This window comes from Hesperophylax consimilis, chromosome 22, assembly GCF_061612785.1.
Source record: "Hesperophylax consimilis isolate HC1 chromosome 22, BYU_Hcon_1.0, whole genome shotgun sequence".
Lineage (NCBI taxonomy): Eukaryota > Metazoa > Arthropoda > Insecta > Trichoptera > Limnephilidae > Hesperophylax > Hesperophylax consimilis.
Genome location: NC_142857.1, coordinates 25,218,099 through 25,320,000, shown reverse-complemented (window position 1 = coordinate 25,320,000; position 101,902 = coordinate 25,218,099). Strand labels below are relative to the sequence as shown.

At 35.1% G+C, this 101,902-nt stretch overlaps 4 protein-coding genes across 5 annotated transcripts; 3 read left to right on the top strand and 1 right to left on the bottom strand.

Annotated features, from left to right (window-relative positions):
• Positions 1 to 18,337: 18,337 nt before the first annotated feature.
• On the top strand, positions 18,338 to 88,833 carry LOC149413363 (glucose dehydrogenase [FAD, quinone]-like). 2 transcript variants are annotated; one of them, XM_089645174.1, is made up of 13 exons: positions 18,338 to 18,441; positions 56,484 to 56,520; positions 58,314 to 58,556; positions 61,880 to 62,057; positions 63,359 to 63,558; positions 64,338 to 64,462; positions 64,701 to 64,881; positions 79,082 to 79,342; positions 80,634 to 80,788; positions 82,020 to 82,185; positions 84,107 to 84,317; positions 86,499 to 86,543; positions 86,794 to 88,833. In XM_089645174.1, exons 2-13 carry the CDS (start codon positions 56,512 to 56,514, stop codon positions 87,468 to 87,470), a joined length of 2,451 nt encoding a protein of 816 aa, XP_089501300.1. In that variant the 5' UTR covers positions 18,338 to 18,441; positions 56,484 to 56,511; the 3' UTR covers positions 87,471 to 88,833. The 2 variants fall into 2 exon arrangements, with proteins under 2 accessions (XP_089501300.1, XP_089501299.1); XM_089645173.1 differs by lacking the exons at positions 18,338 to 18,441; positions 56,484 to 56,520 and having other exon boundaries at positions 58,302 to 58,556.
• Positions 68,905 to 75,723, top strand: LOC149413364 (glucose dehydrogenase [FAD, quinone]-like). Its single transcript, XM_089645367.1, has 6 exons — positions 68,905 to 69,232; positions 71,161 to 71,315; positions 72,310 to 72,475; positions 73,230 to 73,440; positions 74,162 to 74,206; positions 74,317 to 75,723. Exons 1-6 carry the CDS (start codon positions 68,963 to 68,965, stop codon positions 74,550 to 74,552), a joined length of 1,083 nt encoding a protein of 360 aa, XP_089501493.1. The 5' UTR covers positions 68,905 to 68,962; the 3' UTR covers positions 74,553 to 75,723.
• Positions 88,834 to 89,489: 656 nt separating the features above from the next.
• sqh (Myosin regulatory light chain sqh) lies at positions 89,490 to 94,399 on the bottom strand. The gene is made up of 4 exons (XM_089645176.1): positions 94,248 to 94,399; positions 92,473 to 92,670; positions 91,176 to 91,314; positions 89,490 to 89,953 (listed from the first exon to the last, which is right to left on the bottom strand). The coding sequence occupies exons 2-4, from the start codon at positions 92,660 to 92,662 to the stop codon at positions 89,755 to 89,757; spliced, it is 528 nt and encodes a 175-aa protein (XP_089501302.1). The 5' UTR covers positions 92,663 to 92,670; positions 94,248 to 94,399; the 3' UTR covers positions 89,490 to 89,754.
• A 743-nt stretch (positions 94,400 to 95,142) lies between these two features.
• Vps37B (vacuolar protein sorting 37B) lies at positions 95,143 to 100,389 on the top strand. Its single transcript, XM_089645175.1, has 3 exons — positions 95,143 to 95,318; positions 95,410 to 95,581; positions 99,333 to 100,389. Exons 1-3 carry the CDS (start codon positions 95,199 to 95,201, stop codon positions 99,713 to 99,715), a joined length of 675 nt encoding a protein of 224 aa, XP_089501301.1. The 5' UTR covers positions 95,143 to 95,198; the 3' UTR covers positions 99,716 to 100,389.
• Positions 100,390 to 101,902: the final 1,513 nt, after the last annotated feature.

The following is a 101,902-nucleotide window of genomic DNA, read 5'->3' as shown; positions in this document are numbered from 1 at the left end:
CTGAACCTTAGCCGATCGTAGGGGGCAGAGACCAGTATTGTAACTGTTTCAACAGGATAACTTTGAGACTTAACTAGAACGGACGTTAGTCCAGTAGGATTAATAATTCATCTTGTAATCTAGACGAACTGTATAAATCACTGAAGTCTCTTATACAAAACATTGCAAAGGGGAATATAAACACTACTAAAGTTTCATTGGCCTGTCTGGGCCTTGGAGTTGAAAGGTCTTATGTGACGGCGATATCAGTTTGTTTTTCAAATCAGTGTATATCACATTTCTATGAATTTTCTATTCAGTGCCCAAATCTTTTTTTAATTTTTATTGCTATGGCATCCCCCATTTTTGGATTATGTTGAGGATAACGCGTTGACCGGATAACTCTCATGTTATAATGTTATGAAAAGTGATTAAACAAAAACTTAACCTAATTTTTGTTTCATCACTCTTAATGACTTTATATCACCTTTTAACCTGTTAATTATTAGGAAACCAAATTTGGTCACAAACATTATATGAATTTGGTTTTCTAATATTTAACGGGTTAATTAAGTGGGCCTCCAACTACAAAATATGCCGCTATTTAAGGGGCCGAAGATCGACAGGTCTCTCGGCCAAGGGGAATTGATAATATAACCCCGCCAAACATCAGGCGAGAAATTGCAACACTGAAGGAATACAAGAAGGCGCTGCAAAAAAGCGCAATACCTTTGCACGAAGATGTCGTCTCCCACCCGGCATGCCGCTTGAAGTCCCGAAAGCCTTTCTGGGCGGAAGGAGAGAGGCTCCTCCGATTACCTCTCACCCCAGAAGATAGGTGAAAACTTGAGTGGCAATCGGCCAACGTGGGAAATGCCCATCTCATACAGGACCCCACCGAGAGACAGCCTGAGTTCTCATTGCCTCACAAAACCTGGTCCGCCATCAATAGGTTAAGGTGCTCCCATAGCCGCTGTGACCACGTGCTGCACAGATGGGGCCTTAAAGAGTCGGCGATGTGTGAATGTGGTGCGGTGCAGACTACTGAACATGCGGTCAACGAATGCCCGGTCCATTCATTCCCCGGCGGGATTGATGAGGTTCACATGGCGACGCTTGAGGCCCTAGACTGCAGACCTAGATGTCCCCCTCTGACCCTCCCCACCATACGAAAGAAGAAGAACAGGTTAAAGGTGTGTTGAATTGTCATTTTGAAGAGTTTTCATGGAACCAGAAAATACAGGAATATATTTAGATTTGGTCGCTAAACAAAGCAAAAGCAATGTTTCGATTCTGATTGGTGGCTTCTCTACAAGACGGTAGTAAAACTATATATAATGTACCTACACATCGACATTCTTATCTTTGAAGTCAGTGGCGTCTCTGATACAAGGTATTAAGGGACGTACTTGACTTATTTTAACCAATGATTCCCGACATTAATTGAAGTAAAAATGTCATATTTTGGGTCCTGTGACATTTTAATTGTTTTTTTTTTTGTTAAACTTAAAACATTAAAAAAATCAGTAGGTATTGGGCAATTAGGATCCGGGTGAGTGGTTGGTCGGTTACTAGGCTGAGTGACCAGTGACGACAGGTGCAAGATTTTTTTTTGCTTATATTTTTGACTCCAAATAATGTCAGGAATCACTGGTTAAAGTAAGTCAAACGTCCCTTAACACTCTGTATAGATATTGTGGATACATAAAAGCAGAATTAAAAAATATTTATTTTCCTTCTTTGGCTGCCTACAAAGATAAGTATGTCAAGCTGTAATAATAAATTATTCTACATAAGTACTGACTTAAAAAATACGTTAGGGGCCGTTCAAGTATTATGTAAGCACTATAGGGGGGCAGGGGGGTCTTTGCTTATTTTTGATGACATGGGGGGTGGGGGGGTCGAGATAGTTATTACGTCAGCACTGCTCAGCAGTAGTTATTTTTTTTACACATTGGCAACCCACACATTGTCTATGTTTGAAAACCGAACACATATTCGGGGATTCCCACTGTGTCAATAAAGTTTGTTTTAATGAATATTATGTGCATTAAAGTCCTCTATCCTAAGTCTATTTTATAAGTGCTGCTTATGAATCAATAAAAAAACAGAATACATTAACAGAAAAATGCATATAGGTACCAATTTTTACGTAAGCATGGGAGGGTGAGGGAGGTAATAAATCTGCTTACGTAATACTTGAACGGCCCCTTATTACTTAACTTAATTAACAAAAGTTTGGTCGCTACATACCTTCCGTTTTCGAAGCATTGCATATCTATAAATAGTATAAAATAAAGTCGCTATCCGCGTCTGTCTGTTTGTGCGCTTAGTTCTTCTAAACTACGCAACGGATTTTGATAGGGTTTTCACTATCACTTAGAGAATTTATTTCGAAAGGTTTATGAATATAACAATGCATATTAAATTTATAGGATGTAGAAAAAATTTGATGTTTTGTAATCAAGTCGTAAATAAAATATTTTCTGGCGCTTATATTGCTTACGCTGGCTAAACCTTATGAGATACATCAACATAATACATTATTAGTACACTACGGAATTGTATATCTTAAAAATGCCTACAGAAAAATCCTCAATGGTACATGTCTATCTACGAAGGATAACAGCAACGTACACGTCAGCTAGTCAGAATTTTTTTTTCAACTGATGATATTCTTTTATAACCACCACCTTAACTACTAGTATAAAACAAAAAAAATATTCCGGCGTCATGAAATTTGCACCGGTTTTTATGTCTGATATTTGTTGGCAAATGCAACTATTTTGATTTGAAAAACTGTTAAAAATATTTTTTAAATATGGTTCCTCGCCAAAGTTGGTTGTTTATAAAAGATATTAGGTAGGTACATAAAATTATTTTTTGATTTTCGTAAGTTGTTTTTTTTCTTGTACATATTCGGTAATATTATTAAATTTACAAAAAACGATTTCTGCAGTGTAATTATTATTAAGTGTGACAGCTGTTTCGCCTTCTGAAGGCATTATCAGACTGTGGTGAAGCCACATTAATAATTTGGGTGACTCTTTTACAGTATGAAGTACCTATATATTATACAGGGTGTATCGGCACGTACCCGACAAACTTTAACCAGCTATTCCTTAGCACATTTGGAGTAAAAAATGTTATGGGCACTTTGCTGTCCGGTAACATTTTTTTGCTTTTAAAAACAAAAAATAAATAAAATTTCCACACTCCGTTACTGCCCTCAGTATAGGGGTAAAGTACTTGGCAACGCCGCGCTACTGTCATCTCTTTCACACGTATTCTGTCTCAAGTCCCGTGTGGGCTGTGTTATAAGCAAGTGTGTCGAAAACCATCTTCGCTCTTTCCTACACACTAAATAATAATAGTTAAAAATGAGACGAATGATGCCATACCATTGTTATTGTAAAAGCGCGCCAATACGTAAGTATACAACGAAACTCGAATAAGAATTGCCAGGTGGGTTTTTTAATCGCTTTAATCTGACTTCAAACAATAATTAAACACGTAAAAATTTATTAAAATATTTCCAAGTATTATTTAATATAATATTACAGTACAGTACTTTGAATCTTCGCAATAAATTTATTTGATTTTAAGTTTAGTTTGTAGAACTCTAACTAACTAACTAACTAACCATCACGCCGTTTCCCCGCAGGGGTAGGCAGAGAGGACGGACCGCCAAACAACTCGGTCTTGGCACACACTCCTTGCCTCATTCACATTCATACATCGTCTCATACATACTCTTCTATTGTTCTGACTCTTGACATGGCCCGACTCAAGTATCTGATTCACTTGGTCGTGCCATGTCTTCCTCGGGCGTCCCCGACTTCTGCTACTCCATTCAATTTAGAGATTTTTTTAATTTTTAACAGTCTCATTATTAAATTTATAAAAACAGTGTGTTTATAAACAAGTTCTGCTAGTTGTAATTATTGTTACGCGTGACAGCGGTTTCACCTTCTGACGGCATTATCAAACTGTGGTGAAGCCACTTACAGACGACGTAAGTGATAACTTTCTATTTTTATTATCCTGGCTTTATTGATTTCCGAGTAAATTGTCGTAAATTATTATTTGCTAATTCCTATTATTGCATTGTTTAAAATTTCACTTAATGTCCTTGGTATTTCCAACTGATGACTCAGGGGTTTATTTCCCTGAATAAGTAAGTATTTTGGGGTCTAATTATCATGCATTTCATTACATCCGATATATCTACACAATTTTTATGTTGAATTGGGGAAAGTTTTATGGCTAAGGGAAGGAGTGGAAGGTGAGGAAGTACCTGGATATTCAGATCTGGTCACCAAATACGGCTAGTCATTTCAAGCAAAGTTTAAATTCTAAACCTGGATATTCAGATCTGGTCACCAAATACGGCTAGTCATTTCAAGCAACGTTTAAATTCTGAACCTGGATATTCAGATCTGGTCACCAAATACGGCTAGTCATTTCAAGCAACGTTTAAATTCTAAACCTGGATATTCAGATCTGGTCACCAAATACGGCTAGTCATTTCAAGCAACGTTTAAATTCTTAACCTGGATATTCAGATCTGGTCACCAAATACGGCTAGTTATTTCAAGCATTGTTTAAATTCTTAACCTGGATATTCAGATCTGGTCACCAAATACGGCTAGTCATTTCAAGCAACGTTTAAATTCTAAAGCTGGATATTCAGATCTGGTCACCAAATACGGCTAGTCATTTCAAGCAACGTTTAAATTCTGAACCTGGATATTCAGATCTGGTCACCAAATACGGCTAGTCATTTCAAGCAACGTTTAAATTCTGAATTAATTAATCAATTACGAATAACTGATGACTCAGGGGTTTATTTCCCTGAATAAGTAAGTATTTTGGGGTCTAATTATCATGCATTTCATTACATCCGATATATCTACACAATTTTTATGTTGAATTGGGGAAAGTTTTATGGCTAAGGGAAGGAGTGGAAGGTGAGGAAGTACCTGGATATTCAGATCTGGTCACCAAATATGGCTAATCATTTCAAGCAACGTTTAAATTCTGAATTAATTAATCAATTACGAAAAAGCGTGGGGTTAAGAATATTTTTTTAAATTATAGTTGTAATTTATTGTCGATTTTTTTAAAAATTTGCGATATTTTAAATAAAATTTAGTAATTATTATGTAAATAAATTAGCAATCTGGCAGCATTCATTTGCAGGTGGTCAATCCAATGCAGTCATGACGTTTGTGTGAGTGCTTTCCTTTGTGTGAGTGTGTTGCGCAGCAGTTTTATATGAACCGTTTTTTGATTCATCGGGATTGTTTTTAAAACTATACATTCTTTGTACCTTCAAATTAGTGGAAATAAACTTAAGTGTGTCAAGCTGCTTGTTATATTCCGGTAATTCTGGAAAGCTTTTAACATAAGCAATAATATTCATAAATCACATTCCGCGAAGTTGTAAATAACTAAATTTATTAAAAAATATACGTTGTAGGATAGCCTAGCAAGTAATATTTTGACAGAGCACTTACGGTGATTTAAAAAACAACGGCGCTGTTCAAATAATCCAATTATTATAATTGATAAGTACCTAAGTGAGGAAAATTGTTTTTAAAAGTGCTCAGAATTATTGGACTTCGATTATAAATTCAGGAAATCTACTAATTAGTTTCTTAGTTTCAAAATTAGACTATTTAATACGTGAAACGCGTAAGAGGTGAAACCAGAGCATTCCAGAAGTGAAACAATTTAGATACAAAAATAAAACTGATGTGTACAATACAAGAAGACAATCAGTGATTCGCATACGAAAAATGTGAATAATCATTATTGTTAAATAAAATATTTATTTTCTGGTACTGGATTATGTAATACGGGCTTCGTTCGCAGCGACACGCGAGCAGTTGCGACGTTGCTTTCAAATATTGACAAAGGATAAAACAGTGGTGACATGTGGTGAAAATATGTTTAATTAATTTTTTATTAAAAAAAAACGTTACCGGACAGCAAAGTGCACATAACATTTTTTACTCCAAATGTGCTAAGGAATAGCTGGTTAAAGTTTGTCGGGTTAGTGCCGATACACCCTGTATATTCGTATAAACATATCAGTATTTTGCCACATCTTTTTCGTTTATTGACATTCAAACACATCTATTAATAAAACGAAATAAATTCCGTAGAATTCCCCAATCTTTTCGATCAAATAGATAACTATTAAATGATGTAACGAAACTCTGCTTCTGTATCTGCAAACGCGGAATTTCTGCATAATGCTCGCTTCCGTTTCTGCCACTGCAAAATTATAACAGTAGTTATTTTCGGACGGTTCCGGTGGTGTATTGTCTAGTACAGTGTTCCGCAAACTTTTTGTGTTCAAGGTACACCTATCAAATCAAGAAATTTTAGAGGTACACCAAAGAAAAAAGCAATATTTATTTATTACTATAATAAATATACCTAATATGAAAAGATGTTTAGTAAGAAATGTGAGCCTGTTTAACTGATCACACGATCAAAATTTGGAGCAATCATTGATAAGGCTGTTCTCATCTCTTCATTGATCGTCCTCAGGCATTCTCTTTTTTTCGTTTTAATAGTAGTGGGAGTTGAAAATCCCAATTCGCATAAGTAGGTTGTAGCAAATGGAAATATATTTTCAAAGCAGTGAATACTCATTTTTTTTATATGCAGCCAAAAATGTGCTAGCTCTACTAGAATTTTTTTAGTTTTAATGTCCGATCAGTTTTTAACTCCATGAATTCTTCCTGCTCGTTTATCGGTAAGTGTCCTAGGGAAATGTTATCTGAGAGTGGATTTCGTACCCAGTCCATAGGTTGTAGGTCACACTTAGGAAAATAACGGTTAATTTTTTCTGCTAATAGCTCCGAGTGTTTCGCTATCAAAGACTGCACTTTGTTTCTGCATCGGCAGTCATGACATTTGGAAACAATTCATTACTACTATTGACAGCGTGGACGATCCATGATACCAATTGTGTCCGAAGACGTTAAAATATAAGAATTCCTACCTTGCATTTTTCTGTTGAGCTCATTTAAATGAGCGAATATGTCCGCCAGATATGCTAGTTTTACTACCCATTATTCTTTTTTAAACCCAGAAGCAAAATCTAAACCCTGGGCCTCTAAAAACGTCTGGGACTCATTTTTTATCTCGTAAATCCGAAATAGCACTTTTCCGCGAGAAAGCTATCGTAGTTCTGTATGAACAGAAGTGACTGATGATCTGCTCCGATTTGCTTTCTTATTATTTTCACAATACCTTGATTGTTTTTCCGCGGCACACCAACTGATCACCACGGTACACCAGTGTGCTGCGGCACACGCTTTGCGGAACACTGGTCTAGTAGACGCATCTCCCATCTCGAAATCAACCCGGGTTTGCAGTATTTACTTTAATTCGCAGTGTTCGCTGTGCGATTGACAATATTTTTTGTACAAATTGTGAACTGAAATCAAATAATAATAATAACAAAATTTCGATGATTTGCATAGCGCCCTTTTTGAGAGAAAGTTTTGTGGCATTTGACTTTACTAAGTAAGCAGTGCTTACTTGGCAGTTAGAACCACTGAATAGATGATACACACTTGATATGCCTTCCAGGTAGATTTTAATGGAAACGGATGTCGGCACTGACTTGATAGGTACTTATGATTTTTGACCATTTGACACGCGCATTTGTCTGTAAAATCTACATGGAAAACATTTCTATATCGACTGTGGTTTGGTCAAACCCTTCAAGCCAAAAAATGGAAACTTTACAGGAGACGATGAAAACGAATATATGAAAATGGTTATTTGTTTTCAAAATTTTGATATTAACTTTTGAAATTCTTTTTTTATAATTATGACAGATTTGAGGATTCACCAATTTCATAAATTGTATTTTTCGAAAATACATAAAAATAATTTGGCATATATTTTTTTTTAAATATAAAAATTACCTTAATCAACAAAAAATATTTTACCATCGTGTACTTCGAAGACTATTTTACATGTAACCACTAAAAAGTAACAATCTCAAAAATATGATTTGAAGGATTTTACCAAAACGTGTGTTTGGTTTTTTTTACATAACTCATGAGGTTTCGAGGAAAATAATTGCCTTATGTCATCTCTGGGGATGCTGTGTGGATGGGCTTTTTGAGGAGAGGAATGAGTGAACATGGGTCTTGAAGAGACCCATGTTTTAGGAGGGAGGAAATACAGAAGCCGGCAAATCGTTCCACAACCGAGCTGTTGAACTCAACGAGTCGTAGAAGCGAACCGTTCTCAAGTGGCAAATTTAATGTCAACCGTTTACATAAAAAAAAGTAAAAGGTGCCGAAAAATATGATTTGGTATTATCTATTGCAGTATTAAAATTATTATTTATTTATTTTTATTCAATTTAATAATAATACATGTATTTAAAGGATAAGTTAAAACAGAGGTAGTCCAGCAAAACTGCTTGTCTGTCGTATATATTGTTTTATCTATTACAGTGGATAGAATACATGCCATAGTTTTTTTCCTGCTAAATTAAAAAAAATGATCTAGAAAATAGAACACCATCAATGCCTGTAACCAATGTTATCAATGATTAATGGTTTGTTTGACAGATACGCATCTGTAAATAATCGTGGCTTGACCTGAATTAAGGAGATTTTTGACCCCAACAAATACGCTCGAACTTTTGCCCTAGATGTTTTTAACAAACAGGTTTTGGCGACTCTTAACACAAGTGTGACCAAATAAATGCGTGACGTGCGATTTTAGATGTCATTGAATTAAGCCCCCGCATATCCAATTTCTACTGATTTATAACAAGTTTCTCGTCAACTCGTTAAGGCGAGGCTTAAAGCTAAATCACTGTTTTGATTAATCTTTATAACGAATTCGTGTACATTACGAATACCAAAAAATATGATTTAGATAAATTGAAGGTTTTCCTATCGTTTCGCTTGAGTAGAATACATATAAAATAATAAATTACTCAATAAAAATATAAATGTAAAATACTAAAAAAAAAATTTTCAATAGAAATGTATGAACGCGTAAAGGAAACAACTTAAAAAAATACAGTATTATAGCTAATATTATCTATGACAGTTTCACTTGATTAACTTTTTTGCTTTCTTATATAATTATTTACAAAATAAATAAAAACCAGTCTTGTGCTTGAAATCGAACGTTCCTAAACTAAGTTTGTCAAGCGATTTTAATGCGTATTATAAGTATAAGGTATACCAAGATTATACACATTTTTGGCTTGTAGCTTCTTCTTAAGTTTTCAAGTTATAAAATATATATGTCATTTTTTAAGACAATAATCTAAACATTTGTTATGCCGTTAATTATATGAAATTTCCTCGATAGAAAAAAACGCAAAATAAGCTCCGGAAATAATTAAAAACACATTTTGTTTTGTTATTTAATATGTCATAGGCATGATAAAATTCACAGTGTATCTTTAAATGCAACTAAAGCATTTGACGAGAGGTTTTTGCTCTATTTCAAACAAGTCGTGTTTTATTAAATATTTTCACCATTTTCGCTTAATTATTTATCATCGTTTTTTTTTGTATATTAGCGCTCTCCCTCTAACATTCGTATTTACATATCTCCCTTTCAAACCATCTTTGAACGCTTAGTACTTGTAAATCGGTGGAAATTGGGTTTGCGGGGGCTTAAGGAGTTAACGAGAAACTTGTTATAAATCGGTAGAAATTGGCTATGCGGGGGATTAAGGAGTTAACGAGAAACTTGTTTTAAATCATTAGAAATCGGCTTTGCGGGGGATTAAGGAGTTAACGAGAAACTTGTTTTAAATCATTAGAAATCGGCTTTGCGGGGGATTAAGGAGTTAACGAGAAACTTGTTATAAGTCGGTAGAAATCGTGTATGCGAGTGCAATTACAATTCATGAGCATATAATTCTTAATTTCAAAATTTCTCTCTATTTCTGAACACACTTTCTTTATTTTTATTCATACTATGCATATATGCACAAAACGTAATTTTATATACCTTTTCACTTGTATAATAATGTGCTGTGAATGTCTAAATAAACAAAGCCCGGCAAGGCTAAGGTCCTGGGTTCAATTTCTAGATGCAACCGAATCTTTTTCCATTTTGTATTTTTCGTTTGAGGATTGTTAATATTAGGGAAAATAGGAAAGGCCATTGAGGCCTTTTTGATAAATACCCACGACTCAATGATCAGGTTTTCATTATCCATTACATATCTATTCTTCATGTTCGTAATGTTGATTCATCTTTATAATGTGTACCAACTACAGACCAAGTTCTGTAATCTGTGTTACCTATTTTATTTTTTGATGATAAACTAATGTTTATAAGACATGGTTTTTAAGCCGACGTAGCTCAGTGGTCCAGAATACCCGACCGAACATCAGAAGGCGCGGGTTCAATTTCCGTCGGAGGCATTTATTTGTACTCGGGAGATATTTTCAATTTGTATAATAATTTTTTACAAGTCAAAATATTTCACCAACAAATATAGATACAATATATCTCGACGCCATCTAGTGAGAAAATTCAGCACTAACAAAGCCTTTCCTATAAAAATAATTTTGGTTGTTTACAGGTGAAAAAATATATATAACAAGCAGTAATTGTCAATTGAAGTACTTGTACATGTTGAATTATTGTGGGTTGAGAATACACCGACGCAGCTCAGTGGTCCAGAGCACCTAAACGGACATCAGAAGGTGCGGGTTCAATTCCCATCGGCGGCATTTATTTTTACTCGGGAGATATTTTCAATTTGTATGGATATTTCAGGCGAGTAATTTGAAACCTATTTTATTGTTATAAACGGTCATTTCGGGTTAAACGTCGTGAAAGAACATTACATTCGATCTGCCAATCAATTCGCTAGCTCTGCTGAAGAACTGACTATAGATTGATTCAATGTTTATAGCCAACATATTTGCAGGGACTTGCAAGTGAGAATCCGTTAATATTAAATTTACACTTTTTCTTGGACGTTACGGAACTATAATAATTGCCCATAATTAAATAAGCTATTCAGCTTGGGAAGTTAATGTACATCACAACCTGTTATCGTAGCACAGAAGGAACTTATGAAAATTATTCTTAGGGTCACGACTGATTTTATTAAGCCCCCGCATTCCGAATGTCTACCGATTTATAACATAGCTACAAGCCAAAAATGTGTATATTTTTGGTATACCTTGTATCGTAGGTAATAGGCATTAAAATCGCTTGACAAACGGAGTCTAGAAACGTTCGATTTCAAGTAAAAAACTGTTTTTTGCTTATTTTGTAAATAATTTTATAAGAAAGCAAAAAAGTTAATCAAGTGAAACTGTCACAGATAATCTTAGCTATAACACTGTATTTTTTAAAAGTTGTTAACTTTATGCGTTCATACATTTCTATCGAAAAAATATTTTTTGTAGTAGTTTGTATTTATATTTTTTATTCAGTAATTTATTTTTTATTTGTATTCTACCCAAGCGAAGCGATAGGAAAACCTTCAATTTAACTAAAGCATATTTTTTAAGTTTTCGTAGTGTACACCAATTCGTTTGGTTTTCATATTGTACAAAATCGTAAATTATGTTGACCTCCAACTTTCCAATTGACCTCCAACGCTCAAGTGCACGCCTTATCGCGTTTTAAGCCACCGCAAACCCGAATTCTACCGATTTGTTACAAGTTTCTCGTTAACTCCTTAATCCCCCATATAGCCAATTTCATAACATACATTCATTAAGCCGAAACGTTAATTATATGAAATTCCCTCGATAGAAAAAATCGCAAAGTAAGCTCCGAAATTTATTAAAAACACATTGTGTTCTGTTATTTATTAATATGTTATGGATATGTAAAAAAATCACAGAGTGTCTTTAAATGCAATTTAAGCATTTTTCGAGAGATTTTTGCTCCATTTCAAACGAGTTGTGTTTTATAAAATATATTTTCTTAAATATTAGCGCGCTCCCTCTATCATTCGTTTTAACAAACCATATTTGAACGCTGACTTCTAGTCCTTAGGTAGGCGATACATTTCGCTACACGCATCATGGCTTGGCATATTTCATCATATCCCTCGCCATACATTTCCAATGGGAATGCATGACGAGCGATATACTGAAATAGGCCGAGACGATAATATAGCGTGGTCTGTCACAGGCTTTAAAAACGGGAGCCAAGGTACCAGCTCAATGTTTCTTGCGGCTCAATGAGTCGACTCAATTGAACGACGGCTCAATGACGGGAGCAGTGAGCTCAGACCGTATGAGTAATGAGAATACGGTCTGTGGTACTTCTACCCCGGTACGACTCCCCGATACTTCTCCCCCGATACGGCTCCCCGATACTTCCCCCCCCCGTTACGGCTGCCCCGATACAACTCCCAGCTCCCAGCGTAAGCGTAGAATGATCGTACAAGTCTTAGAACCGGTTAGTTAGTTAGTACCACGAGAAAAATAAGACGCTAGGAGGTAGGTACAAGTCTCCAAGTCCAGATGGCGTACTGACAGACACCGCTAACGTCTCTGAGTACTTAAAAACAACTAATATTTGGCAAATTTCAATAGCGCTATTAAAATATCTCCTTTCAAGTTTACGATAGGTAAATTTCTTCTTTTGAAAGGCAATCGTGCTGAGACAAACGTGTTTTTTATATAAATACTTTCAGCTTCACAAATCCTACAATTAAAATATCCCTTAATCAGGTTTGTTATACCTTTTGATCCTGGTGAGTTTAAAATTCAACTATCAGCCATTCAAATGCCAAGTGCATTGTTCACCTTTGTTTTTTTTTTTTTTTTTTTTTTTAACATTATTTCTGGCTTTCACCCTTCAAGGGTGTTCTTGGCCATCATTTAAAATTATTGAGAAATGAAAGGTGAATTTAAATATTAATTTTATTTAAATAGGCAAATTTCAAAATTATAATGAAAATTGGAGTCGAGTTCAGACTTAGAAGAGATGAGATGTTGAATGGAGGGGAGGCAATTTTAGATAAGGCTTGATAGAATAGAGGATATTTGTTTAGAGAGGGACAACCAAAAAATATGTGATCTAAAGTTCCCACTTCTAGACCACAGAATGTACAATCTGGGGAGTCAACAACGTGAATTTTAAAAAGATGGGAAGGAACGGAACAATGTCCGATCCTCATTCGAATGAGTGAAGAAATTTCTTTTTTGGAAAAATGAGGGAATTGCTGAAACCACGGTTTTGATGGAATAGTTCTTTGTATTGAGGCATAGCAGGCTCCCTTGGATTGACTAGCAATGTGCCAATACTCCGACCAAACATTGCGGGATCTATCTTTGATGATGGAAAAAATGTCAGATAGGGGAATGTGGTTTACGAGGGTAACAACAGGGTTGGACGCTCCTTGTTTTGCCAAGGCATCCGCAATATCATTACCCATGATACCAACATGTCCAGGAATCCAAATCAGAGTTACAGTTTTACCATAGCTTTGAATGGAGGCTATCATCTCTCGAATAAGGCATACAAAGTGATCATCAGGATGAAGAAGAGGACTGGATTTAAGTTTTTGGAGGGAACTGAGAGAGTCAGAGAGAACGAGGGAATGTTCAAAATTATTTTTGATTATATATTTGAGAGATTCTATTATAGCAATGCACTCAGCTGAAAATATTGAAAATTGATTTGAAATTGAATGAAATATTCTGTCATTAGAATTATTGTGGTAAACGTTAATACCTATACCACAGTTAGGAGAGTCGGGAGATTTGGATCCATCAGTAAATAAAAGAGAAAAGTTGGGCCATTTAGATGAAATAATGTCATTGAACATATTATTGACAGTTCGGGCCGGGAGATCGGAATGACTTTTAAGGATTCCGATCCCTTCAAATATTGTTGGGGATAGGGTGACGTGACTATATTTTAATTTGTATAAGGGAAGTAGATCATTTTGGATGATGTGAAGCTCTGAGAGAGACTTAAAATTTTTACAGATGTCAGGAAGAGGTTTAGTTGAAGCTCTGATTGTAGATGAATGGGTTGAGTCAATGAACATCGAGACGCTGGGGATAACCTGATGACATTTAGAATTTAAACATTTAAGAACAAATTTGTCAGCAAATAGTTGACGCCTTAAATAAAGAGGAGGATCAGAACATTCTACTTGAAGGGAATTGATGGGTGACGATTGCATCGCTCCAGTTATAATTCGCAAAGATTTAGATTGAATTTTGTCTAATTTATCAAGTACATTTTTTGAGGCAGTACTAAAAAGTGGGCAGGCATAGTCAAGATGGCTTCGAATAAGTGCGTTGTAAAGCAACTTAATGCAAGTAGGGTGAGCTCCCCACCAAACGCCAGATAATGATCTGATGATATTTAAATTTTTTTCGCATTTAGTAACTAAATTATTAATATGAGAAGACCATTTAAGTTTCCTATCAAATGTTACTCCCAAAAATTTTACTTCAGAAGCGTTGGGGATTGGAGAATTTTTAAATAAAATTTGAACGGGGGGGTTTTTATGGCGGTTTGAGAAGGTGACACACTGAGTCTTTTGGATTGAAAGTTCAAGACCATTTAAGGTGAGCCATGTGCAAAGGGCATTCATGGCTTCGTTAAGATATTTGACGGCGAGAGGGATGATTTTGGATGATAAGAAGAAAGCTATGTCATCTGCGAACTCAATAACTTTTACTTGTGGGGGAATAGCGACATGCATATCATATGTGTATATATTATACAGTAAGGGGGACAATACATCGCCTTGTGGTAAACCCTTCCAAATAGACCTACTTTGAGGAAAAATATCTGGAAGTTCAATGAAAATTTTTCTATCTAGAAATAGATTAATAATAGATTGGACAAACATGGGGGGGAGGCCAAGGCCTAGAAGTTTTTTTTTCAAGATTGGGATGGAAACATTGTCAAAGGCGCCTTCTATATCTATAAAGACGGCAAGACAAACTTCCTGTTTAGAAATTGATAAATTAATATCAGTACTGATGATGGCAAGGTTATCTTGAGTGGATTTTTTTTTCCTAAATCCAAATTGAGATGGAGAGAGAAGCTGTTTACTCTCGACAAAAAATTCTAATCGGTTTTTAATTAATTTTTCATAAAGTTTACTGAGGGTGGATGAAAGAGCGATTGGCCTGTAGTTGGATCCAGAATTTGGTGATTTGTTTGTTTTTAAAATAGGGATGATTATTTGACAACTCCAGTCATCAGGCATTATACCAGTCTGGAAGATTTTATTTAAGATGCTTAAGAAGTGGTTTAGAACATTATCATTACTATTTTTGATTATGCTGTAAGGTATACCATCTCTGCCTGGAGATGAGTCCTTGACTGTTGATAAACAATTTTTTAGCTCAATTAAGGTGAACGGAGAGTCTAGCCAATGATTAGACATAGGAGTATTATAGATGGGCGTTATTTCATCTAAGTTAGGTACAGAAGGGGGGGCAATTTTGTCCAAAAATTCATCGATCCATTTAGAATGAGACGCTCGAGGAGATGGTGAACTGAAGGAAGATCTAAATCTTCGGATCATAGACCAAACTTCCGAAATTGGAGTGTTCGGAGATACTGAACTGCAGAAGTTGTACCACCCGGATCTTTTTTTTGACCTCAATACCCTTTTGGCATTGGATTCAGCGTTTTTGTATATAAGATAGTTCTCCATAGTCATATTGTAACGATAGGAAAGAGATTTAGCTTTCCGAATTCTTACTACTTTGGAACATTCCTCATCCCACCAGGGAGTTGGAGGGAGTTTTTTGAGAGTTTTAGTTTTAGGGGGAGGATTTGATTCATTTATTGCAGTTATGAGCATTGATTTGAAGTTATTATAATCATCTTTGACGGAAAATATATCGGTGGCGGGTGAATTTAATAGGAACTTGTCCATATGAGAGTTAAATTCATCCCATTTGGTGTGTTTCGTTTTAATTTTTGTCGAAATATGAGACTTGTCTGATTGGAAAGAAGTTTGATAAGTAATGGTGATCGGGAAATGATCACTGGAGCAAGGGTCGGGGGACACCACCCACGAGGAGAGAGAAGCCAAACTAGTAGAACATATCGATAGATCCACTGCACTGGGGTTTGTGCTGGGGCGTGAGATCCTAGTAGGAGATCCGTCATTCAAAAGGAAAAGGTTGGATTGATCTAGGAAATCCATCACACTTCGACCATCTCGGTCGGAGAAAGCAGAACCCCAGACGGGGGAATGGGCATTAAAATCGCCTAATATAAAGAAAGGAGGGCTTAGTTGACTTACAATTTGCAACCAAGTTTGTTTATTGAAGTGGGCTGTTGGGGGAAGATAGACTGAAATAAAGGATGTGTCCTTTATTTTAGCTGCAACCATTTGGAAGTCAGCATTGGGGGGTTTGATATTATTTATTGGGGAAAATGATATGGATTTTTTAATAAAAAGGGCAGCACCGCCGCCCGAACCTTCCGGGCGGTCGTCGCGGAGACAGGAATACCCTCCCACATTAAAGTGGGTGGATGGAGTAAACCAAGTCTCCGAGATAGCAGCCAAAGAAATAAAGTTGGAATTTAATAGGTTAAGGAGATCAGATTTGTTAGAAATAGCACTTCGGCTATTCCACTGAAGTATTCTGACATCCTGAAGAGTCATTTTGAATAAATGATTTTAATGTGGAAATAATAGTAGCAGCGTTGGACGGTAGATTAGTTTGAGAAGAAATAAGGTCAATTAGAAGCATAATAAGAGTTTGGATAAATGAAGAATTGTCTTGGGAGAGTTTTTCAGAAAGTTTAAGAGAGTTCATTGAGGACGGATTATAATTATTTGCACACCCATTTGTGGTATTTGAAAGAGGTGAACCATTGGGATTTAAGAGCAGTGAGTTGTGTTGTTGCTGATCGTATCCAGGAGCCGGTTTAGAGATAGCGTTTTTGTATGTGAATTTAGTTGAACGAGAAGAAGTTGTTGTAGTGGAGGGAAGAGGGTTGGATGAGGAGTTGCTGGATAAAGCCTCAGCAAATGATTTTTTGACAGGCGGGAATAGTTTAGAAGCCTGCAGAAAAGACAAGTTCTGAGAGGCCATAGAAATTTTAATATTTTTTTGGCGAGATTGTTCTGGGCAAGATGTGTTGATAGCTGTATGTGAGCCTGAGCAGTTAAAACATTTAGGTGAGGAGGAAGAAGGACATTGGTCAGCTGCGTGGTTTTCTCCACATTTAAAACATCTGGGTTGAGATCTGCATGCAGCTTTGGTATGACCAAAACGGCAGCAATTGAAACACTGAGTGGTGGGATAAGTATACATTTCAACTGGTAATGAGTTGAAGAATAAATATATATGGGAGGGAAGAGATTGACCTTCAAAGGTGATAACGACAGATTGGGAGGGCTTCCAGGAAATTATACCCTCAGAGGAGTCCTTGTAATTTAGCCTCCTGGCTTTTATGGGATTGCCAATGTGTTGGGGGGTTGAAAGTGAAGACAGAATTTCTTCGATGGACAGATCGGTCGAGATACCTCTGACCAGGCCCATGCGAGTGACATTGAAAGTAGGGATATATGCCTTAAACTTTGAATTAGATGAAATGAAGATATTTTTGATGAAACTGTTGGCAGCTGACCCTGAGAGGAATTCGACGGAGATTCGGAAGCGACCCTCGGCTTTTACACCTCCAGGCTTGATTGAAAGATTCTTGCTATTTGATAGGAATTTGCCAAATTCAAGAGGGTGGATGGTTTTTCCTTGCTCAGTTTTTTGGGCGTATACTATGAATGGGCCACGGGAATGAAGAGAATAAAAGTTTGTTGGAGGAAGTTGAGAAAGTGCTGGTGGGGACTGTGAAGTCGAAGGCGAGTCAAGTTTTATTGGGGAAGAAGGAGTAAATTTCCTTTTTTTGGTAGAAGTCAAAATGACAGAATCACTGTCAGAAATTTCTACATTTTCCCCGTCTGGGGGGTCCGGAGAGGGATCTGGGGGCTTTGTAGGGGGTCCAGGAGGGAAATCTTCCTCCATTATTCACAACAGTAAACAACTACAATAATAGTATGAAAAATGACAGAAGTAAAAAATTTTATAAATATCTGGAAATCAGCAGCGAAAAGTGACTCCTGGAAGATCAAAAGGGAGAAGAAACCTCAAGGCACAACACACTACACTTTTTTTTGGCCAGAAAACAAAATAGAATGGAAAAAAAATAATTTTAGATAGAGCAAAACAAAACAACTGATGACAGCCAAATGTTATTGTTGCAATCCGTTCACCTTTGTTAATAAGTTTTATTTTCTAATATTTCCGTCCGCGAGCATCGCTTTGATAACCCCTGCATTGATGCTAAAACAGGTGATGTATAGAACAGGTATAGAACTTGAATATCCTCATTAGATCGTGGCTATCGTCAGTTGCCGTTTGCCCCTACCAGCCTTGACATTGCCTTTCCACTGCTGCTCTGATTGTACCTACAAAGGTACTTACTCAAGTAAGTTCTTCTAATATTATTTATCGTCTATATTTAGATTTTTCTGTGCTTATAAACGATTTTTTCAAAACAGGAACGTTCTTAAAAAAATTAACTAATCTATTTGTAACCAATTTTTAAAAGGTTTTTTTTTATTATTTCGTTTATACGAACTGTGTTTTTCTCACTTTAAATTTACATTTTACACCCTCTGTACATTTTTGATATATTTTTTTTTAAATCGTGAATTCATAGAAATATTGAGATCGTACGACGCTCGTTATTCTAGTTTTTAAAAATAATTATATGGGTATCTGAATAATCTACGTAGGTAACTTCATAATTCCAAATTTAATTTTTTTTTAATGGAATTTTCCACTCAATTCACAGTACACTTTACAACATAAAAAATTAAATATTAAATTATTTTATTTATTTTTAATTGAGCATTTACACTCAATTCACAGTACATTTTACAACAAGTTATAAGGTACTAAATATTAAATTATTGTATCTTTTACGTATGTCCTTAAAATTTGTTGGTAATTTGGTCTGGGATGAAAATTATTTTTCTTAATTTTTACTAATGATTTAGGTGTGAGTAATAATAACAAAAAAATACTTAATAGGAAGATATTGTAAAGAGATGAAGAGAAAAACTTTAAATCAGAAAGAATTTATGAAGAGTTTTTTTTAATCAACACGATGCTCACGAATTGTAATCGCCTATTAAATAAAATTCTAACGAAAAATTTAAATGGTTTTAAAATGATTTATCACGCCTAGAAATTTAATAAATTATTTTTATAAAGAATGGTGAAAAAATTGTAGTAAATACAAAAAGTGGGTGTAAGTTGAGATTGCGTGAGTAACTGGCGAGTTATTTAATGTTTTTTGCACCTATTAAATTAACTATAATGAAAAACAATAAGATTATTTTATAAATAAGCCGTAAAAAAACGTATATATTTTTTTAAATTTGGTGTGAAATTTTTAATCACAAGATTAGTTAAATGATCTATGGTTAAATCCTGGTGTCGTAATTATAGTGAAACAATGTTTTGTATTTATTTCCTCTGTAAATTTCAATAATTTTTTTAATTTATTTTTCTGAATATCGTACAAGAGTCCCAATTGCTCCCAACCGTCTGTAGCCAGTTAGATTAAGGAGTTCCCAATTGGGGTATTTTGTGAGGATGAGGATATTGGGGAGTACCTGGTTATTCAAGTCCAGTCATCAAACAAGTCTAAATGGTGATATATAAAGTATCTTTCATTTTGAAACGTGTCCCAAATATGCTATATTGTATTGCATTGCAAATGATTAATTAAATTAAATTTACTTGCGCACGCCTGGATTTTACCTCCGAATTAGTAGTCAAGAGCCTTACCTCTTCACCACGGAGGACATCGAGAATCAATGAGAGAAATTCACAAAAACGGTGATAAATAATCAAGCAATTATTGAAAAATTATATATATTATATTATTTTATTGATTTGTTCGAATAAACTGCTAACTATTACCTTCATTGTTGATTGTTTTACGACGATTGACATGTGGTCTAGGGTACTTTGCATAGAAGGAAACAACATGATGAATCCCGTTAAGTTGTCGTAGTTAAGTGCTGTTTAACGGTAGATATATCGCCAGTATCGGCACCATTATGTTGCTACGTATACCTCCGAGAGCCGAACTGCCGAGCTGAACCTCAACTTATGGGAAAGTAACGAAGCAACCGCAAATGGCGCGAAACGCCGCTTGCACTTGCTTCGTTCCTTTCCCGTACCATAACAACAAACGTGTACGCATTTCTCTAATCGCAACTTTTCGCGAAAATGCTAAACCTTAGCCTGTCGAACGATGTAAACCCATATTTAGGTCTAATCACTCTAGGCCATAAATAAACCATTCACCAGATCGATAAAATTGATGGCTTTTTGTATGAAATAAATTGGACCTAAACAACCATAGATATGCCAATACATAGACAGTAAAATTCTCATTCGGGGCCTACTTATTATACTATCCACCAATGAAAAACTCTGAAAGTTTATTCCATAGAGTTTTTATTGGTAGATATAGTTAGGCAATCATATGACGTCACAATATTTCGGATAGCTGCCTAAATTAATATAGATTTTTATTCTTCATTAAAGAATTCAATTTTTCACGATTTTAGATGTAACTTTGAAAATCTTTTGCGAGTTTACGGTAATTACTAAAAAAATAATCTTTCCCAATCTACCATGCAAATATAATGAAATATAAATTTAAAAAATAAAACATCGTAAAAAAGACATTTTTCGTGTCGCAATTCAAAACTTAAAATTTGACCCATCAAAATATATTTTTAATAATTCATATTTTTCATTTTATAATTCATTATACTTGAATAGTATATAGAGCAAAAAATTGCTAAACTGCTAAACCTCTAAAATTGATTTCTTTAACTGCCCATATTTTATAATTTGAAACACAAATAAATAAAATAGCACATATCTGTTCTAGATTTTTGCAACACTCTTTGATTAAAAAAAACAACTATTCAGTTTGGTTGGGTATTTTGGACTCAAATCTAAATTTAAGTTTTGTATGAAAAAGGTCGCGTAACCTTATGGCAAGTTTCCAAAATATCTTGAGCGATAGCTTGCCCGAATGTGACAAATTTATAAAACCTAAAAATATGGGATGAACAGTAAAATCAAGGTGGAAACTTTGGCTTTAAACCAGTAAGCATTTCATACATGTTTCAATGTTAATATTTTTAGCAATGATATTAATCTCCACAGCTCGAGTGGTTATTAATTTCCAAACAAATTATCGGAAGTTATTCAACGTAACTCTTCAAAGTTTCCCCTACTTAAGTGTTATATTATTGTATGAATATGACTAAAGGTCGTTAAAATCGCCATCATCAATAGAAAATTTATTTCTGTATGTATGAATTTAGTTTTGTTACAATGGTCACTTTTCGTCGGTAATTATGAATACAATGAACCCTGGTTGACTTGGATAGCTATGGAAATCGTCTGATGTGTTTTTAAGTGGAAATATTGTGAATAACGCAGACGGGTCATAAAATGAAACTATCAATTATGTAGAGCTCAAATTTACACTCCATTAGACTGTTTTACTGATATTATGTCGCTGTACGTTAATTAGGAAAATAAATTGAATGTTTTTTTTGGATTTTGTCCTATAACTTGCCATGGAAAAAATATGTGGGGTACACTGGGGACGATTGAAACACGTCATGATTGAATCATCTCAAATTTCTCATTGATTTATTTTATTGAATTTTTCACATTATTCTGATTGAAACAAGCACTTTTGTAAGTCACAACTTAAAACAGTTATTTTAATAGCGTTCTATTCGGCTCCGGAATAATATCGCAGTAAAACTATGTTGATTATACCTAATACTCATAGTTAGTATAACTAAGGACGGGTTGTTTCGAAGAATTTGAACAATTCATCAAATTTCAACGTTCATTTACGAGTTATCTGAAAGTCCTATTCAAGTTCTGTTATTATATCATTATAGACTAGTTGCTTGAAAGCACTGAAATAATAACAGAACTTGAAATTTAACTTTGAAATTTGAAGAATTCTTCAAATTCTTCGAAACAACCCGTCCTGACAGTTATAGTAATTTGTTTTTGGGGTATTATGCCGTGTTGCGCTACCTCCTTCTTTAGACAACAATTCGGGCAGCATTGAAGTGTCCATCATCAGGGCAGATGTGTAATCTTATTAGCTGTCCGAAACGAATGCATTGTCATTTACAACGAGTCTATCTGCCAAGTTTAAGCTCGATCGGATGTCAGGAAGTGGTTTAATTTCCACCTAAATGATTCCACTTCATTCATCCATCAAGAAAACAAAATGGAAATTCTTAGGCAAGACAATCCGTATCGTTAATACTTCAAAAGGCGCTGAAATTCAAATTGTTTCAGGCTCCATTTAGCTCAGAGACCGTGCTTAACATTATCATATGTATAAAATAAAATTTCGTCTTTAAAAATTAATTAAAATGATATGTATGTAGTATGATATCGCAGCAGCCAAACATAATTGAGATATCAACTTAAATAACTTGTTTTGATGAGCCGATGCTATTTCTTTTAAAACCAGTTCATACGGTCTTAAAAGGAATGACATTTTTTTGGTTATTGAACTTTTGTATTGAGCGAAACTTTGATTCTGGAATCAATTTTCGTACGACATATTAATAATTATCCATTTACAGTGCAACGTTTTTATTTAAGGCGAAGCTTAATGCCAAATCACTATTTGATTAATCTTTATAACGAATTGGTGTAAATTATGAATACCAAAAAATATGCTTTATATAAATTGAAAGTTTTCCTATCGTTTCGCTTGAGTAGAATACAAATGCAAAATTAAATTACTCAATAAAAAATACAAATGCAAACTACAAAATTTTTTTTTTCATAGAAATGTATGAACGCGTAAAGGAAACAACGTTTAAAAAATACAGTATTATAGCTAAGATTATCTGTGACAGTTTCACTTGATTAACTTTTTTGCTTGCTTATAAAATTATTTACAAAATAAATAAAAAGCAGTTTTGTGCTTGAAATCGAACGTTTCTAGACTCCGTTTTTTCAAGCGATTAGTGCCTATTACCTAAAAATATAAGGTATACCAAGAATATACACATTTTGGCTTGTGGCTTCCTCTTAAGAACAAACAAAAAATCACGTTCATGATATAGATCATGGTAAGTAGGTACTCGCATTTAAATAGCATTCTACTAAATAATTTCATTAAAAATACACGATTAGTACCTACTTGTAGATCGATAGAATTTCCGCGTTGGAAAGGTTGCACCATTAACGTTAACGATTTAACATTTTCAGTAACCTCGTTCGTATAAAAAAAACAACCCGTGAAAAGTAAGGTATTTTTTTATTATTAGATGTATCTAAATTGTTAATTTTTTTGGTTTGACTGAGGATTGAACCTCCCTCCCCGGTAATGGAGACAACCGCGCTTATAACTGGGACAAAACCAATTGGGTAAAACCGACATTAATTTCTTATATTATGTAAGTCCCATGGTAACCGGATAAATCATCACAATGATAATTCATCACATCTTTAAAAAGTTATTTAAAGTAATGGAAAGTGATGAAACAAAAACTTTATTAACTGGGTTGCGTAGGTTAGGTTAGGTTAGGTTGAAAAAAAATTTTTTCATCGTTTCTAATGACTTTGTATCACTTTTTGAAAGTGTGTTGAATTGTCACTGCGTTGAGTTATCATGGAACCAAGTCCCATTTGCTAAAAACTGAATGTCACCCTAGCTGTCTTTATTACCTACTTGTTTCTCATTGTGAATAATGATTAATAAGTACTTATGGTTCAAATAATGTTACAATATACTGTCAAATTACCCATCTGGTAACTCATCAAATACATTTTTTTACTTTTTGAAATATATTATGTTTATATGTAGTAAAGTATTACTTTATGTTTGTGATTACTCTATGTTTGCTTCTCTTAAATGTAAATTGTTAACCTCGATACAGGCTTAGTTCTAGTGAGGTTTATGAAAAAAAACGTGATTTATGTATACCTAGTGAGATGAAATGTATAAATAATTATTAACTGCTGTAATATATACAATTTTAGAGAAATTCATGATTCCCTCTAATTACCACAGCGAGTCTACCAGCCGAGTTTTAGTTCGATCGAATGACATCGAATAACGAAACGCATGAGAAAAGAATAGGCATAACGAATTTGCGTGAATGAACGAAAAGGCTACAAATAACATCATTCACAGCTAAATGAACGGAAAGCATTAGAACGAGATAGCCATTCAATGAATAATATTATGTGTGAATTGTATTTATTGAAGAGTACATGCGATTATGCGAATAGAAAGAAACTTCATCAGATTTGGTTTTTGGTCAGGAATAATTTGTGCACATTTTGAAAGCACGGCCGGTGACAGCTTGTCTGACCGATGGGCTTAAGGCTCCGTAGTAAGCGTTCAAAGATGATTTGAAAGGGAGATATGTAAATACGAATGATAGAGGGAGCGCGCTAATATTAAAAAAACGATAATAATTAAGCGAAAATGGTGAAAATATTTAATAAGAAACGACTCGTTTGAAATAGAGCAAAAATCTCTCGACAAATGCTTTGGTAACATAGATACACTGTGAATTTTTTCATGCCTATAACATATTAAATAACAGAACAAAACGTGTTAAACGTAATAAACGCAGTAAATCTCCAGTTTGTTCACTTGACCCAGTTCACTGCAACCAGGCGCGTTGTTTCAATGACCTATCTTTCTTTTTAATTCATCTAAAGGTTGTCGCTCTTCTGGTATTCGTTCGTGAGAAGCCGATTTGTTTAGGTTGGGTCGAATTATATAGTGTTTCATTAAACCATAAATAAATCATTTGAGTTGGCATTTTTTATACACTGCTTCAGTGGGATGTCTGTAATCTGTTAGTACTTTTGAGTAGTGCTCTTTCGAGAGGCAATAGGATCGAAGATGCTGCACCTCTCCAGATAAATTTGCGATATAAAGTTATGGATTCACGAAGAACATAGCACACATTATTTTTTTAATTTAATACCAAGGATAGATCCTATATATGTGTGTACATACAGTTAAAGGTTAAATAACACTTCGTGCTTTAACTTATTGAAGGACATGTGGAAAATATTTACATTTCCTGCAATGCAGTCAATTAAACTAGCAAGTATTCTCAGAGGCATCAGGATTCGGACAGTTTGACAGTTTGGCAATAAGGAATTACAGTCATTTTTTTACGAATGTTCAACTTCTACTTAAACACTAGTTTCCTTTTTTTACAGATGTTATAATTTTCAAAGTTCACATTTTTCACAGGCCGCCAAAACGTTTAAAATCTGGCGAGGTACATGTGACGTCATACGTACCTCGGTTTTGTCGGTTAAGGCGATGCACTACGTCGTGTAATATATTAAAATTGAGCCGCTATCAATAACAACCCTTATGTAGATGGCGATAAGGTTTAAATTCCCGCTTAACACCATCCGCCTGTTTTGATTTATGCAAGAAAAAAACATGGCCAAAAAGTGCCTTTTATTTTATTTTGTGGATGTTGAGGCATAAATATTTAATTTTTTTCCGAACATTTTATAAATAACTTCATTTGCCACATTATACAATAAAATCATAACCGAAAATGGGTTCGTAAGTAGGAGATTTTGAACTTTAAAGCAGTTTTCAAAGGCCTTTACATTATTTTTTTCTGGGCTTATAAAAAGACTTATGTAAAAAATACTCGATTATTTCGAAGGCCCAGATGTATTGCCCACCAAATTTTCAAACCAAAAACACATGATTTTGGATTACTACGTGTGGCATCGCCTTAATAGTAAGGCCAATCCCACTCGGATTGGTATGTAATCAACTGATCCCAATTTTAATATTTAGCAGCGTTTCCAAAAAACATTAATTCTTTTGAAATAATTAGTTCCTACACCGCAATGGTGAACCGTGTGCAAATCAACGCTGCGAAGCACAGAATTGTCCGAAGTAGCGGTATAACTTCTGTCGGAACTCGCCAACCAATCACAAGGCGTTTAAGTCTCAAATGCAGGTTGCATGAATTGTGTTCCGAAATATAAGGAATTTACAAAAACTTTTATCAGGAAACGGGCTGCAATCCCGTTTTTATCCAGATTACCAATAATTTGAAGAGATTCTCTTGTGCACTGTGAACCATAGAAATGTAATCAGTCGAGAAAAACTTGAATATTCGATATGTTAATTTGCCGAGACATAAATTAATTTGTTTTCGTATTTTTCTCATTATAATAATATTTTGCTTAAACTGCCGAAAATATAACAATTTTGCCTTGACATTTTGAATCTTTGATAAAATAGAGTTATAAAATAAATTTTGGAATACTTAATATTTAATGAAATAAAAACAGGAAAATAATCGAGGAAAAATATAAGCAGGTATAATAACCTTTTCTACGAGTAATCTGTTCTCTTAACTTGCAAAGATGAACTTATTGTGGCAAAAAATGTATATCGAAACCACTTATAAAATCATCCTCATTAAAACTATCGCTTTAAGCAATATTCTGTTGAGTTGAAAAAACCTGTAAATATTTATAGGTAATTGAATAACATACTCACGACTAACTCAACATTATTTATTCGATAGTCTTTTTTGCACTCATTTTAACATACACGGTGTCTGGAAAATAGTGAAACAAGCGAGATACTTAATAATAATATAATTTGAAATCACCTCAAGGGCGCTGTACAAATATATAAAACACTTCTACAATGATCTACTAACTATACTATATGGAGACAATATACAGATTTGTAAATCATCATCACACAGAGAACGCTAAAAAACTTCGTATTCGATCTGAACTTTTTTTTAAACTTTTTGTTGCACGAGGGTTGAAAAATTTTTGTAACGGGGTTCAGATTTTGACGCATTTTAAAATACAATGAAGTTGCTGTTATAATCCTTGATATTACTCTATTAGGTTACCCATAGATGGCGTTAACTGTATTAGGATAATAAATATGGTGACGATCTCAGGGTCGGGGTCCATATTTATTCCAACTATTCCAACATTGTTAAACTATCACAGTAAAAGTGTTTTTTGAAGCCGGAGTTTTATCGCGATATTAAGTCGATGCCATACGTAGTAATGAAAAATCATGCGAGATTGATTTGAAAATTTGGTCGCCTAAAAATGTTTCAGATGCTTTAATTAAATACAGCGAGTAGAATACATCTTGGCCTTTGAAATAATCGAGTATTTTTTAAGTCTTTTTATAAGCACAGAAAAAAATAATGTAAAGGCCTATGAAAACTGCTTTAAAGTTCAAAATCTTTTACTTACGAACCCATTTTCGGTTATGATTTTATTGTATAATGTGGTAAATTAAGGTTATTTATAAAATAATCGAAAAAAATTAAATATTTATGCCTGAACATCCACAAAATAAAATAAAAGGCACTTTTTGGCCATGTTTTTTTCTTCTATAAATCAAAACAGGCGGATGGTGTTAAGCGGGAATTTAAACCTTATCAATTTAAAATATTACACGACATAGTGCATCGCCTTAAGAGAGTTTGTGAGAAAACCCCGAAAATACAACAGAAGCTGAAAAAGATTTTTTTTCGAATATGACCATATAAAATTCAACTTCGGACTCTCGTTCTCGAAAACGAAAGTTCAATTTTAAAATAAAAATACCAAATGTAAAAAAAATCGACCTCAAACGTAATGTAGATTCACCGGGATCCCGCTTGTACCACTAACTCCCGTACACCGTGTAAACAGTTTAAAATAATAACATTTAAAATAATATATAGTATGTTTGCGCACGTTTCACAGATTGCAAGATAATTTCAATTTCACCCTTGCGAAAAACCACCTTTAGAAAGTAGCTTGAAATAGCTTTAACCGTGTTTCGTAACCAGATAGCCAGGTACTTTCCGTCTCCTTCCCTTTTCCACTATCTTCAGCTTCACAGCATACTGCCATGGTCCCTGACTCTATTGGGACTCTTATGCGCAAGGCGCAATTAGAGCACTCTACTCCGTGCGCCGAATTACCAAAGCGCGTAGGTGCTGATAATACCTAAAACCTAACAGCCCTAACACAACGCCAATGAGATTATTTTTCATAAAAATCGGCGCTTCACACAAATAAAAATCATTCGAATATTATTGGTTACAATAATCACCTATCTAGGCGTCTACCGGCTTTGACAAGAGGCGCCAAATTTTTACCCAATTGCATCTAACAACGCTGTCTGACAGGAGAATTATGTCAAACCTGGTTGTGTTACACAGAGTCATTAACAACTTAATTGACAGTCCTTCAAACGTTGCCATTATTAAATTCCATGTGCCGACTAGGAATAAAAGACCAAATATAACATTCTTCTGCAATACATACACAACCATTTATCGGACACACTCACTAACCAATTGGATACATGATCTGGGCAACAAGTTGGGGGGTAATATTGACATATTTACTGACACCATTTATAGAATTAAACGTAATCTCCCAGCACTTTGTTGATTCCTACAAATTATAGTAGCGTTGATAATGTAGTTTTAGCGATTTGTCTTATATGTAGTATTTATCTATTTTCTATATTATTATATGTTACTGTTACATGTTTTACTAATATTTACTAATATCATGCTTTAAAAAATTTATGTATGATTTTTAATTGCTGTTATTTTTTTAATATTCTGTTTTTAAAATCCATGTAAAAGTCCGGCTGGGCGTAAAAGCAAATAAAATGAAATACCCAATTTATTTTTAAAAAATTACCAAAAAATTCAAAAAAGAAAAACAAGTTGTCCTATAAAAATTTACTTATATTATGTAGATTATGATTTTTAAATATCACTCCTTAGTTGGGTATTTCAGTCTTAAATCCAAAACAAAATTTGTTTCGTAAATATATCTATGGCAAAAAAATCTGCGCAATTTGAAAATTGAACTTTTCTTTGTACTAAGCATAGACATATGAATATTAGTAGACCTGCCCTAAGTGATTAAAAGCGTATTATCCCCACTCCCCATACCGGTTCCATTGAGCCGGCTGGGCTCGCGTACGGCCTCAAGTGATATTTGAAAACGTGACGTCATCATTCTTGTGCGAACTATGGTCGAGGCATCATCGGTTCATTTTACGAAATAACACGGCAAAATGTTTACTTGTACTATGAAAACTGGTAAAAATAGATGCGAAAAAAGAGAATAAACCCAATTGTCGTATTACATTCCATATATAAGCATTATTTTATTTTATTTTAAGCATATTCACATCGTATAATATGAATCAGTTGTTACTATCACATCGAGAAACGTCTGGACGCGAAACACAAAGCTGGTTGGTTGCTGGGAAGTAAATTATGAACATTTATAAAAGTGTCTTAACTAAATACTCTGAAACTAACTACGACTCTGAATATAGAAGCTGCCTTACTTTGCCGAATTTGGACTTAACGTGGCGAGTAATTTGCGCTCCCATGTAAAAATGTCTATTCATTCAAAGCAGATTTTACTTTTAAGAAGTAAATGGTGATATTATAATGCGAGATGCCTATTTACTGTCAGATTGATTTATTGACGAATCACAGTCATCTTCACTCCCTTCGTTCTTCAACAGTTGATTTTACCCCTCGCCTTTATCTTCTCGTCTATTAATTCCTATGTCTGTGGTACTAAGGTACTACCCGGTCAGTGATGTTGATTTTAAAGTTTGACGAACTGATATTATTTTAAGCAACATTGTTTAAAAAAGTATTTAAATAGTGTGAGCTATGTTGGTTCCATCATGCACGAAACTGAATTAAGGCCATATTTAACTCTATAAAAACAGATCAGTCGAACTGAACTGGAACGTTATCTCGTGGTACATCTTTGACTAAAAACACTCGTTTTTTTCTTTCCTTTCTTAGTTGAATGGCCTTTAAAAAGACCAATGCTAGTATACTCAGCATCGCAGTACTCACACAGATGCACTGCTTGCATACATCATGTTCAATTTTGTTATTCGACTTAAAATAAAATTGCAGCGGTTATGAAAAAAAACACATAATTAAAAAGAACACAAGAATTAGATTTTTTACTATCATATAATAATATTGAAATTTAACAAGATTTCCTCCCAATGATGATGTTTTTAAAAACACTTTTCACTTATTTTTCCAATCAATAAGTCAGTAGTAAGCGTTCAAAAAGAAGAAGATGATTTGAAAGGGAAATGTGTAAATACGAATGATAGAGCGAGCGCGCTAATATGTTTTAAAAATAACTATTATAATTATGGCTAGAAAGCGAAAATCTTTCAAAAGGCATGACTTATTTAAAATAGAGCGCAAATCTCTTGACAAATGTCTGAAGTAGCATTTAAAGAAACACTAACTTTTTCATACATTTTTGATTTTTTTCTGTCGAGGGCATTTCATATAATTGATTACAGTATTGACTCGGAAAATATTATAAATAACATATTTTTTTAAGAGCTTAAATCTTAAAGTGTTCGAGGGGAATTATTTTATTTGTTCATTTTCGGGAAATCGACAGTTTAAATTTAATCAGTTTGTACATAAGTATTATACATATAGTAAAATAAAACCAATTATTGATTTCCTCCTTGTAAATTTACCTCTACTGAGACAGCATAAAATGGAATAAGTTATTTAAATTCGTGAGAATGGAATATGAATTAAAAAATTATACAAAACAAAAGATTATATGAAACGAAAAATTACCAAACAATACATTTAAAGCCATGGAGAGAGGTTGTAGATATAAATCAAATCATAATAGAGACATAAACATTATTCACAAACCATCAGAGAAATATACTTTTATGGACCTCTTGTATTAGGTAAGTTTGCAACTGAAAATATCATCCTTAGATAATACGCTTTTGTAATTATTGCATAGTCTGTTCAGGCAAGAATTCTGCTTTGAGTTCGTTTTGCTTTGATCAACCCTGAGCAGGACACAAGAGCGTATAATTTATTAACATGTAGAAATTCCAAATAAGGGGACTTAAACCAAGATTTAATACTTTTGACAAAAAATATAAATAGGCCTATACAAGACCAAAGGCTCAGTAACTTTTCACAAGGACATAGTACTATCGGAAGTAAACACATACACAATCCTATTGTTCACATCCACTCTAATATATACATATTTTTAAAATCAACAAAACTTAAAATCCAAAAAACGTTTTAACTGTGGGTTTCTGTGACAAACGAAGACAAATTTGACACTATACAATTTGGTATTTTTCACACGTTTTTTATGAATCGTATAATTTTTCTCAGAAAATGATAACGCAAATACTTTTTTCAATCGTCCACAGATCGCATCTCGAAGCATGCGCTTGAATCATTTTAATTTTTGCAAAACCTTCGTATTTTCCAGACACAAAACAAATAAATGTCAAAGCGAACGTTTTCAATAAATATTCAACGGTAGTTTTTTGAGTTCAAGGTAACATAGAATGGACAGTCAACAACGCATTACGCTTTTATAGAAAATCGTTCATCCACAATTCCCTGGAACCAATCGTTAGTCTCATCGACAAGCATTTCCTCAATTTTTTGTTAAATGAAATGTTGTGTTTTTATATATTTTTAAATTGAAAATAAAATCCACACCGGGCATAAATTATCGTCTGTATTCTACATTATAACGGAGATATATATTCAGACTTGACTTTTATTTAAAAAAATATTAATAGAACTATAGACAGCCCTGATTTATTTATTTAAGTCAAATCACCTCCAATATAGGTACCAACTAGAAGTACTCGATCTAAAATTATTTTTAATTGCAACAATGATATCAGGACTGTGTTATTTGTATACTCGCAGTTGGCAATACTGTCGCAGAAATTGTATATATGTTCAACTTCACGGAAACACGCACTCAGTTACAAGAAGTCTATAATAACATAACTCAATAATAAAAACAATTAAACAATAAAAAGTAAGCATAATTTACTTTTGATTATTGTTTCACTGTATTATTTATAGTAGTATATTGAAATATAGTAGTATATTGAAATATATTATATTGATATATATTATATTGAAATATAGTAGTATATTGAAATATATTATATTGACATATATTATATTGAAATATATTATGTTGAAAATTATTATATTGAAATATATTATATTGAAATATATTATATTGAAATATATTATATTGAAATATATTATATTGAAGTATATTATATTGAAATATATTATATTGAAATATATTATATTGAAATATATTATATTGAAAAAAGAACACATGGGCATGTAATATAAATAAATACACTTGTTGTACCCCGCCACTCGTTGCTGTGGCTCATTCTGTCTGTGCAGATAGAAAAACAATGGCGCGTGTTTCTTTTACGATGGCGCTGTTTTAAAAAATCATGTTTTTACCTGTCACGGGTGACATCGAATTCGAATGCAACGTTTTGTCAAAATTTCAAAGCAATTGGTGAAGAACATACGGAGATTTAAGATTTTTAACAAATGAACATTAACATTTTTATTTATATAGATAGATCATTGATGTATTATACTAGATTAGCCCTGTCTAGTAAAATTCATTTTAAAAATAACGCCACGTAGCGTACGTCACAAATATGGATATGAACTTAACAACCCAACTCTGTTTAAACTCCTTGTACAACCGTTCAAACTCGTAAGCGAAACCACGGAGAATTTGTTGGAACTCGGTTATTTTTGTGATTGAAAAAATGAACTTGCCCAGCATAGCTGAGAAGCAAAATAGCTTACTGACCAACAAAAGGTAAAACGCAATGCACAGTGCCCATTTTGCATTGCGACACACTGCGTGGGCCTTTTCATAAATGTTCACGTGAACCAAACCAAAATTGTGTTGGGGTTATTTTTAAATGATTATGCCGTGTCTAGTCTTATTTAGTCTACGAGATAGATAAATAAATTAAAGATTAATAGCCCTGAATAACACTGAATAAAAAAACATAAATCTAACTCTAAAATCTTGCGTAATATTTTCCTAACCTCATTTTTTTCTTTCTGTATTCCCGCCTAAAATTTTCTTCTATAATCCTCCTGTCAATAAAAACAACTTACTTATGTTGGATTTCTGGATTTTAGCGGTGCCTGTTTTAGCGTTTTTGAATTCGCAATGATTCAGTTCAGCCAATGGCAATATTTTAGAATTATAACGTTGCTTGTAATGACTTATTTATTTATTTATTTACGCCCTAATGGGCTTTTACAAAAGTAGTTAACAAGTAATACAGTTGTGTTACATAGTTTACAATAAATTATGATTTTTGATTAAATTAAGGTAAATTCAAATTAATAATGTGGATTACGGAAAGCTAAATATGTATTAAGGAACATATACACATAAAAACAAAAGTGTATTCACTACAGAGTTGTGAATTCATACATCTCAGTAAAATGATTAAAAAGATTTCGTTTTATAACTAATACGGAATCTTTAAGCATGTCTACAATATTCCCAAATTTATTACCAAAATGATGTAGTCTATTTATAGGTGTATGAGCTTCATAGTTGGTTTTAAAATTGTCACAGAAAAATGTAGCACTTTGCCTCGTATTTCTAGTCGGTACGTAAAATTTTATTTTGGCGAGAATTTCAGGGTTGTCAATGGATTATTGGACATATTGACTTATGTCGTGTTTATAGTACTGTTAGCAATAATGAAACGCTAATAGATGTTTATGATGAAATACTTTAATGTTGTCTCCACGGTATTACAATCAATAACTTTAAATGGTGTGTAATGTGTGTATTCGCTCAGCGTGGCTGTGCTTAAGTGTTGCTCGCTTCCAATCCTTCTTCCTGCCGCCGGGGGGGGGGGGGGTCGCTCCCGCCTAAAACCAGCAGCGCCTCTGCCGGCCGTACCGCAAACCAAGTGTAGATCCCTGATTGGCCGACAGCGATGAGAGTGGTGCCTCTGGCGGCCAATTAGTAAACTAAACTCTGTGGCGGCAGTATTTGAATGCGCTGCTAACACGGCCATACTGACCACTGCTTTGACCTCAAAGCAGTTGCTGAAATAAAAATAAAATAATAATTAGACTGGTTGAAACTTGTTCAGCTCCACAACGGTACTGACGAATAGACTTTACTGTTCGCCCTTCCTGACCGTTACTCCGAAATTTGTTCAGCCGGCCAATTCCTCATATTCTCATATGTGACCGTCACTCTGTGAGTGCTGCCGTTGGGTCTGGTACCCAACACGTCGAAACGATCGTTCGGCAGGACTTCAACCACTTTATAGGGCAAGCTCCGAAACCGACCTTTCAACTTTTTGTACCCAGGATTTCCCTTGGAAATCCGGATTAAAACCGTATCGCCAACGCGATATGAAGGTTTAATGAATCGTTTCGAGTTGAAACGTTTCATCTGCCGCCTTTGATCTTCATCAAAAAGCTTCCGTGCTTCCGCACGTATGACCTTAAGGTCCTGCCTCTCACCAGCCTGCGTGAGATTGTTTACCAACACAGCTTCGCACAATGCAGAGGGCTTATAACCCATCAATAGCTCATTTGGAGTTTTCAGAGTGGTTCTGTTGACTGCATTATTCAGTGCTTGCTGTGTTGCTGCCAGAGCTTCAACCCACTGATCTTCGGGTTTATCTCTGATGATGGAGTTCAGCGTATTCAATATGGTTCTATTGAGTCGCTCTACCTGACCATTAGCCCTCGGTAATAAAACTGAGTTTATGGTCAGCTTGATGCCATGCTCTTCACAGAAAGCACGCATCGCTTTTGAAGTAAAAGCTGTACCTCGATCGCAAACAAGTCTCCGTGGCACCCCGAAAAGGTACGCCATCGCCGAAAGTGCTTTTATGACACCTTTCGTACTTGTCTCTGCCACCGCCTCTAAGAAGCAGTACTTCGTGAAGCCATCCTGGAGGGCAATGACGTACTGCATTCCCTCCACACTCTTCACGAACGGCCCCAAATGGTCCACATGCACAACTGCAAAAGGAATCTCTATTTTGGGAATGGGATGCAATACCCCGGGCTTTCGACCGGTATCGCTTTTCCCAACTAGGCATTTGAAACAGTTTTTCACGTATTTCGTGACAACATTCCTCATCCGCGGAAACCAGTATTTGTCCCGGATGGCAGCCAGTGTTCTATCAACACCTTGATGCCCACTATCGTCATGGAGGATCCTAAGAACGCCCCATCTGGCATTTCTAGGCACGAACCACTTCGAACCAATTGACGTCTTACGGAAAACTCTGTCTTCCTTTATCTCGTAGTCAATAAAATATTGCTTGCGGTCTTTTGACTCGTTGCCACTTTTTAGGATATTCTTTATGTTTGCAATTTCCGGATCGGCTGTTTGCATATCCAACAGCTGCTCCTGGGTAGTCCATTCGTATGTCAAGCATACAGGGTTTCGGCTTAAGTAGTCAACATGTGCTACTCTTTTGCCCGCACGATATTCAATATCAAATTGGTAATCTTGTAAAAATATCCACCACCGTGCCACACGTGGATTAATATCCTTCTTAGTCATCGTAGCCCGGACTGCATTACAATCTGTTACCACTTTGAATCGGGTTCCAATCAGGTATACGCGGAAGTGTTTCAAGGCCTGTGTTACAGCTAACGTTTCGAGGTCGTAGGAATGATACATAGATTCATCCGGGGATGTACGACGGCTATAGTAAGCCACAGGATGCATTTTCATATCTTGACCTTGCTGTAATAAGATTGCTCCCAGTCCTTTAGCAGAAGCGTCAGTGTGGACTTCTGTGGCAGCTTCTGGGTTATATATTTGTAACACAGGTCTATTGGTCAGGGCAGTTTTTATATCCTCGAATGCCTCGCTGCATTTGGAAGTCCAACTCCAATCAGTATCTTTCTTCAACAGATCGTATAAAGCTCCGATCCTAGTTGCGAAGTTGGGAATAAACTGCCTGAAGTAGCTGGCAAGGCCGATGAATTGCCTCAGCTGTTTCACAGTTTTAGGAACTAATGCTTTGATGAGACATTCTGTTTTACCACTGCTTGGTTTTATAGAGCCAGCGCATATTTCTTTGCCCAAATAGTTGATAGTGGTTTGAAAGAACTCACACTTTGCCAAATTTAAGGTAAGACCAGCTTGCTTAAGACGCAATAGCACTTTTTCCAGCTTTTCAAAACCTTCTTCTTCTGTTTCCGACGGAATTATGATGTCATCAATGAACACCAGTACCTCGTTGTTTAAATCGGCTAATACTTTATTAAGTGTTCGTTGAAATACTGAAGGGGCATTAGCAAGACCGAAAGGTGTTCTCAAAAATTCATAATGTCCGTCAGGAGTCACAAACCCAGTTTTCTCAATCGAGTCTTCTTCAATGGGAATTTGGTAGAAGCCGGACATTAAATCCAACTTAGTGAAGTATACGCCTTTCCCCAAAGTGTCAATGTGGTCTTGGATCCTCGGAAGAGGATAACGGTCCTTTACCGTAATTCCATTCAAAGTTCGAAAATCAATGCATAGGCGATCACTGCCATCCTTCTTTTTGACGAGCAGAATAGGGCTTGCGTAGGGTGATGAACTCGGTCGGACAATGTTGGCCTCAATCATCTCCGAGATCATGGCCTTCACTGTGTTCCTCTCAACTAATGACAATCGACGAGGTCTCACAAAAATGGGCACATTAGAATTCAATAAGATCTTCAGGCTGCCGACTTTAGAGCATCCGATATCTTTAAGGGAGGAGGATGTGAGATCCCAATAGTTTTTCATGAGCTTATGAAGGGATGTAATTCCTACCTCTGACAGAGCTCCAGTGGGAAGATCAGTCACCTCGACCACAGCAACCACATGATCGGGCTGCACCTCCTTGTATCGAAGTCTTACTCCGTCCTTGTCAGCCAATACTTCGATACCGGGGTGGCGCAGGATGTCTCTCCCAACGAGAAGATCAACTGGCAGGTCCTTATCTTCCATCACCAAGGGCTCCATTTGAATTCCAATCCCCTCAGATGTTATGCTGCACTTGGTCTGCCCCATTGCCGGTACGATGGCACCATTGATGCCACTCATGAGCGCAGTGGATGGTACCAGATGCAGGCCAAGGGACCTTGCTCTTTTCTCCCGCATCAAGGAACAGGAACTGCCGGTGTCTATGATGGCATCTATGACGGTGCCGTTAATGTTGCATTTTGTTGTCATATGCAACAACTTATCGGCACACAAATTCACCGGCTTCAACTTCCTGAAGCATGTTTCCTCAGTGTGGCCTTCCCTCTTGCAATGTGTGCATTTAGGCCTTGGCGAAGGCCCACTGCTAGCAGCACTTTTGCACTCATTGCGCTTGTGGCCAGTGCGCCCACACTTGTAGCAGGTGACCGAACTGGTCGCTTTTTTTGTGGCCGCATCCGTTTGTCGACTAGTAGGGGCCGTAGGGCCGGGCTTTACCGCCGGCGCATCAATCCTCGCCGCCATCGAGCGACGCGACATCTGGGTGACCAGGGACTGCATCGTCTCGCAGCTCTCCAGAACGACGCTCAGGCTCTTATCGCTGATGCCACCTAGCATCACGTCCATCTGTTGCCTCTCTGTCAGCTTCACACCGAGCCGCTTAATTTTGCCGGTCATGCGCCCAGCATATAATACGAGCGATTTCGCTTGGCAGCTTTTAAACTTCACGATATCTTCGATCATCGCATAGAAGTTTGGTTCCCGAGGATACGACAAAGTGAGGTCTTCTTGGAAGGTCTTCCAGGTACGCTTGGGCGGCGTCCACAGGTTGAACCATGCTCTGCCTTCTCCCTCCAAGGCTTGAGTAGCGCGGTATAATTTACGCCGCTCGCTCCATGAACACGCGGCGGCCACCTCATCCACTTGACGAATCCATTCCGCCACATACGCGTTTTCACGCGCGGGATTGAAATGCGGAACCAATCCCAATTCCGGGGTTTCGGATCTGCCCCGGTAACGCTTGTTCGTCCTTCTTGGTTGTGATTCCGATCGGGAACGAGATCGCGTACGAAATCTACGATGATCGCGGCTTCTCGTCGAGTTTCGGCGGGAACGCGAACGGCGTGGCGGAGTATAGCGTTCCTCCGAATCTTCACTGCAATGACGCGGCATTATCGTGATTCGCAACAATGAGTAATGTCAAATTGTGTCAAATGTTCTATGTTTCTCACTTATTCACGAAAGTCACTAGTTATAAACGAAACAGTAAACACCAAACAAGCGTGGTGACGCGCAATGGCGGATCGCAAAGCGTCGCTTGTTGTCAAAACACGAAGTTGGAAAATCAGTAGGGCGAACTGATACGTTGAACTATTTATTTATACGAATCCCACTTCTGATGTTAGCAATAATGAAACGCTAATAGATGTTTATGATGAAATACTTTAATGTTGTCTCCACGGTATTACAATCAATAACTTTAAATGGTGTGTAATGTGTGTATTCGCTCAGCGTGGCTGTGCTTAAGTGTTGCTCGCTTCCAATCCTTCTTCCTGCCGCCGGGGGGGGGGGGGGTCGCTCCCGCCTAAAACCAGCAGCGCCTCTGCCGGCCGTACCGCAAACCAAGTGTAGATCCCTGATTGGCCGACAGCGATGAGAGTGGTGCCTCTGGCGGCCAATTAGTAAACTAAACTCTGTGGCGGCAGTATTTGAATGCGCTGCTAACAGTACAGACCCGAATAGCCGAATACTTCCCTACCATCCTCTTTCCCATCTTCTTCCCCTCCCTGCAGGCTTAATATAACGATCTTTAATTGTCAATCTTGTATTCCTTTTGTTGTATTTCTTGGTCATTAACTACGTACACGGAGAAAAATGAGTATACCTACAAATGATTGGTAATTAAAATGTGGTTAAAATTAATAAATTATTAATTATATTCAATATATAATTATCCGTGTAACAATTTCTAGACATTTTGTTTTTGAAGAGTTTTAATTTAAATTAACATTTTTTACTTCAGTATTTTTATGCAAGTTCTTTTTGGTCTATCTTGTAAAAAATGATGTATCGTGTTTTTGCCGTGCATTTTGTATTTGCAATGCAATTTTTTAGGCATTATTAATTGATTGGCACAGTTTTTATACACTAGTAATGTTTATATCGGTATCACCAATTTTCCAAACTAATACGCAGTTACTTACTCAATAATACATATACTTTGTTGAAGACTACTGCAAGGCAGTCCGAAACGTCGAGTCAATGTAGGAAGCGAAAAAACTTCTTAAAACACGAACAAAAAACAGGCAAATATTATAGCAACTGACCATGAACATCTCACAATGTCATCAAATTATTATAACGAGCTAAGTTGATGTTTTTAGTTAAACAAGAATCTATTGACATACATACATTTTTACACATCTAGTGAGAGTAAAATTATTAGTACTTTTATCATAGAACTATGCAATTAGAGGCGATATTGCAGTAGGCTAATATATCTTCGAAATGTTTTCCACTATTAAGGCCCCGTAGTAAGAATTCAAAGATGGTTTGAAAGGAAGATATGTAAATACGAAAGATTAGAGGGAGCACGCTAAGGCGATGTCATACGTAGTAATGCAAAATCATGTGTTTTTGGTTTGAAAATTTAGTCATCTAGAAATGTTTCAGATGCTATAATTAAATACTGCGAGTAGAAAACATCTTCACCTTTGAAATGATCGAGTATTTTTTATATACGTCTTTTTATAAGCCCAGAAAAAAAGAATGTATAAAACCTATGAAAACTGCTTTAAAGTTCAAAATCTCCTACTTACGAACCCATTTTCGGTTATGATTTTATTGTATAATGTGGCAAATTAAGTTATTTATAAAATGATCGGAAAAAATTTAATATTTATGTCTGAACATCCACAAAATAAAATAAAAGTCACTTTTTGGCCATTTTTTTTTCTTGTATAAATGAAAACAGGCGGATGGTGTTAAGCGGGAATTTAAACCTTATCGCCATCTACGTAAGGATTGTTATTGATAGCAGCTCAATTTAAAATATTATACGACGTAGTGCATCGCCTTAATATAAAAAAAACGATAATAACTAAGCGAAAATGGTATAAAACATTTAATAAAACACGACTCGTTTGAAATAGAGCCTAAATCTTTAGGCAAAAGCTTTAGTTGCATTTAAAGATACACTGTGATTTTTTTCACACCAATAACATATTAAATAACAGAACAAAACGTGTTTTTAATAAATTTCGAAGCTTACTTTGCGATTTTTTTCTATCAAGGAAATTTCATATAATTGTCGTTTCGGCATAACGAATGTATAGATATTATCATAAATAATAACATATGTTTTTTTGTAAAATAAAAACTTAAAGATTTAACGAGAAACTTGTAAGAAATCGGGTTTGCGGGGGCTTTAAACGCGATAAGTGGGTGCAACTGAGAGTTGGAGGCCAATTGGAGGTAAAAAAGTGGAATTTATTTTTTTGCTTTATGTGTCATCTAAATATAATACATCAATGGTACTTATTTACTTTCACACTTCAAAATGTTGTGTTTTATTTTTGTTAGGTGCAAATTATTAGTAATTTTGCGGTTAGTTAAAGGTTGCTCAAATATTTACATGGAAAACATGTACAGCAGAAAAAAGAGGAATGGGTAAAAATATGTTCTTTTATGAAAAACAGCGTCATCTGTTGGACGTAAAAGCAACACGCACTATTGTTTCTCTATCTGCACAGTCAGACTGAGCCACAGCTACGCGTGGCGGGGTATAGCTAGTTAATAAATAAAATGAATTCCACCTTCTTAAGCCAATCCATCATCATGCAGATGTGTAGATTGTTGTGAAATGTTTGTTTGGCTTGAATACGCAATGTGGTTTTCTGCGTTTAGTTTTGGTGTAGCCGTATAATTCCGGCTGCTAAGAACAATTAATTAATCAATTATTCTCAAGATTTTGACTTGCATGTAGGTACTTTGAAAACCTATAAGAATCACTGATAATTCTAGTATTAGCAAGAGTCGCCGCCAGTGGAAGTTGTATGATAATATTGTTGTTTGATAAGTCAAATTGATGATGATGAGAGTTATAAACTGTATTGCCCTTTCTTCTCATTAATTTAGACAACATTTCGCACTTCTTTGTAGTATCTGCAATCATCGTAATTAAACTAGCTCACGTGTAGCAGACGTTGCTCGGACACTTTTCTCTACTTTCTATAAGTATAATATGCATTTATTATTATACAGTGTTTTCCAATAAGAGGTGATATTTTGATATTCAATCGTAAAAGATCAATGGTTTCGTTGCTTGTGTGGCACGAAGCGCCGTATTGTTGAAAGTAAACGTTGTCCAGATCAATACCATCCAATTCCGACCATAAAAAATCATTAATTATCTCTCGATAGCGCAATCCATTCACCGTAACTGTTGCTCTAGCCTCATTTTCGAAAGAGTAAGGTCCAATGACTCCGCCGGACCATAAACTGCACCAAACAGTCACACGTTGAGGATAGAAAGGCTTTTCAACAATAACTCTTGGGTTTTCCGAGCCCCAGATGCGACAATTTTGCTTGTTGACGAAGCCACCGAGGTGGAAATGGGCCTCATCACTCAAGATGATTTGCATTTGATTCACTCAAGTGAATTTTAATAATTTCAATGCGTTGTTGAAGCGTGTATCGTTCCATTTTTATTAATGGCGTAGTTTCTATTTGTCAAATATCAAAAAATAACAGCTTCAAAAGTAACATCTACCGAAATAGCGGGCTATTCAAAATAACACCTCTTATTGAAAAACCCTGTATATAAACCTTCCAGAAGAAATTATTTAAATGACAGTGAAAACCCTATTGATTTCCATCTTGTTTGCAAGCACTTTATATGAAATTCTCTAAATGACAGTGATCCCTATCAAAATCCACTGTATAGAAGAATTCAGAGCACAAATAAATTTTCACTGTTATTTAGAGAATTTCTTCCGGAAGATTTATGTATATAAATCATGCATATTTTATTTACAGAAAGTGGAAAAAAGTCGATGTTTGTCCAAGAATTCATTACCTTAAAATTTACACTTGAGTAGTCAATAGCTTAAGGCGATGCACTACGTCGTGTAATATTTTGAATCCAGCCGCTATCAATAACACACATTACGTAGATGGCTATAAGGCTTAAATTCCCGCTTAACACCATCCATCTGTTTTGATTTATGCAAGAAAAAAACCTGGCCAAACAGTGCCTTTTATTTTATTTAATAACTTAATTCGCCACATTATACAATAAAATCATAACCGAAAAATCGGTTCGTAAGTACGAGATTTTGAACTTTAAAGCAGTTTTCATAGGCCTATACATAATTTTTTTCTGGGTTTATAAAAAGACTTATCTAAAAAATACTCGATTATTTCAAAGGCCATAATGTATTCTACTCGCAGTATTTAATTAAAGCATCTGAAACATTTCTAGGCGACCAAATTTTCAAACCAAAAACACATTCTTTTAAATTACTACGTATTGCATCGCCAGGACGTTATTTGTTTGAAGCTTTCCCATTTTCTTAAAGGTTTCCCCAAATAAACTGATGATCCATCACGATTCCTTTTATATTTACCTGAGCGATGAAATCATTAGCATATCAATATTTCTTAATTATATCACGAAGATTATAAGACAGGTATTCTAATTGGCTTTAAGGTAAATGTTACACAAAATAAACATTGATGGTGTCATCTAAAAACCCCAAAGGCAAAAAATAGATTAGCAAAGCGATTAGCAAAACCCCTGGTTATTTTTAACCTGACATTTAAATGTTAAATCTACCACAATGATGGTAGATACGATTTTTTTATATCATAGTTAAATGGTGACGCTAATGTGTATCTCTGCTAGGGTGACCATGATTCCTTTCAGTATAAACGGAACGGAAGGTATTTAATAAACCTAATTGATAAAAAAAAACATTTTATTAATTGGATTTCTGTTTTTTTTATTTAACACCTCACAAGAGCGCCCTTTTCTGAACAGCGTAAAGGCAGGAAACTATGTTGCCACCCGGTTGGGCAGCGTTGTGAGGCGGGTTACGGTAGGGGCTGTAGGAAAGTATTTATTAATACAGGTCTTGAAGAGGCCCGGATTATACGAAGGAATAAAAACAGGTAGAGCAGCTTAGAGCAGGCTCCAATACCTGTAGAAAAGACTGTGCATTAGAGACGGCAATCGGTCTGTTAACAGTATATTGTCAATCAGACGGATCCTTTGAGCAGAATCAAATATGTGTATCAAATATTGTGGAGATCCAGCCCAGAGGCGGCTACCAAATTCAATTACTCGTGATTTGTATTGAGCTAGCAGCTAGTCACTATTGAAAAATGGTGTGTGGATTTTTTCAACTATTTCAGAATATGCAAGCAAACATGTTTTACGTTCAGTCGACCGCTTCTACAGTATGTACCTACAGGTTCATAAAAATATAAGAGCTTAACATTTATCTATATTTTGCAATATTTTACCAAACAAAATGTGACGAACTTCACCTTTCTTATCATGTTTTGTAAAATTTGACAATATTTGCGAATTTCTGCCATATTTTGCAACAATTTATGATTTAAATATCAATATTCAATGTGCGTACGCCATTGATATTTGTGATTGAAGTGCGATAGACAGAACTTCAATCGACCCGTCAATATTTTCACCGCAATTGCTTTGTTGACGTCTGTAGAAACAATCTCATACCAATAAAGCATAGAATACCTAGGATAATCCTTTGAATTTACTTTCCATAACAATCGACACATATTGCAAAATTGTAAGCAAAACAAATTTGGTTCCGCAGTGTTACTGAATTATAAAGGGTTCGATAGAGAGAGCAAATGAACGAACAATTGTCAATAGCACAGATAAACAATCATTTAACTGAGTCAATAAGGATTCATGCATCTATACGATCAATCAAAATACGAGTACCTACACATCTTTCTCCCCGTCAATGCGAAGTATCAATTGTCCATCGCATCAATTACGTAAATTATTGTAACTATCGACAATTGATATTGATTGTCTACGAGGAGCTATAAACATTGAAAAAATTAACCAGGATATCTAGCACGGTAGATCTATAAAAACCTAAATCAATACGAAATTCGTCATTATGATCATTTAGCAATATTTGCGGTCACGGTCAGAATACATGTAATTCCGACAGTCGGTAGACAAAAGCCGCAGCGACCTCCAAAGTGTCGGATAAGCTGTCAGTATACACAACTTTTTGAACAGTGGCATTCGTTATGCAAAATAACTGGCTCATTATTGAATGGAGGTGAACTAACGAAGCTCTTAAAATTGAAAGAAATCGTTTACACGATCCATAGACTTCACTAATTCATCTAAGACGTGATCAATTGATTCCGATCCAGCTTCGAGAAACAAAAGTTGTTAGTTATGACTTATGACTTTTGACTAAATACCTGATTAAATAATTAACTCCCTTTTTAGTGTAAAAACTGCACATGCGGACATTGTAAATTTATTAGTATTTTATTACGTAGCCAATTGACGTTCAGACTTATTTTGCCGTACGGTAAACTTTATTACGTGAATACCGCACAAAAGTCCCAACTGCTACCAACCGCTTGGAGCCAGTGATACTATGTCATCTCCAAATGGGTTATGTTGTGAGGCTGAAGGTAATGGGGAGGGGTATGAGATGGGGAAGAGGAAGGTGAAGGAACATCGCTATTCATATTTGGTCACCAAACACGGCTAAAGCCATGTCAAGCAACGTTTTAATTCTGAATGGTGGTCTTCCATGAGTGCAATACTAAGATTATCTTCCACTCTGGACCGTGTCAAAAGTATACTACGTACTATTTTAAATAAATAAAATTTACTTGCGCACGCCGGGATTTGAATATGCGACCTTCGGATTGCTATTCGAGAGCCTTACACCTCGACTTCGGAGGCCGTCAATATTTACTGTTATATCTTGATCAGACTATTTACTGCAATATATTGATATTAGTACATGGCATCACCCATAGATGGCAATAGGATAATCTATTAAGTTACTGGTAGATGGCGTTAGCTGTCAAGAATAATAGGACAGTAAATCAGGTGGCAATCTCAAGGTTGAGGTCCAGATTATTCCAACCCCACAATAAAGACGGAAGATTTTTTTTACATTAGCTCCAAACAGAAGGTCCTGATTTTTCTTAGGGCATGTCACCTTTGGGGATGTTGTGTGCAGGGTTTTTTAAGGAAAGGAAAGAGAATGAAATCTGGGTAGGAAAAAAGATATGAGGAAGTTTTTTGTTGAAGTCGTTTTTTATTGACTATTTGTGAGGAAAACCCTGGAGATACTCGTACAACATTTACTATTTGACTATTTTTATGATACTTGACATGAACAAACTCAACGGTTCCATAAAAAAACAACGGTTGGTCAGCACTATGTTAGAGTTTTGAATACATTTATTCAATTAGCTAAATCTTGAACTATCATGATATGCGAGATGACTTGTTTGGAGGGTGTTAGGGAATTCCAAAACTTCAAAACACGATCAGGTGTGGAATGCCCACAAAAAGCCATCACGCTTGCAAAAAACCTGATTATTCAACCGAATACAATGACTAATCGTCATGGGGTTTTTTGGCATTGTTGTGCCCATCTTGCTCGGCTTCGTTTGAGCGTGGAAACCATAACAATAATTAAATAATAATTGTAGTAATAATTCACAAAAGATGAAAAAATCTACTTACCTAAAAGTATTATCGTTGTTCCTTTTTGGTTATCGTGCCGTTTTTTTAACATGAACGCAAGAGGCCCTGATGAAAATAATTTCGCTCAGCGGTTAAGTTGTGTATATGTGTGTAGAAGTTAGTTATTGGTATCACGTATTTGACGGATACACCAAAACAGAATCAGAAAACCACATTAAAAGGATTAACGCTTACAAAACAGATTTCTACATCCATAAACTCCATCCATCTGTTGTATGAAACAGGAGGAAGCGCAACACGGCGTAATATCTCAAAAATTAATCACGATAATATGAACTATTGGCCGTGAAATCTCAAATCATATCGTGTCTAAAAGTATATTCACTTTGAAAATATTTTTTGGTGTTTCTTGTAGTCCTAAATCAAAACCAACTTACCTGAAAAAAATATCTTTCTCAAATACTTGTCATGAGGATACAAATCGGGAAATGCAGTTTTTTCAGAATATTTTAATAAATAGTAACCCAAACTTCCACTAACATTCAAATTTACATATATCCCTTTCAAACCATGTTCTTCGTAGGTACTACGGAGCCTTTCACCCGCACTCCGAATTTCTATCGATTTATAAAATATTTCTTTTGAACACTAACTTTATTTAAAAAAATGTTATTTTTGAAACTTAATTATATGAAATTCCCTCGATAGAAAAAAATCTCAAAGTATGCTTCGAAAATGATTAAAAACACGTTTTGATCTGATATTTAATATGTTAATATGTATGAAAAAATTAACAGTATATCTTTAAAAGCAATTTGGGAATTTGACGTGAGATTTTTGCTCTATTTTAAATGACTTATGTTTTATTAAATATTTTCACAATTTTCCCTTTATTATTAACATTCGTATTTACATATCTCCCTTTTAAAACATATGTTTCTTCTTTTTGAACACTTACTATGGAGCCTTAAATAGGTACAGATGTGACATGTGACATCACGATTGTTAACAATAGTTTAAATAAATACTCGTTTGATAGTAGCGCAGAGCTCATCAAAGCAATATAAATAAATAAATATGACTATGCTGGGAAATAATCAATGGTAGATGGGTAGGTACTGTAGGTAAGTACTGTAAAAAGGAACTGCAGGTAGGTACTGTGGGTAGGAAATGTAGGTAGGAACTGTAGGTAGGTATTGTGAACTAATGACATTATTACGTCGAATTTTACTATTGTAAATCGATGAGATTAATAATTATTATTGATGGTTTATTACTTACACTGTAATAATGCATTCATAATAAAAACGTATAAGTACCTACTTGATTATGAATGTCACTTCGAGGAAATCACGTTCCATCCCTCGCCGTGACATTTGAATTCTCAAGAATATATCTAATCATTTATATTATTTTATAATTAATACAGAATTATTGTCAGAAACCTTCGGAAAATCGTAATGGAAATTAATCAATTAAATTACGAACAGTTTCTCATTATAGCCTCCGAAGATCGATAGAATATATATATGTTTTTTTAGACTTTTAGATCGTTTTTTTATTTCACAAAATAAAATTATACTGGATTTGTTTTACCCTTCAAACGTGTTTGTGGCCATCGTTTCAATGGATGAAGAAAATACGAATAATGCTTTAAATTAAGGTAAGAGGGATACATAAAATTACATATATGTAATAAATATCGTAGTACGGGGCGACTTTTAAATCGGGTGCGACTTTGATCGTAGCAGATATCTGCTTAATTCTCACTAACTCTAGGAAGCTTTTCGGGCAACGTGGGTACATTAACGCTTCGAAAATAAGTGTAAAATTGATTGGTTTCTAGTTTTAAAATAGTTTATGGCTTTTACTCTTGAAAGCCAAGTTCAAAGCCATGATTTCATATTATGGAGAGAGGAAAGGTGAATTCATACATTAATTTTGTTTAAATGAGAAAAATTCCAAATTAAATCGAAGATTGGAGTTAAGTTCTGACTTAGAATAGATGTGATGTTGAATGGAGGGGAGGCAATTGTATACAAGGCTTGATAGAAGAGAGGATATTTGTTTAGAGAGGGACAGCCAAAACACAAATGATCTAAATTTCCCACTTCTAGATTACAGAATGTACAAATTGGGGTGTCAGGCACGTGAATGTCATAAAGGTGAGAAGGAACGGAACAATGTCCAATTCTCATTCAATAAGTGAGGAAATTTCTTTTTTGAAAACAATAATTTGAAAAGATTATTAATAAATTAGCAAATACTAATTTTTCTCCCCGCACCATTTATTGAAATAAAATTTACCCACCCAAATTTTTTTTAATTTCAAAGTTGAAAATTGATAAAGTCATCCCATTTTACGATACCTAACGTGCATGTACCGAAGTCTACACTTCATCACGATTCTTCCATTCTCATTTGAAATCTATTTCCACGTTATGATCATTAGTCAACAGTCTCGCTGGTTTTCCCATAAGTTGATTGTTTATCACAATTCATTTTTAGTTATTTAGATATCTCCCACTAGATTTATCATAATTCGTCATTAGTTCATAAATATGAATATAAGGGAGATGTTATCTTTTATATTATTACCTACTGGTCAAACGTGTAATAATTAACTGCAAAAACAGAAGATCTTCATGATTTTACAAAGTTTCAACTTTACCTGCAATCGCTATTTGCTTTTTATTATATTGTTGCACAATACAGGAAAAACACAAGGTTACATAAACAGCATCAATGACTTTTAGCAATAAGAGCTTTTTTGCGAAGATACACTAGTTTGGTTTTCAATAAATTCTTGACTATATAGTCAAAAAAGTACGTTAGATTTCGTGTCTTTTTTGTCTTGAATTTTTTTTATCAACGTGACAATTTTTAGCTCAAAACTTAAATATAACATTTTACTGTTTTTTAAAAAAAATTAAGACCTACATTCCCGGGTTACGAATAACCTCACAATATTACTACCATAACTTACCAGCCGAGGAATTGAACTCATTAGGATGGGAACCAGATATAATGCCAACACAGCCATTGACAGATGAGGCGCCATATAGATTTTTTTTCATCTCATCCAACAAATTTTGTTCAATTGTTTTGTTTCACACTGGCTTCATTTTTTTAACGTAGCTACCTATTTTCTATTTAGAAACCATGATTTTCAAAAGTTTTTATTTGGATTTTCTTAAACACACACAGTCGAAATTCGTAGTACCTACTCCAGTAAAGATATTAGATAGGTATTAGGAATGTATTTCTTTATTTATCGATGTCATTACCATGAAAAGACTAGTTAGTACCTACTACGAATACGAAAAGTCGATATTTTCTTATTCGTATTATAACAAACAACAAAACCGGCTTCGAAAGCAACCATTTTCTTTCTTCCCGCTGAAAACAAAAGATACCTTTTTTCAAATACTTTTAAACTACATAGTGATGGTTAGGAGGGTAGGAACTGGATAAATTTATGACGGTAGGAACCAAACATATTCTCAATTCCAAATCTAACGAGTAGAAATATTTGTTATTTACAATGCTGTTCGGATCTGATCACAAAACACGGTTGCCACTTCACGAAACATAAGTAACTACCACTCTACAATAATACAAGTATGTACTTTTCTTATTCTAAAAACGGGAAATTTTGCCACCCAGCAAAAAGCTAGTTTTATCGGGCCATTATAATATCGACCATTAAACAAGTCAAAAATAAATGAACGATGTGTTTTGTGATCAGATGTGAATTGTAAATAACAAGTAATTCTACTTGTTGGACTTTGAATTGAGAATACGTTTGGTTCCTACCTTCATATTATTTAGCCAGTTCCTACCTTCCTAAAAATCACTGCATAATTTGAAACAATTTGAAAAATGGAACAGAAAAAAGTAAAAAATTGAGTTCTTTTGTTTTGAGCGGGAAGAAAGAAAATCATTGTTTTCGAAGCTAGTTTTTGTTAACTGTCGAAGAAAAATGAATTGACCAAAAATCCTAATTTAAAGTTGTTCCCTTTCTGGGGAGAAGTAACCCAATCCCCCTCTAACATCCATAGGTACTTAGGTTAGTTTATAATAATACTATCCCGAAGAAGGTTGAGATACAACCGAAACTAGTTGACAGTGTATAAATTATAATAAAATGGCATTTAATGAATGAAGATCTGCCTAAAAAGGTTTTTCACGAGTTTTGCAATGCCATTTTCTTAATTACCACTATACTAAGTCTGACGTTAAAACTTAAAACATACAAAATGCCTCGTAAAATTAAATGCGTGAAGACCAACCATTCTTCGTCTCAAACAGCTGACGACGGTGACGAATTGATTTAACATCGACGGGACGAACAATGTTTCGCTATAATATCATAGCGTGACCTTCAGTGTGATAGGCACCAGAGCCAAACAGCGCCTGGCGCAAATGCAATTTTGGCGCCACTTGTCAAAACCAGTAGACGTCTAGGTAGGATAGGAGAAAAATGAGTATGACTAATTTATTATAATAGTATATTCAGAATATATCGTAATACTCGTACATGCATCTGATACATATAATGGTAAAATTATTAGAATTTTTATGAACACGTGTCCTGACATCCTCATAACCAGAGATGTGCAAAATGGGTACCCAAAACCATTTGAAATTCAAAATGGAAATGGGTCAAAACTTTTCCATTTGAAAATGCAAAATGCAAAATGGTTTTTAGAAAAGCATTTAAAATGCAAAATGGAAAATACCCATTTTGCATTTTGCATTTCCATTTGAAATGGATTTATTTGAAATAAAGCACATCTCTGCTCATAACACATTCGCGTTTCACTGATAGTTTGTTAGGAACGACAGATTTCCTTCAATCTTTGAAGGCCTGCAGTCCCGTTTTTAACAGGAATGCGAATAATTTTACTAGATTTTTAATAAATTAGGAATATTTAAAATCAGTTAGTTTTGTTCTTTGGTCTGTGTGTAATCAATAATATTTAGATGATTTGTATTTAGCGTGTAGCGCCGCCTTTATGAATAATAATCTAAAAGGTGATGTATTAGGTGAGGTATTATAAGTAACAACACCAATAAAGTAGAATTTATCATTCTTACCACTCTACAAGGAAAAAAGAAAATAGTACTATTAATTTATATTCCAGGAAAATACGACAATTTTTAATTAATTATTATTTAACATTATAAATGATAACAATATGCAGACTTATATATATAATTTTTTCGTTATTATTCTATTTCTCCATAATTTGAGCTCCAGGAGCTTGTGTTTATGGGAGGAGTATTTATATTTAGTTCTAATGATTTTTTAAACAATAATCAAAAACTTTTGTAATAAATACAAACATAATATTAACATAGGTACACAAATTAGAAAATTGTGTTTTTAAAGATAATTAAAATAATACAGCTTTTTACAGATTAAGTAAGCGTGAGGAAATTAAGGGTACAATATATCAAGAAAAATTTAGAAAAATAGTTTTTTTAAAGACAATCAAATTAATATATATTTTTTTTACAGATTGAGTAAGTGTAAGAAAACTAGGGGTACAATATATCATTATCCAATTTGAGGGACTTAATTAACTTTTTGAATTGTTCATAATTCACAGTTTCGGTTACACTAATTTTATTTTTGGACAATAATATATTGTACCATCTCACACCTAAATACGAATAGTGGTGCTGAGCCGTGGTCGTTCTAAGCATAGGAATGGCTATTAAGCCATTAGTTTTGAATCTATTGCTTATGCTATCTGAGGGGTGAATTTTATAAATAAAATATTCTTTATAAATTTGATATAAGGCGATTCTCTTATACAATTCTGTGATAGATGGTACATTAAATTCCTGAAATATCTCTAAAGTAGGGGAGTCATATGGTTTTCTAAGGATGATTTTTATAATTATTATTTGAATTGTAATTATGGGCTGTAAAAGCCCTTTTATTTGCATCATCTCTTCAATCGATGTGAATAAATAAATAATAACTTTGTAATAATTTTTTCCACCCCCCCCCCTATCTTCATTTCCCTCCCCCCACGATCACTATCCATCCCTGAGACGCGAATGCTATAGCGACGCCCTTGCCACTCTTACTTGCAGAGAGTCTAAAACCGCCCCTGTATGAGAAGTAGGATACATATTATAGCTTTGAAATTATTTGAATACCTTTTGCAAATGTCAAGTCTATACGTTTTCCTTTGCGTGGTTGGTTTGCTCAAATGTATTAGTTCAAGTTTAATGAATTTCTGAAGGTAGGCGCGCAGGGCTGGCCGTAAACCAAACGGCACCTGATGCTTGTATCAACGCCGTGGCTCCTTGGCGCCTTTGCAAGTCAGAGCCCGGGGCGGACTACTCCAATTGCGCCCGCAAAGGGCCAGCCCTGTGTGCATATAAGAGTACTTTCGCGTTGATTTTGGTTTCGTTGGTATTGATTATTGGTATTCAAGTCAAGTTGTCAAAGGTGTCTGAGCAGTACTGGCACAAACTTTCATTATTCCTCTTTAAAACGAGACTAAAGTGGAGGCGCTATCTATATTTATCCGAGTTATTAAATTTTGAAATTACCCCGCAAGAAACTGTCACTCATTTGTGCGAGATTGCCTTCACACCTACACCCGACATCGAAAACACAAAATGCCTTAGAAGTGAACGTATGTTAATGGTTGGTTATTCCTGTTATTAAATCATTTAATGAAAATGCACGGAGATCGCTAGTATTGACAGAATTAAATAGGTACATAACTTTAGATCCAAATTGTGTATGTGTATTTAATTCCAGCCATAAAATGATTTTTGACTACCGGAATTGGATGGTATTGATCTGTACAACGTTTACTTTCAACAAGACGGCGCTACGTGCCACACAAGCAACGAAACCGGGAAAAGTTTCCGGACCGTGTTATCTCTAGAAGAGGTGATCACAATTGGACTCCGAGATCTTGTGATTTAACACCTTGCGACTTCTTCCTTTGGGGCCACGTGAAAGAGAAGGTCTACGCCAACAGCCCAGCGTCGATTCAAGACCTCAAAGATGGAATTCGTGAGGCTATCGAGGACATAAGATAGCCACTTTGTGATTTGGTTTTGGAAAATTTCATGAAAAGGATATGGTCCTGTATGCGTGGTCGTGGTGGTCATTTGACTGATGTTATTTTTCACTATTAACGACATACCTTCCTCTTTATAATAAAATAAACATTCGATCATTTATATTAAAAAATGACATTTTTCTTTGAATATGAAAATAACACCTCTTATTGGAAAACCCTGTAAAAACCAAAAAATTACATGACATATACTTTTTATAATAGTATAAAGAAAGATCAAACTTAGCATTAACTGAACATTTAGTACGAACGTAATATGTTCAATCACTGAGGACTTAACTAGCCGAGAATTAAACCCGATGATTTAAAAAAATATATATATAATCAACACTATAAACATACCATTAATGACATGACATCAGAAAGTATAAAATGAACAGAAACTCTTGAGCACAGGTTCGCAAACTTATTTCGACCACCGCGCGGTTTTTATCTCAAAGTAGGCACTTTGAGATTTTTAAAAAATTGGTGCCCCCCATATTTTTAACTTAACTTTTTACGTTACCATCTATTGCGTATCAAACAGTTATTGCAAATATAATTTGTAAATCTGCATTATTATATGGATAAGATAGATAGAGGGTGACCCTTATCCTGTTTCTGAAATCAAAGAATGTTTAAATGAACGGAAATAAAGCTCATTTAGAAGTGTCAACATTAAAATAATGCTTTGAAATTAAAACTGGTCTATTTTGAAGGATGAATCTTCGACGAGTTTGTTTGTTGTCAGGCTCGAATACGCTTAAAAACAACCGTTCAGTAACTTGCAGCCGATTTCCTTGTTAGTTAGCAACGTTGCTACAGCACGAAATCCACGTTCACACAAATACGACGATGGGAATGCTATCAGAAATCGTTGAACAACCGACCATAACCTATAACCCGGGGTACTGGGAGATTCGCTTCTGTAGCCAACATTCTTGATAGCCATTCTTGAATTTCATTTTTAATTCTTCGTTTGTTGTCAGTTCTATAAGTTGTACTTCTAACTACTAAAGGATCCAACACCCAGTCTGGTATGTCTATGTTTAAAATGTCCTCTAATCTCCAAGTTATGTTGAAGGATGTAAAACAAACTTCTTCTTCGATGGCGCTACAGCCCATATCGAGCTTTGGCCTCCTGCAACAGTCGCCTCCAACTCCTCCTGTCCTCAGCGGCTGACTTCCAGTTTGTCACCTGGAGAAGCTGTGCTGCATCCCCTCTTACCTCATCTTCCCACCTCAGTCTGGGTCTTCCCACTTTTCTCTTTCCACCTGGGTGACCAGTCAGAATTCTTTTTGGGACGCGTGTATCCGGCATTCTCTGTACATGCCCAGCCCATCTCAGCCTGAGGAGTCTCATGTGTGCAGAGATGCTAGGGGCCTTATATATATCGTACAATTCTGCAATATTGTGCCGGATACGCCACTGTTCGCCCTCTTTCACGGGTCCACATATTCTTCTCAGCACCTTTCTTTCAAAAGTATCCAGCATTTCAGCCATCTTTACCGTCAGTGTCAGCGCCTCACATCCATATGCCAATACAGTTCTTACAATGGTCTTATATATGGTTATTTTGGTTTTTCTGTGGACACTACGTGACTTAAACACTGGCAGCAAAGAGAAGTATGTTTTGTTGGCTGCTGTGATTCTCCTTCTGATTTCTGCTGGATCCTCATTGTTCTCTGTCAGGCTGGAGCCCAGCTAGGTGAATTGGTCGACCACTTCGTATGAGTAGTTGTCTTTAAATAGTGCACTACTTCTTCTTCTGTGTGAGGGGTTCCTGCTCTGTACCATCATTTTTGTTTTGTCAACATTAACTCGCAGTCCTACTTCCCGCGCCACTGTTTCTAAAGGGTCGAAGACCTCCTTAATGGCTGAAATTGATCTTCCGACAATGTTGATGTCATCCGCATATCCGACAACTTGACTGCTCTTGAAACAAATATTGGAGCCAGTGTCTATTAGTGTTTTTCGTATTACATGTTCGAGCACAATGTTGAAGAGAGTGGGAGCCAGACTGTCCCCCTGTTTAAGTCCCTGTGATACTGTAAATTCTTCCGACAATTCTCCGTCTATTTTGACCTGACATCTTGAGTCTGACATTGTGGCTTTTATGAGCCTAACCAATTTAGGTGGAATCTGGAATTGTAGTAGTATGTCATATAGACACTCCCGATCTATGCTATCATATGCTTGCTTGAAATCAATGAATAGTTGGTGTATGTCTATGTCAAATTCCCAGCACTTTGCCAAGATCTGTCTGACGGTGAACAGTTGGTCTGTTGTGGATCTACCGGTGCGGAAGCCTGCCTGATACTCTCCCAGTAGGTTTTCTGCATATTTATCAATTCTTTGTTTCAGTATCATGGTGTAGATTTTATATGCTGTGCATAGAAGTCATATTCCTCTATGATTTTCGCATTTTAATTTGTCACCTTTCTTGTGAATTGGGCATATTATGCTTATTTGCCATTCCTCTGGGATTTTTTCCAGTGTCCATATTTTAGTTATTAAATTGAGTAGCAGATTTCTCAGATGCTCATTTTCATATTTGAACAACTCTGCCGGGAGGTTGTCTTTCCCAGGTGATTTGTTGTTTTTAAGTTTCTTTAGTGCAGCATTTATTTCTTGCATTGTTGGTGGATTCGCTGATTCTTCATTACTTGATTCAGTGGGGATGTTGGTAGGGTGACTTCTCAGGTCGCTATTAGGGTTGAGAAGTTTATAGAAGTAGTTTTTCCACACTGTTTTTATTCGTTCCTTATCTGATATAATTGATCCATCAGCGTCTTTGCATAGTGTTGTATTCGGTTTGAAACCCTTCTTGAAGAAGTTTACTCCCCTATATGCTTCTCTAGGATTATTATTAAAACAAACTATTATTATTTAATTCAGATAGATTCCGTCGGAAATTTATAGATAGAATTTGTCTGCTTTCGCCCCTCTAGATTTGCTTAACGCCCCCTAATTTTATTTAAGCCTTCTACTGATACTCTAAAAGTGGACGATAACGCCCACAAGGGGGCGTTATCGTCCACTTTGAGAAAGACTGCTCTAGAAGGATATTACAGTAAGATATACAAGTACAAACAAAACTTATAAGTAGACATAGATCATACTATCTGACTACTGATCATACTATCCGGCGTTGCTTGACTTATCTCTACTTTCTATAAATATAATATCCATATATAATCTATATAAGCCTTCCAGAAGAAATTCTCTAAATGATAGTAAAAACTCTACCAAAATCCAATGCGTAGTTTACAAGATTAGTTCTTGTAAAGCGCACAAACAGGCAGACGTGGATAGCGACATTATTTTAGTATTATAGAGAAGATTAATATTCATTGAAAATATATGATAGTATAGCTTTCTTGTACCTACATTCCGTAAAGTTAAATAGATACGCCACATCTGCGTGTCAATTACTAACTTCATTTAATCTAGGTACAAGCGAGTGTTTGAAATACTCAGTCATGGTATTGTTATATTTAAACAATATTTTGGAACGAGTAGCTATCGCGGGTATATGAAATTCGACCGGGTTTAGTAAATATACCATTCACAGTAGTCTTAGGAATTTATGACGACACCATTTACGGAAATGGACAACTTCGGGTGTCTATTTCTACTGTCCCTCAACATATACCATAAAATGCTTGATTTATAATTTGCTATAATTTTCATTTGAGAATAACGTTTCTTTTTTGTTACAGATAAATCGCTCAAGGAAGCTAGAGCATCATGGCTGAGGTAAGAAAATCACTTACGTGATCATCAAACATGCTTATTTCGGTTGTCAATATGTCTGTGGGTGATTGTATCTCGGGTTCATAAAAAAAAACATTCACTGGATCGATATCTTCGGGTTTTTTTGTATTAAATATATTGGACCTAAACAACCATAGATATGCCAATTATATAGACAGTATAATTTCTCATTCGGAGCCTACTTATTATACAGGTTTTCCAATAAGAGGTATTATTTTGAATAGCCCGCTATTTCGGTAGATGTTACTTTTTAAGCTGTCATTTTTGACATTTGACAAGTAGAAACTACGACATTAATAAAAATGGAACGATACACGCTTCAACAAATCATTGAAATTATTAAAATTCACTTGAGTGAATCAAATGCAAATCATCTTGAGTGATGAGGCCCATTTCCATCTCGGTGGCTTCGTCAACAAGCAAAATTGTCGCATCTGGGGCTCAAACAACCCAAATTTTACTGTTGAAAAGCCTCTCTATTCTCAGCGCGTGACTGTTTGGTGCGGTTTATGGTCCGGCGGAGTCATTGGACCTTACTCTTTCGAAAATGAGGCTGGAGCAACAGTTACGTTGAATTGATTGCGCTATCGAGAGATGATTAATGATTTTTTATGGCCGTAATTAGATGGTATTGATCTGGACAACGTTTACTTTCAACAAGACGGCGCTAAGTGCCACACAAGCAACGAAACCATTGATCTTTTACGATTGAATATCAAAATAACACCTCTTATTGGTAAACCCTGTACTAATACACCAATGAAAATCTCTTATTTGGAATTCAACATTTTTTTATGGATCAATCGTATCAGATTTCGCCACAAATATTTTTGTGTCTACAATGCACTATTCACCTAATAAGAAAAAAAAATCAAGAAAGTATCTCAATAATTCATGTCTCTGTGACCGACAATCTCTTGCAAGTCAAGGTTTCACAAAGAAAATCGAATAAAATTGTGACTCAAAAACTATAATAAATGCATATAAATGGGGGTGATTTAAGAAGTCCTAGGGGTGCTCTATCTCTGGACTTCCGCTTGTCACTATTTTTTGGGACACCCTGTATATGTATTCAGAATCAGCGTTTATTGATCTATACGAATATATTTATGTTTTTAAGCCATAATATGTTTATTATTTTTTTAATCATAAACTAATGTTTATAAGACAAGGTTTTTTTATGCATAGCATAAAGATTAACAAATTATACAAATTGAAAATATCGCCCGAGTAAAAATAAATGCCGCCGACGGGAATTGAACCCGCACCTTCTGATAGTCAGGTGCTATATATATTTCCAGCTACTAATTATTACTTGTAGTATTTTTTATCCTTTGTGCTATGCATAAAAAACCTTGTCTTATAAACATTAGTTTATCATTAAAAAAATAATAATATTTGACAAGTCAAACTATTTCACCAACAAATGTAGATATAATATGTCTCGACACCATCTAGTGGGAAAATTTAGCACTAACAAAGCCTTTCCTACAAAAATAAAGCTGGTTGTTTACAGGTGAAAAAAATATAATAAGCAGTAATTAATGATTAATGTACTACTACATATTGAATTATTTTGCGTGTTGGAAATAAGCCGACTTAGCTCAGTGGTTCAGAGCAACTGACCAGACATCAGAAGGTGCTGGTTCAATATAAGTCGGCGGCATTTATTTTTACTCGGGAGATATTTTCAATTAGTATGGATATTTCGGGCGACTAATTATTTGTTATCATAATATGTTTGAGTGGAGTTTCTTATTGGTATGATATTTCAGGTATGCGGGTGTCCAATAGAACCCATCGGTCCCTCGCTGGCGGGGTACTGTGGCGGGGGCGCTACTCTGCTGTTCATGACCATCCTGGAAGCCTACGTGAACAGTCGGTGTGACCTGACGGACCCGTGCAACCGGGTCAAGAGTCGCTCCACCCCGGACCTGCAGTACGACTTCATTGTGGTCGGAGGAGGCACTGCGGGTGCGGCGGTAGCGAGCAGACTGTCGGAGAATCCTAATTGGAAGGTAGGAATACTTTTTATGTAAATTATACCTACATAACTAGCGATTGGGACGGCCCTGAGCGAAACTTCGCCGAATTTTCGACGCCACTTGTCAAAACGTAAGAACACCTAGATAGGTTATCACTGTAATCACTAATCTTTGAGGCAGGTGTGAGAACCGTCGACCCGGGAACCATTCAATGGATTAGTAACACTTCTGTCCCCATGAATTAGCAGAGATGCCCGGATTAATGGGGTGTGGGAATGCGTCTGCCCAACAATTGCGTGGAAGAGGGATATTCTTTGACCTATCCAGTCGGACTCTCTCAATCTATCGCCTTGCAACAGAATGGGATGAATGATTCATACGTCAGTCACTCCTGGATACACAAACAGATTGCCAACCAACTCTTGTAATCTTTCTTCGTTTCTTAAAAGATACCCTCCAACAGCATTCCAAAGATAACACAGGAAAAGGAAACAACTGAACAATTGTAGGTACCTACGACTTGTTGGCTAGGCGAATTCGTACGAAGAGTGGAAACATTGAATACACCTATTTAAATCTAAACCTCTAAGATTCAAATACAAGTTTTCACCAATCGCCTGGTACCCCATATTATGTTCTTGATTCCACCGATGTCCAGGTTTCTGTCTTGTCACTGCGTTAAGTATCATTGAATAATTTTCTTTGGAATGAAGCGCTACGACATTCCAGTACATTCAATTGATGATATAATCATAATTTATCTGTTGCAGTCTTTTTTTTCATTCTAGCATTGAAATATGTGTAAAGTAATTCATTTGTCATTGCGCGATGTTAGTTAGTAATTCTTGTCTTTCCTTCAATATTTTCATAAATTGCTGCAGAAATACCAATGAGCAAGATTATAACTAAAGGTTAAGAGGAAGCTACAATCCAAAAATGTGTATATTCTTCGTATACCTTATATTGCAGGTAATAGGCATTAAAATTGCTTGACAAACGGAGTCTAGAATCGTTCGATTTCAAGCACAAAACCGGTATTTATTTGTTTTGTAAATAATTTTATAAGAAAGCAAAAAAGTTAATCAAGTGAAACTGTCACAGATAATCTTAGCTATAATACTGTATTTTTTAAAGTTGTTTCCTTTATGGGTTCATACATTTCTATTGACAAAAAAAATTGTTAGTCGTTTACATTTATATTTTTTACTAGAGTAATTTATTTTTTATTTGTATTCTACTCAAGCGAAACGATAGTAAAACCTTCAATTTCTCTAAAATATATTTTTTGGTATTCATAATGTACACCAATTCGTTATAAAGATTAATCAAAAAAGTGATTTAGCATTAAGCTTCGCCTTAACATACATTATTAAAACTGTCATAAATTCTTAAAATACGTTAGGTACCTACTCCATAAACAATTTGTATTCTTAGCGTAAAGAAGCAACGATTGGGAGTCAGTCCCCGAAGACAAATGAGTATTGCTAATTTATTAAAAATCTCCTTAAATTATTAGTATTCCGGTTAAAAATGGGATCGAAGGCCGTTTCCTGATAAATTTTGAGTCATTCCTAACATAAAATAATTGTATGATTTGCTCTGATTGCGACAGCATAGTGCCGGCCCTGGTTGATAATATACAATAACAAAATATTAGAATTTTGGAACACGTCTTCCGACATTGTGATAATACATTCGTATTTAACGAAAAGTATATTAGAAAACTTATTAATTCGTTCGTCAAGGCCTGCATTAATGATTTAAAGAGATTATTAGAGAGAAATTTTTCTCAATGCCGAAACACGATATTTTTTCAGCAACGGTTGGTAAAAAATTAAATAAAAACCTACTGAAAATAAAATGACACTGATACACTTTTGGAAACGAGTGGATTTAAATATGTTCCTTTAATAATATGATTCTTAAAATGGACAATTTTTATTATTTATATCTATCGCTAAATTGTTGATGTCTATCTAACTTTTTCACATTTATTAGATACTAGAAAGTTATTTTTAATGATTTTTAAATACATCTCAGAATGCAAGTATTGAAAGCGGAAATTAAGCCACTTCCCGACGTCCGATGGAGCTGAAACTCGGCAGATATTCTTGTTCAAATCCCGCATATACATGCGGACAGACGTATTTTATTGAAATCGGATGATATTACGGCAGTTAATATGCGATGTCGATGTCGGTCCTATAGAGCTGTACACTACAGTTCGTAGTAGTTAATTATACAGTAAATGTTTTCTTTTTTTATTTGAATTTAGGAAAGTTCATTCCTTGGACAAACAAAAAAATGGAAGTTTTAAGTAATTTTAATTGCCACATTTTTACGGGTACTTATTTAAGTGTTTATATATTTAAGTGTGTATTCAAAGCCACCCCCCTCCCCTAATGAATTCTTTGTTTGAATGTTTTGGCATATTATTTATATTCATGAACAGAAACGAACATTTCGTTTTGACGGCAAAGCAAAAATGGCATATTTTAATTACCCATTTGGAACATCTTAAGTGCCCACTTGGAACATTTCAATTGCCCAATTTAAATGGCATATTTTAATTGCCACATTTAAACAGCACATTTTCACCGCCACACTTAAATAGAACATTTTAATTGCCATATTTAAACGGAACATTTTTATTTACACATTCAAATTGACACATTTTCACTGCCACACTTAAATAGAACATTTTAATTGCCACATTTAAACGGAACATTTTTATTTACACATTCAAATTGACACATTTTCATTGCCACATTTAAATGGCACATTTAAATTGACACATTTAAATGGCATATTTTCATTGCCACATTTAAATGGCACATTTAAATTGACACATTTAAATGATATATTTTCATTACCACATTTAAATGCACATTTTAATTGCCACATTTGAATGGCACATTTTCATTGCCACACTTAAATGGCTAATTTTAATTGCCATATTTAAATAGAACATTTTAATTGCCACATTTAAACGGCACATTTTGATTGCCACAATTAAGTAGCACATTTTAATTTACACATTTAAATGGCACAGTTTAATTGCCACATTTGAATGGCATATTTTAATAGCACGCTATATTCTCAGGTTTGGCTTATTTACTGAAACAGGCCAAGCCATGATGTGTATATAGCGTCTCTCATCTGTCAGCCTCAAAATAGAAAATTTATTCGTCAACATGAAAATAAAATAAAAATGACATCGTATTTTTATCGTTAATTTTTGTAAACTTTTTTTAACATTAAACAAGCAGTAAAAAATAAATAGTTAATGAAGAATGTTTCAACTGTGCTGTAGTTGCTCGTTTTGAAAATTAAACACTTTGTTTTCTGTTTTGTAGGTGCTTCTCCTAGAAGCAGGAGGCGATGAACCCCCGGGCGCCAGCGTGCCCTCGCTACTGGCGGCTTATTGGGGCAACCCTCGCATGGACTGGAACTACTACACGGAGCCCGAGGCGGGGGCCTGTCTCGGGGAGCCCGAGGCGGGACGCTGCAGTTGGCCCAGAGCCAAAGTATTAGGTAATCCGGGTGCAAACTTTCCCACATTTCTAACAAACTGTAACACTGCTAACTGGATCAATAAAACCCTTGACTCATTGCAGAAACGCGCAGTCCGTTATATAGATTCTCCTATTTTCGAACGGATTGCAATCTGTATGTCCTTGTTCTAAAGGCCGGCCATGAGCCTAAACCACAAACGGCGCCTGGTATTAGGTGTTAGGTTTATCGGCGCCTTGGCAAGTCGGCGCCCTTGGAAGACTACTCCAATTGCACCTGCCATCCGGACACCCGAAACTCCCCGTGCATAAACGAGGAACTCATCAAAACACCCTTTTTTCCTTCACGTCGAGTTAATACAGGGTTTTCCAATAAGAGGTGTTATTTTGATATTCAATCGTAAAAGATCAATTGTTTTGTTGCTTGTGTGGCACGTAGCGCCGTTTTGTTGAAAGTAAACATTGTTCAGATCAATACCATCCAATTCCGGCCAAAAAAATCATTAATCATCTCTCGATAGCGCAATCCATTCATCGTAACTGTTGCTCCAGCCTCATTTTCGAATAAGTAGGGTCCAATGACTCTGCCGGACCATAAACCGCACCAAACAGTCACACTTTGAGGATAAAGAGGCTTTTCAACAATATCTCTTGGGTTTTCCGAGCCCCAGATGCGACAATTTTGCTTGTTGACGAAGCCACCGAGGTGGAAATGGGCCTCATCACTCAAGATGATTTGCATTTGATTCACTCAAGTGAATTTTAATAATTTCAATGCGTTGTTGAACCGTGTATTGTTCCATTTTTATTAATGGCGTAGTTTTTACTTGTCAAATGTCAAAAAAAGACAGCTTCAAAAGTAACATCTACCGAAATAACGTGCAATTCAAAATAACACCTCTTATTGGACAACCCTGTATTTAAATGTTTCTAATAGAATTGCATGACAGTGGCCTGACTTTTCCTCTGTTTTTTTTTGGTTATCATATTATATTCACAGTACAATATCTTCTTCTGATAGTGCCTACATTAACACGACATGGTTCCTTTGTAACTCAACACGATGACAATTCAAAACACCATTTAAATGTGATATAAAGTCATTAAAAGCGAAGAAAAAAAACTAACCTATAAATCTAACCTAAGTAACCTTTTTTTTTCATCACTTTTCATGACTTTATTTCAAGGTGTGTTGAACTGTCGTTGTGTTAAATTGTCCAGTTACCACATGACATGAATATCTGAAGTAATTCTATCCACGTTAGATTATCCCAGGAGGCCCTGTGTGAAGACAACATTAAAAGTGTTATTTTTATATTGCAGGCGGCTGCAGTATGTTCAACGGCATGATGTACATGCGCGGGCACAAGCGCGATTACGACGACTGGGAAAAGGCCGGCTGCAAAGGATGGGGTTGGAAAAGCGTACTACCCTTCTTTATGCTGTCCGAGGACAACCGGCAGATCGGCAGCCTAGTTTCTCCCGAGTTCCACAAGGAGGGAGGACTTGTCACTGTTCAACAGGTAACAATCATAAGCGTTAACATATTATTCCTGTACATTTGTACAGACAATGTGTCCCATTCTCTCAGGACAACCGCCAGATAGACAGCATGTTACATGAGGAGGGAGGACTTGTTACTGTTCAACAGTTAATCATGAGGTAATCATAGGCGTTAATGTAATAATCCTGTACATTCGTTCACACAAAGTTCCCCATCATTCTCCCAGGACAAGGATGAAGTACTTCTCTGACACTGAGATAAAAACAAGGATTTCAATACAAAATAACCGGTTCCTAAAGAAATAACTCACCCATAAATTGTCACTTTTCGATGATGAGTTTTGTAAAAAAAAAATGAGCTAGATTATCTGAAAAACGAGCTAAGAAGCTAAACCACTTTTTTGGAGTTGACATCCTCAATTTAGAGCTAAATCTAGCTCTAAAGGAGCTAAGGTGGCAATGCTGCTCGAGACATGAGTTTGAGTGACTGTCTTATGCTGCGTATAAACAGGACAAAATTTCCGTGAGCGGAGCCGTGAATTATGGGAAAAGTACGAAGCAACTGTGAACGGCGCGACATGCTGCTTGTGGTTGCTTTGTTCCTTTCCCGTAAATCGTAGCTCGGCTTGCGGAAATTTTCTCCTGTTTATACTCATTCTCGTAGGCCATGCGCTAACAGTGCACACAGTGCTGTGAGAAGACAGGGGATGTCACCGAAGTTTTTCTCTTAAAAAAACTTATTTTTAAGTGCATTGAGTATGTTATATATAACTAACCATGCTTACTGTTCATGTTTCAGTTCTCACACCAGCCCGAACTAGCTGACGGAGTCCTGAAAGCTGCGGAGGAACTGAATCTGGGAGTCAGCCAGGACCTCAACGGAGATAAGATCACCGGTTTTACTGTAGCGCAGACCATGAACAAGTTAGTACCCTTTCATTTAATCAAAATAAGTATATCTGTAGTTATCGTCGTTATCAGTTATCTTCCGACATTGTTAGCAGTTATCAGTTCCATAAATCTTGATATTAGGTTAGATATGATTAAATGCACACAAGTATGCGTGTCAAGCACAAGCAGACAAACAAGCGATACTAACAAGAAAGTAGTACAAACAAAATATAGAGTTTTAAAGCTCAATAATCATATTTCTATTTTTCAGGAAAGGAGCTCGCGTCAGTTCCGCCAGTGCATTCCTCCGGCCCGCCTCGAAACGTCCCAACCTCCACATTATGCTGAACAGCACAGCTACCAAGGTCATCATCAACCCAGAGACCAAGGTGGTCACTGGAGTGGAGTTTGTACAAGAGGGAGTCATGAAGGTAGCCAACGCCAACAAAGAGGTAAGACGATTGACAAGTGCCATCTAACAAAATTTTATTAAACTAGATTTTGATTGATGTCATCTAGCGGAATTTTATCAAACCAGACTGTGATCAATGTCATCTAGTGTATTTTATATATATGATACAAAATGGATCATTACAGTTCTAGCAAAACCATTTATTTGGAAGATGCTTTCAATTAGATACACTTTGAATGTTAATAATTATCCAATGCCCAGTTGTTAAAAAAGCAAAATGGCGCTGAGTGGCCATTTGGTGCAACTTTACGTCTGTCAAATTACTAAGATTTTATTACAAAAAAATCATAAATTATAACTTGACTTATGTAATACAAGTTACTATGAGTTTATTTGTGGTACATGTTGCGAAAACAAATATCTGGATTGTTTTATAAAATCAATGTTTAATTATATATGATTACTAATTACCAATTAATTTTTATGTGTTGCAAAAATCTATAATATTTCATATTTATTTATTTTAAAATGTTTTAACAGGTATAATACGTGTACATATAACTTATCCGGAACTGTATATAATATCAGGTTCAATGTGTAAATAATTATTATGTAACATAAAATGACATCTCATGTCATCATTCATAATTTAATGTACATACTCACCTACATACAAACTTATATTATGTTTTAATTTTTGTAACCATTTGTTAATTACATTGTTTTGGGTTCATTTATTCTTTATATTGTGAAGGCACGTACAAATCAACAAACATTTCTGGGCTAGTGGACAAAAGTGGAACTATAATTTTTTAAATCTACCCACAGTAGCGACTGCGCAGAAAAGTTTGTAAAAGCACGTAATAATTTGAATAGTTTTGTAATATAAAACACGGTAAAAAAAATATTACACGGTGCAGTTTTTTGGTGTGATTTGTTTATCAAAAGTAGCGTGTTGTATCACAATAAAGAATGCGTATAGTAAAATACATAGTTACACCCGCACGTTATATATCTTGCATTATTTAGCTGAAATGAAAATGAACTTTAAACCTTCACTGAATTCGAATACTTGAATAAATTTCACGGACTTCACTGATTTTGAACTACTATTGAACGAACTTCAAACCATCTTCAACAAGCACAAATAATGATAGTTGCCGCAGGTATGTTCAATACAATATAATAAAATATTGCAGCTTTTTCAAATATGGCATGTGCACGATTTTAAATACGAGCTATCAGCTGCACCAATTTATTAAAAAACATTTTCTACGATGTTTGTTATTGCATGATTGTTAGTTAGTTTGGTGAGAGGACTGAGATGTTATTACTTACATGAGTGCTGTTTAGTAATAAAAACTCAACTTAAGGGTGTTTTGCATGGTTTTAATTACTTGTAGTAAACATATAGAGGTTCATCTTAGTTTTTATTGTATACATTTATTTTTATTCTCTTTTTTATCATTGTATGTATTATTATGTATATATTTACTGCATATTTAACCCGTACATACGCAATGTAAATATGAATAAATAGTTTTGTTCATTTAAAAACCGATGATTCAATCCAATATTGTATTTGAATGCATTTCTTGAAAGAAATGAGTTTTTTTACAGACAAAACTATTTATTATACAGGCGCAAACAAATAATACATCTTTATTGTAAAGCAACCTTGCAAAAAGCACATTTTAATGAAATACATTAATTAAATGCCATCTACGAACACGTAGATTATAACGAGCGTCGCGTTTAACCTTAACACAGAAAAACGATGCACTAACCATAAAATAATCAAATATGGACTAAATAAAAAAAATCAACAAAGGATTTCTAACCCAAAAATGATTACTACGAACTGAACATCTTTACGTTGATGAATGGCAGCGGACATGGAATAGACGGTCTACCGAATTAACTCGAAACTCCCGTAGCACGGTGCATTCCATCCCCATACCGCAAGCCTAAAACTAAAATTCATTCACTGAGGCACACTTTTCTTCGATTTCAGACTGAAATTTGTCCCAATTAAACGGAATGGTATCACAAGCAATCAAAATTAATTAGAATTTATTTATTTATTTGTTTTCTGTTCCTTGGATTTTGGTCTCAATAACTAACTGGCTGTCCTGATAGACTGGCGTGGTGTACCAAAGTGGAAACCACTTTATATATATATATATATATATATATATATATATAAATGTTTATTTTTATTATTATTTTTATGGTGATGGTAGCCACTTGACTAGGTAGTCAACAATGGAATATTACAGTAGGATGGTATGAAATTATTATTAACCTAACCCAAGGTTTCCCAACCTTTTGAGGTTGGGTGCTACTTTTTACCCTGGCTATCATGGGGATCGACTTCTAATAAGAATCTTACAAAAAATATTGCTGTTACTGTTCTTCAAAACTTTGACCATTAAACTATGATTTACAAGCAGATAAACCACGAATCTTGAACAAACTAATTTGTCCAACTATCAGAATATAATATTTTTTTCAACCATGGTTGTAAATTTAAAATGTAGAAATAATAATTATTTTTTAAATTAAAAATCGCAATTGAGCAGCGTTTCCACAAAGACAAATATCTTCAAACCGGTGTTAATATTTAAATGATCATTCAATAATTATCTGTTAGACATTTGATGAATAGTAAAAAACTCAATACATTTGTAAAAAGCCATGTTTATTTAAAAAAAGACGTAAAACATTGCGAATTTTGACGAAAGAGAAATATTCACATATTTGAAAAAAAAAATTTCACACAGCGTTTTCAATATCTTGCGATTTATACAAACAATATTTTTATTTATTATTATTAAAGATTAAAAAATAAATTGTTTACTTTATCTTTCTATGTACCAACCTATCTAAAAAATAATTTATAAAAACATGTAATAATTTTTTTTTTTTAATTATTCCTAATCTAAGGTTAACATTGATTAACATTAATGACCGGTCAGTGGCTGAGTTGACATCGAGTTTGGGTCCCACACAGGCGTAGTGTGTTCAATTCCTCGGCTGGCTAAGTCCTCCATCAAAACACAAGCAACTTTTTCCATTTACTGTGGTGGTAGTAGGAGATTTTCAAATATTGTCAGGTTATTTGTAACCCGGGAATGTTAGTCTTTCTTTAAAAAAAAAATTTGACATGAAAAATACTAATATTTTGACGGGAAATCAGAAATAATGTTTATTTGGTATATAACTGGGGGCCTACTCAGATACATTGAAATAAGATAATATGTTAAATTCCAAATAATATTGTACAATTTCTCTATTACTGTCCTACAAGCTGGTGATAACTGGAATTACAAACTAACAAAATAAATAATATTGTCCAATTTCTCTATTACTGTCCTACAAGCTGGTGATAACTGGAATTACAAACTAACAAAATAAATAATATTGTCCAATTTCTCTATTACTGTCCTACAAGCTGGTGATAACTGGAGTTACAAACTAACAAAATAAATAATATTGTCCAATTTCTCTATTACTGTCCTACAAGCTGGTGATAACTGGAATTACAAACTAACAAAATAAATAATATTGTCCAATTTCTCTATTACTGTCCTACAAGCTGGTGATAACTGGAATTACAAACTAACAAAATAAATAATATTGTCCAATTTCTCTATTACTGTCCTACAAGCTGGTGATAACTGGAATTACAAACTAACAAAATAAATAATATTGTCCAATTTCTCTATTACTGTCCTACAAGCTGGTGAAAACTGGAGTTACAAACTAACAAAATAAATAATATTGTCCAATTTCTCTATTACTGTCCTACAAGCTGGTGATAACTGGAATTACAAACTAACAAAATAAATAATATTGTCGAATTTCTCTATTACTGTCCTACAAGCTGGTGATAACTGGAATTACAAACTAAAAAAATAAATAATATTGTCCAATTTCTCTTTTACTATCTTACAAGCTGGTGATAACTGAAGTTACAAACTAACAAAAATATTCTCTAACAACATAATAAAAAACTTTAAAAAATTTAAACATAATAAAAAATAAAATTAAAACTAGTAACTCTGCTTCGCTGAAAACTAACAAAGCTTTATATCAAAGAAACAGATTAATACAATTCTATGCTACAGGTCATTTTATCTGCTGGTGCAATCAACTCCCCTCAACTGTTGTTACTCTCGGGAGTTGGTCCCAAGGAAGATCTGGAGGCTGTAGGAATACCCGTGATCCATGACCTGCAGGGGGTCGGAAAGAACCTGCACAATCATGTGACAACTTACGTCAACTTTGACCTTGAGAAACAAAAAGCCACGCACACCCTAGATTGGGTCAATGTTCTGGAGTATATCTTGGCGAGGAAGGGCACAATGTCTTCTACAGGAATGTCACAGGTAAGAAAAATTTCAGCATATATACAAAGAGTATCAGCGTATTCCCGACGGACTTTAACCAGTTATTCCCGAGCGTATATCTCCTCATAAAAGATGTATACGATATTTTGCCGTCTGATGAAATTTTTTCAATTGAAAATGATACAGGTTCTACGGACGATTCAATTTGGTTGAGCGGTTCAATATCAATCTGGTTAAGTTGAACTGTGTGGGAATGTGTTGAATGCGATAAGGGGGCGTGGATATCAAGTTGAATGGTTGTATCGCCAGAACAATCTAACCTAACCTAACCTAACCCTACCCTTCAACCAACTAGACTCAATTTTACTAAGCCTGCCTAGAGAGTCTCTGTACGAAGTGATTTGTGAGCGTACATTTAACGAATAAAAATAAATAAAATGAGAGGAGTGATTAATGATCGTGAAGTTTATACGAATTTTTTTGCATTATATGAGGATTTAACTTGCATGTTGGATACTACAGTAGTAAGATGTGCTCTGATAGAAACCAGGAACGAAGTTCTTGGGATCCTTTTGGAGCAGATCAAATGTATTGAAAATGTTGAAACTAAGGAAAACTTTCGGGACACTGCCATCTCAGGAGACACATGCTGATATTGGGAATGGAAACCAACCAATAGATGCAGGAAATGTGAAGAGGATGAAGAGACTCCAATTCACCTATGGTGCCAATGTCCTGCCCTGGTGGAAACTAGGCTCAGATACCTGGGGAGACATACAGTAGAACCAGAAGACATAGCCACATACCCAATAACAACCCTGGTAAACTTTATTAAAGGGACTGGGTTGTTGTTAAAGGATTGAGGTAAAATGGGAGAGAGCACAATGGGCCTATGGCCTAAGTGCTCACGGGAACTACGTGTAAACCATCTCCGCCCTTAAAAAATAAAAATAAAATGAAACCGTTAGAAGCAAAAACGTTATTCTTTTAGTAGACTGAATTTTTTTTGTTCCCTGAGCCAATTTTTTACCAGTTAACCTTTCCTTATCTGTGGTGTGTATTTACTACACATTGCTTTTAATAACTTTAATAACTCTATAAATATAATAAATTATGGGTTCAGATTTTAGGTATTCCTCCGTTATACATAAAAATGTTAAAAATTACACCAATACAATCAACTGTATAACACTGCTACGCGAAGAGTGTGCGAGGAAATAACACTCTATTGATGTCCCGCTTCAGTTCGCTATGCGGGAACATGAGAAATCCACACGTCCGCAGTTGTATTTTGATTTAGACCACCGATACCTACGACCGCATAGCTGTGTGTGTGATAGCCGCCAGCCAGTCGGTCGCGGACCGTCGTTAGATGTGGACCCCTCGCACGTTTTTTTAGCATCTGCCGATGGTTTTGTTGATGTTTTCAGCAATTAAATTACAATTACTATCACTTTTGATATAAAATATACAATAAACATAAGCGATTAGCTATGAATATACATATTTTTTCCAATATGAAATCGCTTATTTTGAGATGTGTATTGACTACACAGAACCGGAACGCGTGGATTTTTTTAGCACAGTAAGGGAAAGGTTAATAGGCTCATTTTATTTTAACACTCTGTATCAGTTAGATAAGAATGAAAATAACTAATTCAGTAATCGGAGATAGAAAATAATGCATATTAATAATAGCTATTTCATTCAAAATGCGAATTAGGTATATTAGTCTAGTTTATTATTTAGTTTTTTTAATTAAACCCAAACTAAGAACCTATTAATCAGTTCTTAGGTTCATGGCAAAATTTTTATTCTTTCAGCATCAATCTAATTCCGTATATCTGTACATATGTATTTACCAAATATTTTTACATAACGCGTCGCAACTGATCACACTATGCTTTGAAGATAATAGACATAATGTACATGATTGATCAGAAACTAATTAAACTGAACACTTTTAGGTAACTGGAATTCTGAACTCCAAATACGCCGATCCCTCAGGGGAGCACCCGGATCTGCAGTTCTTCTTTGGAGCTTTTACTGCCAGCTGTTCGCGCACGGGAGAGTTGGGGGAGGTTGCCGACCCCGATCATCCTGATGCTGTGGAAACCCTTACGTAAGTCTAAACTGGTTTCATCACAAAACAGAACATTAAAGAAAAGACAAGAAAACGACAAACAAAGAACAAACCTATCCTAACAGTATTGAGTGTGCCCCTGTATATAGCTGTAAACGCTTGTATACATTTGTTTAATTGGCTGTTTTTAAGGCGATGCCATACGCAGTAATGAAAAATCATGTGTTTTTGGTTTGAAAATTTGGTCGCCTAGAAATGTTTCAGATGCTTTAATTAAATACTGCGAGTAGAATACATCTTTACCTTTGAAATAATCGAGTATTTTTTAGATAAGTCTTTTTATGAGCCCAGAAAAAAATAATGTATAGGCCTATGAAAACTGCTTTAAAGTTCAAAATCTCCTACTTACGAACCCATTTTCGGTTATGATTTTATTGTATAATGTGGCAAATTAAGTTATTTATAAAATGATCGAAAAATAATTAAATATTTATGCCTGAACATCCACAAAATAAAATAAATGGCACTTTTTGGCCATGTTTTTTTCTTGCATAAATCAAAACAGGCGGATGGTGTTAAGCGGGAATTTAAACCTTATCGCCATCTACGTAAGGGTTGTTATTGATAGCGGCTCAATTTAAAATATTACACGACGTAGTGCATCGCCTTAAGTGTGCTTGTGTTGGCAAAAAAAATATTAATGTCAATTTACTGTTAATAATTTCGATCAATAAAAAAAACTTAATTTTCAGTATCGTAAAATAGGGTGACTTTGATCAAATTTCAACTTTGAAACTATCGAACTTTAAAAAAAAACATTTTGGTCTGAAAATTTTGTGTCTCTGGAACCTTTTTTAACTATTGATTGCCAACGGTATATTTTCGCAGTGCGCGAGCGATTCTATTTTCGCAACAACTTATTAATTTAATTAACCTTTTCATAATATTCAGAGAAATTATTTTTTAATGGTATCCTTACAGAGCTGGCGAAGTTAATGAATGTCAATGCTAAAAGTTTTCATTATTGTTACAGAATCAATCCCGTGGTATTGCATCCCAAGAGCCGTGGCTTCTTGAAGCTGCGGAGTAAGGACCCATTGGATCACCCCATAATGGTCGCCAATTACCTCACTGCGGAAGAAGACCTCAACACGCTGGTGGAGGGCATCAAGATCGCGCTGAAGTTCGCAGACTCTAAGGTTAGCTTGCATTTCATATTAATTTTTTTACATTAGCTCTACATAGAAGACCTAAAGAAAAATAATTTCCTTGAGAGCCTATATCATCATCAAGGATGCTGTTTGGAGGATATTTTTGAGGAGAGAAGGGTGGAAGCGCAGAAGCCGGCAAATCGTTCCTCAGCCGAGCTGTTGAACTCAAGTACGAGTCGTTTATTTTATTATTAAAATATCTATGATGATTTAAAATGCGCCAAACATGTTCGTTTTTTTTTGTTAGTGAATATGGTGGTGTTGACTAGAGTTAGATTTAGCCGTCGTTTTTCATTAACGAAAAACAGAAATTTAAGAGGAGCAGATTGTTTGTATTGAAATCTTTGTGTTCATCTCAGAATTTCTCTAACCGGTAACATCTCTTCCTCCTCCCAGTAAATAAAACGAAAATAAATTCTCTGGCCACCAAGCTGCCCCCTCCAGATTGGCAACCCTGTTGTTGAAGTCACACCATCCATGGTGACAGTCGTCTTACGAGTAGCGTATTTATTTAGAAATACTTTTTCAGGCTTTTTACCTTTTGAAATTTGTTTCAATTATTTGAAAGTGTATCTTAAACTTTTAGATAAAAATACAAAGCATGGTGTTGCCTCTTTCTTACACTGCTTAAATTATATATCTCACCTTAATACAAAAGGAGATAAAATGACTTTTATGAGTCTGGGATTAAATGGTAATATGTACTAATTATCTTAACTAACCTATATTCTTTAATCCCCAGGTTCTCCAAGAGAGATGGGGCATCACCGCCCAGAAGAAGGCTCTGCCTGATTGCCTGACCAAGGGCGAGTGGGGCTCTGATGAATACTGGAAGTGTCTGGTGAAGATCATCACGGGGCCCGAGAACCACCAGGTGGGCACCTGCAAGATGGGGGCCACCACAGATCCCCTGGCGGTAGTGGATCCAGAACTCAAAGTCATTGGAATTAGTGGTAAGACATACTACACTGATATTCTATTGTGAGGTTTCCAGGGGTCTAGAAAACAAGTACTTTGTATGTGAGATAAATTTGGCCATTTCTTAATTTGAGCATGAACCCTTCTTATGTGGTTTATACTATTACATATTATTAGCCACCGATCGAACCTGCCGAAACTTATACCCGTAAAGCCTCTGACATTTTACAATGTGCTTAGCTTAGTAGAACTGTCAGAATACATATTCCAGAATATAAATTCGCTTTTTTTTTGTATTTCAAAATAAAATACTGTTCTTGAGAACAAATAAAAGACTCTTTCAGATTTTAGTAAAAAATATAAAAAACTTGAATGGAAAACAAAGATAAAGTTTTTACAATCGCTTATTGATGGTTTTCATTGTGTAAACTGTAATTATTACTTCACACGAAACTAAAAAACTTATTTAATTAGAAAAAAGTATTATAAAAGTTACTGTCACTTAACTTTTTTGTTCGTTTGATGTAAAAACATTTATATAAAAATTTGCAAACATTTGACAAATATTTTCCAAATGCTAAATGTTTCATACAATTATTTCAATTTTTTCGGGAGTGTTTATGGTATTTTTTTAATACAAAATGAAAACGCGGTATTCTCTCTTACCCGCCTATAGATTCCAGACATAAATTAAGCCACCTTACATATCATTCTGATTAACAACATCTCATGACGTATAAAATTTATTATTTACAGGCCTCCGCGTGATGGATTGTTCCGTTATCCCCATCGTTACATCGGGTAAGAAATGTTTTTTTTTAAATTACTTATAAAAATGCCTAATTTTAAATAATACTAAAATTTTATCGATCGCTTTCCATGATAATGTTTGGTTGGTTAATTTTTTTTAGGCAACACAGCTGCACCGGCTATCATGATAGCCGAAAGAGGTTCCAAGTTCATCAAGAACTTTTGGGAGACCACCAACAAACCACCTATTGCAGTTCTATCGAGGTTCGGAGAAGACGATAAGGAAAACAACACAAGGACAACATACGACCACCACAAACACCCTTATTACTACTATCCTCACCACCACCACAACAACTTCAAGCACAATGCTGAATGGCACAACAGCCATCACTAATTCCCCAATGCTGCCAACATTCAGATTTTAATTTTGAAGTTGGGGCCAAATCAATTGAGCTCACAGCGTTTTGAGATATCGCTATTTTCCGCTGATGGGCTCAATTTTTAATTTATTAATTATTAATTATAATTATTATCATTGGGCGTAGGGAAAGTAGGAGGAATTCACATATTGTCAGGTTATTATTTATTTTGTATGGAATGTTTATCATCTGCAGTTTTTTAGAAAAAAACAAAAATGTTCATAACAGAAGTTGGTTGATAGATAATTCGATTGTAACGATTCAGTTGAAACCCATGAAATCCTGTGTGTTTGGTCATGCCTCCTGGTTCTACATTAAGATTTTTAGGTATCTAATCCATGAACCTAAAAAGACCTGAACAGAGCATTAGTACGATTTTGTCTGAGCAGCATTGAAGCAAAATCAAGTGTGAGGGAAAATTGCCTGCAGCCATCTTGAATGACAAACTTTTGAAATGATTTGTATGCAAAATGGTATATAATGAACTATTTTATTTTGGTATTGTTAATTTAAGTACATATGTTTGGCATTTTTCATAAATCCTCCCCCTCACCCCGCTGCTCTAAATTTTTCTCGAATATTTCTTCCAGGTCTTATTAGGTTCATGATCTGAGTCATCAAGGCGGGACATTGGTACCATAGATAAATTAGTGACACAGGCACACTTTATATCTCTAAAGATGGTTGTGCACAGAGAAAATCTTCTTAGTTCCCGTAAGCACTCAGGCCATTGGTGCTATCTCCAATGCTAAACTAATATTTTTGACAGTCTTTAACATTGGGTGTTTGGCCGTGTCTTCTGGTTTTCCAACATATTCTTCCCATAAATTAAAAACATACTTTACATTTACTGGGCTTGTTGGAGCACTTTCGATTGCCTCATTAGCAGATATTATCGGGAATCAAGTGACTAATATTTCTTAATCCGTTACGATACAATATTTTTTCGACCAATAAAATTGTTCAAAATGAATTTATTTGGGGGGCTGAACCACTTTGAACCTCTTACTTCTTGAAATATTTACAAATACGTGACATTTGTACATCTGCCCTGTCGATGAACACTGTAATATTGTAGGAACCCTAGCGAGCTATTAAATTAACTTTTTTTGAAAGATTATGCATAATTTACATTATTAAATTATTTTAGTTTTAAATTACGTTATTAGGTTTGGGAAAAAATATTTATTGCAGAATTGCCGTTGAGTAGTAATTAATTAAAATGGGTAGCTTTAAAGATTTTTAGTAAGTCATAAATTAATAGTTCACTTCCATCCCACCACATTTACGAAAAGAAAAGAATGAAAAAACGGACAATTATTAAAAGAGGTTAATTAATTTCCGGCGAGATCAACTTTTTTTTTTTAGTAAAGTGAATATTGTTTTATGTTTTGTTGCATTAATTTTAAGAAAACACATTGTTAAAAATAAATAAATGAGAAATTAATATGTTGTTTTTTTACGCATTTAAAGGGCCCACAATACAAATAGTTACTGTTTATTTAAAATATTATTTACATAAACAGATTAAACAACGATATTGTATTGCGTTGCCTCTTTATCTCGTGTTGTGCTTGGCTTAAAGCTACTAGTAAAATAACAATACTAGAAAAAATTGCTTGTGCATGAATTGCTTAGACAATACATACAACTTTAAATGTAAGTACTGTTTATCTAAGAGTAAAAACATCTCCTGGTTCCTTTTTTGTTCAATTTCAACGATCAACAGTTGTCATTGGCTAGAAAAAGTTGGCATGGCAAAAAAAACCTCAAGTACTGAGGCGTTTAATTAAATACTCACACTGTTTGGAAGATAACCACCACAGGTAAGTATACAGTAAGTATGATAATGTTGGCGAAGGTTAAAGATGTGTTAAAATTAAAGAATGTGATATTTTATAATAGATTTATTCTGTTGCCGGGATAAAACAGCCGTGAATAAAATTTAAGGCGATGCCATACGTCGTGTAATATTTTGAATCGAGCCGCTATCAATAACACCCCTTACGTAGATGGTGATAAGGTTTCAATTCCCGCTTAACGCCATCCGCCTGTTTTGATTTATGCAAAAAAAAAACATGGCCAAAAAGTGCCTTTTATTTTATTTTGTGGATGTTTAGGGATAAATATTTAATTTTTTTCCGATCATTTTATAAATAACTCAATTTGCCACATTATACAATAAAATCATAACCGAAAATGGGTTCGTAAGTAGGAGTTTTTGAACTTTAAAGCAGTTTTCATAGGCCTTACACTTTTTTTTTCTGGGCTTATAAAAAGACTTATAATCAAGTATCTAAAAAATACTCGATTATTTCAAAGGCCAAGATGTATTCTACTCGCAGTATTTAATTAAAGCATCTGAAAAATTTCTAGGCGACCAAATTTTCAAACCGAAAACACACGTTTTTGCATTACTACGTATGGCATTGCCTTAACAATATTTTATATATCACACAAGTAATTAATCAGACACAACAAGGATAGTTTAAGTAATCGCGGCGCGAAAGGAGTAAGTTATTTTGATTAGCGCGTTAAATATAAGTAAGTAGTAGACTGCCAGAGTACCTTCCCGCTGTCACTTATATAAGGTGCGAATGCATAGAGAATCATCCAGCGGGTAGCTAGATGCGCAGTACCTACGGTGTTCGCTAGTAAGTTCCAATGCGATTCAACCTAAGAACGTTCCCGAACATTCTAGTTGCTATCGCTACAAATATTGCCGCCCGTAACGCTGAAGATTCTAGCGGTCGTCCAATGGCTGTAGGAATAGTGCGGTAGTTTCAGGTACCGTCGGGCTTGACCTCTAGGCAACAGCCGAAGTGTCCGGTAATTTCTTTGACGGTCTATGTACCTTAGCGCTTGGCACCGTGTACTTAGTAGTACCTGACACCGTCCAACTCAAATAGTGGCATACCACTACAATAATATTGATTTATGGATATAAAAGATAAATAAAGTGTAATAACTCAGCGCCCTTGAGGTGTTTTTGCACAAAAACGGCGCTATACAAGTCATCCAAGTATTATTATTATTATTAACTATAAAAATTTAAAAAAACAGACGAAAATAAAAACTTTCAAAATTATGTTACACCTCATAATAGTGCAGTATAAAGACAGGGGAACTATATCACCACTCGGTTGGGCTTAGTTGTGAGGCGGGTTAAGGTAGGGGCTCCAGGAAGGGATTTATTAAATCTGGTATTGGCCCGGATTATATGAAGGAGGAAAACTAAAACCTTTTTTTTTAAATAGCGTCTTTACGTACACTAATCTATAAAATCATTTACGTCAGCTAGAAATGTGTGAATGCTTGCTAGAACACATTCAAACTAGAGAGATATCATATATTTTTCTATCTTATCAACTCGAGGGATAGCTAACAAAATATGGGTGGGTAGTTTTTAGGAATTTAAATGAATTATAAATTTAGCTTTTTTTTTAAATGGGATAGACAGTCAAATCTGGGTGGATTAATTGGTTTTAAACTGCAGCAATAAGCAGTTCATATATCTCCATATTAATATTTGGAGGCTTGATTTCTGTAATGAGCGCGGCCGAATCGAAAACCGAACACCCGGAAATCTCCATTGCTCAAGTTATTGTGATTTGTGGAAAGTCAGAGCAATAGAATCTTTAACAACTACATAATGTGATAAAAATAAATAAGTAATAAATGTTTTATTAAACGCACCTACTAGGTAGGCGACACATTACGCTATACGAAACCATGTCTTGGCCTATTTCATCACTCGCATACACTATCAGTGGGAATGTATGGCGAGCGAATTGTTGAAATAGGCCAGCCACGAAAATATAGCGTGGTCTGTCACATATTAATCCTTTGTAAAAAGAGATTTTGTCATGTAAAAGCTAGCATAACGTGGATTTGCGTTAGAAACAGAAGAAATTCTCGACGGTTTACACTTTTTTAGAGGTAGATTTAATCGTTGAATGGCCCCGCCATCTTGTCAACTGGGGATCAATTCACAGGGTCCTAATCCTGATTTCACCTTAAATTGTAGGCCCTATTTATAATTTAATATTTTAAAATGAGAGACATTTTGTTATGTAGTCAAAAATCATAAAGGTACATACCTACGTAATGTTTTTCTAAAGCCTAGTTTGCATATAATTGAGTAAGAATGAAAACTCAAAGCATTGTTCACACATAAGGTTTTACTTGACAAAATTGACTCCACATTTAGTGTATGTCGAAAAGTTTGGGCCTCAGCATCTGTACAACGGGGAAGAAACAGTGGCTTTGTTTAGCGTGTTTCTTGGCCACAACTAACTTACTCGTTATAACATACGACACTGGAGCCTGGCTTGATGGCTCAAAGCAAGCCATGAGTTTTGCTATCCACATGGTGAAACTTATCGGTATAGAATAAAACCGCCGAGTAAGAATGAATGTGCTTAATAGGCTTAATAATTACAAAGTTTTATCTTTTAAGATTGCATGTATCTTAATTTTTGGGTTATCTTTTTCACTACACCAGGTCATCCTGTCTGCTGGTGCAATCAGCTCCCCGCAACTGCTACTTCTATCAGGCATCGGTCCAAAGCAAGATCTGGAGCGAGTGGGGATCCCGGTAATCCACGACCTGCCCGGTGTGGGGCAGAACCTTCACAACCACGTGGCCTCCTATGTGACCTTTGATCTGCAGAAGGAGCAGGCCAAGCACCGCCTGGACTGGGTCAATGTGCTGGAGTATATGCTGAATAGAAGGGGCAGCATGTCTTCTACGGGAATGTCACAGGTTAGTTTAATCTATATAATCTATATAAATATTGTTTTAATATAGGTACACGGGAAATTATGCTGCACGAGTCAAAAAGTTTATGGGTGACTTCAATTATTATTTTTCGATTTTCGTGTCCCTAAATTGAAAAATAAATCCCGGCTTGCGCAAGTAATTCTAGTTCGATGAATTTGTTGTTTACAATTTATTCATTTAAAATAACATATAATATACTTGCGGTACGTTCCCGAGTGGAATATACTCTCAGTATCGCCCTGGTGTAAGACCACTATTCAGAATTGAATAGTTGCTTGAATTGGCTTTAGTCGTGTTTGGTGACCAGATATAAATAGCCAGGTACTCCCCCGTAATCCTCTTCCCCGTCTCCTTCCGCTCCCCTCTAGCCTCAGCCTCACAACATGCCCCAATTTGGGATATCATAGTCTCAGTGGTTCCTGATGGTTGGAAGCAGTTAAGACTTTTGTGTGGTGTACACATAAAAAAAGGACTCTATCTACCTATCGCCTATAGTCGGAATTTAAATTCAAGTACTTGTCAATGCGTTTCAACAATTTGATTCCTTCTGCATTAAACATGGCCACGTGGGAATGTAGCCAACATCATTTGTCACAGCATTTGAAGATCTTCATCATCATCAAAGTGTTGGGCCTCAAGTCACTTCTTGATGGAAATCAGATGGAGCCAAGTTTGGGCTGTACGGGGAAAGGGGGATGATTCCTACATGTAATGCTCAGTTGAAAGACCATCTCTCAGAATCAAAATGTTTATTTATTTATTTATTTATTTATTTATTTACGGACAAATAGTCCATTAACAACATATTAATTACACGAATAAGTTTTATAAACAGAGATGACAGTGAAAGGAGAGCATATATAAATGAGGAGCGAAGACAATAACAATGACAATAATAATATAAAAGTAAGAATGGGAGATAATAATAAGTCAAAGCATGAAGATGGTTCAAAGGGCATTAGAAATTAGACATTGCGTATTGACTGTCGAAAGTCATTTATGCATATACCACAAAATTCAATGCTTTGACTGATGTTGCTTGAAATGTCTTTGACTGTGTTTCAAGATCAGATCTGAAGAGTCAGGTACTTCCCAACCTGTCTCTTGTCCAGCCCCTTCCCTCCACCACAACATTATCTCAATGGAGATGACATAATTACACTGGTTCCAGGCAGTTGACTACTATTCTTGAGCAGTAACACACCTTAACCTTATTTAACAAAATTAACTTGTGTTATCTTAAAGATAAAAATGTTTATTTCATCACTTTCAGGTGACCGGAATCTTGAACTCCAAGTTTGCAGACCCTGATGGTCAGCACCCAGATCTGCAGTTCTTCTTCCGGGGTTTCTACGCTGGCTGCTCCCGTACGGGGGCCATGGATGAAGTCAGTGATCCAGAGCACCCCGAAGCTGTGGAGACCCTCACGTAAGCACCCATTTCTCGAGTCATTGCCTCGTTGCTGGGGATTGTGACCCCCACTCCGATAGTCCTGATCAACCAGACTCCTCCACTCCAATTCAATTTACTCCACAATTTATTCATTTAATAGTATATATTGTTTATTTGTGGCACATTCCAGAGCGAAAGATACTCTCAGTAATTCCCTGGTGTAAGACCAGCAGAGATGTGCAAAATGGGTACCCAAAACCATTTGAAATGCAAAATGGAAATGGGTCAAAACTTTTCCATTTGAAAATGCAAAATGCAAAATGGTTTTTAGAAAAGCATTTCAAATGCAAAATGCAAAATACCTATTTTCAAAATGCATTGAAAATGCAAAATGGTTTCTCAGGTCAAAACAATTAAAATAATTATAGAATTTTTAAACAATTTTTACATTTAATAATGGACATCAATATAGAACAAACATATTACATGATGGTAAATCCAAAAACACCACGACCATAAATATACCACTCTCACCACGACTACAGATTATGAAACCACAAAAAAATTGCGCGGGACTAATGTTGCCAACATAAAAACTGCTATCTAACATTTAATATTACAGCGTCATGGCCCCATGTTCAGTATTTTTTGTAATGGTATCACTCAATTGCCAGGGCTCCTACCAGGGAGCAACTTGACAAATGTAAATTATCTCTCATAGCGAGGTTGAGGACCGACTGATATTTGGGGCTTATGAAAAAAAGATGAGTGGAGATAGTAGGAAGAATGTTGCAAAAAAGCATTTAAAATGGAAAATGCATTGAGAAAAGCATTTAAAATGCAAAATGGTTTTTAGAAAAGCATTTAAAATGCAAAATGGAAAATACCCATTTTGCATTTTGCATTTCCATTTGAAATGGATTTATTTGAAATAAAGCACATCTCTGAAGACCAGCATTCAAAATTGAAACATTGCTTGAAATGACTTAGATTTGAAAAGCCAGATACTTCTCCACCTTCCTCTTCCCCATCTCTTTCCTCACCCAACTACCTTCAGCCTCGCAACACACATCAATTGCGGATGCCATAGTCTCACTGGCTCCAGACAGTTGGGAGCATTTGAGATTCTTGTGCGATATTCACATTAAAAAAGGTATATTTTATGTTACTTACTGTGAAAATGATCCCACGTCTCGATGACTCTCAATGAAATAAGCAAGAAGTAATGGAATCAGTGGAGAGCTAATGAATAATATAATGATTTCAGTATCACGCCAGTGGTTCTGCACCCCAAGAGCAGGGGCTACCTGACCCTGAAGAACAGCGACCCCCTGGAGCACCCCATGCTGTTCCCCAACTACCTCAGCGCAGAGGAAGATGTTGACACCCTGGTGGAGGGCATCAAGATTGCATTGAAGTTTGGAGAGTCTAAGGTAGACATTAGACCTTATTTTTTTAATACTTATATTTGAATATCACTTTTGTTTTCGAAAATGAAAGAATGAAAAATGGATAATGTACTGTTTTCAATGTTTTAGAAGTTTTTACTACTTTCATCTGAAAGATTATTACATAAAATACAAAAATAGATACAAACAATATGACATTTACTTACATTAATAAATAAATTGAAAAACAAAACAGGTACAAAAAATAAAAACATTTATATAAGAAAATTTTAAGGCGATGATCTACGTCGTGTAATATTTTGAATCGAGCCGCTATCAATAACACACCTTACATAGATGGCGATAAGGCTTAAATACCCGCTTCACACCATCCACCTGTTTTGATTTATGCAAGAAAAAAACATGGCCAAAAAGTGCCTTTTATTTTATTTTGTGGATGTTCAGGCACAAATATTTAAATGTTTTTCGATCATTTTATAAATAACTTAATTTTCCACTTTATACAATAAAACCATAACCGAAGATGGGTTCGTAAGTAGGAGATTTTGAACTGCAGTTTTCATAGGCCTTATACATTATTTTTTTCTGAGCTTATAAAACGACTTATCTAAAAAATACTCGATTATTTCATAGGCCAAGATGTATTATACTCGCAGTATTTAATTAAAGCATCTGAAAAATTTCTAGGCGACCAAATTTTCAAACCAAAAACACATTATTTTAAATTACTACGTAGTGCATCGCCTTAAGAGAAAAAAACAAAAGAATAATGTTTACCATGGTAAAATAGGAATCTACTAATGTCGCCCTATTGAAAAATAAAAGAAAATGATTACTATGATTAATATGAATCTTCTAATGTCGTTCTCTTGACAAATTAAATAAACTGGTAAACACATAATTTGTCTTAATATTATAAAGCATAACTTGCAAAAAGCGTATTTAAAAAAAAGTGGGTGTGTCAAGCCTACGCAAGACAGAAGTGAAACTTCTAGTATTCCTCTCTCTCTATTTTCATTTCATCATCTCTATTTTCTCTCTTAGGTTAGTTTGAAAATTAGAGGTTAAATAATTCAACGACGAAGCATGGATTTGCTTTTTCTAATATTTTCTTATAGATGAATGACGTTCGATTAATGTATAGTTCCAAAAATTTTCAATTTATTCACAAGTATACAATATTACATAAATAACAATATTACAATTAAAAATTACAAAGAAATTACAATGACAATTTACCAATCATGTGCCATTTTCATTGTCAATTTCATGAATATCATTTCCTAATGTCGTGATAATTGGGTTATGGTAACTAAAGTGCGAGATATATACATGAGCACTTAAATCCTTAATGAATCGTGCAAAAACTGCATCGATTGTTGTCCCGTGTCGGGAGAGAACGTTCGTGAGCGGCTCCCCCACCTCAACAAGCGCATATGGTGAGAGAGGGACAGTGAACGGTGAGCGGTGGTGGGGGTACCCGCATTTTCGTGTCGATCCTGACTCGGTTTTACTCCGTCCCCGAATTACGCGCCTAAAGAAGTTTCACTTCAAAAAACATTTAAATTAACGGCATCTATCAAGATTATAACGAACTTTGCGTTTAGCCTTAAAGAGACATCTATTGATAGTATTGATATCTGGAATATGGAGCAAATATTGATATTATAATTATTATTTTGTTGAACTGTTTGAACAATAAATTCAGAATCACTTCTCTGGCAGCTTTGTAATAAATTATCTATTATTTTTCAGCGTATAATTGTTTCTCGAGGTCGCTGACGTCATCGCAGTTAACAGATAAAAAAAACATACCTTCAGAGTTATTTTGTTAAAATTTATATTAAAACTGTTTTATATCTGAAACATCTGCCAGTTTTTATATCAACTTATAATTATATTATATGGCAGCATGTGTTAATTTCTGATATTTTTCTACCGACAGTCCCTGCAAGACAGATGGGGCATCAAGCTGGACAAAGCAGTAGTAAAAGAGTGTCTGCAGGCCGGAGATTGGGGCACAGACGGGTACTGGAAGTGTGTGGTGCGCGTGATCACAGGCCCCGAGAACCACCAGGTGGGCACATGCAAGATGGGGGACCCCAGCGACCCCACCGCAGTTGTGGACCCCGAACTCAAGGTCATCGGGGTAAAGGGTGAGTCCAATATACACACACTACATGTTTTATTTTAAAAGAATGAATAGACTTGAACAGTAGTTCACTGTCACTAATCCGCCATCCTATAAACCCGGCATGTGTCCATTTAGTGCATAGATGCAAAATATGCAAAAAAAAATGTAAACAGGTAATTCATAAAACCCACAGATAAGGATTAGACAGAGCTGCCCATAAGGGCGAGGGGAACAAACCAAGTGGCGCAGATCAGGGGGAGTGGCGTGGGCGTGTCTCTGTCAGTGATTTGTCAATAAAGGAATCTGTCAGTATACAGGCACCTCGCATTGTAATATCACCATTTAGATAATACACGCATTAAAATTGCTGGCTACCAAAAAAACTTAACTACATATCGCAAATCGGGTAAACAAATGGTCAGGCTAGTTCCAAAATTTAATATTTGGTTCACTATTTAGTTAGACACTTTTACAAAAATGTGTTATATTTTACACGCCACTCTCAATTTTAGCGTACTACGCCAGGTGATTTGTTCAAAGAACAAACATTCAGATCTTGTTTAAGAAAGTCCCACAATGGACTGTGCTGCAAACCGTTTACAAACACCTTACTTTAGCGAAATTAATTTTTCTGCGAAGGGTATCGTTATTTTAATGTGTGTTCTTCAGCTTTCAAAGTATGACTGATGTCGTAGATTATTGAAAGCATTGTCGAACCCTTAAGGCCTTGTTCCGGTAAGACAGATATCCTGGGTTCGATTCTCAGTTGCGACCGTTACTGTCTAATTTGTTTTGTTTCATGTTTTGTTTACATTTATTAGTATTATCTTCTTCTTGAATGTTTATAACTATTAAATAGTAAGTTACAACACGCAACAAATCAATATGCTAAATCTTCCTTTGATTTTACTTAACCAATCTTCAGTTATCGATGTAGGTGCTGAAGCTTTTGCAAGAATTACAAAGAATGCTCCAGTTTAAGCACGCAAAAGACTACTGAATTTTATTTACGAATACTGGCGAATTATAGAGCTTGATTTTGTGTATTCAACTTGTAAAAATTACGGCTGAATATATGTAGTAGTTTTCGGACAATCGAGCGACGGATTACTGATAGAGTAGTGTATAGCAAATAATAGGTAATTATGGTGAGTTTTTAGGTTAAACACAACAATAAAGGGATATTTCACTAACTCTCAGTAATCTTCTGAGTACTTACTACTAGTAAGTAACTTTAATCAGAATAAAAACAGACATTTATTTACTTGATGAGTATGATGAACATATGTCAAAAGCTATGAAAGAGACGTTAATGTATGAAAGAGATGATTGCAGGACTGAGGGGAAGGATAAACCATTCCAGAAATATTCTTATCATAGAATCCCGTCTGACTTTAGGATCGAGCATTGAAAGCCATTGGAGAAAGATTCTTGCTCCCACAATCTTAGATCCGATGGATTCCTGTGCTTCTTTGCTTTAATCTCATTTTAATTTTAATTTTTAATCTATTTTATTTTTTCATTTCTATTTTCTTATAATCATATTTACCAGTTACTTTCAGTTATATACTTATACTCTCTATGGGATGTGTGGGATTTCACCCACCTCCCCACATCCTGGAATAAAGATATTATTATTATTATTATGCCGACATATAAATGGGTATGTCTGCTTTGTTTTTGCATTTTCTTACCGGAAACCTTCCTTCAAGTAATATGTACAACAGTGTAAATATTCTACCTACACTCTATATTTATATTTTACCCATCATCAATAATACATACTTAATGATCATCCAGTAATTATCTAAAGAAGAAGTACCTGAAGTAAAACAGAAATGTACTGTAACGAGTAGCATTACACAACACTGATGAAATACTCTACTCGGCGAGTAGCACTAACCGACAGTTTACTCATAGGAAGTGAAATTTGTACTCCTCAAGGGTAGTTGTTCCCAATCAAACTTTGCGACTGTTTAGTTATAATTTCATTAAAACTGACTTCACATACATCTAAGTTATAGGATCTATTAGACAGTATTAAATTCGTCAATAGATTCCGATTGAAATTAAAGTCAGAGAATTTTTATGCATTCCAGTATGTAAAACAAAAGATTTACCCGCAATATATACAAAATTAATTACGCACTTAAAAAGTTTTACTTAACGTCAATTTGTGTTAATATTTCTTGTATTTTTTCAGGTCTGCGTGTGATGGATTGTTCTGTTATCCCCATCGTTCCATCAGGTAATATTTACAGTGTTAAATAAACAAATAATATATCTGCCAAACCGCCAAAAAAAACTAACCATATTCCTTTTCAATAAAACCCACAAGTAAGTTCAAACTCGCTGTGGGATTTATATACATATATCATCGATATAATATGACTGCTGAAATCGTACATTATTATTGAAACTGTGTGCTTTGTAATTCACTAAACTAATAAATTTCACTAAATCCATGATGTATCTAACAAACATGTACGGATTCACAGGAAACACGGCAGCACCAGCCATCATGATAGCCGAGCGAGGCGCCGTGTTCATCCACAACACCTGGGACACCAACAAGCCCCCGCAAGTCTTCTCGAGGTTCGGGGCAGATGCGAACAATAACAATAACCAGATAAACAACAACCAAGCCGGCTACGTAGCTCCTACAAACAATAACAACCAACAGGGCTATGGAGCAGCGACGACCAATAACAACCAGCATGGCTATACAACACCTACAAACAACAACAACCAACAAACAACGAATACAAACAACAAGTGGGATGCAAACAACAACAAGTGGGATGCAAACAGCAACAAGTGGGACACTAACAGCAACAACCAACATGGCCATGCAGAACCCGCAAACGGTAACGATTGGGATAGGAACAGCAACCACCACAATGGACAAACATGGGATCCAAATAACAATAAGTGGGATACTAACAACCACAACCAACACGGCCACGCATGGGATCCAAACAACAACAAATGGGATATGAACCGCAACCACCAACATGACCACACATGGGATCAGAACAGCCATAAATGGGATACAAACCACAACGGCCAACACGACCGTGCATGGGATTCAAACAACAACAAATGGGATACAAACAACAACAACCAACACGGCCGGGCATGGGATCCAAACAACAACCAACACGGCCACGCATGAGATAAGAACTGCAATAACTAACCCACTCACTAATAACAGAGAAGCCATATTTACGTAATTACCATGAAAAATCGAAGAAAAGTACATTGGTACCATTACAAAATTTAAATGCGTATCTGTTATAGTTATGATGAGAAATAATATAGAATATAGTTTTTTGTAATGTTAAAATTAATTAAAAAAACTTAAAATAAAGAACAAAAGAAGATATTTAAAACATTGCAATCTCCACAAATGTCATAAAATATTGTCTCCGACTTAAGGCGATGCCATACGCAGTAATGAAAAATCATTTGTTTTTGGTTTGAAAATTTGGTCACCTAGAAATGTTTCAGATGCTTTAATTAAATACTGCGAGTAGAATACATCTTAGCCTTTGAAATAATCGAGTTTTTTTTTAGATAAGTCTTTTTATAAGCCCAGAAAAAAATAATGTATAAGGCCTATGAAAACTGCTTTAAAGTTCAAAATCTCCTACTTACGAACCCATTTTCGGTTATGATTTTATTGCATAATGTTGCCAATTAAGTTATTTATAAAATGATCGAAAAATAAATAAATATTTATGCCTGAACATCCACAAAATAAAATAAAATAGACTTTTGGGCCATGTTTTTTTTTTGCGTGAATCAAAACAGGCAGATGGTGTTAAGCGGGAATTTAAACCTTATCGCCATCTACGTAATGGTTGTTATTGATAGCGGCTCAATTTAAAATATTACACGACGTAGTGCATCGCCTTAATAGTGAATAAGTCTTTCTTTATAATGATTTCTAAGCACGCTCGCTGATGGTCCGGTAAGGAACGATCATTCCGGGTGCAACTATTTTATTTAGATACAGGGTCATTAAGAATTCGATTTTTCGAGGTTCTCACAGCACTCGATTTATGTCGATTGCTTACCGACCCGTGGGATAACGGGCTTAATAGTAATTATTAAATGTTGGACATTTCAGTTTTTTTTAATTACATATTCTAATAAACAGAATGATGAGTAAACAAAAAAAACAACTACTTTCGCCAATAATAAATATTTATTTGTAATATAAAAGTACAAATATAAACTACAGAATACAACACATAATATTCGTACAACTGATGCGTAAAAGTTTAAAATAAAAACAATACCAATAAACGACGTTTAACCCAAAATTTCACAAATTAAGTACATACAACTATATTGTATTAAAAAAAAAACTCACGACATCTTCAAAATAAAAATTTTGAAAATATTTATTTATACTAAAAGTATGTAATTTTCTATGGAATGAAGGAAAGAAAGATAGGATTAGATGTTGGAAAAAATAACAATTCATCATTCACAAGCACCGAATGTATTAAATATAAATATTTTTATAATAATTGTATATTTTTTTACTAAGAGTGAAAATTCATCATTACATTTGGTTTACAACAAAAATTCCTGGAGAAAATCAGTCATGGCACTTGAAACTAATTAAAACACTGATGTTACTGAAATAAAAATATATATTAATCAATTTATAATACATCAGTATTGAATACTTTATAAAAACCACAAAATGATAAATAAACCTTAAATTCAACTAAAATAATGAAAACAATTCAATTCTAGGTAAAAAAGGAGGAATTTTGAAGAAATATACTTAATTATTATTGCATCTCTACCATTAAACAATTTTTTTTTGCCTTTATAGCGGACCTTTTCAACGCAATCGTTTTAGTTAAACTTCATGTATCTTATATGCAACGTTCCTGTACGGGGATAGCCTCTTATGTATCTCATATGTGACAGCAGCATTGAAAAGGTTAAGGTTTGACGCAGATATTTTTTTTATTGTTAACAGATCATTTTAAATGCCATCAAGGAATGATAATATAATTAAGGATTCATGATACATAAAAAAAAATAATTTTGAAAAATAATCACTAAGTTTCTATTTACTGTGCGTTTTATCGAATAATCTGTAAAATTACAGCCCAGTAGACAACGACTAATGGAAAATTAGACCAAAAGGAATAAATAATATTGCAACAACTTGAGAATAAAATTTTCATTTTAATTAATTGTTTTTAACAAAAGTTTCAAAGGTTTGTAAACATTTTACCTCTTGCACGCAATTGTAACAGCTGATACGGCAAGAAATCAGCATTGATATGCGGCCGTATCAACCCCTGATAATGATAATATTATGCACGGGATATTGAAAAACCTGAGCTAGTAAATGCGGCCAAGGGTTTAATAAAAAAAATGTAGATAGAAGTTTTGCTATATTAAATTGCTTAACGTGTACGTTAACCCTTTCACTGCTCATCCTTCTCCTTGGCGCCGTGCTTGAGGATGCGTGTAAACTCCACGTAGTCGAAGAGGCCGCCCATGCGGATGGGTGCCTCGCGGTACATCTCGTCCACGTCCTCGTCGGAGAAGCGATCGCCCATGGTAGTGAGCAGCTCGCGCAGACGCTCCTCGTTGATCACCCCGTTGTTCTCCTCGTCGAAGCATCTGGGGTACAGAAGGTTAAAGGATTAATAATGGTTTGTCATAGTGGTAATCTTTTTTTTATGCGAGTACCGCGTCAACTGTCCAAAGCCAGTGGAACTTACGAATCCCCAATTGAGGTATGTTGTCAGACTTACTAAACGATATTAGTATAGTGTACTACTGCAGACCCGTGAAAAATCACGGGATATTATTTTCAATATTAAAAAGACAATTAAAATTCTTTTAAAATATTAATCGTTATGGGTGGGTCTGAATTACTCTTCACAAAAATTCAAAGCAAATTTGAGTTCATTGAACGTGAATAATTTCACGCAGGAATACGCACATCACAGACAAACGTAATTAGTATATTTGACCTCTAATGTGTCAAATCAATGAAATTGCTGTCTACAAAAATACACAAAGATGCGAAAATAAATTGCAAGTCATAATTTAAAAAATATATATTTTACCTCTCCTGGAAAGTGGCCAAACATGACTTATACAAAGACGGTATTCACATTGACGCCATGCTAAGTATATATTTATGAATCATTCTCTTTGGCATTTCATAGAAACATAAATTTCCAGGTAATAAAACAACAAAAAACCACAAATAAAATTGTTGCCACGAGTTGCTGTGGCTCAGTTTGTCTGTGCAGATACAGAAACAATAGCGCATGTTGCTTTTACGTCCAACAGATGGCGCTGTTTAAAAAAAAAAGAGCATGTTTTTACCTGTTACAGGTGACATTTATTTAATATAGGGATATAAAAACAAATGTGTATTGGAATACAACGTTGTGTCAAAATTTCAATGCAATCGGTGAAGAAATTTCGGAGATTTAAGATTTTAAACAAACAAACATTTTGTACAGCATCTTGAGGAGATTTTTCATAAAAATTGCTCTTCTTTACCTCTGGCAAAATTGATCAAACGTTTTGAAATACTAAAATTCTTTTGTGAACACATAACTAATTTTATTGGCTTGTCTGGGGCCTAGGAGTCAAAAATTCGTACACAATGTAAACTGGTGACAATAGTAATTTTAAATCTGTTTACATAGTGTCCAATATTACAAGCGGGAAACCGGTGATTCTACATGAAATGCTCAGATATGCAATGTAGATTCATCAGTTTCACGCTTGTACCACTAGTTTCCGGACACCGTGTATAATACTTGGGATTATCTGTTCATTGTTATGTTAGTCATGATGTGCGTTGTGGCTAAATGCGACTCACCCAAAGGCGTTCTTGATGACCTCTTCAGGGTCGGTGCCCTGCAGGCGCTCCCCAAACAGGGTAAGGAACATGGTAAAGTTGATGGGGCCCGGAGCCTCGTTCATCATGCCCTCGAGGTAGTCGTCGGTGGGGTTCTTGCCTAGAAACAAGAAACATTTCATAAATAATAACCAATGTTTGGTCTTGATTACAGTGAATACCTCTCGGTAACACCATTACTTTGCTGTAAAACTATTTGAATAATGTAACATAATAATACTGTGGGCGTACTGTACAGGATCCATAGATACTTTTGATAGTACACAAATGCTGACCCTGTACAAATCGAAAATGAGCTGAAGATGCCCTGAAAAACTAGTGTCATGTGATCCCTTCTGCACCGTTGCATAGTCAGGAAAATGAGAACGGGTCGTTTTTACGACTCTTTCTTGAGTTCAACTCGAGATTTGCCAGCCTCTGTTTTTGCTTCCTCCGACAACATCACTGTATGTAATCTAGGTGTCTTCAAAACTCTCCTCAAAAAGACCCTCCACACAGCATCAAGCCAAGGCTTCTGTGTGGTGTTAATGTAAGAGAAATATATTCAAAAATGCAAGAAAATTGTGCAGGTTCGAGTGTCATTGTTTTAAAAACAGAAGAAGTAATTTGACTATTATGGAAGCAAGTTGTTGGTGTTTTTTGTGAACAAAATATCATTTTTTGTATTCTTTCGTTTGAATTACCTCGAGGTATTGCGGTGAAACTATATAATATAAGTTGTGACTGGTCATTCTTTTCCTTAACGTACCTTAATGACTTACATATCCTTTCACCCAATTCCATCTAACACCATTTCGTCTAAAGTATTTACGGTCCATTTTCAAGTTAATCCGAATCTGTATAATTCGCAAGCAGTTTCAGATGCAACAACTATCTCTTAGCATTGTACTTCTTCTCCGTATGGTGGAGGTAAACGTGAGATGCTGAAGTTATTCAGCAAATCGACAGCATCGGGATTCACATAGTTCAGCACCGATGTGCTTCCTGGAAACTGATGAAGGGGACATTCTTCTGAAGTTTGTTTTCTGATTCCCAATTTATGTATGACACAATAACGACTGTGACGCCCACGTCTTCCAATGAAGAGAGAATCCTGTCAGATTAATAGTTGTATCCATTACAAGGTTCTTGTTTTGGACATTTGAAGACTGCCACTGAGTTCGCCACGAATCTTCAGTAGAATGTTGTGACTGGAGAAGGCTAAGGCTATTATCAGTGCTTTAAAAAAACCGTAAAATAAAAGCGTGACATCACTTACCAAGAGAAGCGAGCATGTCGTGCAGATCATCCTTATCTACAAAGCCATCGCGGTTCTGATCGATCATGTTGAAGGCCTCCTTAAACTCGGCGATCTGTGCCTGATCGAACATGGCAAACACATTGCTGGTGGCGCGCTGGGCACGCTTCTTGGTGGTGCCGCGGCGGCCGGCAGTCTTGCGGGAGGACATGTTGGAATCTTGCGTACAAAAACACGGTTACAATTAATTAAATATCATTAATGATAAATTTGTTTAATCTTACAAATAATTACATTCATTGGGTCCATAATATTTTTATATAGACATAACAGACAAACATTTCCAGTTTACCAATATTTTCTTCCTAATTCCATCATCACAGATTCTATAAGCAACATTTTCTAAGCAAAACTAAAGTAAAATCATTTGCCAAAGTGTATTGGACTATCGGACAGCTAAAAAGATCCCCATTGTTGATGCAAAGGATGAAACAGAAACTGGTAATTATTCACCTAACCGACGCACTTTTAAGCCCTGATTATGGAAATTACACCTTGATTACTACAAGATTACTACAAGAAAAAACTATTTACATGCACAAATAGATTACTAGGTTCTTTGTTTGAGTTGATTAAGTAATTTATGCGTATTTAGATTGAAACAAAACTTTCGCAAACGTCAAATCCATACTAAAAAAATCCAAAATGGCGGCAAAGAAATCATTTTATAAGGAAAATTTTTAACTTTTAATAATAATGTGATTTTAACACATCTTTACCATCTCTCCTGACGTAAATAGTAGTTTCTTGTGGTAATTAAGTTGAAACGAAATGTAATTCACGTAATCTGTGATGAATCTATTAAAAGTGTGATGATTGGGTAAATATTCTTTCATTGGGTAATTGTAGCTTGTGCAATGATGGTCCAACATGCCAAAAACCAATAAAAATGTAAGATTTCTTTCCAAATCATAACAGTAAAGCATTAGGAAGACATTAAATTATTTTTAAAAATTTATATATGTAACTAAAATAGATTTGAATACACACATTATTTGTATTAAAATTAGTGATATATTCTTTGTATTAAAATTACAGCATGAACAAAGAAATGTACTTACTCATTTTGATATATTTAACAGAATGACTAAATTTGAGGATATTTGCTTTATTATTTATTTTAACAATGAAGTATCAGCAAATAAATTCAAGTAAAATTGCAACATAAATAAACAGCTGACGGTTACAAACTTTAAAATAACATTGAACAATTTGCCAAAACTGCAAATAAATAATAAATCATCTTGTCTTAATGGAAATTATTATAATGTCACGTTTTACTTACTTCGAAAAAGAAAACCTGATTACTTTAAAACTCTAGTGAACAGACTGATAAAAGACTAATGACTAAGAAAAGAGACTCGAACACACCCAAAAAGGATGGAAATGTAAACGTAAATTAAAGAGAGGGTAAATGTAATTAGAACGAATCCAATCTGCTGTCAAAAACTTTAAATTCAGACTAAATAAGGACATAATTTCACCACATTATTTAGAGAACGCATTTTAAGATGTTTACTCATTCTTTGAATAATTTAAAAGAAGTAAGGTGTGGTAAAATAAACATATAAAATACAGAATGCAAGCAGGTGAGGATGACGTTTTCCTAATATGGCGATAAATTCAACAATCTCCCTTTCAACATTTCCCCATTTTCGTGTACATAATTCCACGGTGGATTTACGTGACATTTTGTTAGTTAGATCTTGTTTTCATATTAGTTACGTTTTACTTACTTTTTAGGATGTAAATATCACAAAAATTAAGGATTGCCTAGCTACAATTCCACAAATTTGTCAGTTGATGACTAATGACTGATATTGCCATATAAATTGCGCAAAATTTCCATATTTTCCTCGAACGTATGGTATTGGTACTCACGTTAAAAAATATTTTGAACAAGTTTCGATAATTATTTCCCTAACCGCCGCACTTTTAGGCACAGGCACAAATAAACTGGGCACCGGTTATGGCACAGGTTATGGAAATTACATTTTGTTTCAAAAATTACTACAAGAAACAACTATTTACATATATAAAGTTACTAAGTTCTTATTTTGGGTTAATTAAATAATTTATATGTACTTAGATTAAAACGACACTTTCGCAAGTGTCACTTCATACAAAAAGTGTTAAAGCGATTATTTTATTAGGTAATTTTTGAACTTTGATTGAATAAAATTTCATCTTTTATCTCGACGTAAATCGTTGTTTTTTGTAGTAATTAAGTTGAAATGAAGTGTAATTTCCAAAATCTGTGCCTATTGAAACTGCGGCGGTTAGGGAAATATTTACCAAAGGAAATAGGGAATAATAAAAAAGGAAAACAAGGAAATATATTTTTTTTTATTTTAGGGTATAAGCTGTTCGCATCGCCAGGTTTTAGGTCGAGGTTTTTAATCTTACAATGTTGCATGGGCCCTTATCAGCAAAAATACATAAGCAGATTGGAACAATTTAAAAAAATCTAAGGTATAATAATGAAAATACACGAATATAATAAGATGTGATAATGAATAGTATAATACACCGATTATCAAAAACTATCCTGGGTAGGTAGCTGAGAAAAGGAAAATTTTCATCGGAAAATAAGATTTGTCAGATGGCAACATTATGAAATTTGACATTTCGTTTTGGCTGTCAAATAATAAAACTTCGAGTGTAATTAATTTCGGTTTTTCGCAAAAATGTTTCAACCGGATTATCCCGCGGCGCTGGGCCTACTCACACACTTAAACAGCGAAGAATTAAAAGAGCTACTCAACGATGAATCCAAATTTGAAGCTATATTGAAAGACATCAAACAGGTACAAACATTTTGTCTAGGATGAGTCACAAAGTTATGATTTTTAAATATGTAATGCTAATTTTCCTATCGTATGTTTTGTATTTATTCAGATTAAAGACTGGGAAACGGAAAAAGAGATGCTTATTGCGAGCAATAGATCACTAGCCGAATATAATCTCGGCAAAGAACCAGAGTTTTTAGAGGCAAAACAAAGAATAGAAGAGCGGTCTGAAAGAGGAGAAACGCTTTGTAAATCTGTGCAAGAAAAAATGGAGGTGCTAAGTAAGTCATAACAATTCTTAAAATGTTTATTTAATATTTTCAACTTCAAACCAATGTTGATGATGTTTATGCATTGTTGCACATTCATAGTAACAAAAGCATGTTTATTATTGAATATGTTTGGACTATTTATGTTGCAGCAACTAGTAATTTCAAAGCATTAGCACGAATTTCTCACCATTGTCGATCATTACGACAAGTTCATTATTTTTATTCTTCTGGTGGTCTCTCCTATTTGATATTGGCTATTATCAGAGCACCGTCAGTCTTTGCTTACACATGTTATTAATTTCTTTATTAATTTTTGGATAGGGCCTGACACGCTTATTACGAATATTTTTTAGAAAAAAACTTTATATTCTCCTTAATTACTATAAAAAAAAACTTTTTGCATTTCGGGCGGCGGAAAATTATGAATTTAAATTTTCAATTGCGTTAACCAAAATTCACTTCGCGAATCGATGCGGCGGCAATCAGCTGCCATTAGGTACGTCACTGTTATGTTGGTATCCCTGATACATTGCGTAGATACGACTATGGCTAACTTCGTGGAATACAAATGGATTGGCGCGAAATTATGAAAACACAACAGAATTATAATGTTAACAAACTTTAATTTTTCTAAAATTGAGAAAGATACAGCCCTTTCTTTTGTATCACAAACCATGTTACACAAACCTAGCGTAGCCGTTAAACTACTTGAAAACTGGGATGTTTTTCTTGCCTTGACGCGAGCAGGCGTTATAAAGGGGCACTTTCTTTTGTATCACAAACCATGTTACACAAACCTAGCGTAGCCGGTAAACTACTTGAAAACTGGGATGTTTTTCTTGCCTTGACGCGAGCAGGCGGTATAAAGGGGACACTTTATTTTGCTTTCTACGCTTTGCTCTAGCATCTTTTATCCCACGAAGATAGCAACGGTCGTATTTAGCTCTTGTTAATGCATCAGTGATACCAACATAACAGTGCGTACCTAATGGCGGCGCATTGTCGCCACATCGATTCGCGAAGTGAATTTTGGTTTTACGCAATTGAAAATCAAAATGCATAATTTTCCGCCGCCCGAAATGCAAAAAGTTTTCTTTTATAGTAATTAAGGCGAATATAAACTTTTTTTCTAAAAATTATTCGTAATAAGCGCGTCAGGCCCTATCCAAAATTTACCATTTCTTTATATAGTACAGTTTTATGATATTTCACCTCAAGTGTGCTTTACTATAATAAACTTAACAATAAAAAGATTTTCTAACCCTCATTCTGGGATCATGTTATTAAAACATTGACCCAAACCCCTGTTGACTACATTACATACTTCTTGACATCTTTTACTAATAACATGAAAACATTAGTTACATGTAAATAGCGTCATATCTTATTTTATTAAATAATGTTAGTTTTTTGTTTACATCTGAAATGTGTTAGTTTTTTGTTTATATCTGAAATATGTTAGTTTTTTGTTTATATCTGAAATATGTTAGTTTTTTGTTTATATCTGAAATATGTTAGTTTTTTGTTTATATCTGAAATATGTTAGTTTTTTGTTTATACCTGAAATATGTTAGTTTTTTGTTTATACCTGAAATATGTTAGTTTTTGTTTATACCTGAAATATGTTAGTTTTTTGGAATATCAAACATATAACCCCTCAGGCTAATTTGTTCGCTTTTGGGAACAACTCATTATCTCACGGAAATAGTAGAATTTGTCTGCCTTCGCCCCTCTAGATTTCCTTAACGCCCCCTAATTTTCTCTGATCCTTCTACTACCTCCTTGAAGCCTCCAGCGCCCATAAGGAGGCGTTATCCCTCACTTTGAGAAAGACTGATCTAAACGATGTTAGATAGAGAAACCACCACGCTTTACATTCAAATCTAGAAGTTAACCACAGAATAGTTAAAATTAAAACCAAAGGTTCCGAATGCAATTTGAAAAATAATTATGAAACTTTGTGAATTTTTTATATGTTTGAAAATAATGTTTGTAATATACTTTTCTAATAAAATGCTTGTGTTTTCATATTTATTTCATTATCAGTATTTTAGTTACAAAAACTAAGGCTAAGGCATAAATATACCACTCTCTAGATCGATATCTTCCGGCTTTTTGTATCCAACAGAATTATACAGTACTTAACCACAGATATACAAGCAGTACCTACCGTGCGGAGCAGAGCAGTAGACAAGGTAGAGGAAACTCAAGGCCATTTAAAAAAAGATTCGAACATAGACAACATAATTGCTCTCAGCCTACTCTATTCATTCACTAGCCCAAAAAAACTATTATAAAAATAAAAATGTCCTTGAAGCAGAAAAATGTCAAAATGTTTTCCAAGGGCAAGGTTCATCTGACTAAGAAAATAAACTTTTACAATGCATTTCCTTAAGATGAAACTTGTTAATCTGAGAAGAAGAAACCCAAAATGACAAGAAATTTGCAAAAACACTGAAGAAAATTTCCAAAACATGATTGTCCGACAGTACGACGAAAAATTCCGACATTTTTCAGCCTCATGAACTCATGGTTACATATGTTTAAAAATATTTAATTTCACCAAAACAATAAGATAATACAGGATAACACTAATCAATAACATGAATAAGTTTATCGATATAATAAATAACATTTATACGTTGTGGAGGAAGACATATGTCAAGTATGAAGCATTGTTCAAAAGACCGAACGAATAACCTAAAACTGTTAATTCACTTTAAACTTGAACTTACGTAGTAAGGTTGACTATATGTTTGTAACTCGCTAACACTATACTTTCTTTGTATTTTTATCACGAAGAACTTAAACAAGCAATATTTTCGACGCGAAATGATAGTATTTCGGCAGCAAATGACAACCCGCGTGTATAAATAAACCACTCTCATTTTGTTTGAATGATTTACAAACTGTCAAACGGCAAAATTCCGTCATCTCTTTCTGTTACACGAGTCATTATGGTAGAGAGCGAGAGATCAAACCAATCCTTCTGTTCTCACCAATGAGATCTGAGCTTTTAGCCATATTATTCGTTTTCTATAAGAATTTTGAGGTGGGCGTGGCGGTTTCAAATGAGTTTCAAGGCCAAAGCTTAGTTAAATGCCCCTGGGCTAAGGACTCACGGAGCGATTTTTACCTGCGCCTGCCGCGGTTGCGGGCCCGCAGCCTTTGTAGAATGCAGATATTTATGTAAAAATTAAAGCACATTTCACGACGCGTTTTACGCCCGCGGCATGTGTGATTGTTTGCGGGTCCCGCTGCATCCGCGGTTATCTTGTACCGGCGGGCGCGGGCCCGCAGCCGCGGCGGGTTGCACCCGCGCGCTCTGCGATCGGTTGGCGGGCGAGTTCGTGGAACTCAACTGATCGTTTAACTGCCCGTCTTGCAACTGCCAAGATTGCGGGCGATAACCGCAACCGCGACGGCTGCGTCACCGCAAAAAAGTCCGGTCTCGTGAGTTTTGAAAATAAAACTCCATTCCGCCACCGCAGCGGGCGCGGGTAAAAATCGCTCCGTGAGTCCATAGCCATAAAGTGAACCATTTTTTTTTTACTAAACATTTTAAATGATATGTTTATTTCTAATAATAAATTTTGAAAAAGTATATCATTATCTTTCAAAAACAGTATTATCATTTTATTGCCAAGTGGAAATACTCCGACCTTCTGACAGAATATGCCAGAAGCCGCATTCATAGTTTATTTCAATAGGACCTTTCAAAAAACGGTAGAGGTCTAACTGTATTCTATTTATTTTGCAGAATCTAAATCAGGCGGCGTCTCACTGGACACCACTCTCGCCCTTCTGGAAACCAAGGCCGCCCAGAGTGAAGAGGAATCCGAGAATATTGCGCAGAAGTTTCTGGCTGGTGAGGTGGACATCGACAGGTTCGTCGAGGACTTCTCCAAGACCCGCAAGATCATGCACCTGCGCAAGGTCAAGGTGGAAAAGATGAACGACCTCATCAGGAACAAGAACCAACCGCAGCAACCCTCGCTGTTTGGCAGCAATACTCCGTATCCCTCCTACCCTGATCAGCACGGACAACCTGGACAGCACGGGTTCTATCCTCCGTCCAGTGTGCCTTATCCTACCGGACCTCTCAACATGCCCATGCCAGGAGTCTACAGAAACCATTTTTAAATATATTATATTAAAGTACAATACAACTCCCAACTCAATACACCTTTAAAAAGTGATAAAAGATTCATTACAAGCAATGAAAAAACTAACACAATCTACTTTTAGTTTCATCACTTTTCACAATTTTACATAATTTTTCAAAGGTGTGTTGAATTGTAATTTTGATGAATGGTCTGGTCACCACAACTCCCATATTTACCTGTTTTAGAAAAACATTTTTAAGTTAATTCATTTGATATGCTTGTGAAAGTGTTGTAGAATTCTCCTATCTCCCTCTTTCAGACACAAGCTGCCCAACTACCCTACCCAAACATGATTTTGAGATTCAATGTATATTTTTAATGATAGGTTCTGCATTCGTTCCGCACCTTTAAATGTTTTGTTCGGCTGCCTGGCAAACTCTGGTCGTCCATAAATAGGATAAAATGCTCATGTTAGCCACGATTAAGAAGAACGAGTGCACGGCCTTCTCCACACAAAACTTAAATTTGTATTAAAGGTCAAAATACTCGACCAAACTGAATAAATATTTTTTTAATCAAAAGGTATAGCAAATATCTAGTATAGATATGTGCTGCTTTATTTAATTGTGTTTTAAATTAGAAAATATAGGCCATTAAAGAATTCAATTTTTCATTTAAACTTATTTTTAACATTGTAAAAAATAAGTTTTTTGAGTCTGAATTTAAAATTTATGTATACAAAAATTTTTGTGTACTTTCGTAAATCGTTCGTTAGACATTTAAATTTAAGGCCATCAAAATAGTTTTTTATCAATTCATATTTATTTTATTTTATATTTGCATAAAAGGTAAGATTATTTTTTTTATAATTACTATTAAGTCATAATTGGCACACTTGACTCTAAAATCGTGAAAAACCGATTTCTTTAAAGGGCCTTATTTAATAATTTGAAAGACAAATAAATACAGTATCACAAATCCGTACTACATATTTACTTTACCTTTAAAATAAACAGAATAATTTCTCATTTTGGTTGGGTATTTCAAATCCGATTTTGAGTTTTGTATGAAAAAGGCCGCGCAACTGTTCCCCTTAAGTCATCAAAACCTTTTATTAAATATGAATACCGCACAATAGTCCCAGCTGCCCAATACCAATGGGACTTGACACCCACACCATCAGGGTATTTTGTGAGACTGAAGGGAGTGGGGACGGAGAAAAGGAAGGAGAAGGTGGTGAATAACCTGGCTATTCAGATTTGGTCACATAAAAACACAGCGACAAAAGAAATTTACAATACCGTTTCGATTCTAAATCGCAGTGTTTCACTAGTGCTATTCTGAGAATAACACTCTTGATTGCAGACAGATTTTTTTACCTTATTTAAATCTATATAAATATAAAATGCAAATGTTGGTTTGTTCAAAATGTTAAATCTCCGAAAGTTCTTTGAAATTTTGACACAACATTGCATACCTACATTATATAGATGTCACCTGTGACAGGTAAAAACATGTTTTTTTTTAAAACTGCACCATCTGTTGGACGTAAAAGCAACATGCGCCATTGTTTCTCTATCTGCACAGAGAGACAGCCACTGCAACGCGTGGCGGGGTACAGCTAGTTAATAATAAAAGTCCATCTGTCTATCTTTTATAGATGACCACTGCCAACAATGCATAATAATTATTTATTTTCAATAAATAGTAGTATATACAGGTAAATCATTTTAAAGAGAATTTAAAAAGTTTGTTTAGTGGTGTACTGGGTGGATAAAAAATATTATTTAATTTAATAGTAATTTTGTTTTTGTTGGGAAACTGAAGAATGAAACAAAAAATAACATTTCTGAATTGAACCGGGAGTCTAAATATACACGGAATTATAATTTTTTTTATCAAATTATACATTCAAAATTTTCTCTTTAACATTATACATTCAAACATGTTTTCTTTAAAATTATACATTCAAACATATTATCTTTAAAATTATACATTCAAACATGTTATCTTTAAAATTATACATTCAAACATGTTCTCTTTAAAATTATACATTCAAACATGTTCTCTTTATAATTATACATTCAAACATGTTCTCTTTAAAATGATTTGCCTGCACTTGGTGAATTTTCAAAACACCATTATATTTTTAGTTCTAAGGCGATGCACCGCGTTGTGTAACATTTTCAATCGGGCCGCAAACAATAGTACTCCTTATGTAGAT

Bases quoted from the DNA above. Each gene is read 5' to 3' on its own strand.
- LOC149413364 (XM_089645367.1), top strand. From the start codon at position 68,963: ATGCTACAGGTCATTTTATCTGCTGGTGCAATCAACTCCCCTCAACTG. The intron at 72,476-73,229 runs GTTAGCTTGCAT...TTTAATCCCCAG, and splicing joins TGAAGTTCGCAGACTCTAAG to GTTCTCCAAGAGAGATGGGG. The intron at 73,441-74,161 runs GTAAGACATACT...TATTATTTACAG, and splicing joins CAAAGTCATTGGAATTAGTG to GCCTCCGCGTGATGGATTGT.
- Vps37B (XM_089645175.1), top strand. From the start codon at position 95,199: ATGTTTCAACCGGATTATCCCGCGGCGCTGGGCCTACTCACACACTTA. The intron at 95,319-95,409 runs GTACAAACATTT...GTATTTATTCAG, and splicing joins TATTGAAAGACATCAAACAG to ATTAAAGACTGGGAAACGGA. The intron at 95,582-99,332 runs GTAAGTCATAAC...TTTATTTTGCAG, and splicing joins AGAAAAAATGGAGGTGCTAA to AATCTAAATCAGGCGGCGTC.
- sqh (XM_089645176.1), bottom strand. From the start codon at position 92,662: ATGTCCTCCCGCAAGACTGCCGGCCGCCGCGGCACCACCAAGAAGCGT. The intron at 91,315-92,472 runs GTAAGTGATGTC...TCTTGTTTCTAG, and splicing joins CGACATGCTCGCTTCTCTTG to GCAAGAACCCCACCGACGAC. The intron at 89,954-91,175 runs GTGAGTCGCATT...TCTGTACCCCAG, and splicing joins GTCATCAAGAACGCCTTTGG to ATGCTTCGACGAGGAGAACA.
- LOC149413363 (XM_089645173.1), top strand. From the start codon at position 58,302: ATGATATTTCAGGTATGCGGGTGTCCAATAGAACCCATCGGTCCCTCG. The intron at 63,559-64,337 runs GTAACAATCATA...TTCATGTTTCAG, and splicing joins GACTTGTCACTGTTCAACAG to TTCTCACACCAGCCCGAACT. The intron at 82,186-84,106 runs GTAGACATTAGA...TTCTACCGACAG, and splicing joins TGAAGTTTGGAGAGTCTAAG to TCCCTGCAAGACAGATGGGG.